This window comes from Somniosus microcephalus, chromosome 24 (assembly GCF_052327205.1).
Source record: "Somniosus microcephalus isolate GS21.2 chromosome 24, FLI_Smic_1.0, whole genome shotgun sequence".
Lineage (NCBI taxonomy): Eukaryota > Metazoa > Chordata > Chondrichthyes > Squaliformes > Somniosidae > Somniosus > Somniosus microcephalus.
In genome coordinates, this window is record NC_141010.1 from 6506666 (window position 1) to 6628561 (window position 121896).

A 121896-nucleotide genomic window follows, 5' to 3' on the forward strand; every position below is an offset into this window, starting at 1 on the left:
GGCCCCTCCTTGATCTCCTAATTTCTTTTTTAAGTATCCCCCTGCACTTTTTGTACTCCTCTAGGGCTTCCTCCGTCTTTAGCCTTTTGTATCTACCAAAAGCCCTCCTTTTTTTCCTAATCCATTCTCGTATATCCCCTGACATCCAAGGTTCCCTGTGGTTTTTGGAACCACCCTTGACCTTTACGGGAACATGTTGCCATTGTATGATCTCAATCTCCCTTCTGAAAGCCTCCCATTGCTCCGATGTGGATTTTCCTACAAGTAGCTGATCCCAGTCCATTTTGGCCAGATCCTGCCTTATCCTATTAAAATCGGCCTTCCCCCAATTTAGAACCTTTATTTCCGGCCCATCCCTGTCCTTTTCCATGACCACCTTAAATCTTACCATATTATGGTCACTATCACCAAAGTGCTCACCTACTCGCACTTTTTCCACTTGGCCGGCCACATTCCCTAGAATTAGGTCCAGTACCGCCCCCTCTCTTGTAGGACTTTCTACATGCTGGCTCAAAAAGCTCTCCTGGATGCACTTTAAGAATTCTACACCCTCTGAGCCTTTCACACTCTGACTATCCCAGTTAATATTGGGGAAGTTGAAATCCCCCATTATTATTACCCTATTATTTGCACATTTCTCTGAGATTTGCCTACATATCTGTTCCTCTATCTCCCCCTGACTGTTTGGAGGCCTATAGTACACTCCCAGCAAAGTGCTTGCCCCCTTTTTGTTTTGTGACGTGTCACCCCCCTTATACTGACACATGCAGCATCTCTTCCAACCACATCATGCTAATGAAGTTATGGAGGGAATCAAACATGGAACCGTCCTGATCTTTAATGGTTTAGTTCCTAACTAGGCAGTGCAGATCCCAGATGAGCCATTAGACGACCTCTCCTTTTTTATTCTTGATGCCGAAGAAGCACCATTCCAGGAGACACCTGCCATCTTACAGACGCACTTTAGGGTCTCATCCATTCCCTTGTTCTTCTTTATCCAATTTTCTGGTTATGGATGTTGAGTGAAGATAAGATTGGGCCTGGCCATGATCCCATTCATGGTTAAATAGCCTGACAATACTCACTTTCTAGGCCCAACCTGAAGAATGGTCACACTTCAGGTGTCAAGTTGTGGCTCAGTGGGTCGCACTCTTGCCTGAGTCAAAGGTTGTGGGTTCAAGTCCTACTCCAGAGACTTGAACATGTAATCTCAGGTGACACTGCAGTGCTGAGGGAATGCTGCACTGACGGAGGTGCCATCTTTTGAATGAGACGTTAACCCGAGGCCCGCCAGGCCTCTCAGGTGGACGTGAAAGATCCCATGGCACTATTCCGAAGAAGAGCGGGGTCCTGCACAATATTTATCCCTCAACCAACATCGCTAAAACAGATGATCTGGTCATTATCACATTGCTGTTTGTGGGAGCTTGCTGTGCGCAAATTGGCTGCCACTTTTCCTACATTACAACAGTGGCTACAATTCAAAAAGTACTTCATTGGCTGTAAAGCACTTTGGGATGTCCTGAGATGGTGATAGGTGCTTTGATTGGCTCCCCATGGCCCACGTGATCCCAGGGACGCTGCAAACTACCTGCGCCTCTGGGCTACGTGGGCCCTGCGCACTTGGAGTTTGGAGAGGCCCAGCACCGGAAGTGTGCGCGTCCCGGGAGCCCTCAGGTAAGGGCGCAGATTTTTCCAGATCGCAGTCCTCCGTCCGCGGGAGGCCTGCGATCGGAATATCTGGGCCGATACTCCTGCATACTGCAAAATGCAAACCAAAAGCATGTCTTATCGAAGTGTAACTGGTGTCACATCAGGTGGCATTTCACAATACAGCGATCGCAGTCCATTCAGGTTAGCCTACTACAGCGATCGCAGTCCATTCAGGTTAGCCTACTACAGCGATCGCAGTCCATTCAGGTTAGCCTACTACAGCGATCGCAGTCCATTCAGGTTAGCCTACTACAGCGATCGCAATCCATTCAGGTTAGCCTACTACAGCGATCGCAGTCCATTCAGGTTAGCCTACTCAGACTGCCCCCCAACTCTCCTTCCCATCCTGCCCTGTTTTGATTCACCAAGTAACTCCTCAATCAGGTTCTTCACCTCTTGTAACTTCAATCTGCTTTGTTTGAATGGCTGTTCTAATCCATGTATCTTTTATGTATAAAATACAAAGTACATATGAATATATTTCAAGGCTGTTAAACAATATGGAGGTTGGCATAACTTTCATAACTTGCTGTGTTGATTTGGACCATGTGTTTATAAGTGTATTTATACCCTGTTTCTGGTATTGTGCACTCAACAGCTTTTTCTTTCATGTTTTTGTTCATAGTTATTCTCAAGTACATTGCATCTTGAATATGTGTTTATAATTTTTGTGTGTGCTAGGCCGATGTAGCAGAGCCTGGTCTCCAATCGTCTTGGATCCCCTTGCCATTGGACCAAGACCTTGCTCTGTCAAGCCCGTGTGGTAGCTGGTGTGCAACGGCCACCCCACGGTAAAAGAATTCACACACAGGCATCTTCCAACCTTTAAAATGAAGTTCGGGACCTGGAACGTCAGGACCCTCATGGCAACACAAGGAGCGCATGTCAACCCAAGCACCCCACCCACCCACCCGCCCCTTCAACCACCGTCTGCCCCACCTGTGACAGAGACTGTAGGTCCCGCATTGGACTCATCAGCCACCTGAGGACTCATTTTAAATGTTGAAGCAAGTCATCCTCGGTTCCGAGGGACTGCCTAAGAAGAAGAAGATAGGCGCTATATAAATGCGAGTTCATTCTTTCTTTCTTGATCACTGTGAAGTTTCATGAGTCAGCTTCATCAGAAGAGGAGGGAGAAAATTGAAAAAAATTAAGGATGTGGTTTCGACATTTTATCTGTTAAATGGCAGGTGTGTCTGGAATGAAGCTGCTTGCAGCATTCCTGCAGGGCAGGGCAGAGCTGCACAGAATACATACCTCGGCTCTTGAATACTTTCACTGCCAAGAGACGTGGATTATTTTTGGCAGATACAGGCCACTAATCCAGTCAGATGAGTTGCATTTTGCATCATTCTTAACCCTCTGAGCACCAATGAAGGATTCAGCACCAACATTCCTTGTTTGCCATTAAATTGTGATGAGATTATATCAAGGTTATAATTGGTGATTATGATGTGGGGAACCTGTTACAATATTCATAGACAGCGTTGTGTTGCAATCTCCTTCCGCTATTTTCTATTCCATTTTCCCTCCACTTTCAGTTCACTAACAGATGAAGTTACAATCCCTATTTCTCATGGTGGAGAGATGTTAGTTCAAAAAAGTTATTAAAGTTTTCAATAACTTTTCATCATCACTAAAGCAAATCTAAGAACCGAGGCTGCATGATAATGCTGAGTGCTGATCCACTAACACCTCATCATTGGAACTGACAAGTTGAACATTTTGAAGACAAATTGCCCAAGTTACAGAGAACCTTCTTCTAAAGCCATCCACAGCCCCTTTTCTGGTTCTGGACGTGGTAACCCTGCCATTACCTTGTACAGGGCCAGCTGTGGCTCAGCTGTTAGCACTCTTGCCTCTGAATCAGAAGATTGTGGGTTCAAGTCTCATTCCAAAGACTTCAGTATGAAATTTAGGCTGACGCTCCCAGTGCAGTACTAAGGGAGTGCTGCACTGTTGGAGGTTCTGTCTTTTGGCATGAGATATTAAACCAAGCTCCTGTCTGCTCTCTCATGTGGATGGGAAAGATCCCATGGCATTCTTTTAAAGAACAGTAGGGTTAACATTTATCTCGCAATTAACATCACTATACAACTTATCTGCACATTACCAGATTGCTGTTTGTGGGTGCTTGCTGTGCACAAATCGGTTGCCGCGTTTCCTACATTACAACAGTGACTGCACTTCAAAAGTACTTTAGGACGTCCTGACGCCATGAATGGTGCTATGTAAATGCAAGTCTTTCTATTTACACCCCTGAACACCATGCAAGTGCCCTGCTCCCAATCCTTGGCCAATTTCGAGCTGACGGCTGACTGTCCTAGTTACACGTAACTGAGAATACCCGCTCGTGGTATGGTGTTGCAGGAGCCCCCTGTGCTAGCTGCATTACAATCTTTAATTGTGTTGTCTACGCTCCTCTATTTAAACATCCTTCCCACGCCTGGATTCAATAGCTGAAAATGAACGTCTGTTTACAATGTCAGGCAGCCTTATCACTGCGTAAGGAAATCTGTTTGTGCTTCAGTTTTGAGCGAGTGCTGATGGCAGTAACAAGCTGAAGGGTGCGTGTATGCCAATAGCAAGGCTTTTCTTCACAAAGAAAAATGTTTGCCAATCTTTTTCTTTCTTCACCCCTCAGTTTTCTGCCCTTCCCTTCTCCTGAAGGTGCTGGACTGTAAGGGTCTCCTCACGTGCCAGGAGAACGTATCACATAATTTCATACATAATATATGATAATGCTGAGTGCTGATGCACTAATACCTCATCAATGGAACTGACAAGTTGAACATTTTGAAGAAAAATTGTCCAATTCACAGAGAACGTTCTTCTGACGAACTCACCTGCACACTGCTACCAGATGACCCAGAAATGAGTCCAGAGATAAATTACACTTAAGTGGAGTGACGTGTACATCCCCTCTTCATGCTATCTCCTGCTCAGTCAGCACCCTTAAGTGTTCTCACACTCCTGACCCATGCAAGGCCCTCAGGTTCATGTGGATTAAAGTCTCGTCACAGCTCTTCAGACCATGGCACCAGCTGAGTTGTGTCTTGATAAAGTTGCAAGGGAGACAATCAAATACAATAACGTCAGGGGAGATTTGTCGCGCCCAGTCCGCAATCCCTTTTGGATGACATCATGTAATTGTGCTTTTCTGAGTCCCAATTCGGCTAATCTTTTCCTTTATTTTATTTTTCTTAGTTGGAGGGACTGACTCTTTCAGGGGTTCCATTTTATAGATCAGACAATCTTATGATACCTTGCCCGAAAGGCTTTCCTTCATTTGTGAGCCTAAACAATGAGTATGGCTGGGCTATTTGGCAATGAGGAGCATCACCGCCAACAACAACAACAACTTGCTGTAAAGCGCCTTGGGGCATCCTTTTATTTTATTTGTTCCTGTGATGTGGGTGTCGCTGGCAATGCCAGCATTTATTGCCCATCCCTAGTTGCCTTTGAGAAGGTGGTGGTGAGCCACCTTCTCGAACCGCTGCAGTCCGTGTGGTGAAGGTACTCCCACAGTGCTGTTAGGGAGGGAGTTCCAGGATTTTGACCCAGCGACGATGAAGGATCGGCAATATACTTCTAAGTCAGGATGGTGTGTGACTTAGAGGGGAACTTTGAGGTGGTGGTGTTCCTATGCGCCTGCTGCCCTTGTCCTTCTAGGTGGAAGAAGTTGCGGGTTTGGGAGGTGCTGCCGAAGAAGCCTTGGCGAGTTGCTGCAGTGCACCTTGTAGATGGTACACACTGCAGCCACGGTATACCGGTGGTGGAGGGAGTGAATGTTTAAGGTGGTGGATGGGGTGCCAATCAAGCGGGCTGCTTTGTCCTGGATGGTGTCGAGCTTCTTGAGTGTTGTTGGAGCTGCACTCATCCAGGCAAGTGGAGAGCATTCAATCACACTCCTTACAGGAGTTGGATATATTTCTTAAGGCTAAAGGGATCAAGGGGTATGGGGAGAAAGCAGGGACCGGGTACTGAATTTGAATGATCAGCCATGATCACATTGAATGGCGGAGCAGGCTTGAGGGGCCGAATGGCATACTCCTGCTCCTATCTTCTATGTTTCTATGTTTACTCGTGCCTTGTAGATGGTGGAAAGGCTTTGGGGAGTCAGGAGGTGAGACACTCACCGCAGAATACCCAGCCTCTGACCTGCTCTTGTTGCCACAGTATTTATGTGGCTGGTCCAGTTAAGTTTCTGGTTGATGGTGACCCCCAGGATGTTGTTGGTGGGGGAATTCAGCGATGGTAATGCCATTGAATGTCAAGGAGAGGTAGTTAGACTCTCGCTTGTTGGAGATAGTCATTGCCTGGCACTTCCATGGCGCGAATGTTACTTGCCACTTATCAGCCCAAGCATGAACGTTGTCCAGGTCTTGTTGCATGCGGGCACGGACTGCTTCATTATCTATGGAGTTGCGAATGGCGCTGAACACTGTGCAGTCATCAGCAAACATCCCCATTTCTAACCTTATGTTGGCGGGAAGGTCATTGATGAAGCAGCTGAAGATGGTTGGGCCTAGGACACTGCCCTGAGAAACTCCTGCAGCGATGTCCTGGGGCTGTGATGATTGACCTTTGACCACCACAACCGTCTTCCTTTGTGCTAGGTGTGACTCCAGCCAGTGGAGCATTTTCCCCCTGAGGTTGTGAAGGGCGCTATATTATTGCAGGACCTTTTTTCCAACAATCGCTGTTTCGAGCTTTTGCATGCAAGTTTCCGAGTTCCAGATGTTGACGCTGTCTTCGATGAGCTCCACTGGCAGCAGGGACTCTGTGTACAGATATCTTGCACTGATATGGAGTCGGTGTCTGGGATGTCACCCAGAGGGCTATGCTGCCAGCCAGGGCTGGCTTTTTTTCTTTGTTTGTTTATACTAACAACAGATGAAGACACTTTTCACCATGTCCCAAAGGACTGTACACCAATTAAGCCTCTTGCGTTCTTCCATTTCAGGGTTGTCATTGGAAGAAAACTCTTGAATTTGAGATTTTTCTATAAAGTGCAAGCATCATTTAAGGAACAGTACTGGATTAACTCTCTCCCCTCCTTCCCTAATCGTATTGGCTCTCACAGAGGCACAGTTCCACGAGCAGCAGCAGCCCTTAGTTCCATCCGAGCTGCCAATCTTCATTAGCGAGCTTGGACAGTGATTGCCAGTGGGCTGTTCAACATAGAGGCATCACCAGTAGCCCCAATCTCGTTCCTACACAGATATTGCCCAGCTGAAATTAGCAGATAATGTCTTAATCCTCCCTTCCCTGTCTCCCAGAGACTGCAAGACTTCGTATTCACCACCTCAACTGAGATCAGCTAGCTCGGCATCGACAGGGAGTTGAAGCTGGGACCTGCTGTCTCTTGGGTTGACTCAGTGCTACACCAGCTAGTCCCTTCACTCATTGAGTCACTGGATCAGTTAACGCTGAGTTATACTAGCAGCTATGTGTCAATTTCTAGTTGAACAAAGTGGATTTCTGTGCAATAACAGACATTATGGCCGGAATTTTAATTTGGAGGCGGGGAGGGAGCGGGGGGCGTGAGGGCTGCAATGCGGTCAGGAACCCCGGGAGAACCGGGTTCCCGCAGGCCCTGCCGAATGTAATGTCAGGGCCTGATTAACATTTTGAATCACTGCCAGATGGAGAGGCTGGCTGGCTGTTGGGCGGGTAGGCCAGGGGCACCAGGCTGCAGAGAGGAGGGAGGGAGGGTTCGGGGTAGGGGGTGCTGGGGTGGGATGGGATCGGGGGAGGATCGGGGCCAGAGGTGGATAGAGGGCCAGAGGGGGGAGGTTGGAAGGTCGTTGGGGTGATCGGGGGCTGGGGGGGAGGGGAAGTTGGAAGGCTGTAGGTGGGTGGGGCTTGGGGGCCGGAGTGAGGATCGGGGGCCGGGGGCCAAGGACCGAAGGCCTGGAGTGGGGATTAGAGATCGGATGCCTTGGGGGGAAGTCGGGGGGGGTGGGATTGGAAGGGTCGGGGGGTGTCTGATCATGGGGACTTGGTGAGGCAGAGACGCTGGATCCAGCAGGTCAGTGGAAAGGCACTTAGCTCCTGGATCCAGTAGTCCTCGCCTCCCTTTAGCTGACAGCTGATCACCATGAGCTTAATTATGATATTTAACATGCCAACCTCCCTCCTGGCAGTGGGTTGGCTGCCCACCACCGCCCCTCCCCACCCCACGCTCCGTCCCACCCTCCCCACCCCACGCTCCGTCGTGCCTCCATTAAAACCGGAATTGAGCAGGTTGGGGTCGGGATTCAAATTTTTAACTCTTTAACCACCCACCTGACCCCAACCCACCTATTTTTGGAGGGTTTAAAACTCCCCCCTGTGACTGGTGTTCAAATTTGTTCCATTTTTTGCCTCAATTTTCTTTCCTGTTTTCCTGGAGACACTGAACCTTGCTGGGATACAGCTCCCTGGGCACTGGCTGCATTGGGTACCTCAGCCAATATGTGTGAGCCTCGACAGTAAGTATCAGCGAGCTGTTCAGCAATGGTGTGCATCACATCTGAGCTCAATCCAGGCAGCAGGAACTGAGATGGGAGCTGAATTGGCTGTTTTGGGGTCAGAATTTGCTGTCAAAATAACAGTGAGGCTAATGGCATCGCTGTTAATTATGTGCAAATGGTACAGCAACTTCAGGCAAGGGGCAGATGCGTAGTTAAACTCAAAAATCCAAAATTTGCTGTCCCAGTCATTCCAATGTTAGCATCGCAAAAAATGGCATCTCGCTGTCTGGCTCCCCATTGAAATGCATTGAACAGCGTGAAGTTGCTGGATTTGTGCAGCAGCTACGAACTAAACTCGCCACAGGAAGTTAAACCTTGTCCATTTCAGGCTGAGCACCCTTTTAACAACATGTGTTAATTACTACAAAAGCAAAATACTGCGGATGCTGGAAATCTGAAATAAAAGCAGAAAATGCTGGAAATACTCAGCAGGTCAGGCAGCATCTGTGGAGAGAGAAACAGAGTTAACGTTTCAGGTTGATGACCCTTCGTCAGAACTGGATTACTGCTAGTCAACCTCTCTGGCTCTGAAAATTAACTATTACAAGCGTGGAGTCTCATTCCCTCAGGTTTTAATTGTTCGAGGTTTTTAAAATGTAAATTTTAAAGTAAATTTTTTTCACTTGTATTTTCTTGTCTCTTTTTTTCTCTCTCTCTTAATCCAATCTTTCTTACCCGCTCTTTCTGTACCTGATTTGACATTGAATTCACCCTCTCTAATTTACATTTCCTTCTCAGTCCTTGTGGTGGTCATTTCACAATCCTTCAATTTGATTGGTTAAGGAGATGCCCTGTTCACTCAGGTCCCAGATGCCCGGTTTCCCCTCGCTGCACCCTTATCAGCTCGCACTTTCAGCCACTTTCCACGCAAAAAATTTCAAAACCTAAATGTGCAAGGGAAAGTCTAACTAGCGGCAACAAAAACAACTTGTATTTCTATAGCGTCTTTAACATGGGAAAAACGTCCCAAGGCGCTTCACAGGATCATTAACAAACAAAATTTGACACTGAGCCACACAAGGAGATATTAGGACAGGTGACCAAAAGCTTGGTCAAAGAGGCAGGTTTTAAGGAGCGTTTTAAAGGAGGAAAGAGAGGCGGAGAGGTTTAGGGAGGGAATTCCAGAGCTTCGGGCCCAGGCAGCTGAAGGCACGGCCACCGATGGTGGAGCAATTAAAATCGGGGTTAGTCAAGAGGCCAGAATTGGAGGAGCGCAGAGATCTCAGCGGGTTTTAGGGCTGGAGGAGGTTACAGAGATAGGGAGGGATAGGATGAGGCCGTGGAGGGATTTGAAAACGGCAGACGCCATTCGATTCCCTGCTACAGCAAAATTATGGCCCATCATAATATAATGACAAAGTCCACATCAGAAAATAACACAGGCTGAATTAGCAGTTGGGGCAGAGATGGGAGCACTACACTTGTCCCGTCCAGTGAAATATCCACTCATGATCGCTATCTAGTAACCCCAGCTGGAACTTTATTTTGTGGACGTTATGTAAAAATATAATCATCTAAGGTGTTATTTACTGCCATGGCTTGTACCTGAATGCAGGTGGTGTCTATGCAACTGTACCACTTGCCTAAATCCCCACCTTCAGGAGAAAAAGGAAGAAATTGCAGAGGCCAACCCCCATATATATATTTCTACCCTCTCTACTTGTAAAACAATCATTCTTAAGCTTTAACAATCATTTTTGCTTGGTCCTTCCTGGGGACTTTTTCCCCCTTCAAAGGGAGCAGTATGGTAGCCTAGTTGGTGTGGTACTGGACTAGCAATCTGTAGAAGTTGTGAATTCAAAATCTACCAGGGTAAGTTGGGGCATTAAATTTATTCATCTATTGATTTTTTTTCCATGAAAGCTGCTGGATTGTCCTAAAAACCCAACTGGTTCACTAATATCATAAAATCCTAGCATCGTATTGCACAGAAGGAGGCCATTCAGCCCATCGTGCCTATGCCGGCACTTTGAAAGAGCTCTCCAATTAGTTCCACTCCCCTGCTCGTTCCCCATAGCCCTGCAATTTTTCCCCGTCAAGTATTTATCCAATTCCCTTTTGAAAGTTACTATTGAATCTGCTTCCACCGCCCTTTCAGGCAGCGCATTCCAGATCACAACAACTCGCTGCGTAAAAACAAATTCTCCCCATCTCCCCTCTGATTCTTTTGCCAATTGCCTTAAATCCGTGCCCTCTGGTTACCGATCCACCTGCCAGTGGAAACAGTTTCTCCTTATTTACTCTATCAAAACATCTCATAATTTTTGGAACACCGCTATTAAATCTCCCCTTAACATTCTCTGTTCTAAAGAGAACAATCCCAGTTTCTCGAGTCTCTCCATATAACGGAAGTCCCTCATCCCTGGTACTACTCTAGTAAATCTCCTCTGCACCCTCTCCAAGGCCTTGACATCCTTCCTAAAGTGTGGTGCCCAGAATTGGACACAATACTCCAGCTGGGGTTATAAGAACATAAGATATAGGAGCAGGAGTCGGCCATTCGGCCCCTCGAGCCTGCTCCGCCATTCGATAAGATAATGGCTGATCTGATCTTGGCTTCAACTCCACTTCCCTGCCCGCTCCCCATAACCCTTGACTTCCTTATTGTTCAAAAATCAGTCTATCTCCACCTTAAATATATTCAATGACCCAGCCTCCACAGCTCTCTGGGGCAGAGAATTCCAAAGATTCACAACCCTCTGAGAGAAGAAATTCCTCCTCATTTCCGTTTTAAATAGGCGACCCCTTATTCTGAAACTATGCCCCCTAGTTCTAGATTCCCCCACGAGGGGAAACATCCTCTCTGCATCTACCCTGTCAAGCCCCCTCAGAATCTTTTATGTTCTAATTAGATCACCTCTCATTCTTCTAAACTCCAATGAGTATAGATCCAACCTGCTCAACCTTTCTTCATAACAAGTGATTTATAAAGATTTAGCATAACTTCCTTGCTTTTGTACTCTGCGCCTTTATCCCTTCAGGGAAGGGAATTTGCCACCTCTACCCAGTCTGGCCTATAGGTGATGCATGGTCGATTCTTAATGCCCTCAGGGGAATAAATGCGGCCTTGCTAGCATCAACCATGTCTCAAGAACAAATATATCTGCCTTAAAAAAAAGGTTTTCCGCAGTTAAACCAAGAGTGTAGAGTTATTCTGCTTCAGACCCTATCGGAGGCGATCGTGTCACTGTGTCCTGTCTGTTGGAGTTCCTCAGCAGGCAGGTTCTCTCTCGACGCACAGGGATGACGATGACACTGTTCTGGAGCGCCTGTCATCCTGTCCACTGCCCCCCTCGAGAAAGCGCAGTCACTCACGAGATATCTCGTCTGTTGACTGTTCAGATGATCCTCCGTGTGTTGTGGAAGGGAGACGGAGTGCACTATCGAGTGCTCTGCCTGCCTGGCATCTCTCTCTTGTCACTTTGGCAAGCCTGTGGGAAGAAGCTAAGAATATGGAAAGGATTTTTCCACCTCCTATAAGCTTAAAGCATTAGAGATTCGATATCATGGTTTGTGGGAAATGTAAACACTGTTTTAAATCTCAAATATTTTCTTCCTTCAGTTTCAACAGAAGCTGTTATAATAAGATTTTTCATGGTGGAGTACATTTTAATTCTTACTGTGTCTCTCAGATTTAGAGTAAAATTGCAATAATTTTATCAAAATACCTGGTCTGATTGATTGTTGCTTAGTGGGCAATATTGTAACTTACATTACTCTAATTTTGTAGTAAAAATGAATTGAATTTGCACTGTGCATTATCAGTTACAAATGTACTAACACGTCATATGAAATTCCTCTGTCTGACGTTCTAATCAAGACATTAACCAATTTAAAATAAACACACTAATGCCTTCATTTAAAGGGCAGTCGAAGGAATTTCATACAAGTGCATTCCATTTATTACTAATATTAAAAAGCACAATTCCAACCCCTTGGAAAGTAATGACAGCTCAGCTGGTAAATGCATGGTGTGGTACAGAGCAGGGATAGTGCCAGGTTCAATTCCTGGCCTGTGCAGAGTTAGTGTGATCTCTGCTGGCCTGAATTTGGGGTGCTAAAATTGACCACAGTGGGTCTAAATATTGATGCGATATTGAATTTTCTGCCTGATCTAATGGGCGTAATTTTGACTCAGCGTGATAGTGTAAAATGGGCGATATTGATTCAGCCGCCTGTTACATGTCTCTCCACATTTTCACATCCATGATCTTGAATAGAAAATAAAATCAGGAGCGATGTATCGCCCATTTTACATTATCACACAAAGTTATGCCCAGTAGATCATGCAGAAAACCCAATATTGCATCAATGTTTAAACTCACGTGGATCAGAAATTACGAGGAGAGATTACACAAATTGGGAATAACAACAGAAAATGCTGGAAAAACTCAGCAGGCCAGGCAACATCCGTGGAGAGAAAATAGAGTCAACGTTTCAGCTCAACCCTTTGTCAAGACTAAAGAAGCACAGGAAATGAAATAGATTACACAAATTAGGGTTGTATTCCCTGGAATTTAGAAGGTTAAGGGGTGATCTGATCGAAGTTTTCAGGATATTAAGGGGAACGGATAGGGTAGATAGAGAGAAACTATTTCCGCTGGTTGGGGATTCTAGGACTAGGGGGGCATCGTCTAAAAATTTGAGCCACAAAGGGTGGTAGAAGTTTGGAACTCTCTTCCGCAAACAGAAATTGATGCTAGATCAATTGTTAATTTTAAATCTGGGATTGATAGATTTTTGTTAACCAAAGGTACTAAGGGCTATGGGCCAAAGGCAGGTATATGGAGTTAGGTCACAGATCAACCATGATCTCGTTGAATGGCGGAACAGGCTCGAGGGGCTGAATGGCCTCCTCCTGTTCCTATGTTCCTGCGTTCCTACGTTCCTATGTATAACAGGCGGCTGTATCAATATCGTCTGCTTTACACTATCATGCAAAGGCAGTATTACCCCCCACTAACTCTAGATGATATCAGTTCTCATGTTATGTCTGGTGTGTTCAGCCTAGCAGAGTAACTCAGAGAGTAGCTGGAAGTCCAGAGGTGGTGAGTTACTATGAGTTTTTGAGATGGTGTGGGTCAGAAAACAGATGTGCATTTTTTTGTGCAGTGGTGGAAACTTAGTACTGAAAAGGTTAAATGATTCGTACACAATTCTGTGATGGCCCTGTTGGTTAAATCCTCTTTCCAGCATGGAACTGAGTCATGTAGATAACCAAGGTCCCACATCTGATCCCCAGTCTATGTTGATTAATCTGATCTGCGAGGAAAAATCAGCTCCTGCTCCTGATCAATATTCAGTGGCTCCCACTAAAAGTGTGTTGGGTGAGGACAGAATGTGGCTCAGCTGTGATGCTGCACATGGTTGAATTTCTGCCAGGACTCGTTCCATCAGGCTCATACACAGAGAATGGCCACTTGGCCAAAGCACTAGAAAGTAACTGGTATCAGTGGAACTGAACCCCGAGCAGAGTCAGAGGCGGTTAGAAAATTGCAGGGGCAAAAATAAGGAAATAAACCTGCTCTGCTACATTTGTTCACTAAAATAAATATTCTGTCATAACTTTACAGAATGGAAAAGAAAGTTAAACTGCAAACTGCACTGTGTCAAAATCTTTAATAATAGCCAAGTGTCAAATTGGTAGCACGCTCGCCTCTGAGTGAGAAGGTTATGGATTCAACACCATTCCAAGATTGTGTATGCAATCTAGGCTGACACTCTCGTGCAGTTCCCTAGAAGTGGTAGGTTTTAGAAGTTGTCTCCTTTAAGATGAATGTTTAAACTCTTAAAATAGCCCCGGCCTGATTTCGGGAGCAGCAGATGCGTTTCCAAATCACTTCGCTGCCCACTCACTCGAAACCTGCCCGGAGGAGATAAAATCCAGGCCAATATCTTAAGGTGGTTTAGCTTCATCCAGAGGCAATAGCCTCGGCTCATTTACATTGCTGGCACTAGTGTTATACATAGCTTAGAAAACAAATACTTTTTCTTCACCCCTAAGGCAAAAAATATGGTTCTTTGGCACAGGTAGTTTTACACCTACGTCAGTCAGACAAGCAGACCATACATAAACAAATCTAATATGACAAATTCTTGTTTCGACTACAGAAAGAAGCAGAAAAGGAAGAGTGTTCTTTCAAACCACGTTAGTTTGCATACGCTTTGAAATTTAAATGCACTGAGTGCTTGGTGTGGATTTCTTGCTCTGGCTCCAGATTAGATAAAGAAAAAAAAGCATATGTCCTAGTATCACTTTTACACTGGTCTCTGATATACCAGTGAAATTATCTGGCTGGTACAAATGCAAAGGGGTTTTGCTTTCATGTTCACACAAGCCATATAATATATAGTGTAACTCAGACATGAGTTTAGGCAAGCAGTGTGAGGCTACATTACAGCAGTGACTACACTTCAGGAAGTATTTCATTGGCTGTAAAACACGCTGGGATGTCCCAAGGCCATGAAAAGCACTATAGAAATGAACATTCTTTCTTTTTCTTCTTTCCTTTCTTTCTTTCCTTTCCTTCTTTCTTTCTTTCCTTTCTTTCTTTCTTTTTCTTTTCCTTCATTCTTTCTTGAGTTTGGGTGAGGACATGATAGGAGTTGGCGGTGATACCTTCTATTGTCAAATAGCCTGCTGGCACTCATTGCCTAGTCTCCCACATGAAGAACAGCCACTTGGGTAAGCTTCTGAAGGGTGCATGATGCCTGTAGAACCATAATCCAGCACCTTAGGAGAGGAGGGAACAAAGCTGGCAAATAAAAAAGTTTCAATGGAAAAAAAAAGACACCGACATCCAGATGCTAGTTTTCAGACTATACAGCATGGAGATTAGAGCCGAGATGCAATGGCCTGATTCTAATGCCTGCCATTTATCTCCCTAAAGGAAAATGCTGGCATATGCTGTCAGACTTGCAATCTGATCCCTGTCCAATGCATGCACTAGTTCAAAGAAAATGTGAACTATAAACAGTGCTGGGTTGATTAGTGTAAATTCCATTCAATATAATCTGAATTTCAAACAATTGGTTGTGTAAAAGGGAGTAATAGATAATTGTTTATGACACATACAAGCCTGACATCAACTAACATATTGGGACTTATCATAACTCCAGCTAATCACAGGCTAAAAGAAAGAACTTGCATCTATATAGCACTTTATCAGTCTCAACGTGCTTCACAAGCAATTAATTCCTTTTGAAGTGCAGTCATTCTTGCTGTGTGCGCAAACACAATAGCCAATTTGCACACAGCAAGGCCCCAGAAAGCACACTGACACGAATGACCAGTAAATATGTTTCTGGTGTTAGTTGAGGGAGGAATGTTGGCCGGAACATTGGGAGAACTGTCAGGATCTGTGGTGAGAACAAGTAAGTTAACATTTCATGTGTAGAACCTTCATCGGAGCTCAGAGGCTAATTAAATTTTGAGAAGAGTGAAGCCATTGTTTTTGGTCCCCGCCACAAACTCCGTTCCCTAGCCACCGACTCCATCCCTCTCCCTGGCAACTGTCTGAGGCTAAACCAGACTCTTCGCAACCTTGGTGTCATATTTGACTCTGAGCTGAGCTTCCGGCCACATATCCTCTCCATCACCAAGATTACCTACTTCCACCTCTGTAACATTGCCCATCTCCACCCTTGCCTCAGCTCATCTGCTGCTGAAAAGCTCATCCATGCCTTTGTTACCTCTAAACTTGATTATTCCAATTCTCTCCTGGTCGGCCTCTCACCTTGTATCCTCTGTAAACTTGAGCTCATCCAAAACTCTGCTGCCATATGTTAACCCACGCCAAGCCCCATGCACCCATTCCCCCTGTGCTCGCTGAGCTACATTTGCTCCTGGTCCAACAATGTCTCAATTTAAAAATTCTCATCCTTGTTTTCAAATCTATCCATAGCCTTGCCCCGCCGAGATCTCTGCTCTCCTCCAATTCTGGTCTCTTATGCATCCCCAATTTTCATCGCTCCACCTTTGGCAGCTGTGCCTTCAGCTGCCTACACCCTATGCTCTGCAATTCCCTCCCTAAACCTCTCTACCTCACTCTCCTTTAAGCCGCTCCTTAAAACCTATCTCTTTGAGCAAGCTTTTGGTCACCTGTCCTGATATTTCCTTAAGTGGCTCAGTGTCAAATTTTGTTTGATAATCGTTCCTGTGAAGCGCCTTGGGACATTTTACTATGTTAAAGGCACTGTTGTCATTGTTATTGTCTACACCGGAATTATTAACTTACCTGTTCTCCCCATAGATGCTGCCTGACCTTCTGAGTGTTTGAAGCATTTTTTATTTGGCTTCAAGTTTACAGCAGTTTCTGCAGTTTTTATTTGCCTTTTGTATGCTTTTCCTTGAATGGAGTCATGAGTAATTTTATGTCCATCTGAACTATCGGACATAGGCCTTGATATCCTGTCAGCCACAACACACCTAAGAATATTAACCTGGAAATTACATCTGATATTTGTCTATTATTTTCTTGGAGCCATTAGCTTAGTTAATAGTGTTAACATAGCTGCAATGAAAGGCTGTATGAACACGATAAGTGTTTGTATCAAATATTGCACACAAGACGATGAGAACAAACTACTTTTTGAAGCAGATCGGCATAATTGTAATGTGTCATAAAACTTCATAAAGGAAAACTGCTACAAAAACTCTTCCTGACTTCTGTCAGCTGTGGCTCAGAGTGTAGCACCCTCGCCTCTGAGTCAGAAGATTCTGCATTTAAATCCCACGCCAGAGACTTGAGCACAAAAATCCAGGCTGACAATCCCAGTGCAGTACTGAGGGTGTGCTGCACTGTCGGAGGGTCAGTACTGAGGGAGCGCTGCACTGTCGGAGGGACAGTACTGAGGGAGTGCTGCACTGTCGGAGGGGCAGTACTGAGGGAGCGCCGCACTGTCGGAGGGGCAGTACTGAGGGAGCGCCGCACTGTCAGAGGGGCAGTACTGAGGGAGTGCTGCACTGTCGGAGGTGCAGTACTGAGGGAGTGCTGCACTGTCGGAGGGGCAGTACTGAGGGAGTGCTGCACTGTCAGAGGGGCAGTACTGAGGGTGTGCTGCACTGTCGGAGGGGCAGTACTGAGGGAGCGCTGCACTGTCGGAGGGGCAGTACTGAGGGAGTGCTGCACTGTCGGAGGGGCAGTACTGAGGGAGCGCCGCACTGTTGGAGGGGCAGTACTGAGGGAGCGCCGCACTGTCAGAGGGGCAGTACTGAGGGAGTGCTGCACTGTCGGAGGTGCAGTACTGAGGGAGTGCTGCACTGTCGGAGGGGCAGTACTGAGGGAGTGCTGCACTGTCGGAGGGGCAGTACTGAGGGAGTGCTGCACTGTCGAAGGGGCAGTACTGAGGGAATGCTGCACTGTCAGAGGGGCAGTACTGAGGGAGTGCTGCACTGTTGGAGGTGCCGTTTTTCGGATGAACCGATGAGTGGTGTACATGGACTTCCAAAAGGCGTTCGATAAAGTGCCACATAATAGGTTTACCAGCAAAGCTGAAGCCAATGGAATAAAAGGGACAGTGGCAGCATGGATATGAAATTAGCTAAGTGACAGGAAACAGAGAGTAGAGGTGAATGGTTGTTTTTCGGACTGGAGGAAGGTATACAGTGGTGTTCCCCGGGTTCGGTACTAGCACCAGTGCTTTTCTATATATATAGTAATGACTTGGACTTGGGTGTACAGGGCACAATTTCAAAATTTGCAGATGACACAAAACTTGGAAGTATAGTGAACAGTGAGGAGGATAGTAATAGACTTCAAGAGCACATAGACAGGCTGGTGAAATGGGCAGGCATGTGGCAAATGAAATTTAATGCAGAAAAGTGCGAAGTGATACATTTTGGGAGGAAGAATGAGGAGAGGCAATATAAATTAAAGGGTACAATCCTAAAGAGGGTGCATGAACAGAGAGACCTGGGGTATATGTGCACAAATCGTTGAAGGTGGCAGGGCAGGTTGAGAAAGCGGTTAAAAAAGCATACAGGATTCTGGGCTTCATAAATAGAGGCATAGAATACAAAAGCAAGGAAGTTATGATGAATCTTTATAAAACACTGGTTCAGCCTCAACTGGAGTATTGTGTCCAATTCTGGGCACCGCACTTTAGGAAGGATGTGAAGGCCTTAGAAAGGGTGCAGAAAAGATTTACGAGAATGATTCCAGGGATGAACGACTTCAGTTACGTGGATAGACTAGAGAAGCTGGTTGTTCTCCTTAGAGCAGAGAATGTTGAGAGGAGTTTTGATAGAGGTGTTCAAAATCATGAGGGGTATAGAGAGGGTAGATAGAGAGAAACTGTTCCCATTGGCGGAAGGGTGGAGAACCAGAGGACACAGATTTAAGGTGATTGGCAGAAAAACCAAAGGCGACATGAGGAAAAACTTAGTTACGCAGCGAATGTTTAGGATCTGGAATGCACTGCCTGAAAGGGTGGTGGAGACAGACTCAATTGTGGCTTTCAAAAGGGAATTGGATAAGTACCTGAAAGAAAAAAATTTGCAGGGCTACGGGAAAGGGCGGGGCAGTGGGACTATCTGAAGTGCTCTTGCAGAGAGCCAGCATGGGCTTGATGGGCTGAATGGCCTCCTTCTGTGCTGTAACCATTCTATGATTCTATGAGATGTTAAACCAAGGCCCCGTCTGCTCTCTCAGGTGGATGTAAAAGATCCCATGGCACTATTTCAAAGAAGAGCAGGAGTGTTATCCCCGGTGTCCTGGCCAATATTTATCCCTCAATCAACATCACTAAAACAGATTATCTGGTGATTATCACATTGCTGTTTGTGGGAGCTTGCTGTGCACAATATTGCTGCTGCATTTCCTACATTACAACAGTGACTACAATTCAAAAGTACTTCATTGGCTGTAAAGTACTTTGGGATGTCCAGTGGTCGTGAAAGGCGCTGGAAAAATGCAAGTCTTTCTTTCTTTCTGATCCCAGGAGGTGAGTTAAAACTGTTAGAATATCAGTACACAATGTAAACTATTATAATGGGATAAAGATATATATACAGAGCTCTCAAATCCTCGGATTGCAGCCTCTTGTGAATCTCCTCCCCACCGCAACACCCCCCCCCCCACCACCACACCACCCACCCCCCACCCCCACCCACCCAATCATTTCACTCCATTAGCAGCCATGCCTTCAGTTTCCTGGGCACAGTTCTCTGGAATTTCCTCTCCTGTACCTTTCCATTTCTTCCTTCTCCTCCTTTAGGCCCCTCCTTAAAGCCTACCTAATCTTTCCATCTTTGGCTTGGTGCTAAATTTTCCTTACACCTCTCTGAAGCATATTGGTGCACAAAAAATAATTCTGGAACTGGGCTATCATCCTTCTCACACAGACACCAATGGAAACCTGGGAGCAAGTTCCAAGAGGAGTTTGTATATACAGAGCACTGAATTACATAGAATTTACAGCACACAAATAGGCCATTTGGCCCAACTGGTCTGTACCGGTGTTTATGCTCCACATGAGCCTCCTCTCACCCTATCTCATCTCGCCCTATCAGCACAACCTTCTAATACTCAGCATTGAGTGACAAAATGGCATCTAATTGAGGGTTTCAGGTGGTTTATATATAGAATAACAGGAGTAACAGGCTGGAATCTAATATATAGGTATGGATTATAAATATATATATTTAGATATATTGATATATAGGATAATGGATTCACCTGAACTTTAGGATTAAGTTGCTGTCATGAACTCATGGCTGGCATTTGGTATTTTCTGTAATATATACTGCTTATGTTATTAAAGTTGTTAACTTCCTATCATTATACAGAAAGTCCTGATACCGCAGTGCAATTACATTGACAGGGTATTAGATCACTATGTTAGTGATAAGATTCATGCGATTACATGTGTGTTCATAATGAGTGTCACATTTAGATGATTAAATTATAGTTTCTTTAAATCTTTGTAAGTGTTATGCCCAGAGCTGTCACTGTTATTACCGGTTTAAAAGTCATGCCGCTGATTTATATCGTTCATTGTGGTTTTTATACTGCAGGTAGCAGTTTGATGCCAGTATTTGCTTTTGCAATATTGACCAATGGCATCCTTGCTTACTACAGCCAGCTCTGCACTACTCTGCAGTCAGGCAAAGCAGAACTCCTTGCACATAAGTTTAAACAAGCACAGAGCTCCAATCAGTGCAAATGGAATGCTGTCAAATGTACAATGTTCGTCCAGTAAAAAAAGGAAAGGAAGGAACCTCCATTTCCAAAACACCTTTCGCCATCTCAGGACGTCCCAAAGCACTTTACAGCCCATGAAGTACTTTTGAAATGTAGTCACTGTTTTAATGTAGGAAAGGCGCCAGCCAGTTTTGCGCACAGCAAGCTCCCACAAACAGCAATGTGATAATGACCAGATCATCTGTTTTAGTGATGTCGGTTGAGGGATAACTTGGGAGAACTCTCCTGCTCTTCTTTGAAATAGTGCCATGGCTCAGTGGGTAGCAATCCCATCTCTGAGTGAAAAGGCTGTGGGTTCATGGTCCCACTCCTGAGACTTGAGCCCTATAACCTAGGCTGATTATTCAGTGCAGCACTGATGGAGCACTGCCCTGTCAAAGGTGCTGTCTATTGGATGAGACGTTAAACCAAGGCCCCATCTGCCCTCTCAGGTGGACATAAAAGACCTCAGGGCACTACTTGAAGAAGGACAGGGAGTTTCCCCCCCACTGTTCTGGCTAATATTTATCCCTCAACCGACAAGTAATACAAATGATCTAGTCATTTATCTCATTGCTGTTTGTGGGAGCTTGCTGTGCGCAAATTTTCTGCCACATTTCCTACATTTCAAAAGTAGTTAATTGGCTGTAAAATGCTTTTGATGCCCTGAGGTCGTGAAAGGTGCTATATAAATGCAAGTTCGTTCTTTTTAGTACTGGAGGGACCACAGGTTTAGACACCAGTGGCACGAAATCGTGCTGTGCAATATAAGTGTAAAGGCATGTTAATGTCTTCATATGTAATTCCCCTGTCTGCTATTGTAACAAAGACATTAATCCATCTAAAATAAAAGAGTTAAAGCCTCTGTTAGCATCGCAGAGAAGCAGAATTTCAGTCTGGTCATTTGTACAGTGTAATTTCACACCCTTTATTTCAGTGCTTGGTTGAGAAGCCAAAGGTGAGAATGCAGGATCTATGGCAGGGGCGTCCAACCTGTAACCCGAGAGCCACATGTGGTTCCTGAGCCCTGGCAATCCAGTTCCTGAAGCCCACAAGGCCTGAATCCTATTCACAATTTATTCCTTATTGGCTGGCGTGTCTTGTTTTAATTTTGTGGACCTGGAGGTTTAGAAAAGGCTGTTCATAAAGCCAGTCTCATTGAGAAATAAAGACAGGGTTTGATAGGGTAGATGCAGAGAAGATGTTTCCACTTGTGAGTGAGTCCAAAACTAGGGGCCATAAATATAAGATAATCACTAATAAATCCAATAAAGAATTCAGGAGAAACTTCTTTACCCAGAGAGTGGTGAGAATGTGGAACTCGCTACCACAGGGAGTGGTTGAGGGAAATAGCAGAGATACATTTAAGGGGAAGCTAGGTAAGTACATGAGGGAGAAAGGAATAGAAGGATATGCTGATGGGGTGAGATGAAGTAGGGTGGGAGGAGAATGGTGTGGAGCATAAACACCGGCACCAACCAGTGGGGACGAATGGCCTGTTTCTGTGCTGTAAACTCTATGTAATCCTGTGTAAATCACAACACATCTGTCAGTATCAGCAACTTGAGATATATACAAGTTAATCAGAGCATGGGTTCAAATCAGAGCATGGGTTCAAATCAGAGAATGGGTTCAAATCAGAGAATGGGTTCAAATCAGAGCGTGGGTTCAAATCAGAGAATGGGTTCAAATCAGAGCGTGGGTTCAAATCAGAGCATGGGTTCAAATCAGAGCATGGGTTCAAATCAGAGAATGGGTTCAAATCAGAGCGTGGGTTCAAGTCAGAGAATGGGTTCAAATCAGAGCATGGGTTCAAATCAGAGCATGGGTTCAAATCAGAGCATGGGCTCAAATCAGAGCATGGGTTCAAATCAGAGAATGGGTTCAAATCAGAGCGTGGGTTCAAATCAGAGCATGTGTTCAAATCAGAGCATGTGTTCAAATCAGAGAATGGGTTCAAATCAGAGCATGGGTTCAAATCAGAGAATGGGCTCAAATCAGAGAATGGGTTCAAATCAGAGAATGGGTTCAAATCAGAGCGTGGGTTCAAATCAGAGAATGGGTTCAAAGCAGAGCGTGGGTTCAAATCAGAGCGTGGGTTCAAATCAGAGCATGGGTTCAAATCAGAGCGTGGGTTCAAATCAGAGAATGGGTTCAAATCAGAGCATGGGCTCAAATCAGAGCATGGGCTCAAATCAGAGCATGGGTTCAAATCAGAGCGTGGGTTCAAATCAGAGTGTGGGTTCAAATCAGAGCGTGGGTTCAAATCAGAGCGTGGGCTCAAATCAGAGCATGGGTCCAAATCAGAGCATGGGTTCAAATCAGAGCATGGGTTCAAATCAGAGCATGGGTTCAAATCAGAGCATGGGTTCAAATCAGAGCATGGGTCCAAATCAGAGCGTGGGTTCAAATCAGAGCATTGGTTCAAATCAGAGCATTGGCTCAAATCAGAGCGTGGGTTCAAATCAGAGCGTGGGTTCAAATCAGAGCATGGGTTCAAATCAGAGCATGGGTTCAAATCAGAGCGTGGGTTCAAATCAGAGCATGGGTTCAAATCAGAGAATGGGTTCAAATCAGAGCATGGGTTCAAATCCCACCATGGCAGCTTGAGAATTTGAATTCAGTCTTTCAAGAAGCCGTTCAAGAAGGCGGCCCATGACAACCTTCTCAAAGAGCAATAAATGCCGGCCTGGCCTGCGACGCCCCCATCTCGAGAATTAATGACAAAAACTTAACATGTAGCCTTGGAGGCTTCATAGTCTGTATCTGTATGGCCCACCGATACAAAGGCGTGGACATCCTTGCTCAATTAGACTGATGTCTCAAACACAGAATCTCCCCATAACTTTGTGGATTTTTAGCCATGGCAGTGATTCAACCAGCGCAGGTCATTGCCTCATACCAAAGTAATCAGTGGCAGATTAAACCCCACAATATGGGTTTCACATTCTTTATTCGGTAATTAACCTCTTCGGTGACATCATTAGTGCAGTATTACCAGAAATCATTTGCTGTATATTACTGGGAAATTCTAAGCACTCTATATATTATAACGGATTACATGATATTGTCATAAATATCTGTCCCATTACTTAAGAAAGGTCGCGACATTAATTTCTCAGAAACCTAAATGCTAATCAAGAATTAGATTACATCGAGCAAATATACTTTTGGCTCGTTATCAAGAATCATCGATTGTCGAACAAAAGGCTTTATTTTTTTGGTGTTGGTTCTGGATTTCTGCCTTGCTGATAAAACCCAATAAAGCGAGTTGACTTAATCGCGGTTGGTTTTCAAGTCTCCTCTTTTACAAGTGCCTGATGTGGTTTTAATAGTGTGTGCAGACGCCCAGGGTGCACAGCCAACAAATATGCTGCGAATCACATCTGTTTTTCTTCAAACAGGTTTTACTGAGTCCAAGCATTTACACAGTGATAACCTTTCAACCCAACCCCTCCGAAAAGGGTTTGATTGTATTTTCACTCCGATAAAAAGAAGCAATAGGCAGAGAATAGATTTGGAACCACACGGAAACCCGTCACAAACACAGAACACCCTCAGATACTTCGATTTTTTAAAGTCCCATTATAATTTTCCTGATTATTATATTTTTGAGGATGTGCGTGATTTGAAACACGATACAGACAGGGGTTAATGCCATGCAGAAACTGTTTATTTTATTCAATGTTTAAGGTTTATATTTCACATCACCCGTTGAAAGTTTTCCAAGGCAATCAAGGCGGAAGTCTGAAGCGAGCGCGTCAGTTTGTCATAAGCTTTATTCTTCCATATACACCTACATTAAACATTTATATATCAGCTCTTGACACTGGCTTTTTCCGGCATTAGCTGTGATTCATTTTCTGCATTCCTGCTGTCTCCGTTTATATTCATTGCGTCTCGTGTTTCGCACCTGTAAGGACACCATCAGCGACTCATGGAAGCGCTGCCTCTTGTGATTGTGTGGATCTCTGGGTCCAGCCCTCTGCCAAGCGTTTAACAACTTGGAGCCGGTCCTGAGGTTTGAGGAAATCAAAGTGCATTTTTTCGTGCTGTGACACCCGGTGTTTACCATTAAAAGGATTCCATTTATTCCCATGTTTTTCGCACGATTTTTTAGTTTGTTTTATAAAATATTAGATTTCTTCAATGCAAAGTATTTCTTGCTCTACTTGGCTCAATCATCATCTTATAATAGATATGTTTTTTTCTTGCTTGTAGTTGGCCAATGCTGTACAGTGCTCAGGTAAACAATGTTCAGTTCAACAAATAGCAGTGAAGTAGAGAGAAAACTAAATATAGGACAACTCTAAAACCGTTCCAAAATGTTAATAACTGAACTTTGTACAGCAGAGAAACATGAACGGTTCTTTTGGCAACCATTTGCGCAGAGAATATAGTGTCGATAGACAGATAGATGATAGCAAATGTGATATGGGCAGATAGCTATTTATGTTCATTTAAGCATTAGATAGCATAAAAAGATACAGAAATAATATATACATTATGTATATATGGGTGCATCTATGGATAAAATAAATTATATCCATAATATTGTAGTCTGTAGTTACAGTTATCTGTAGATTATATATAAATTGTTGCCTACATATTTCTGTCTGTGCTTATGCAGACCTATATATTTATATCTATCTCTAACCATGTCAATGTTCCGTTATAATATTCAATAGTGACGATTTGGTGAGTGGTTACATAAGAAAAGTGAAATTGAAATTGACTAAAAGGATGACATCAAATGGAATTGTCACTGGCTGCCTCTTTAAAGGGGAAAGTCAGAGTGAGTCCACTTTAAGACTAACAAACGAAAAATTAGTTCCTAACTGGTGCTCCGGGATATTGTATATAAATCGCTGCTGAATATTTTTTTAAGGTTACCACTATTGGCATGATTTTTGGAAAGTCTGAGGATTTTCAAACAATTCAATGATAAACGCGGTCACCGGCTCCAATAACAGCAGCAGTGAAGTAACCTAGCTGGACCTGTAATAAATGGTAAAATAGTAAAGGTTTAATTTCTGACTGGATCCGCTGGATCTTGCGGGGGAGCTCGTTAACGACACTTACTCTACATGGGATGCATTATTTACCGAATATACACACATTCCCGTTCCATTTGGGGTGAAAGGTTGCTATCGTATTGAAAAAAGTCGAGACTATTGAAAGTGTGAAGGAATATAACAGAAATCAGCGTTCAAGTGCAGAGTTAAAGCCAAACTCGCTCCCTAGCACCGTCCCGAACTCTGGACTCAAAACATAACACATGGAATCAGAGTCACTTCTAACTTTTCCTACCGAAATGATTCGCCTTTTTAAGGCTGGCTAATTTGATATTTTTGGACTATTGTTTAAATCTTTGGCTGACAGTTTCAGTAGAATGAGGGCTATGGTGTATACAGCAAGACTTTATTCGGGATCAGAAATTAATTCTACCTTTAAACCAAAGTGAAAGTGTTAGCTGGTGAGAACTGATAGCAACACTTCAGACATTGGGTCCTGTGCGTTCCTCTGGAAGCTAATGCCCTGATTGTATAAATTGCAATGGGTTCTCAGGTTAGAATTGAAAACGAATACAAGTTTTAAGGTCGTCAGTAGGGATATTTGTGCCTGGTGTCAAACCTGAGGGAACGCTCTCCGCTTTGAGCTCCCCAATGTAACACCACAATTATATTAAATGCATGTATGTTTAAAAGGCATGCGCCTCACAGATGATTCACATAATGGAAATGGCACGCCCATTCCCCCATATTTCATGACTGTAATTGTTAGTTCCTGCCAGAATCCATAATTATGATTACAGAAACGAAACTCAAAGATTCCCAAAATATTAAGCAAAAATGCATGTTAAAAATGTTCTACTGGGGTTATTATTGCCCGCTTTCTCTTAGTTCGATCACAAAAGTTGAGAATGAACTAACAATTTTGAAATTAAACCCACCAATTTTTCCACCCATTTCAATGTTCTTGTGTTCGTTTTATGATGATCTAGCAACATTTATTCACCTTCTGGTCAGTGCAGAGAGGGTTCATTCCCATTCCCAAATACATGCATAACGCAACGATTTGACTTTTAATATCTTACCTTGAAAAAGCTCTTTGATGATGGAAACCGCTGCGAGGTTTGTGCGATTTTACAATATTTCAAACTTTAACTCTGGGCAAGGCCACCTGCAACTCCAGTATTTAATTGATTATAGTTCTTCGGAGAGAGGGGCCCGTTCACTGCCCATTTCACCGTGAATGGCTTTCGATTTATATGCAGATATAGATTATTAATTTTTACATATTTATAATTCCTCGTTGCCTGCAATTCATAATCTGCAGTTCTTTCCCCTGTTGTATTCCTGGGATTGGGGTTAGTCTGTAATAGATTAAAGGGAGTCGGGTTCATGTTTTAAAAGTGGAATGACCCGCTAATATTTCGGGGCGTTGGTTTTATCACTGCGTTTCAGTTTAAGAGTTTTGAAAATGTACCGATCGGTTTTTTAATCTAGTGAAAGGAAACAATTACATTAAAATGAATTCACTAAAAATTGATCCCGAAATTGTTTTGTTTAACAGCCTATTTTTGGTACAGGAGTTGGTGCGAGAGATCAGGACTCTAACTTTAATATCGAATGCAAGTCTTTCTTTGCTGAGTTAAGCCAGTTTAACGCGGTGTGATTAAAGGGGATAAGGACTGCCAATTATTATTTTTATAAATGTATCACCTGCTCTAGAAACCAATAACAGAACACAACAACGCGAGTTATATATCTGCTCATTTTGAGTGTGTATTTTTAAGATTAACCAAATGCTCCTCGTTCTCAGTTTTATTTCACGATGGGACATAAAATTCAGGATATCTTAATGGAATCCAAGACTTGCAACAAATCTGCGGAATATTTGAATTAAGTTATAATTGTGGGCGATAGGATTTCGAGGTATATTTACGGGATTTGGGCGAACATTCATGGGATGTAGTTGGTGGGATATATTTATGGAATGCGGGGTTCTGATTGTGTTGGGGATTGTGGACATTGGGATATTCTGTCGATTAAGATGCCGTAGGTGACCCCAACCCTGGCCACTCCGACCTCGGATTACCCGTTTCTGCTACCCAAGGTCCCATCACACCAGGAGGACCACCTGGAAAACAGGGGCGCGGGCCGCCGCCTTCTCTTATTTATAGTTATGATGAATGTTAGGCACTGTAATCTAGATCAAGTCAGCGTTTTAACCCGAGAGGTTTTGAATTCTGATGTGCCCTGTCAATTATTTAAGTGTGTTTATTCAAGGTATACCTGAGAACTCATTTTTAATGTGGAAAGAAGTCATCCTCGGTTCCGAGGGACTGCCTAAGAAGAAGACACTGTCGGAATTAAAACACACAGTTAGAATCGTCTGTCTAATTATTTAAACAATCCTTCACTCTCCGTTTTACACATACTGTACTAATCTAGAGAGGTTATGTAGAATTAGCTTCACATATAAAGAGATAGAAAGGAGATGTCTACCTATTTATCCAATTCACTTTATTTACACGTGCATATTTCGGTAAATCAAGAATTTTTGATCGAGAGTAATCTATGTATGTGTCTCTTCATTTGCCAATCAACACTTAAATAAAGTTTCTTGGAGGTGAGTTTTGGAAGAGATAACAAGGTACAATGTACTGATGTGTCGCATTTCTTTTCCAGCCCAATGTTGACAGGCTGCTTTGGTCGGGAGTGTAGTGAGTCCTCCTCCTGGAGGCGTGCGTTTGTTTATGCAAGTGTGTATGCAAATAACGGCGGTGGGAGCGACCCGACTCTCTGAAGTGAGAGATGATGATAACTCGGTTACCCTCCTCAGACAGGGAGCTGACACGCCGCATCCTCAACACAAGTTCCTGACAACGGGTGCAAGGGCTGCAGACACATCAAGGGATTTGGTTTTCGTATCTGCAATGTAGACAGAGGCTGGAATTAAAATGAAGTAATAACTGTTCACAAAGGGATTGTGATTTAAAAAACATGAACTCTCCACCCAAGAATAGAAGCAAATCCATGAATGGATATGTTCCACACTGCATTGCAAAGGGTGTTATCGGAAATGTCTCAATTCATATAATATATATATATATACCTAGTCGTATACTATGTATGTATGCATATATATAAATATGCATATGTATATATACTATTTTTTATTATATATCTATATACGAAGAGAGGTGGGAGGAGGGTCGTTTGGAGCATAAACACCGGCATAGACCAGTGGGGCCGAGTGGCCTGTTTTACATATTAGTATTTACTGCACAGAAACAGGCCATTCGGACCAACAGGTCTGTGCCGGTGTTTATGCCCCACTCGAGCCTCCTCCCACCCTACTTCATCCAACCCCATCACCATATCCTTCTATTCCTTTCTCCCTCATGTGTTTATCCAGCTTCCTCTTAAATGTATCTACACTATTCGCCTCAACTACTCCCTGTGGTAGCGAGTGCCACATTCCAACCACTCTGTGGGTAAAGAAGTTTCTCCTGAATTCCCTATTGGATTTATTAATGACTGTCTTATATTTATGGCCCCCAGTTCTGGTCTCCCCCACAAGTGGAAACACGTTGTGTTGTAACGTTCTATGTAATATATATACTAAACCTATCTCTGATAATATATTAGATAGATAGATAGATAGATAGTAGATAGATAGATAATAGATAGATAGATAGATAGATAGATAGATAGATAGATAGATAGATAGATAGATAGATAGATAGATAGATAGATAGATAGATAGATAAAAATACACATTATTCTCAGTAAAATATTTCTAAACTTGACCCATATTTTTTAGAACAAAATTGTGTCAGGAAATGTATTTTACCAGTTGACGGCCAAATAATATAAATATTTCAAGAATATGCTCCCCAACAAAATATATGCTCAATAAATGTGTTTTAAAATAATCGTCTGTAATCTCCATGATCGCAGTTTTATAATGTCTTCTCCCACGGTGCATTGGCTCCACAAACTGAGCTAAAAAAAAGGTTTCATGATATTTTTCAAAGAAAATAATCAACTTCCTACAAATTTATTGCTATATAAGTTTTCTGTATGCGGGGGTTTGGTATCATAATGGAGACATGAGGCTAAGGTTTAGTTTAGATGATGCCGCATTGAATGAACGGAAACTTTTAACTTTGTTTTAACCTGAATTTTGTTTCTGTGTCTTGACTGTTGATGGAGGCGGGAGGCGTGAAGTCGCCTCTGTTGTCAGATATTTCCGGGAACTTAAGAGAAAAATCTTCCAAGCCACATTTTAGTCTTTTCTCATTTAAATAAAATGGAATTAAATTATTTCTGACCGGAATTTGCGACGAGATGAACCTTTTCGTCAATCTTTTAAATGAGCTGTACTGGTGCTTCTCGTTCCTTAGAAGAAAATAGTCATCATTTGTGATAAATAATGCTTAAATTTCAGATGCTGTATTTTCTGCAGTAATTTCCTTTTCCCTCCTGTTTTTCATAATATAATGAATAAGAATTTATGGCTGTAATAATACATTGCTGGAGCAGTTCATCGCTGCTGTGTTATTACCGTAACGTCTTGTTTCTTTGATAGATGAGAGCTAAGCTATTGTGACCCCGGTACAAAAAATAAGCCAAATGAGAACATTCATTAATGCAATAAAGATTCATCTGAGGCAGACTTTGCTGCGAATATTTTAGCGCTGTAGTGTTGAGTTAAATCAAATATTGATGGATTTTGATATAATATAGTGGATAATGTTTAAATAATTAAACTGATTGCACCACACATAAACCAAATAATTTTTTTGAAATATGGAAAAGAAAGCATTTGGAAATTTCAAAAATTACCTTCCAATCCCCCCTCTTATTTAAAAAAAAGTGTTTCCCATTGCAGCTCCATGATCAGTCCACTTCACATCAGATAAAGTATCAGTTTGTATAAATGATCTGATTTTAAAAAGGTCACTTATTATTAGGATTCTAATATCCCCATTTCCATATCCTGGGGTTGCGACAGGCGTGGCTAACGCAATCCATAAACCACCATTAACTATTCATTTATTCAGTGTAGATGCGACCTTTGACCTTCCCAAATCTAAATGAGTTGCTATTTGCTCTCTATCTTGACACTTCCAAACCTTGCTAAATCATTTTGAGTTTGGTTTGAAATAGAGGAGTTTTTTTTAAAAACCGCATTGCCCCTTGGACTGACTGGAGGGAGAGGAGAGAGAAGGTTCCTACTAGTCCAAAGTTGACCCTAAGCGAGGAGCTACCAACGCTTAATCAAGAGTGACCCAGACTGCTGAATTAATTTCGGCGTGAACTCTCCGTGAACCAAAGACTGGAGAGAAGGAGAGCTGACTTCTTGTGGCTGGCCCTGGGCAAACCTTTCAGCCTGAGTAAATATTGAACGAGTCCATCTGATGGCCGGAATGAAATGGCCCTGTCAGGCAAAAGTAAACTTAAAGGGGGTAAAACCACAAGGAGCTGAAAATTGTACGGCCACCTCCTCATTGTTTTCCATTCAGGTCAAACTCTCCTTCACCTGCCTGCTAAGTAAAGATACACGGAGGTGATCGGTAATTAAATTGAAAAGAGTAGTGCTGTCATATGACCCTCCCCCCTCCCCATTCTCTCAGTAACATTTTAAAATATTGTCTTTAACTGAAAACACAGGAAACAGCTGATGGGTAGAACTAACATGCATACATACACATTTAAAAGTTTCATTTCTGTAGTTTTTGAAGGGGCTGAAAGTTAGATAAGTCACCGCTCGGATCTGCCCTTCTAAATAAATAATCTGGATTGAAAGCTGACAATTATTTTAATGATCCAAGACACACATAAGATGCAACATGGAATCCTGATGAATGTGTAACTATCCTGCCAAAGTAATACTGTTGTGTTCAGTTTAGAATTTTCCTTGATTCTAGATTTCTTCTCTTCAATGGGACTGAATGAAAAAGTTATCCCGTTTGATTGTTTACCTTGATCACCTATGCATTATTCCCCGCACCCTAATCATATCCACGTGGGTTATTTGAAATGGGGGTAAGATAGAAATAGTACTGATTGAGATTGTAAATTGCACTTTAGGCAATTCTAAAATCACGTTCCATACGCCTATGGAGTAATCAGTTCTCCTTCAATTGCCTGGTCCGCTATCGATCGCTATAATTCCTTGGTGTAATTCCCCCTCTCTGGTGCTGTGCAGGCTGTAGTAACCAGGACTGTACGGGACTCTCCCGACCAATATTTGATGTAGCATTTTCAGGGAAATATTTTTTACGATAATAGACTAAATTGATAGATACATATTATTGAAGGTGCTAAAGGACCCTCGATGCTTAAAGGGTGAAATAGAAATGTCAGGGGGTTAATATCAATGAGGAGGAGCTGAAATGCTGAAAGTTATTTAAACTCTTGCATATTGTTGTTTAGTGGGTTTTTTTTAAAGCTGGTTACAAGCTCCACGTTTGTTTTTTGTTAAACTAAAAACGCGTGAAGTTGCAGCCAATGCAACTCCGAACTGGTACAGAGAGAAACACACAAATAACAAAGGTCTGTTGATAGTTCAAAGGGAACCGTCATAAATTTTATGAGCGCGGTTTGCTTTACATCAAAAGGCATCGCATGGGGAGGGTAAAAGCTCCCACAAAACAAGTGCAATTAGCACAAAGTCGTCAGGAGCAGATGGCTGTAGTCTCTGTTCGCTCAGGATAGGAGTCAGTCCCTTTGAAATTACTTTTTTTTTTAAAAAACCTTCCCTACAGCCATCAAGAACAAGAGATTTCCTAACCTTCGCCTTTTATTTATCTCCAGCTTTCCCAGGATGTTTTGGGGTGAATACCAGAGCCATTTATTTCTTTATTTATTTATATATTTATAGGGAGGGGTGGGGGAGGGGCAAGACCAGGGCTCTTACAACTTTTGCTAAAGTCACTCACTCCCAATACTTTTTGTTTCATTCAATGAATTTCAAAGGCACGTTTGTAAACGTGTGGCATGAGAAGTATATCATTCACACCAGTGCTTGCAGTCAGAGGGAGGGTTAGAGCTGTGTGTGCTTGCTTGCAAAGGAAAATAAAATGTTGATCTAAGAGGCCATGTACATAAAAACGGGCAAACAGTATTACGTGGCAACATTGTACAGTCGGCGAAATGCTTAGATGTTTACATTACAGTAACCATGCACAAAAAACTCGCACCATGGAGAAACCCAGCAGTTTGCAACTATTTCCGGTAACAACTCCCCGATTTCAGTGGAAAGCTGTACTTGTCTTTTGTTATGCTCCGCACCACAAGCGAGATCAGAAAGGATTCCCTGGTTACATCATTGTTCTCCGGCACATATATTCGATTGAAATGCATTGTCCATGCATGCGGTTTTACACAGTGTGTTGGTTCGGGCGAAGTTTGTAGCATTCTTAAGGACACCTAGAAAATCAACATGCTTTCAAATGAAAATAACTGGAGGAGGCAACCAAGTTTACACTGAACATTTCTTTCCCAAAAAGCAGCACAGCTTCTCTTTGGTCTCAAGAATTGTTTCCCTCGGGCTCGCCAACTCTAATTCTTTCCTTCCTCTGCTTTTTAGAAACATATATTTGTTCCCTTCCCGAATCTAATATATTTATACGACATTCAGGAAGGGAACAAATGCATTTTCCCCAGTTTCAGAAATTCGAGCTTTGCCCCCTCGATCAAGCTGTCTCTGGTCTAACTTTTCTTGCAGAGTTTTCCGCGGAAATAAACTTCGCTGAAGGTGACGGCAGCACCGGTCAAACCTTTCCCAGAGATCTTTAAAGCGCTTTATTTGGCTGAAATATGGGGTAAAATGTCTCGAGCTTATGTTTGTCAGGACCTCTGTGAGAAGAGGTCTGGATGTGTGTGTGTGTGTGTGTTGAAAGTGTGATTTATATTTCTGTACCTCTGTGTGCATGTGTATATAACTGTGTGATAGTGTGTTTGGAATTAATGTATGAATGTGCGCATTTTGTGCGAATCCATACGTGTGTGCGCGAGTGTATGTGAGAGGGGAACTGTACCTCTGTGCGGGATTCGACTTAGTACTGAACAATGTGTATTAGTTTACAGAAACATAGAAACATAGAAGATAGGAGCAGGAGTAGGCCATTCGGCCCCTCGAGCCTGCTCCGCCATTTAATGAGATCATGGCTGATCATCCAAATTCAGTGCCCTGTCCCTGCTTTCTCCCCGTATCCCTTGATCCCTTTAGCCTTAATAAATATATTTAACTCCTTCTTGAATATATTTAATGAATTGGCCTCAACTGCTTTGTGTGGTAGAGAATTCCACAGTTATATAAGTCACCGTGTATATGTTGGGGGGTTAATTGAGTTAGACATTAAAAAGTTATGCATGGTTTTAAATTCAACATAGAAATCTGCTCGCTTCCAGTCAGTGGCAGTTGTAGAAAAGTGGTTTAATTTAACTGAGTACATGTTCTCCATTCAGATTTATGTCATTAGAACTAAAACTAGCAATAGAAATAGAAATTAGAACCTCTTCTGGGTGATTACATTTACATCAGTCCTATTTAATGCATTAATTGTACCCTACAGTTTATTCTGAATTTTGCCAGTCTCCCTGCCTTCTCTTGCTCCCACCCTCCCCTCTCTCCATTATCTCGCTCTCTTTTATATATATCTGTATGTATATATATATATAAAGTTTGAGAGTTCTCTGCCTGAGATGGACAACGGTGTCATCTTCAGGCGGCTTTTGTTGACTTGTTTGTTAATCCCAGAGGCGTTTGGAGGTAAAAAGGTCACTGGTACATCCGGAGTTTGCTGTTGCATTCCTCGCTTCGTCGCTACATTTATTTTAAAGACGTGGCCGAGGAGTGTTTGTTTAATGTCGTTCACGGAGGATAATGAGCACTTCCTTTCAGATTCCAGCGAAGCTGAGCAGCATTGAAGGGAACATTTCTTGAAATTATCCGCATTTGCAGACCCCGGATGGGTCTTTTTAAGCTGTTTGACTTTAATTGCACATTTTAACGCTCTGGTATTTGTTTTCTAACGATTTTGTCAATATAAGGTCAATCTCATGTGCTAAAAAGCAACCATCCAGTAATCTCGTTGTGTGCTTTGGTTTATTTATGGGCTGCCAACAGACAGATTACTGACTATGGATTGGAATACTTCACAGTGGTCAAAGTGCAATAACTACAGGAAATAAAACATGGCTCCGGATCATTGTATTGTCATAGATATTATAGCTCCATCATAGGCCATCCCTAGAAAGATGCATCCTACATAACGTGTCTTATTTTGAGGGAAAATAGCCAAGAGAAATGAAAACAGTCAAGAAACAAAGTGTGTTATAATAATCAATTCGATTTTATTGGCATGAGGTAGCTGAGCACTCGGGTTGCAGACTGAGCGTGGTGAGCACGTTTGGAGGGCTGCTAACGAGCGGAGAGACAAAACTGATAAAACTCAGTAAAAGATTTGAATCACAGCATCTTCACCTGGGGTAGGATTGCTCTGGCAGCCATGTCTAGCGACAGCGGCGATGCCCTTTTTTTGGTGAAGAGGTCCTCTGGTCGGCATTACTGGCGAACTGGTCATCTCGAGCAGTAATGTCCAGAGATCTTCATAGATGCATTTTGCCACGTTATAACACATGTGCCACCAGAGCACACCCAATCCCATGTTGAATCCAGCCTTCCTCACAATAATATCAAAAGATACCTGCACCAAGGCTTAAAAGCAATCGAAAAGTCCAATATTCTCGGAATTATCACTTTTGTTGGAAATATTTGGTTCTGCCGCAACGAAACATCTAATCACAGTTTCTGATTTAAGCTTTTATCAAGCAACAGAAAGAACAGAAAATGCCACAAAAAGTGAACGAACGATATTAGTATTTGTCTGTTAACATTTAACATGCGCCTGCTACAACCAATTTCTTAAACTCTCCATTTCCTCTCTACACCTAGCATGTATCTTTTTAATCGATAACCCTGTTACAGTATTAGTAGTGCAATCACAAAAAGTACCACAGATCTCATAAACACACTTCACACTGCAGAATAAAGGTGTTTCATCGCAATTTCCGATATATACAAACAATCCCGCTTGAAATCGGGATTCTTAAATACAAAATAGACTGAAATCTACACCTATGCATAGACAGCGAGGCTCTATGAAGCCAGACTCCCTGCAAAGTTAACAATAACAAGGCTGGCAGTCAAAATCGCAAGCTAAAAATATATATACAACCAGCCGGACAGTATGTCGTATTACAATCATCGGTATCAAAATATGGGATTCTCGCATTGTAAACATGTGAAAAGTGCAATGCTAACTTTTTTTTTTGGTAATTTCCCTGAGTTTATTACAAGTATAACACAGAAAGGGAGGGCCATTAACATCAGTAAAATGTAATGATGGAAATTAAAGTCATATTCTCCCTTTTTTTGAAAGGTATTGCTCTTTGTTTTGATAGCTTGAGTTAAGAGGTGTGGATGTTCTCTGATGTCGACGATCTGGGCGATGTGGATGGCGAGGTAGTTGATGACTTGTCTGATCCGTCCCCCGGCTCCTTTGCAGCGTTGGCGGGGAAGTGGGGAGCGAATCCTTCCTTTTCTCGCTTCTTCTGCTTCATCCTGCGGTTCTGAAACCAGATCTTCACTTGGGTTTCGTTCAGCTCCAGCGTGGCCGCTATCTCCACTCTCCTGGCGCGGGTTAGGTACTTGTTAAAGTGGAATTCCTTCTCCAGCTCAGTCAACTGCTTGGTGGTGAAATTGGTTCGTATGGTGTTGGTCTGGCCACCCAATCCGTATTCAGCAATTTTGGCTGAAAAAAATAAAAGGGAAAACAATTAGATGGACCCTACATGAGCAAACGCCCCCACAGCCCGCCCCAACCACCATTAACCAACAACTTCAGCACTTGACTGTCCCGGAACTTGATAGAAGCAAAAGATAAAAAAGAGCACACGGCTTTTAGGCTGAATCCAACTCATCTTATTCAAGGACAGGACTCTTAAAACAGAACATTAACTCTTAATTAAGCCACTGCAACGCAAATGCGAAATACTCGCTCCCTCCCGTTGGGTTTTATCTAATAAATGTTGGGCCCAACTTCTTTTGTGAAGTGCACTAAACCAACTCACTGTGAAACACACATCTTAAAATGGGTAACTTATACACAGAGATCAAGTTTCGCCGAGTGGAGTTACACGGACAGGCCTGTGCACTTCACAGTTAAAGCTACAGACCCGCTTTCCACACCAACCTGCCTGTCATTTTCAGGTCAGTTTCATAAATTCAGAATCAACCGGCCGCTTAGCTCTTATTTACTGAAATTGATTCCGGGAGGGGGGAGGGGCGTCAGCAAATGGGTTACTGCAAAACCATTCGAATACTGTAGCTCTTAATTTGCAAAGTTCAAAGAGAGGGCAAAGAACTTTTTAAAAATGTACTTTAGACGTTTTCAGAAGCCAATGAATGTTAACGTCAATGATATTTTACAATTTGAAAGAATTACATTGTGAAAGTTGGAAAGTGCTTGAATTGGATTTCCGCCACTTCCTTGGCTCACTTACAGGTAAGGTAAGGATTAGGGTTAAGGTTAGAGCTGCTCATACTAACCTGTTTTAGGAGGGTTTCTTTTCACTTTCATCCAGTCAAACGTCTGGCCCGAAGAGGATGAATCAGAGATGCAGCCAGGTTCCTTTTCCCCCTCTTGAGATGGAGACAGATTAACATAAGTCCCGTACGCCAAACCCTGTTGCTCTTGGCCGTAGGAATGCTGATATTGGCTTGGCCCTGAGACAGCACAATAACCGTCTGAAAGCGGATTGACAGTGGATGCTACATTGCCAGTGTACCCCGAGGTTTGAAAGTACGCCCCATCCGATTCTTGATTGAAAAAATAATGGTGATTGTAACCCGGGTTGCAAGTTTGGGCGGTGTAGTTGTTGGGGCCTGAACCGGTGTATGGGTTTCCTAGACTGGAATGATGCGAGTAACTGGGTGGCTGGTGCTGATGCTGGAGTGCATTGTGCGCGCTTCCTCCTACTAAGAATCGTCCATCACCATTGCAATTGTCAACGTTACCTGCAGAAGGAGCGAAAGCTGTTATCCCTTGTTCTGAATGGTGGTAACCCTTGGATGAGTAGGCGCTCGTCCCACGATTACAAATTGCGTACTCTAAGAAGGAGTTCATCCTGGTATTGTCCATCTGCCAGTGATGGACGGTCAACCTGTTCGGTATCTCCCTGCCCCTGAAACGCCAGGCACTATGTCACCCAGTAAACTTCGTCCATGGCTCGCTGGCAATCAAACGATCTCACTCAAGAGGACATTCACGTGACCCCGAGTCGCCAATGGCAAGGGACCTCCTGATGTTAGTGAACTGCATGAGGTGATCCATCACCCCGCTGACATTTACATCACAAAAGCTTTCAATCAAAGTTATCCGCATCAATCTGATAGCAACACTTAAACGTCAAATCAGCCTTCAGAAAAAGGGAGGGGGGAGAGAAAGTTGGAATTATTCAAGATTGTCTTTAAAGTGTTAAAAAGATTTGTTCAAACCAAGAACCACAGCTGCCTACAAAACCTGGGCATATTATCTTCCTGCAGCCCAGCAGAGCTCAAGTAGGTAATTTAATATATATTTTAATGTTTTATTTGAATAATGCAACATTGCAAGGAACAAACCATTGCATTATAGTCGATTTGAGCCGTTTTTAGTTTTAAAAAGTAAACAAGTTGAAAGGTGCCCAGCATCTCGCTTAACTTTGTTCTAAAAGTCTGGAGTAGGCGGAAATGAATCTAACATATCACAGCACGGATACAGAGAAAAATAGAGCCAATTGTATGGGGGAGGGGTTATAAAATAAAGCATCCGTTTTGAATGAATTGCAACGATCTTTTGGTGAATTCTGTAGTACATTAAAAGCTATGAGATGTCCATATGATTTTTGGAAAGGTAATGTTGCTCATGGGATGTTTGATAAAAGGTCTCATAACAAATGTAATATAGATGAGCATTACCCAGTTAGAATTGCATGTTGCTTAATTACCGTTTTTTATGTCCCAATTTTGTAATTCGCTGGGATCTGCTAAAGAGTCATAAAACCATGGGTTAAATTTAGAATTGTAATGCAATAAAACATACCCATGCTGTCATTCCTATTCCTTCAGTGAAACTGTGTAGGGAATTCAATGAAAGACGAAACATAAAAAATACGATGCCAATCCGATAGAATCCTTTCTATAATTTGAGAGTTCAGCCTGGTTACACCATTAAAACAAAGATAATGTATATTTAAGAGGCTTATTTCCACTGTGAAGAAGTGATTGCCTTGCAAAAGTAATACATCCAATCAATTCATCAATAATATATTAAATCAAGAATGTAAGTTGAATAGCCTATATGCTTTTGAATTTAAAAAAACATTTTTGTTTCTAAAAAACCTTTGAAATGTTCATCTTATATACTCTTAGCCTTGTCATAAAGCTTATGGGTACCTGTAATAGATGCAGTGCTGACAGCACTACGGGAGAAATCAGTCATTTCATTTCTCAGTGGGTGCCATATATTACTTTCCAGCACTCAGACTGAAGTTTCGACGATTCTACCGGGGTGGGGGTTATTCTATGGATCATAAATAGTTCCTCGTTTAAAGTTTTGAGATGTATCTTACCTAAGTCAGCAAACCCAAGTTAACTAAAAGTGGCAGACTAGCTTGACAAAGTGAATGGTGATTATTCATATTTTGCCGGAATTGAAGGCATCTCACACAATGTCCTTCACAGTCTAGTTTCGTGAGCTGTCAGGATATGTACTATTATCTCAGCATTTAAGCACGTTTAATATGTTTGACATAATAAGATGGTTTTCCCTTTACATTCTGGGTTATCACATATATACACACAGTTTAGTGGTGATTAGCTAGAAGCCCGGGGCCTACAATTATACTAATTTACTCAGTTAACAGAAAAAGATTAATTGTACAGTATGTGATGTGTCACTGTTGCACCTAGACATTCGAGCTGCTCGTCGCCCGCCATCTGTTAGGTTCATGGAGAGCTTATATTTTCTACATAATGATACCTTATCACTGTCACCGAATTCAAGAAACATTATTTTTGCCTTCACTCATTCAGTCGGTGGATCCATATGTCAAAGGCAGCTCTGGCAGCCAGCAATTTAAATGTTTGATGTAAGCTCCATTTTGCTACTGCTTACTGCACTTTTCCCTTTAGGGAGAGAGAGAGAGAAAGAATGAGAGGGAAATGAGGATATAGATGGATACGTACAGATAGAAAGGGAGCGCTACAGAGGGAAAGATACAGAGAGGGGAAAGGGATAGGAACTGAGAAGTACATAGAGGAGAGAGGCACAGACGAATAAGTACAGAGAGAAAGAAAGAGAGGCAAAGAGGGGACTGTATACAGAGAAAGGTACACAGAAACATGAGAACCAGAGAGATACAGAGAGAACGAGAAAGCAAAAGAGAAGAAAGAACAATGGGTGCACGAAGTGAGCTGGGCAGAGACAGAGATACGTTACTTAAAGCATATCGCCATAACAGGTATATTACATCTAGACTAGACCTGCAGATGTAATTTTAACTGTCAGAATCCCGATCGGGGTCCCTAACACTGAATGATGATCTAATGTATTGGTTTGCAATACATTGTATAAGTAACTCAACAAAGTTTCATGACAGCAATGTCCCAAATACAGCCACTTGCTGGGGTTTCACTGGGGCTAATGATTTAACAGGTGCTGGCACAGGATTGGGAGTGAGCGCCACAAATGCGGTGCATCTACCAGCTGCTCATGCACGATGTCAGATGCAGACAGTGTTGGTTGAATAAAGGAAGCTTTGGCGAGTAAAACTTTTGGGCCAGTAATACTGTCCAATGTCCAACCACAATGAAGCAGAAAGCCCTGCTCGTGTTTTCGATATGTGTTACATTTTGACAAACTAGATCTGTGTCCGACTTTGCACCCACGTGCAACCTGCCACCTAGTATGAACGACGTTTAATTAATCATTTGAAAATAACTGTACTGACACGAATTACTTAATAAACTAGCAATTTCCATTTTAAGCTGCGTGTAAATGGAAAGAAGGTGGTTGACAGAAATGAATAGTACTTTCAAGCCATACTGGATTATTTTATTGATTAGGATAGTTGGGAAGCGGGGATGATGTATTTGATACCATATTATACAATATTACTTACAAGTATTCAGTTGAAGTGAACTAAAATACGTTCACTTTCACTGGTCCAGATTCTAATCTGTTTTGTTAAAAGCAAAGAACGCATCAGCTAACGTCTATCATGCACTGAAACTAATTGAACCATACTAACTGGTCATAACTGCAACTGTGTGTTCAGAATCCGTTTTCGTTCTCTTTAAATGCCACTGGCAGTAGTTATTATCAGTGCAGCAGAGACATGGAAACTTGACTGATTCAGGATTGGAGAACCCGCTTTTCAATGAGATGTTACAAGTTTGTTTTGCCCCTGCTGCCGCGGGTTACAGATTTGTAACATTCTTAGAGAGTGACTGAAGCCCTCAGTCAATATTTTAAATCGCTGTTACAGATCTTCGGTGATTCCCCAACAGTGACACAATCCTTGATGTCGATCTCATTTTTATGTCAACCTCCTTTAACAATGTGATTGCACAAATCATATCTCTGTGAGTCCTTTTATCTGAGTGTCTATCAAAGCTATAGTGTTGGATTAAGTTCACTGAGAGACGCTAATACCCACTTCTTTACCCCTTTATTGTTCTGAATATATATTTACGAAAATGTAAGCCTGTCCCCTTTTCGTGTCAAGCCTTTATTTCAGAATAGTATGACCTCTTGTATTGTAGTAGAGGAAGAATATTTACAGTAAACAATATTTTGCAAAGAATACAAAAGTGCCTTATTTAAGAAATATAAAATGTGCTTTTTTAATTTTTGCATCAAAAACTTCATGACCTTTTTGCAAAGCGAAAAGTAGTTCCATCTCCTCATCAATGTATCAACTTGGTACTGATACCCTAATGCCGTCTTGACGGGGCACTGATGGCTGAGGTACCACATGATGTCCCATCTGCCCTACTCAATAAGCGATAAGCATGCCATGGCTCTAATCACAGAGCAGAGTTAAGCATTGTGCTGTGACCCCCTTAAAAATCCTCTTCTGTACCCTGTTCCCCCACCCCCAAGGCTCCAATCTAAACCAGATGTGAAATCCCATTGGGTTATCTTGTTGAAAGATCTCGAATACAATAATCCAATAAATCAGAAACATTTTAATGGAAAAAAACTAGACGAAGGGTCAAAACCGGTATGTAAACAAGCTTGAAAATATTAAGATAGATAATGAATGAAGATGAGATAACTGAAGAAGAAGAAGTAGTTAGGTGACATCAAGCCAGTAGATTATAAGAGGAAGGAAGGGGGAAGGCCGAGAGAAAAAGAGCACGAGGTCCTGGTAGAGAATGGGTTAAAGAGCCGACGGGATTGTCTGTTAGGGTAATAGCGAGAAAGGCGAGATGCTGCACTGTTAAAGTTGGTGTCTTGTCTAAAATCTGTTGTAATGCATTATTTTCAGGCAAAAGCTTCGGGCGCTTCAGTTGCTATAGTGACGTGTGTGCTAGCGGTGTGTGTCCATGTTGGAAGGTCTGATGGGATAGCATATGTGCACAAATACACTTATGGTCGTTAGTACTTCCCCCTCTATATAATGGGAAGTGAAGCGATGTGAAAAAAAAGAAATGGAACATTTCAAAAACGAGAAACCATGCGGTGTGTTGCAGGCTGTAATGTTTCAGCCACCATTAATGGACGGCTCAATATGGAGAAGCAATAGGAGTCCTTCACTCTGGCACATGATTTGTAGATTTCTGTGTAACCAACAGGCCGCCCCTTTAAAGCACTATTCACTGTATCCCAAGGCTTTTAAAGGTCTAATTTAGAGACTAGTAATATACAAATCCAGTACCTGGCATTTGTCATTCTGACTCATGTAATCGTTTTATTATTGGCATTTAGTGTTTAATTGTTAAATTTATTATAGAATTAAAAAAAAATTATATTTAAGTTTTATTTCAGCTATCTGTTTATTGACTTCCCAGTTTCCAAGCCAATCAGAGTACATGGAGAAATATGTCTGAACGATTGATTTTAAATTTATGAAATTGATCAGAAATTGACAAGTAGGAGGAGAAAAAAGGGATACACTATGTCTTTAAGGAAGGTCGGATTGAGTGGTTAGTTCCCATTTATTAAAGCTGTTCTGTGGGCGTAGAATTGATTTGTAATTGTCACTGGCGTGTTCCCTGGACGTGGAGCAAGTTTTACTGGTCATTATGCTATGTAAAGAAGCGCTCGTTAGAGATTTGTATTGATAACACGTCAAGCTTTGCACACGTAAGTTGAAGGAGTTTCTACTCAATTAAACTGTCATGCATTTATACCGGAATAAAGAAGAGCACATAACTCCATGGCAAGACTAAATCCTAGAATTTCCTGGAGTCCCCGCGCTCAAACTGTATTAAACACGTGAACAGAATTCCTCTGTACAAGGGAGCCAATTCTGCCATCTGCTCTTAGAATCTCTTAATAGCCATGGAGCTTTCTCTCTCTTCACATGTTTCTATCTGTCCTTCTCATTGTGTCTGTCTCTGCCTTTTCCTGTTTTTCTCCATCTCTTAGTATATTTCTCTATGTGTCACTTTGTATGTCTTGGCCTCAAACTTCTTCTCTTTCGCTTTTGGGTCCTTCTCTGGCTATTTAAAAAAATTGCTTATTCGTACGTTTATTTATTCTTCCTCTCTGTCTCTGCATCTTTTTTATGTCTGTTTTTCACTGTGCTCACCACTCTTCCATTTAGATGCTGAAAACCCGAAGCGTGCTATTGTTATAGAAACACCACAAACGCTGCCTTGCCTCTAGTGACCAGGCGAGAATGTTTCCTTGTGTGATTTGTATTTTTTGAAAACCCATTGCGCACTAACAGGCTAACTGCAGCCTGTAATATAAGTAGCGTTAGACGGGAGGCAGAGAGTTATTCAAATAGGAACAGCGCCTAAAATACGAAAGATGAAGCAAAGATCGATAAACGAAAAGAATAATTGAAGGAACACGAGACAAAGGGGGGGGGGGAGGATAGCGCTGAAAAGTTAAGACATGAGGGAGTGTAAAAGAGAATTCGATTGTGTAAGTGCTTCAAAGTATCTTAAGAAGCATAAATAGGAAGCAAAACTTGAGATTTTAAAATACAATGGAACAAAGACAACAAAAAACCGGTGCAGATGAAAATATTGTAGAATAAATCAGTAAACAGTAGAGTGTTTTCTGCCTGGTACACGCACGGCGCCATTTTGAAGGGACAAGGCGGATCCGGTGATCCTGGTCTAAGCAGAATTTCCCAAGGCACGGCCAAATTTCTGCCTTTGCTTGGGGAACACCCGTGACTAGGCAAATGCGTAATATGATTTATTTTTTGTGTCACTGCGATTGATTTCTCGAGATGACCCCCCCCCCCCCCATTCATAAAGCAGCTTGATGTATGAGTTTAAGTTAAAAAAAATTACATCTTGTAAATAAAGCTCCCCTGGCAGGGCGTGGGGTGGGGGGGGGGGGGGGGGGGAAAGTAGAGCACAATTGCAAATTAAAAAAATGAACTGATGATCGATGTTGTTAGTTATTTTCTGGCGAAGATTTCCCACTCAGGCTCGGACAATGTTTCTCCTGTCTTAACCTAGGTCTTGGCCTCTGTTAATGTCTCAGCACCTCCTCTTGCTTTTATTCCCTAACTTCTTTTATCCTTTTTCCTGGTTCGCCAAAGTTTACGTTTTAATTTCCTCGCGGTCTCAGCCTCTCTCGCCATTCATTTTTCGCCATAGTGTTATATATCAGAGAGAGAGAGAGAGAGAGAAAGAACTTGGCAATTACACCAATACATACAATCCCGGGGCATTGGAAACAACACATTGCACCAACTAAACAAGGTTAAATTTCAGGAGATCCTCACAGAATGAGATATTTATTATCTTTTAAAAGTGTCCTTTAAATTCTTTCAGCCAGCAATGGTTAGTGAAAAGAAGCGGATTCGTTTGGAAGGATGGGCAAGGAATCACATTGAGCCCCTCCCCATAGGTCTGTATTTATAATAATTGTTTTCCACATTTTTGGTGGCTTGTTTTATGTTTTAAGTTGCTTAAATACTGTTTTAAGCTAAAAATTAAAATAGAAATTCTATCGAATAACATACATTTCAGCACAGGGGGTGGGGTGGCCATTCTGCCCATCGAGCCTGTGGTGGCCCTTGCTTCATGTTGGAGGCATCTACTTTAACCGAATTTCCCTCATCCTTTCATCTTTTACTTCTTCAAGTAGTTATCTATAGAATCACTCTACAATGTTCTTAGAAGATTTATTTTCAGAAATCGGCGAAGTCAGGGAGCTGGGAATCTCATTGAGCGCCTGGATGGGGAGTTGATTGAATAATTGTTGATTTGTTCATTCACTAACGGGGCGGGGGTGGGGAGAGGGAGGGAGGAGGGTTAAACACAGCGAGAAATTAAATTAACATTCAAACATACAATTATCTTTTAAAATACACATTTGGTATAGCCGTTTCACTAAGACGTCTTGGAACGTGAAGTGAACGCAAAACATGTACAATTGACAGCAAAAATAGCGGAAAGGAGAGCTCCAAAGGAGGTTAAAACATATGGTTATCCATCCTGTTTGTTGCTTAAAGCGATGGATTGATACAACCCATTTACTAGACTATATGACACCTGCGATTTTATTGTTGTAGATCTACCGCGACCAACCTAGTATTCAGGATAGACACATTTCTCCTTAGATAAAAATATTGTGATTTACGTTATTTTTTTTTACAGCGAATATTTTCTGCACAAGCTATTGTTGTCTTAAATCACGGTGCATATATTTCTAATAGAGTAAGCACACTAACAGCCACCTTGAAACACAGACAGTGAAGGTTCATTAAAGAATTAAGTCGTTTTATTTAAACTATGAAAATAATGTACAATAAATAATTTAAAATTCACTATTTCAGAATTTTCAATAAATATGCTACCTCTAAAACATGAAATAACTCGTCACAGTTGTCCTTTTGGGAGCTATAAGATAAAGCAGCTTTACTATAAGTACAATTCCGAGATATGTTTTCCTGAGTTAGTGAAAAGGGGAATCTACAATTTTTTTCCACGGCCTTGACACAATTTACGAAACTGCAACTGAATAAAACCGTATTTAATCAAATACCTGTGCATTAAAGACTGCAATTCTTGTAGACTCCAGGTCAAGGCTGAAGAATAAATTATTTACTGTGAGATTAATCCTATATCACACAGACTTTTATTATTCCACATTATTGTAATTTAAAATAGGAAATACTGAACATTTTTAAACATGGCTGAATTGCTACACTGGCCCTATGTTTGGCGAATCGCTATTGATAATTGAGGTGCTGCAAGTCTATAGTGCAGAGAGCGCTGGTAAAAAAATCAAAACTGTCCTCGGGGATATCCACAGGACTATCGATGGAACCCTGCAAACTGGGAGATAATCCATCAGAGAACGGCAGGTAGGAATCAGAAGAAAACATGTTTAAATCTGGCAGGGAGACCATCTCCAGCGCCTCCGGGCTGAGCGTGTCCAGACCAGCACAATTCTGGCCTGTTGTAAACCCGTTTTCAGCACTTGCCGTTAGATAAAGGGGGCTCTTGGCTTTACCATCGCTGCCGCCGCACACTGTCAGATCCTGCAGGTTTTGGAGTTCTTTGCTAAGTGTGTTTTGGCTTTGCTTTCTTGCTTGGTCGGCGCAGTTTTTGTTTTCTAAGTAAGTTCCTGATGCTTCGACGGGTTGGGTGTAAGGCGACGAATCCTCGGCTTCGTGTTCTGGAAGCGAGCTGTTGGACAAAATAACTTCCCCGTCTTGATTTTCTTTATACTGTGCTTGCCTCTTGTGCTTCATGCGTCGGTTCTGGAACCAGACCTTAACTTGCCTCTCGGTCAGGTCGAGTAGGGCGGCGATCTCCACTCGGCGTGGCCTGCACAGATATTTGTTGAAGTGAAATTCCTTCTCTAGCTCCAAGAGCTGTGTGTTGGTGTAGGCTGTCCTTAATCTCCGGGAGCTGCTGCTGTTATCCTGCTCACCCTGGCTTTCTAACAGGAGAAGTGGAGAGAGTGAGAAAGAGAAAGAGCGTGAGGAGGAGTGAGAGTAAATGGTTTTTACATGCACATTGAAAAGAATTGAAATCACTTCTGTTGGGCAAAAGCCATTCTTTCACAAACTACATTGAAATGAGCTTTGTAAAGGTCTCTTTCTTCCAGCTGGTCAACAAGGATCTTTACCCTTTAAATAAATATCCTCAAATTGACAAATTCGTACAGCAGGGCACATCTTTACCCTTTTCGAGTTCCTGCAGCTTATAAGAGTTTGATCAACATGGCCGCCGAAAATGCAAACGTCAGGATCTACAATATATCTAAGCACTTTCACAATATAAGACAAATCGCATATTAAAACAACATTAAATAAAATATTGCAATAAATCAGCATTTTAAAGCCAAGCACTGGATCCGTCAATTAGAAATGCATTTCATAAATCAACCGGCAATAAAATTACAGATTAACCCGTGCTTTATAAGACGTTGTCTAATACAGATACGGTACGCTAAAGTTTGAGTTTTGTAAACTATGTATTTTTGATTTTTAAAAAAAAAATCCAGATTATATAAACGGTACAGAGAGAGCCTGGGCTCTGGGCAGACCTGTCGAAGACTCCGCCGCTTGAGAGGACCCAGGGACCGGTGCTGACAATGACAGAGGTGCCTCGCTGTTTTTCTTCGACGCCTTTTTCTCTTTCATCCAGGGGAACTCGGCCGCGGCAGCAGATAGGAATGGGCCATTTGGAGGCCGCTTTTCGCGACTTGGCCGCGGCTGGTTGCTGCTGGGATTCAGGCTCGGGATGGTCTGCTCAAAAGGAGGAGGAATTAGTGTCGAGTGTGAAAGCGTCGAGTTCTTGATTGATGAACTTTGAAATGTATCAGCGACAGCAGGGAAGGACGTCAGGCACTCGGCGAGCGAAGGCTGGCTGTTAATGAAACCAATCTCTCGCTCCAATTCGAAATTCATGGCCTTCTTAATCCCGAATGGAGAAAGTTATGAATATTGTAGGTCGAGAAAAAATAATATTTTCAGGCTTTAATTCTGTTTCTCTGATATTACAAGGCGTATGGGGACCGGCTTTATTAAACTGAGGACTAGATTGAAATTGGACCAAATTCGTTGTCACATGATTGGCGTTGCCCAATGGCAATTTGGTGTCTAATGAAAAGAAACCATTATCTCTGCAATTGATTCAAAAAAGTGAGAGAAAAAAATTATTCCACTTTATTTTTACTGTCAGAGTTTTAAATTCACCGTCAGATTTTGTCAATTCTTGTCGTGCATTTTCCTTACTTTTAAGAAGGTTGAATGTTGATTAACTTTTTAAAAATTATCCCAATCCTATCACAGTATTTTGCAAATCAAGTGAAGACGATTTGCACCTAAAATCTGTCGGCTTGGGTAATTAACAATGTACCTCATTAATCTTCAAAGTTTTGACAAGAGGGCCAGTAACAAAATAGAACTTTCACAAGATCAGCCAGGCAGTTGCTATATGTCTGTAGGAAAGTTCCAATCCCTTTAAATGTCTGTATCTTTGGACACAATTCACAAAATGCGCTTTTTCCGATTGCCGAACGGATATAAATGCTATTACAGTATTTTTTCAAAGTAGAGAAGAGGTTTCTGAAACCAGGTAAGTATAAGATTTTAATTTGAGGAAGACATGAAACAGTGAGAAACTATTGCGTAACTATTTTAACCTATTTTATTTTAGTCCAAATTTAGTGTAACATTTTCTTTCTATCTATTTATCCATCTACCCATTCATTCATCTACTCAGCTATCTGTCCAATCTTTATGGACAGAAATTCCATTTTTAGGTTGCTTTAAAATTGTTTTTATCCGAAAACTTGTTTAAAATTACGAGCGTTTATTGAAAATTCATTTGCAATTTACTAGTTTATCAAATACTTATGACTGTGTGAAATAAGGACTTTTTAAAAGTTATTGTAAAAAGTAATTAGCATTCATGTTACAATAGATATCTTTTTTAAAAGCTGAACCCGGGGAGGAACTGAAAGCGGCCACGATCAATCTTTCCCACAGAAGGGCTTGACAGCTAAGGCTCGGGAGCACACACTGAAGAATTTGCCTCCCCATATCAAATGCCAGGAAGTGAGGCTGGCCTTCCTTTCTGACCATGTTTTTTTTCTAAAAGCGGGGTGGCGAAAAGCATTTATTTTTAAATCTAAAGCCGCAAAACACATTATATAAATAGCAAACCGGTGACTTCAGGAAGACTGAGTGAGGAGAGAAACGAAGACATCTAGTCAGATTAGGGCACTTTTACGTTTTCAAGGGGAGTCATATAAATCCCATTGGCTTGGCTCGGTTTACAATCCCTCCTGGTAAACACTGTGTGGGACGCGCAGTGAATTCGTGCAATGGGGCCTAGAAACCTTTGTTTGTCAAAACGTGTGTGGGTGCAAGTGTTTAAGCGCGGGTCTTCACAGGCCTCTGAGTCACTCTTCAGAAAGAAAGAAATCTATTCTTAAATCAGTAAGAAAATAATTCAAAAAATAGAATATTTGATAGATTTGTAAATATGTGGGATAAAGCCACTAAAATTAGCAGCAATTTTAGTGTGAGGGTTGCACCGGGAGCATTGGCTGAGGAATAATTGGTTAAAATGTGACGTGAGGTAAAGGCTGTAACATGGCGTGTCGTTTTGTTTTGAATTGGTAGCTGCAGATTTATTTTCACAGTGAGCCTAGTCCTCGTCCTGAAAGTGTTTGATCCTTATTAAATACCAATAAATTGCTCGAAATGATTTACGAGTTAAAAAACGCGATGAAGTTAAATATTTTCTATTCGTTTCTGATATTGTTTTTGTGCATAGACTATACATTGGTATATACACATATTTAATTGAATCCAATATAAACAGTGAAATACGACTCCTGACGCTGAAGACAAGTCTAAAATGCATTGAATAGAGGGGGTTACACATATTAATGCAATGAATTAAACAGATCCAATAAATAAAATTGGTTTCTGCATGTTAAAAGACTAGGTTAATTTTCACATGAGATCTGAAGAACGCCAAATGATTGAAGCATTTCTGTAGATCGCCATCAAGAGCAAAGTATGTTGCAGATTTTTTTTTGCTGGGAAGCTGTTTTTTTCTTCCTGGGCGGCGAGAGGTCGAAAATCGAACAATATGGCGCCGAATCTTTTTAGATCTGGTTGACATCAGCTGCAAAATTGTATTTGGAAAACCCTGGAGAATTGTTATTCGAGCCCAGGAAAACTTTCACACAGATCTGTGGCTTTTAACTGATCCATATCACTGTGTATATGATTAGGAACTAATTGAAGGAGCTTTGTCTTTCATTTTGATATCACACAAGCACAAAAAAAAGTTTATTAAAAAAATTCTAATCTAAGTTTTACAAAAATCACAGGTGATGGTCAAATGACCAGAATTGTGTTTTTAAGGTGGAGAACGTTAGTTAAAGAAATACTAAATATGATTATCAATGTTATTACATAGGATTCTGAACTTATAACTGATGTACACTTTAACTCTTGCTGTCTTCACATCTAAACCCGTGATAAATTCGAGTTTTTGTTACTGGTATTACAGGAATCACAACATATCAGTGAACTCTCGCCTTGAGAAGTATGTATACTTAAAACAAAACTATTAAATTTTTTGTTGTTATATTCCACAATTACTTTTACTTGAACCAAGACTGAACAGTGCGAAAGATCATTCTTACTGCTTAAACAATTCTATAATTAGTGCACAGAAAGCTTAAAGAGTGAATCAATGCAATTCGTCTATGGGAGGTAAAATTAACTTTTATCAGTTGTTAGAAATAAATGCGTGTTTTATATGATTAGGTAACCAGAATCACTATGTGCTTTGCTTTCCCCAGGTCTCTGAGAGGTTAAAACCTATTGTGAGTGTGACTATATGCTTGCAGTGGTTACTATAAAAGTTGTGCTTCACGGTGTTTTAGGGCACGCCAAATCCAATAAACTTCATTTTAAAAAGCACAGTAAAAGTTTTGTTCGAATAGTAAACTTGTCAACTATTTACAAATATCTGTATTCTGAAATTTCCTATCAGAAACTGAATAACTTGGGAATCAAATTCGTTTTTCAAGGCGATTAACACTGTTATCCCCCCCCCCCCCCCAATTATTTCCCATGTTTTAGAGTTTATAGAAATCTTGAGTGTAAAATCCATTCTCAAACACAGCCAGGCACATCCTGCTATGATAACATCACTTTAAAACGAGTTGATTGCCAGACCAAGAAAAATATCTTGCATTTTGAATGGAATGAACTGGAAAGGCCTGTGTACTTTGGCAGGCTGCTCATGCTTTTGTCTTTGTTTCTCTTGCAGGTCCAATAACTACTCGGCCCAGACAGCACGTGGTGTCTCCTTACACCGGATGGAAACTTTTTACCCCTTAATTCCCGAATGTTTGTGTAAGTCTCTGGGCCTTGTTTGGTAATAAAGATATTTACAAGCTGGAAAAGTGCTTCTTTCTTTAGTTTTGTAAGAGGCATTAATCTGAGCACTACCTTCTTCGCACAAATCCCCTCCCCCTTTCTGATATTAGAATAGACGAGACTTAGAACAGCAGAGGAATGATTAGGCAATGAAATATAAACGAGGCAGAGCTTCCTATTCATGCCACTGTGTGTATGTGTGATTGTCTGTGTGTGGGAGAGAGAGAGACAGAGAGAGCTTCAAATGTATGATTTGAATAGTTTTGCCATCACAGTTGTCTAAGACGCGAATGTAAACTGCCTATTAATGGCGTTCTGATGGTTGTATATATATACATATAATATAAATATAAAGATTTTCATGTTACGATCATTAATATATACTCCATACAACAAAATCTGTTAACAGGAGATTTATTCCAGAATTGTTTGACAGACAACTCTTAGCAAGGAAAATAACTACGAAGAAGGCAAGGAGTGTCAGAAAGGGAGGATTTGCTATATTTTTCTAAATCAAGACTATACAATTACTGTCCTATTCTGTCCCCATGCCTTCGATATAACTAATTACATTATTTGTAGGTACAATGGCAACGGAAAACTACATTTTTGTTCTAGTTTACATTAACTAAAATAAACTTGTTTACAGTGACATGAATACAACCGCTTCGACAGGTAAATACTAAAAAGTACAGTTTTTTATTTTTTTATATAAATACGTATTGTTGGGGATAAATAATACAAAAAAGAAGAAATATTTTCCTGGCATTAATCAATAAATATATCTGAATGTTCACCAGAATACACACATATTGAAAGACGCACCAGCTAATCAGTTTTAAGATTCCTTCAAGGCCGAGTTGGAGTTGCTTGCCTCATATGAGTTGGTTCACCCATTGAAATGTAAACGATAAGTGCAATACAGGTGTCCAGAGGAAACCAAGCATCAGCAAATACCCAAAATGTCTTCACTTTTGCTTTTTTCAAAGGACAGAAGATTTGTTCATTTACCCTGTTTCACGTTAAGTCCAAGAAGAAACAAATGTACAACCTTTAGGATTTTGCATGACCAAGTATTGATGGAGCCTAAAGATTGCAATGGGGTGGGTGGTGGGGGAGGGGTGGGGTGGAGCAGGCATGCTCTATATAGGAGGGGTGGTTGGGTGAGGGGACAATGTAAGCAACATATATTAATACAAGCCAGCATACATGAAGAAGAAGACACTATTAAGGGAATGGATTAAAGAGAGTTCATGAGAAAAGGAAAGGAGAACTCATTGTTTACTTTTCCTCAGTGAAGCTCCCTGCTTACACCTGCTACAGATGGGTCAGTTTGGGAGCTTCCTGAATTCTTCCCTGAGAAGGATGATGCGATGAAAGGTCTGTGTAGGTTGGATGTGGGTCACAAGGTCCATGGTGCTGACTGGGAGCCATCTGAGCTGCACCGTTGTAGTCCATGTTTGTGGATGCAGGGTGAGAAAGGTGATTGAGGCCGAAGAGAGAAGGCCCCGAAGCGGACATAGAATCCACATAGTTCCCGCCAACATACACAGGACTGCCCTGCATGTTTGATGTCCCATAGTTGCCATTGCCCTGTAGTGCATGGGGGTCGTATTCTGGAGCCGTCCCAGGATATCTCTTCTGCTGCTGAGTTGGGCAACTTTTCATCGGGTTTTGGTAACTCGTGGTCATGGCATAAGCGTTCTGATGAGGTTTATTGAAAGGCGGCGGTGAAGGGGCATCATAGGCAGAGTTGTTAGCAAGCGGGTGCATGGCGTTGACAAAGCCGGCGGGGCCCTGGACGGAAAGCGGGGGGCTGCCCGTGGGCGACGGCCCTCCGGAAGAACTCACCATGCCTTTCGTTTTTTGATCCTTCTTGTACTTCATCCGGCGGTTCTGGAACCAGATCTTGATCTGCCGTTCACTGAGGTTGAGCAGGTTCGCCATCTCCACTCGGCGAGGTCTGCAAAGGTAACGGTTAAAATGGAACTCTTTCTCCAGTTCGACCAGCTGCGCGCTGGTGTAGGCAGTGCGCGCTCGCTTCGAGGCGGAACCCGGCGGGCTTTTGTCCCCACTGATATTTTCAGCTGTGAGCAATAAAATAAAGATAATTACCTCTTTAAAAGTGTACGCATCTGAACAAGAAAACTCGCCAGATAATAAATGTAATAAGTCTTGAAAGATAAACACCTTGAACACATCAAGGACCATCATTTTCACATCAATTGTTATTAAAAGTTCCATACCCCCCCCCCCCACACCAGAAATATGACGTGGCATCCCCAGAGCTCAGAAAATTGAATCATAATCATATTGACACAATGTTCAGAACAATATATTCTACAGTTGAATTGATACACTTAAAGAGGACAGGGCAAATGATGATTTGCAACAGAGGCAACTGCATTATATAATTATGGCCCATTCAAGGTTATTATGCTTATAATCAAGAACTGCTACATCCGATATGTTTAATATTACTATTCAGAAGCGGCATTAGTAGTAGTTATAGGCTTGTAGCAATTTCTTGCATTACCTGCTTTTTAATACTTCACTTTTTTTGATGTCATGTCAACTTTCTGGTTTCACAGTCAACCAGTACGTGACCTTTGTGCATTCTGAGCTGTTTAGAAGCAGTGACACAGTGTATATATTTATTGCAATTACATGTTACAACATGTTTCAGTTTCAAAGCAGAATAATAACTATTTGAGAAATTGGAAAAAGTGGGGTGGGGGGGGGCAGGCCAATATGCTTAAATGTTAACGATCTATCAACAAAGGCTTTAACGTGCTGCAGATATTTGAAAATCGTGTTTTTTAATGCTTTGATTTAAATAATCGTGCCGCCTTTTCATTTGATGCGTAGGTACCTAGAGCTGCAAAAGAAAGCTGGTGTACCTGTGCTGGGACAGTTGTTATTTTTTTGCTTGGAGTTTTGCCGTGACTCTTTCATCCATGGGAATATCTGCTTGGTGAGGCTGGGTGTGGAGGTGTGGGAAGACTTGGGCAGAGTCTTGCTGGTGCCTGGCTGTGTCGAGTTGCTGCTGGGGTTTTGGGGAGGTGAGACAGGTGGAGGTTGGCGGTGCTCGGGGAGGTTCGAACGCATGCAGCTCCCATTGATGTCTTTAGATTTGGGATGCGGAGCACTGGTGCCAGCTGGCTGAAGGGAACAGGCCGACCTCTGATAATCACTTTCAACGTGAGAAGATGGTGGATAGGGTTCCTGCGCCACTTCATAGCTGAAACCATTTGCTCCCTGGTATGTGTATCCACCGAATAGAGTACAGTTGTCGTAGTATGTCGTTTTTTGCATCTCGCAGTTTCCCAATATTTATTTCACAAACTGTCAGGGTCCTGACACCCTTATCGAATAACATTGGCACCCCGATTCACGTGACGTTTTCTTCCAATAGCCTCCTGGCAGTTGACCTAAGGTTAGAAGAACCACAGAATAATAGTGGAACGGGTGTGGATCCATCTTACACATTCAAAAGCAAATGACATGAATAGCTTTCACCAAACAGGCAGCGCAGATGCCATGGCTGATCCTGATTCCTGGCTATTTGGGACTGTAGAGGACGAGAAGGGGGGGAAAAACCCACTCTCGCTTTGAGCTCTGGTCGAAAACGACCAATTTATATAGCCATCTGCAAAACTATTTTAATAGAGATCAGATTCGGCATTAGCTCACAGCTAAATTCTTTTGGTTTAGGCAATGTTCCAAAAATGATAATTATTTATGAAAAAACTTCAGACAAACTCGGGTTTGCTATCTCACAGGCAGTTTCATAAACTTTCACAATCAGCCCAGTTAAAATACACCCCAAAAAATTTCGTCCCATTTGATTTTATTGCCCCTTGCTTGATTAAGTGCCATGCTGTCAATATTCTAGATTAAAAATCTGACCTACCGCCTAAAATTAGGTTTACATTTATTGATATGAAACGGAGCTGCCAAAGTCTCAACATTTAAACGTACAGCGAACATGGCGGGATGAGATTTCCCCTGAAAACATCTGGTTTAAATAGAAGGAAACTTATGGATGTTTCAGTAGCCATGTATTCAAACTCTAATCTGAAACACACTTTTATAGCCACCATAATTTCTTGCTTAACGCGGCAATCTAAAATTCACATCTCTCTTTACTGCTAAAAGGCCCTGATAATGTCGGCGAAAATCGCAGGAAAATCACACAAATTATGTAGGGCTAAGAAACAATCAAAACGACCATTAAATACACAGGAATCAGACTCTCTTAACCATTTGATTTAAGTTTGGTTACATGGCATTCTGAATATATATATGCATATGTATTTAACGTGGCCTTTTAGAATGTATTACTTTGTCAAGGCGAAGGTGAAGAAGTAAGTGCTTTTGTTTCTGCCTTTCTGTGCCCATGTGTAAACTGGATACTGGTTTTGGACGGCTCATGCTTAGCCTTGCGGCGATATTTTTGGACCCTTTTCCTCTTCCCCGCCACAGCTTTAACTATCCATGATGGATCGACAAAGTATTTCAAACCTGAAAAACAGGGGTTTGTGTTCTCTATGACCAGCATTTGAACCTTTCTCTTAACCAAGAAACAAAACGGATAATAGGTACTGTCTTGGAAGGTGCTCTATAGTTTGATGTATGAGGGGGTCAGCCGACCAATAAAGATTTTTTTTGTGTAAAAAAAATCGGGCCAAGGACTCCCGGAGCGGCTCAAACGCAGAGAGTAAACGGCGAGACGGCCCCGGCACAATCCCGACACTCCTAAAATATGCAGGCTTTTCACTTCTGCTCCACACTCGCACCGCAATTTAAAATTTCTGTTTTAAGCACAGTTTCAGATTGATGTACCTTCTTTTTTTAAAAAAATGATCCGAAGCAATTGCCAGAATTATAAACCGCACAGCAGAAACTCGGCGAGAAACGTTCGAGAACCGCCGCGTTCTTTCTAAAACTTGCACGTATTTCCAATTTTTATATAATATATATATTACTCGTCATTTCGAAATGTTAATTTTGGTGTCTGGTGCTGATTAATTATAGTGTAAAACAAAATTATTAGATTAAATGCAAACACCTTACAATGCAAATGCCTGCCTATGTCGCATGCAATACTTCTCTCCCGTGTTAAATAGGATTTAATATTTATAAAGAGACTAATGTTTTTTTTTATAGTTTAATTCAGCGAAGGATTCACTGTCAGACGATACGGCGTTGGAAATATATTAAAGATCTGTCTTTCTGAAAGAGAGAATTAAAATGTGTTCACAAAATCGATTTTTGCTTCATGGAATGTTTATTATGGTATAGGCTCTCACACTTCGCGCTAAAATTATATTTAATTTATTCAGAGTAAACTAGCCAAGTAAAAGGTTGAAAAATGTATTTAAAATATCAAAACAAAGCATTCATTCAAATCAATGCACATTTCTGGGAAAGGAAAACGGAATGGATTTCTAAAAAATATATATAACGCCGTCATTTACGGGCTCCGTGATTCGAAATACATACTTTAAAAATGGTAACATCGAATTTTATAATTCTGTAGTTTACAGCTCTGCTCATGTGTACTTCGCGGGGTTACAGGCGGTAGTCGGATAATAGCTTTGTTCTGTAAGGCAGGGCCAGAGTTCCTTATTATTTACAATCAGAAGTTAAAATACACACTGAAATTTCAGGCTTTTCATTCAAGGCCGGGCCAGAGCAATATCATTTTCCCCCTTTGCCACAGAGAGAAAACGTTGTAAAGTTTTATTTACCAATACACACACACAAAATGATAAAATCTAATAAAATGACCCGTCTTCAGCTGGGTGCCACGGCTGCACTTAAGGAAGCTCCAGACACTAACGGAGCTGAAGCGCGCCACTAAAACTAGAATTTTACAGCAAAATAAATGGACGTTTCTATTTCAAGTGGTGCTTTGAGAAACATTGAACAAAGCCAGAAAAGTCAGGCGCGCTCCAGTCGCCGTTTGCCACCATGTTTCGGAGAAACACAGAGGCTTGAGGAGTAATGTGCTAAGATTTCTCTCTCCATAATCCGGACACACGGTACCTGCAGCCCCCAAGCCCTCGCAGTGCTATATAAGCGAAGGGGCCGTTTGATTGCCCAAAATGTGTAAAATATACAGAAAAGAACCATCCTAGCTAATGGGACAACAATAGGGGAAGTCGTCATACACCTTAAATTATAGAGCACCGTAAGACGCCCACGTAAATATGTCTCAAATCACAACTGAGAGCTTGGTTTTGAAAAATACTCCAAATTAGCCCCCCAAAAAAGGCACAGGGAACGGGTTCCGTGTTGAATTCAGATGCAATGTGTAACAGTCGCTGCGTGAAAGGAAGCTATAGCTTGTGAACTCTTCTTGAACCGAGATTGAAGTCATATGGTCATAAATCACTGGGACATATACTCCGCCATTCACGAGTGATAGCCTATTTGAGTCCAGCTTACCTTAGCCACTGACGATAGAAGCAGAGCCAGACATAATATTTCAGATTCACCACGCAATCGATAAGCAGGAGTTCCCAAATTCTTTTTTATACATATATAAAAAAAAGGAAGGATAAAACAGCTGGTTATGGCGCTGAAATTCACTCGTTGAAGGCAACGGCAAAGAAAGGCGAGATGGTACAGCTTCAAAGAACTGTAGAAAGCTCAAGGCTTGAATGGACAGCCCTGATATTATTGAGCCCTAGACTGGTACGCCCTGCTCACAGATAACAATGGTTTCTCAGCTCTACAGGGCAGAGTGAACTAGAAAGAAAACCCATATATTCGGTATGTTTGTTATGAATCTATATATAGATATATACACAAAATATTAAAAGCACGGTTTTAAGGGGAAAAATACGATTTCTTTCTTGAATGCTGGGCAGGCAACGAGTGTTAATCCCCTCGAAACACAGCGTCACAAGTGAAAAATTATGCTAATTAGCGACGTGGTGGACAAGGCCCAGACTGGGATGCCAAGCTCGCTATTTGCTTCACGTGTTTGGCAATTATGTGTCAGTTTATGCTAATATATTTTTCCGGCGAAGTGAAACCTTTCGCCAGCCAAAATATTATTAATGCAAGATATAATAATAATAATCATAAAAAAGTGAACTTCACATTACACAACTCCGCGAAGAAATACATTTCCCTCTATCCGCATTGTTTACTTAACTCGTGGTCCGAATCATTAATTAATAATTTATTCATGACCCCCAAAAAAAACTTTTGTTCCAGACTGGGTGCGGTAGAAGGAAAAGAAAATGGACGCAGCGAAGGGGAGGAAGGAGGAGGGGGGGATAATTCTGTTGTATTTAACATAGGGCAACGCACTAGATGCAACAGCCTCTCTCTAAACTTTTAATGTGGGTTGTGTGTTGAACTTGCTTGGACACTTATGGTGATTTTTAAAAAATTAAAATAAAAAAAATGCTCTCCCGACAATGGAGAGAGAATTGTCACATGAGTGAAAGCCAATGGAAAAAGAATTTGGAACTTAAGCTCTTTTTTATGCATGCCACTGCTTCTGTCGTTTATGGCCGCGTAAGATTTATGACTTCATGGCACCATAGCTGTAAACAGTGCAAAAGGGATAGATGTTGCACTAGTTAGGTACATGAAAGGAGAGCTTGTACGGCGTAGGAGGAAGACGGGCGAAAGAATCTACAACTCTGCAACTTTTTAACGCCTTCATACTATTCTTTTATTTTTTTTGCAAACTATGTCTTTTTTTGGGTTTGTTAAAGAAGCAATTCAGAGGTCCGAGGCCCTCGTCAATGCTTCACTTCTGTTCGGAATAAGTGAGAGGAAAGGTTGATTTTTTTTAACGTGCAGTGATTTTTCTACAACACACTGATCAGCTGCCAAATGTATAACTTCACAAAGTGAGACTCGGATTCTGGCCGTCTAAGAAACAAGTTCCTCCCGCTTAGAAGCAGGACAGGCTAAAGAATGTCAGACAGTATCGTATGTTATTTTTTCCATCGCGAGGTGGCTGAATATATAACTTTGCAACTTTGCAACTTGTATAACTGGACGATTTCTCACTTTTTCCTGCACCTATTGTTTTGCCTGTAAACTCCTTCCGCGACTGGGGGAAGATTCAATTTCACTTCGGTGATCTCAACAATGAACTTTTTTTTTAACATCTGCTTCTAGATGGAAACCATATTTTGAAAATAGAGGTTTTAATTTGATCTTTTATGTGGTGGTAAGATTTTTTTAAAGTACCAAGTATAATTGAAAATGCTAACACAATTGCAAAATGTGTCTGTATTATGCTTGTAGAACAAGTGATTCCAGATCGTTGCCAACAAAATATCTGATTTTAATCTAAATCGGACCTTAACAAAAAAAACTTTAGCAATTGAAAACTTTGCATGCGGTATTAAGGAGTTATGTAGCTTGAACAATGTGCATAGTATACACCTCTGTATAATTTATGTCTGTTTATCTAACGATAGCTTTATCTTTCTATCTATCTATCTATCTGTTAATAAACAGGACGCTGAACTGTGGGAAATGGTTCAGGTGTTAAATAAATATAGTCTGACTTACCGCAATAATGCTGCTAGTTCCCGATCCAAGGTATAGCTGCTGATGGGGTCTTTATAAAAAGCGAAGACTGCAAAAAGGAAAGAAAAAAGACAAACCTTCGATCAAGGAAATCGTTACAAAATCGAATTCGTTGCACACGACCTCTGAGGAAATCGACAGAGTATTCGAGCAAATGACAGAAAGAAGCAACAAAAAGTGGAGCGTCAGGAATTAGGAATACAATATGCATTATTAATAATATATTAGAAATGGGCACCCTAATGTGCTCAAATATAAACATTATTAAGTGTAAATACGTTTAACTTATATGTCGGTCTGCTCACCCAACCAGAATCTTGACATTATTAACTTAAGTAAAATGCTGTGTATATTTTTGAAATTGCTCATGTAATGGCATTTGTGCTTAATCATTAAATAAAGTTGTATTTCATATATGTTTGTGGTTTTCTTTCTCAAAGTGGTTGATAAATTAAATGTATATTTACCACCCTACATTTCACGGAGGGCACTTAATTGCCTTGTTTTAGTGTCTCCTAATTAATGGCAGTTTATCTTTAGTTAAAACACACAACATTTAGCCAGTTTTATTTAATATTTGGGTCAAATAGGCTTGTGGTTAAATGCCGGGCCTGCAACAAACATCATATATTAAAAATATACGTCATTTTAAGCGTTTCAAATTTCCAATGTGTCTTTATTTGTTATTTTACATTGAGCGGTAATACAAAATTCGAATGACGACATTGAATGATTTGAACATTGGATTCATATTATAAAATCAATTGTTTCATTATATCCCAGCCCTCCTGTATAAAAAAAACTAAAGTAGGGTCGCTGATGTCTTTAATAGTGAAAATAATAACATTCTTTTGTGTATGGCTTCTGTTATTGGTCTGGTGTAAAAAATTCGTTACATTTTGCCCCAAAAGGTAACAATTTCGGAAAGATTACGCGCACCAGGCTTTGTGACCTCCCAGTGTAAAAATGATTTGTTTCATCCAAACGCGGCAACAGTTACGCGTGTTGAATCTGTAGCTTCGTTTACTATCGAATTACTTACATATATAAATATTTATAAATGGTTAAATGCGATTGGGAGAAACGGAGAAGTAATATAGTTCGACTAATGTTAATAATAAAGGTTAAGTACTTATATCTGACTAAACGCCAGCACCGTAACAGAACAAAGGAGAAAGACGGGGATACGGGTTAATGCAGGGATTCACCTGCTACTGAATAATAAACCAAAACCTTTCGTGTTTTCATATAAAACGTTAAAATGCGTTGAATTATACATATATGTTAACTTTAATGGATTTCCGCGGTATTTATTCGTGGGCAGGATTCGAGCGGTGGGAGAAAAAGGGCTAGCTCTTCGCTGCTAAATTCATAAATTATTTACCTTGTCTGGGAAACAAATGTTCATGAATCATTGGGTGTCATGAACGGCTATGTTTAAAATTCGTTTTATTTTCTTTTGCTAAATTAATGTGAGGACTTTCAAAGAAAAAAAAAGGGGGACGGGAAAGAGTATTTCTATCAATGCATGAAGAGGGGTCTGACTCAGGAGTCCTGAATCCAACACACACAGACTCACTCACATACGCGCGTTACAGTTGAGTAAAATGCATTGAGTATCGTTCGCCCCTTGAACTAATTTACAGTCTTTGAGTATCAGGAGGATATTTAAACATTTGCAGTTGGACTAAGTGGATAAAAAACTAAAGGAAAAGAAATAAAATATGTCTTGGCTCATTGTGACAGATATAAGCCTCTCTCTGAATGACCTTTCCTTGAATAGTAATAACTCACCACATTAATGATCAATCAACGGGACGGTTTGAAATGACTCCAAAATAACAATCCGTCCCACTATCCCGGGCTTTCTCTGCGATCGCATATAATCCTTTTATAAGAGATATTGGACGGCACGCATCTCTTCCCCCTGACCCGATTTGTTTTTTAAATGGCCTTCTGTAAATAATCTGAGTACTGACTGGGTGATCACAGCCCGGAGACACAGGCGAAGGCCTTCCATCCAAATGCCAGAGTAATACGCTTGGATTATGCATTCACGTGGTCAGTACGTCAACGTTTCCCCATTTTATACAGACTTTAGCAATTGTTAATTGAACTCTTCATTTTTTTTTAGTGTTGGATCGCTGAAACTTGCAGCTTCACGCATTTCAGAAACTTCTCTCTTTATAGCGGATGACGAGAGATACTCTACAATCTTATTTCGGTAGAAGCTGTTTGCAAAGGTAGGTTGTTTTTTTTTTTTAAAAACCAAAATGATATAATTAGCTTTTTCCAAGAAATCCAGGACAGGGACAGAATGAAGTTTGAGTAACTTTTTTTGCTGCTCACCACCACCCACCGCCCCCCCCCCCCTCTCTCCAGCTTTCTCTGTTAAGGCAAACCAGCAGTTTGAATTTTGAGAAAACAAGCGTTGCTGGGACGCCTGTTTTGGATCAGCACTGATAACCTGTGGTCTCCCCACTCTGCTCTGTAAAACGCCTGTGATAGTGGGCTTGGTTTTACACCCACGCACAGTCTTTCAAAGAAATGGGTGACTCCAAAATTAAACGCCTTATTTATTCTTAACAAGCAAAGGATTAGTTCACAGCAGAGCACGTCCTTTAGCAATGCGGTCATAGATCCGATAGTAAAATTAGCAGCATGCCTCTGATTTAAGGAAGCCCTTTATGTTCATACTCGGTATATTTAATGTAAGCTACATGTAAACATATTTTTTTAGCATAATTCACATCATAATTTATGGAACAGTCGTAAAACATGTAATATATGCGTATATATATTACACCATGCTTACTAGTTTGTCTCTTTTATTTAGGTGTCGCTTGAATTGTGATTTCAAACAAGAACTATTCATCAAATTGCAATGTGTTGGTGCGCTATGCACCCATCGGAATGTGTTCAGGCGTCTAATGTTAGGCCGGAGTGTTAAAATGTTTTTAAAAAATGTCGCCTTCATTAGATAATGTGTTCTTCCATATTTAAATAAATTTTTACTATAATAGTGAATGCCAGCCGTGCAAAACGTGTGACATAATGTACACTGGCGCGTTTCCAAATGTACCTTCTCATCTGACCTATTAATGCATAACTTGTGTTTAATGTGACACTTGACCTGCAACACAGTGACGTGCTATGGAGCGCTTTGCGCTCTGCAACTTGCCTTGTATCACTGCCTCTTCATTTTACTTTTCAAACGGCTGAGAAATTAAGGGAAACCTAAAAATAACACACTAAAATAAATAAAGATATTGATTTAAATTAACGAGAGCGCAGTTTTGGGGGTTTGAGAATGCCTGGCATGAGTCAGAGAGAGATCAATAGGGTTACTGTACAACTAGGAACAGAGGGCCTTTGATCTGCGAAGCTAAGCGGAATTACAGTGACAAACTCCTCGCTTAACTTGCTAGATAATGCACCAGGAGAGGCTGTGCAACAGGAAAGAGTTAATTTTAATAAGAGTAAAAAGAAGCGTTTTAATGCCACTGTCCTTTTAACAAATACTGTGCAGCCCAGCACATAGAAAGAACAGTTCGGCTTGAACTTAAGAATCTCTAAATGGCTTAGATTGTTTTGGCAGTCAACAAGAAAAAAAGGTATCGAGAAAAAAAATGACTCGAGTTTTCCAGTTTGCTGCATATTATCACCCATAAAAAGAGCCCTCTGCTGTAAAACAGTTAGTTCTGCTTGTGTGCCAAGAACGATAAAATTCAATTTGATTATTTCTAGATCCATTCTGACGCCTGCAGTTCAAACTATCTTCCTCGGCATACCAAACACTTGGTGCATTTTCATCTTGCTGGAGGCTGTCCGCAGCACGTAAAATGATTTGTTAAAAAAAGGGGGAGCGAGGAATTTAATGGAAAGCAATTTTCTGCGAACATCAAACGCCACCTTATCGCGGGTCGTCTATCTGGCTACAGATGCCTAAGGAAATGGAAGCCTATTAAAACCTTTTCCGTTTAACAAAACGTTGTACTCCCATAAATGAGCGAATGGTCCAGCATTTTTTGTTGCTATTTTAAGGTGGCGCACGCTTTACCAGTGATAGTAAGTCACTCTGCTGTAGGCTAAAATAATTGCTATATTCTCCGCAGTGTTCAGTAAAACGGAAATCACCTTCAGATGGAATAAAAGTGGAGATGAAACAATTCTAGAAAGTTAAAAGAGACACATTTTCTCTCTCAATTTTTCAATTAAAAGGCCAAGAGATTGAGTTGAAGAACTTTAAAGCCGACCAACAGTCGATGGGACTTTAGTTCGGGAACTTAAAAAGTCGCGAGTACAATAGGTAAACATTGTTTACCCAGGTCATAAATCATGTGCACATTCATCTGGAGGATAACACCCTATATAAAAATGCGTTTGAAGCTTCTTCCACGAACTCGGAGGTGTCAACAGCCATCAAAGGTAGACCCAAACCAAACGTTTAACTGTTTGTAAGATCTTTCGGAAGTTTGAGGAGGAAAAGAGTTTTCTGAAGTATTCTTCACCGCCTTCTGCAAAAAAGAGCACTATTATGGGGGGTTGGGGGGTTGGTGCGAGAGGCCACGTCTGTCTCAATCCGTTACACACAAAAAAGTCAGCAATAGTTCACGGAAACCAACCGGGGACCTCTCTCTCAGGTCAAGCTATGGGCCATTAATTATATCCACCCTGGAATTCATGGCGAGCTGCAGAGGGGGGGGGGGGGGTTGTTTAAACTGCAGTTTCCGTGGTTCGCTTACCTGTTGGATCACTGCAATGGAACTTGGAAAAAGATCACTGAATTTGCTATTTCATCACAGGTGGTGGAGCTCAGCTCTACCCCCCCCCCTCCCCCCCACCCCCAGCCCACGGGAGGAAAAATGTTTATTGGACTCTGGTAGATTTTTAAAAAATGCATTCTGGAAAATCTCGAGAGTGTCATCGAAAGAAGCATGGGCTATGACAGGAATGAATTCAACCAGCAGCAGTACTGGGAAGTTATATACAGCCGTTACACAACTAGGCCTCTGCCTGAACGGACTATCAGGAAAAACGCGAGTAGTTTGATTATTTCAGAAGCTTAATTCTGTATATGTTGTTCAAAAAGAACTCCAACAAAGACAATGTATTATTACAAATCCAACATGATTTAAAGATTGCTAATGGAGGCCAAACGACTACGCCAGAATGTTAAATGGAACACAAAATAACGATGTGAGTTAACGTGTCCAATAGGAGCTGGCCTGGTCGATGGATGTTGGAAATGACTGCTATATGAGCTCAGGGTTGGCAGAGCGACAGTAGCAGGACTCCTGCCTTTAAATACCGACCACGCTAATTAAATATGCTGTGATATATAGCAACGGACGACATTGAATAAAAGAGATATAGAAAGAGAGAAAGAATGGGAGAGAAACATACAGAAAGGAAGATACAGAGGAGAAAGCAACAGCGAGAGAGAGAGAGAGAGAGTTAAATAAAGGCAATGTTAGTTCCTGAGCACAATGATACAGTCGCACTATATCAATTTCCTAACAATGTCAATGTGATTTAAAAAATGATTACAGTCATTACTTTCAAGCAAATAAACCTCAAACCTCTATGGAGTGCGAACAGGGCACCACCTTATCCTATTTTTGTTCTTGCAATTGCAACAATTTCGGACAATTGCTCCTTAGAGACCGACCGCATTTCAACACAAAGGAATGGGAAAAACATGGAAAATTTGGCACCAGAAATACTAGCTTCTCGGCGATCTGAAGCTTTCATTGAAAAAACCCCCCAATAATAACAATCAAAAATCATCATCACTATTAAAACAGATCTATATACCATTGGAGCCTTCAAGTGAATTGCGCCTCAAAATTTGTTTCGTTTTGTATTATCAGTGAAAGGTCAGAGGTTAGAGTTATTGCATTTTCACTTTTCTAATAGCCAGTCTGGGAGCAGGGAGCAGCAGCAATATAATTTATTACCTTGTCTTTACTGGAGCTAATTTGATCGTTTGTTGAGAGGCGTTGAAACGCTATGAGTTGCAAAGTCAGGAACACTACATACCTACCTACAATGCTGATCGTTCAATTATATATTCTTTTCTTTAAGAAAATATGTGCATTTATATTGAACATGTAAACTCACATTAACTGCGATTTTACTTATCTGGGCTATCTTTGTCAATGTTTACAAATTTTAATTTACAAAAGATTACCAACGAAATAAGGCCTGTTTGTAGCATGGTATTTGTGACCTTATCGTGTGTATTTGATCCATTCTGAACATTAATTTTCCATTAAATGCTTTTTACAATCTTGTCCTTCTATGTATGAACAAATTATGTATGATTACGCCATCGGGGCCATTTTTAAAGGGCTATTTGTTTATACATTGTAGCGGTGTGTACTTTTTTGTGGTTCTTATCACCGTTCAAATATTAGGAAATATAAACGTGATTTCACCCTCGCCCACTCTTCTGCACGGTGCCCAGATATGTTATGGTAGAGTTCTCAAGGAAAAAAAGGTCGTAATTTTTCATCAATTTGAAATAGCCATGCACGGCCCAGCAAAATATATTAACAGGGAGAAGGGACATGATTTATTATGAGGAGTATAATTACCTGTACATTAAATAGCCATCTTATGAGAGCAACGGTTACTCTCGAGTGTACGTAGGGTTGTTTCCTTACAACCCGTAATGCATTATCATCCCGTTAAAAGGATTTTATTTAAAGTGTATCTGCCCAGTTTGAAGGATATCAACGCCAATGAACGATGTAAATAAGGGAGAGAGCAAAGCAATTCTGAAATGAAACACTACAAATAAATCTTAGACTCGTTCACAAAGTTAATTCTGTCAGCTGATGGATCGAGAGAGCGAGAGAAATATTACGGTGAAAAGAGTCCAGAAATCACAAAACTTGAGCAATTTCCCTTCGTGTTTGCATAATGTTGTTGCTCTTTCATGTAGTGGAATGTGATCTGTAGGAGAGAAAAATTAGTAGATAATTTGATACACATTTCAACATGAACTGAAAGGAATAATATACAAAATATTGTTCAATACAACGGCGCGGTTTCGTTCAGTAGTACGGTGTCATCAGCGTCTTTCCAGTTTTAAAATATATTAACCCCAGTCTTTATGTTTTGCTTTCTATAGAAGTCAGTGAACCGCTCGTTAAAGAGAGGCGAAGGAACAAAGCCTTTAGGAGGGGCTTTTCGCTGGGTGAATCGGCAAGGCATTGTCAGGGTTGTTTTTAAAGCACAGTTACCGTATTTAAAGAAGGGGCTGTAAATTCTACGGATAGAACAAACAGCCTTTAAGCCTTAACATTTTCATAATATAAGAGCGTATTTCGCCTTTCCGTGGCATAAATTATTTCTGAAAAAATTACATATTGCTATAAGCGCCTCTGAACGAACGCAGTGCTACTGAGAATGATTCATGTGTGTTGAGGGCATCGAGTCACATTATTTTTCCATTTTGGTGCTGGGAGTTATCAATTAATAAAGCCTCAATTGAATCCAGGGTCAGACTTGCAAAGAAATTTACACATCTTTGCTATGGAAGCTAAGCAATATCCAGTTGTGTTCTAATATCGATTTGCTCCTGCCTTCCCCCTTTCTCTTTTCTCATGAGCCTTTTTTTTGGCAAATGAAGAAAATCGACATCCCGAAGGCCTGTCAATCATAGAGCAACTCTGAGTTTTCATTGTTTTTTTCTTATTTACAAGCACATAACTACTATTCAGTGAGTGAGAGAAACAGATTATGTAGCACAATTTATTAAAAGGAAATATAGACTTTGTCATTCCGTTCAATTACTGTCTAGCTTTACTTAATGTAACATATATTAATATATATATGTGACTACATGCAATATATATATATCAAATAGCGAAGGACAAAGGCAGGTACAGTATATAGTTATAATATAAAATAACAAACTCTCAATTTGTTCAATGTACTTGTGGTTAGTTCTCAGATAATATTGCCTGCCATTGACTTCTGCATCTTGTACATTAAACAATGAAATGGTTAACAAGCATTTGAGTTTTTTCATCTTTGTTGAGCTAACAGACACAAGATACAATTGATAACTTCAACGAAGCCCTGTGTAATTATCAAAACAAACACTTAAAAACACTTCAGATAATCATAATTAAAAACGACCATTAAATATCCCTCAATAAGCAAAAGACTGCCATTCAGTTGACAGGTAATGGTATTTTCAGAGACGCGCGTGTTTCAATACTGATGTTCCTTGCCTGCTGCAACCATTAATATTTAATGCCAATCACTGAGTTATTCTAATTTTACTACATAAAGGTTTGCACTAACGATCGGTGTTAAATGTTACGCTGCTATTAATGGCTTCAACTTGACTGGCTGGCGTCCAACCGCAGAATAAAAGGAACGAGGCGTTGTGGAAGTCTGTTAGTCCTCGCTCATTTTCAAAATTGGGTTTTGCAATTCATTTCTGGTCACCCAAAGCGCCTCCTTTACTAGGTTTTTATTCCAATGAGGCGTTGTGTTTTAAAGAATTCATACAAAACTATCCATAATTGGTAATCACGGATGCTGTAATTTAAGACCCCCAGCTATAGCTTTCATATTATCCTCTGATCTATTGCTACAAATGGCCCGCAATAATCAACTCTGGGGAGAGGATTACAACCTTCCTCATTCCTGAATATCATCACTTGCACATCATTCTCAAAGAGCATGATTTATCACGCAGACGAACATAAACAACACACAACTTACACACAATGGTATCCATAGTGCAGCTGACATATTTCGCAATAAATCAAGAAAGCAAGAAGAAAAAAAACATTCCCACAAAAAAATATCAATGAAAATGGGGAAATAAACAAACATACCACCGTGGTAAATTGAAAAATAGAAGGAAAGGCACTATTTGTCAAATGTTATGACAGTCTTGTAAAACATAAATAACACACATAATATTTACATAGAGAGACACGAGGCACTGCAGCTGTACTTACAATAATCCAGCCCACGGTGTGTCTCTCTTCCCAAATTGTTTTATTCCAGCCTCTCTCTCAAGTTATAGGCTTGTTTTTAAAAGGACAGTAGAATTTCACGTCAGACACAGTGAGACCATGTCGGCGATTTACCGGCGAATACATATCTATTCAGCAACAGCTGCATTAATTATTTAATGAGTCACGTGATCGAGGGGGAAGGGGGGATTTCAAATTCATACTCCAAGGAGAAGTGTGACCTTCCACTGGGAGAGCGGAGACATTCTTTCATATTCTTCTTCATTCCACATTTTTTTTTTGGGGGGGGGGTCTCAAAATTGTATTCATATCTTGCTCGCGATTCTGCTTAAAAAGTGGGGTTCAGATGATTTCCTATAAGTCGAGAACTTAATAGAAGTGTGACTATATCAATGCATTCAGGGCTTTCCTAAGTCTCATCCTTTGAATCCTGAAACGCTTCTTCAGACTCACAACCTACATATCTATCTTTTGTGGTGCCGAGGCAGTCTATACGATTGGAACTAGAAGCACGTTGCCACAGTAGTAGATTTCTGCTTGATTCATTTCACCACAAGTTTGCTTGTTCCTTATGTTGGATTTCCAAGTTTTATATTGTCCATTTTGCCCTTCGTCTCATTTTCTGTCGCACGGTTGGTTTTGTATTACTGTGGAGCGACTATTTTTTTTTTAACAAGGTCCCTTTTCACTTACACGCGGGCACTTTTACTCCGCCAGTTACAAAGCTAGTAATCAGTCGCTACCAGCAACATAAAGGTCACGGAAAAAATCTCGAGCAGTTAGCAGAATAGTAAGACTTTTTAAAAAGTCCAATCCAAAAATGTTTGCATTTGTGACATAAAGCGATTCGGATCAAATCTGTGTTAAGGGACAGAAAATCGCTGTTATGGTCAAGAGGGTGGGGGAAACCTGGTTATGTTTGCTCTGGTAGCAGCAATGTTTTGAAAAAAGCAATAATCTTAGTAAGGAACATGCCCCGAGAAACAATTTGACATAGTGCTGTCTAAATTCGTCGTGTTTCGATATTCTCTCTGCGGGTGCTTCCTACAGTGCAATGTAAATTGCGATAGGTGTATTGACAATAGCACTAGAGATTATTTCGTTACAATTTTTTTTTTAATCCATCTTAAGTAGTCCATAATATTACCTGAAACTCGGCCTTTGTTCGCGCCAGAAAACACCACCGATTTCAGAAATTTATAATAATATAATTTAATAATATCCTTACCCATCTCATCCGTCATATTTATTGCTTTCGAAAATGATGTTAGAAAAATAGAGGCGCTTAAAAAAAAAAGAAAATAAACTATGTTTGGTTATAAAAGCCACCCAAATAATTTGAAAAAGAAAAGGATTGCGGGGCGGGGACTTCTCATCTAACAAAGGCAATTTTTTTCGTTTATTTGTTTTTAATGCACATTTCGAAGATTTCTCTAAACTGCATGGTGAATTATTGCATTCACGAGTGTTTCTATTTCCCAGAGAAGCACAACGGGTGCCTTCATAAATTAGAGCTGGAGAATTTAGTAAAGGTGCGGGAACTGCGCCACAGTTTCACGCACTCTTAAAAGGACTTGTATTTCACGGTAATTGCTTCTAAAATCGTAAAAAAAAAGTGATATCTATTTTATACTCTTAGACAAGGAAGACACGGAGTAGCAATAAGGATACAACTGGGGTGCCCGTGTAAATTTTGCAATTTGACTTTGGTAATAATAAGCTAGTGTAAAAAGCCCAACACATTGTACACACGGAATTTCTCTCTCTATCCCTCCCTCCCTCTCTCTTACCGCTCCTCACTGCCCGTAAACAAACCGCATTTAAAGATTTAAAAAATCAGAATGGAATCCTATTCTTATAATGAATACACTAAAAAAGTTTGAATAAAAGTGCAAGGCCAGTCAATATTGAATGTTACTGAATCTTCTACAGAGAAAAGACAGACAGGCTGAGAGCAAAGTAATGGTCCATTTTTTTTCTCATTAGATGGATTTTTGGAGGCCATCCTTAGATGTGATTGCAAAGTGCAAGATATACCTAAATTCATTTCACAACCTACTCTTACCTATCGCTAAATATTAAAAAAGAGGGATTTCAACACAAACATTCAAGATTGTTTATCTTTTCTAATGCAAGTTGGAAGGGATTGCACACAAGACAAGCCTAACAGAAGAGACACTCTTCAGCAACGCTGCACAGATTTTAAATGGAGTGAACGAGGGGTAACCCTGGTGGTTTTTTTTTATCCTTTAGTATTGAGAATGTTCAGATAGAACAGAGTCATGTCTTAAAGGTCAAGGGTTTCAGAGGTCAGACTGCTAGTATAAAAACAGCTAATCGGATAGAAAAGTTGTCCTTTCCGTGAACCCTTTCGGCCGTCCCGCTGACCAACCAACGCGCTGATTTTATTCCGTACGATTCATATATGTTTTAAAAAACACCACAGAAAGGTAAAGAACAAATAACACAAACTATAAGCAGATTCTCCAGTCGATGAACTGACTGCGCCTTCCAGGCTGCAGACAGCGAGTATGTGTTCACATTTAATTGTTAAAAGAACAACAAAGCGATTCAAAGTGACGAAATTAATTGACTTTGTTTGTTACCTTTCGTTTCACCGTTTTCCGTTTTCCAGAGCTGAACATTTTCATGATTTTTAATCATGTTTGAGAGGGAATCTTTCGATGTGACTGAGAAATTCCACGCTCTGCCCATATTTTTAAAGCACCCTCCAGGACGCGCAGCACTTTTCCCCGGGACGAGCCATCCAGATTTGCTGTTGAGCAACAATGGGAGAAGTATTTAAAGAAAGCAGTGATTAATGATTTCAAGTTAATTCTCGCATTTTCAGAACCTCTCCTCGTACAAATAATGCCTGTGAACTCTAGCTCTATAGCTTGCATTCAGAGCCTTTGGCAACAGTCTGGCGGAGGGTGTAGGACTGGCTGGCCTGTTATCTGTGTCTATGAATAGAGAAAACTGAACAGCCACTGTCGGTGATTCAATGAATAATTCTTATATTATTAACTAAAGTAATTACTCCTCAAAATACTTCAGAATTATATAGCTTAACGAAAATGTTACATTTGGAAAGGTTGCATTTCAGATGGGCTCAGTTTCGTGGGATCTCCGGGGTGGGGGTTGGGGTGGGGGCTGGGGTGGGGGGGGGGGGGAGAGGACAAAACATGTATACATTGGTGAGAGAGGATTTTCTCACATAAACAACAGATTGTAAATCTTTCTGTTGTCTCCAAAGGCAAAACGTAAAAAAAATCAAACTTTTTTCGTGTGTTTCTTTTGTTACAATTGAATATGTGAATCTCTTATATACATATATAATTGGGGTTTTATGCTGAAAAACACACTCTATAAACATTCATTAGAAAAGGGCACATTGCACCGTGTTCTCATCAATGATGTTTTGCAGGTTGCGTTTAAAAGGGATATGTTTGAGGGATGGGGGTGGGGTAGGGTGGGATTACCACATCGTTCAGTTATGACTTCAAAATGCAGTTTCGCAACAGTATTTGTTAAATTGCAGGACTGAAGCAAAACACGTGCATCAGTGAACTAAAGTCTTGAGTCAGCCAATGTTTCACCCTAATGTAGAATATTGTGTTGTGCATTGATATACACTCCAGTTAGCTTTTCTTTTGGTATATGCTGCATTTTCTGATCCCAGATTGCATATGCAATGTGTTATATGAAAGAAAATTAAAATTAATACGGAGCTTCATCTGACAAAAGAGGTCATTTGTCTTCTTGATTATCTATTTGCTTGTCAAAGCTTGAACCATTACACTGTCCAATCCCTTTCTAATACACAAACACACATGCACAAAGGAAAAATGCTAAGCGGCACTGTATAAATGATAGAAATGGACTTAACGTTATATGATTAAAGGTTGCAAAAGAGAAAAAAGGACATGCTAACGAAGCCAAACAATCAAGGGACAACAGATAACCATACTGGATTAACGAATCTTCACAAAAAGCATTTTTCAAAGTTATTACTCCTTTGTAATACCGTGCAATGTATCTATATTCACAAGCAGGTGTAAAAGCCTCTGACAGTGTCAGAATAAGCATTGTATTTGCTCTGAGGTGTACCCCTTTTGGCATTATTTTCCCACTAAGCCAATGTCCTTTGTTATCACCCTGGCCAACTTACACAGATAGATGAGCTAAGAGAAATCTGCAGTCATGTTACCAGATCCTAGTGCTTCAAGGATTTGTCCAGTAGACTAGGTATAAATAAACAAAGGAAAAGATAGACCTTGAAAAAATTTATTTCGCTTATTACTATTTACACGTATTTTGGTCTGGATGAGAATCAATACATACAGAACAATGCAAGGACATAGACTGCTAACGAAAATACAAACTCCTGTGGGCCCGAACGAAGAAGCTGCTAAACTTCATAGTTTGGAATGTCATAAAGAGTGATGAGGAAATTAAAACAGTTTATCTACCTAAGCTTCCACTTTTTTTTTCTGGAAAAGTACATTCTGTTAACACTGAGGCCAGAGGCAAGTATTGTATCGTGGCTGTACAAGTCACATGCAACATTTTAATAACCACTTTAAATAACTTTGCTGACATAACTTATTCCTACATATGATTTTTTTTACACGTTTGTTTTTTAAAGTCCAACTACATACATTTTTATTGGCACCGAAAGAAATATATTTGGGATCAAAACATCTGAGGAAATGGAGTACATGTCAGTGTTATATTCCAAAGAAAATACCCAAAATGTTTCTTTTTTGTAAACCCCATTGGAAAATGACTCCAAGCTTAAAACCACAAGGGCCATCTTGCCGGACTGTTTCAACATTCTTGTTGTGGGTTTGTTTTTTGTGTGAATAAAAGACAGTTTGTCATTCCAGGTTGACGAAACGGAGCCTCATTTATTAAAGTGTTCGTTTGCTGTCGAGGTAATCGTAGGCATAGAGTTCATCCTTTGTACCACCAAGTAAACATGACAAATGGGGAGACTTTGGCGTGATTAAAGATGAAACGAGGATTCATCTTTGCCAATCTCTTCCGAAAACTGCAATCTACAATATTACTTATGGGGGATGGGGCGAGAGGAGTGGGCGAAATCAGAGTATTTACAGTTTAGACTTTGCCATTATAAATAAACAGTCTTTCAATTAAAATCCTATGCTTCTGCGCGCGTCTACCAGTTTCTCTCCCACAAGAGCAGCTATAATGTGGCCGATGGTCCATTTGGCTCCTGGTTCTGAGAGCTTCCTTGCGATTGATGACTTGCAGAGGATGAGGAGCCTGTAGTAGACCTGATTTTGGTATTTGGCAACTTGTGGTCCTTTTTCCATTTCATTCGCCTGTTCTGGAACCATATTTTAATCTGTCGTTCTGACAGGCAGAGAGAATGGGCTATTTCCACCCTGCGTCTCCGGGTCAGGTACCGATTAAAATGGAACTCCTTCTCCAGCTCTAGAACTTGCTGCCTCGTGTAAGCAGTGCGGGAGCGCTTGGGTTCCCCTCCTTTGTAATTAGGGTTCACTGAACAAAAAGCAACAACACAGAAATAACTGACTGAACACCACGAATCTCACAAGGAACAGAACTAGTGCACTTAAAGTAAGCATTCGAGTAAGAAAAATGTAAAACTTCACTTCTATCATTAACTGATGTTCAAAGAGATCTGAGCGGCTAGGACACAACACATCAAAGGCACATGGCCAGAAGTGTAATGGTACTGCAATAAAAATTTATGGAGGATGTGATTACTGACCTCCAGATAGGCGATCGTAAATCTAAAGAATGGCTATTTACAATGGGTGCAATAGATCCCGGGCTTTCAGGTGGTAAAAAGCCCAGGCAAACGACTCACCGGAGTTTATATGTAATTTCTTCATCCACGGATAAACCACAGGCTCTTTGGAGCAAGGAGTGTTTTGGTTGCTGAAGTTCTGGCTGCAAGAAGGCGGTGGGCTGGGAGTCACCGAGACACACTGGTGGCCATGCTTGGCTAAGTGGCTCTGCAGGTCGGTCTGCGATTGCACGGGACCCCTAGGCGCCACGACTTGCTCGCCCGAGCCCTGGAGGTTGCTGCAAGAGGAGTAGGGCTGCTCGCTGTACGCTGACCGCGGGTACATCGTCTCATGCTGGAACCCGGGCTCCCGTGCCCGGGTATAGTATTCCGGAGAATGACTTGGTAGGTAATTGTTCTGTGAATACTCTTCACACGGTGGAAATTTAGGGTCCACATAGTTAGAGTTAATCAAAAACGAACTCATGACCTTTAATATCTGAAATGCAAAATAACTCAAAATTTTTTCTAACCCAGCCGTTTTTTCCTGTTCCTGAAAACCCTCCTACTTTACTGTCAAGTGAACAAAGTTAGGCGTTCATGTGACACAGGCAGCCAATGGCAGGTCCCGTTCGATTCCCGGATAAGGAAATAGAATTGGACGCTGAATGCTCCCAACCTTCTCCTCTGAACAGTTTTTGATTACAGCTTTAAATGTGTGCTTTTTTTTTATTCCTGAAACTTTGCAAGTTTACAAATAGGATCTTCTTGCTTCAGGTCCGTTAAACAGGCTTGAAGTCGACCAAATGTTTCTATATTATGTACATCAATGGTTTGTTGCTCGTCGATATCACTCCCCAAAAATTAATTGAGTCCGTTTTTAAAAAGCATAAAATAGGATCTGATATGTTAGAATCTATCGTGCCTTGTAAATCTTTCTGTAATCGCCATGCTAACGCCTTTGCAGAGCTTGGGGAGGGGGAAGGCGTTTGGGCTGGCAAAGATAAATCGGGCTGCTTCGGATCAATAGAAAATTCATCAACTAATTCAGGGCACCTAAGTCAACAAATTACATTTAGCAGTGCATTAGACGGGCGATTTTCACCCAGAATATCCCTTGCTGAAACGATTCCGCTCGAACCAGCCCTAAAATAGGCATAATTATAAGATAGAAACATTTCACAGGTGCCAACCACACGAAGTTGCCCACGTTCGATTAAAAACATCGCAAACTGCGGAAGGAACGTTAGCACACGCTTGTCTCGTTGCTACATTGAATCGCTTTCGTTGGCTGCAATTACAAATGCAAAACATATTGCAATAGAGCTGCTACATCATTTTAGTGTTGAAATCCTCCTGTTTGTGAATTTCAGAGATTAATTAAGAGTATCACACAAATAACTGTTAAGTTTTATTTTAAATGATACATGTAAAACCGAGGAAAAAAGACACAAATAACTGGAATTAAATAATTGAAGATGATCATATACTTTTAATGTATTTAGACTGTAATTCCATGCACAGCAAACGACATGTGTGGGTGGGGGGGGGGGGGGTCGAAATGATTAATTTCTAAGTCATAACAAACCCTTTAAATCTGACCATTTCTAAACGGAGGAATGCGCGGGATTATCGAAAAAGGTAACAGTTACATTCCATATTTAAATGACGTAACAAATCCAGCACCAGAGTGCTGAGAGTACTTGCAACAAGACAAAAAAGGGGAAAGGATAACACGCCATTACAGGCAGCAATCTCACCCGCAGAACCAGGTAGATGCTTCGATTTTATTTATTTAGATATATCATCGATTTGTAGAAAGAAGATTCTAGACGTGAGCATATTCTTCTGTCTTCCGGGTGACTGTTGCAGCGTTTGTGTCCACTACATACTCCCCTAGATACGAATTTGTGACCACAGCTTTGTCAACACAAATTCGGATCTACAGGGTATATATAGAGGACAGACAGATACTTTGCAGCATTTTTGTAGCTCAGAGACGTTCAAAAGCATCCATGTAAATGTACACACTCTATTGAGGCAAATGTACAAAATATGTGTATTATATATGTATCTACACAACTTGAGTGAGGATCCGCTTCTCCGATCTCTTGCAGTGATTTGCTATGCAATGGATGTATCTTTATATACATCGAAATGTGAGTCATACAGTTTTGCAAATGTATAGAAAGCAAAATCAGTTAATTCTGAACAAAGTATTCTGCAAGAATCCAAACCATTCACTTCCAGGGCCAACTTCGAATCACCCTCAAGTAAACACCCATGCGTTTATATAAAACAGTGAGCAAGGAGGCCAAGTCACATGTGATACTACTTTTCCAAAAGTTTGCTTACAGCTGCAACAGAGACAAAGACATTTTCTTTATATTTAATTTATTCACGAGCAGTGGATGAGCCGCCACGCAGTGGCTGTATAAATCTTACTGTAGACATTGGGAAAACCAGGCATCCTCCCCCCGTGATAAATTCTTGTAAAAGAAAGAATGTAACTGTGGTGTACTTGGCTGATTTATATTTGTGTAGCAGGTCGCCCAAGTAGTGGGAACTAAACGGCCAACTAAAATGACTTCAGTACTTTTCACACACAGTGTGATTTTTTTCTTAAATAGAATGGCTGCCATAAATTGCCCATAAAATTCTATATTAAAAACTTTGCCAATCTAAATCCATTTACGACGGAGGAACATAAATACCAAATGGCTTCAGCACAAAACACTTTTATGAATAGGGACAATGTTGTTTAACATGCAAACTGTATCAAAGATTTCCGGTGATGGCAATAAAACATGAAAATGATGCAGAGCCTTCACTCCGCACACCCTCCGCATGTGAAAAGACTTTATGACTTAAAAAAAACTTCTCTCTTGCAGGTCTAACTTCACGATAATGTTAATCACCACCTTTACAATCTTCCAAAAAAAAACAAGAGTAATTTTATATAATGTTACTCTTATCTAATAGCCTTGGCCCTTACAGTTGTGTCTTTTAAACATGTTTTCGCTATCACTGCAGTTAAGTAGGAAATGCAGAGCCTTTTCAAATGTGTCTTTTCATAAAAGATAAACCCGGTGCTTTGTTTGACTCGCTGTAATAAAAATGTCGACATTTCGGAAGTTTGGAAGATGAATATATTTACTGTCCCCTATCTGCTCTGCATTTCAAAGGAATCTCGCTATAGATTGCTATCCTAACAGAGGATGCAAACAGCAGCGAGATGGGGGAGGCCTTTTCCCCCTCCTGTTTGTAGCCTGCCATAGGGGAAGTGAAACGCAGGCCTCAACCTTACTGTAGTAAAGGACTCACTACTGCCAAGGATAATGACTTAAACAAGTAAACATGCAAATGCTGTCAACATACTAAGCATTAAAAAACTAGCTGTATTGACATAAATATTAACATCGTTCATATGTTTAGAAACACGGTGACAATTAAATGATTGCAATTAATTTAGAATTACCAGTGTTTAAACCACATATTCTGATAATTTATTTTGCAAGGTTAAATTGTGGTATTCTGTCTTCAACACACTTATACACACATCTCTCTCCACATCGCCCCCCACCCCTCCATCCTAGATATATATGTTGGGGTTAGTTCAAGGCTAAAATGTCACCAAGTTACTCCAACATCCTAACATAGATTTCCGATTGCGTTAAATCACATACATACCCACACACACACACACACAAAAACCCTTTGTGTTTCTTCCTCTACATTCTCAAATTCTACATTACAGGACGCGTCGGTTTGGGCTTTGCAAAAAAAAATCGAACAGAGGTCCAAAATACCAACTTCAACATAAACATATTCGTTCTCCTTTGTCTGTTCTTGCACTGATAACATCTAGTTAGAGAAACGCTTTCCAACAGCCCTCTATTTTTCCCCCATTCGAAAAGCCTAGCAGCTTTTTAAGAAGTGGCCGAGCACCGGCCTGGTGAACATTTTGTTTTCTCCCTTCAGTTTTCGTATTAATCTCATACACTGACAGTCTTTGTTAAACACCAAGGCGTGCCGTGCGTCCGAGTACATTTTAATATTTGTTAGACGCTTTGACCTGAGTTTCACCCCGCTCTTGGACTCTCCCCCTCTACAAGTTCTATAGTACGGATAGGTCTCTCAGTCATATTGAATTTTGCTCAGGTCATTACGTTTGAGAAAAATAGCAAGGCAGGAGTTTACCCAAAACAGCATTAAGGCTCTGGAAATTCTCTCAAGCATAGCATGTTTTGTGATTCCATTAGCATCAAATATTTATTATAGAAGTCACAATTCTAGGACTCTATAGGCAGTTACGTACGCAGATTCCAATTTGAATAACAAAAGTAATTAATAGGTCTGTTTTCTCGTGCATGCTTAGGTTGCATTAATATAAAATGTTCTTTTTTTACAGTTACATTTTTCACATATTACTACATTGAATTAGTCAAAGAATAACATCAAGAGATAAGGCGTCAGTCGAATAAAAAGTCCCAGCACATTTCACATTTTATATGTGTGTGTATGTGTGTGTAACAGAAAATTAATTTAATTTCTTGAAAACGATTGTTTTAACACGTCAGAGGATTTTCTAATTAAAACTAACGAGTATGGCCCCTCACTCGACACAACCCCCTCCAGGCAAATGTCAGCAAATTTCTAGATGAACTTATATTCAAAGATGCTCAAATTGTATTTCATTTTCCCCTCCATTTTCTCCTGATGTACTTTCTATCTATTAACAAATTAGTGAAACAGTGTCGGTACAGTGTTAAACATGCAGGAATAAAAATAGGTTCAAATATTTTCCAATTCCACCATATTTTTAATATATAAAGTAGAAATTTCAATTTCATGCGAAGTGTATGGTGAATGTTGCTTTGAGTGAATGTTTCAGTCAAGGTTGGGGAAATGGCGTGTTTATCTGCACCTATTGAATCCATTGTTGTTAGCTCAATGTTTTCGGTGTAATTTATTGTTTAAATCATATGTTTTGTTGGACATTGCACATAATAACACATTCATCGATGGCATTAAATGATATAAACATCCCCATGCTGCTGTTTACTGTTTGTGCTGACGGTGACTTACCCGCCCCCTCAAAAGAACCTTGTAAGTTACAGAAACTGCTTTGTATTAAAATAGTGAATTTAAGGCTTTAAAATGAACAAGCATCAGAAGAGACGTTTATATGAAATAGAGAAAACTTATGAACACTCAATTTCATGAAAGAAAGCAAAAGAAGGCAAATGTGATTTCAAGTGAATATGATTTTTTTCATCCATCCAGAATATAGGTAACACGGTTTGCCACTGAATTTAAACCGATACAAAATATTTCATATGCAGAAAGTATTATTGTGTTCATTTTATATCAGAGGGGGAAAAGTAAATATATAATCCCTACATTAAAACAGTGACTACACTTCAAAAGTATTTCATTGGCTGTAATAGTGCTTTGGGACGTCCTGAGGCTATGAAAGGCGCTGTATAAAGGCAAGTTCTTTATTTCTATAATGCACAAATAAGTTATGTAAGACAGCCACATAAGCCAATCATTGCAAAATTCCCTTAAAATCGATTAGTTTAAATGTTATCCATGGTAATTTAAATGCATAACTGTGGCCTTTGTAAAAAATGTAAAAAAATGTATGCAGTAGACTTAGTGATTTCATGTTATATTATTAGAAAATGCACTTGTTTCAATGTGGAAAAAATAGAAAATAGAAAGAATAGTGACTTTAAGAGTAGGTAGCCCCGAGTTCCCCCCTCATTGTCATTAAATGTGTGTTTGGAAATACTTTTAGAAGTTTGCTACACAAATTCCTCATTCAAACATTCAAAATTTAAGAGCCTATATATTTACTTTGAACAGATTTATTGCAGAGTAACTATAGTGTAAACAGATTTAAAACGTGTTCAGTGCGCAGAACGACCCCAAACACACTGCCTCGCAGACAGATTTAAATACCTTACTTTGTTTAAATGATCGGACTAGGGCCCAAGGCTTGTAGATTTTTTGTGCAACTTTTTTTAAATGGTGCATTGGCGTGAGATAGGAAGCAGAAACACGCGTATTAATGATAATTAAAGGAGACTGACATCGAGTTAATTTGACATTTGATTTGAGATCTATGGGAAGAAGCTAGATCAAGCTTATTCTTTTTTCCTTTTGTAAAATTTGATCGAAATTCTCCGAATCTTCATGGATGGGCGCAAAGAGCTAAACTTTATCTTGGGAATCTATAAGCGGGTAACTGGGGGGGGGGGGGGGGGAGGGGGGGGGCGCGGTAAAGCAAGTACATGGGCGAAATGAAAGAACTTAATCTATTCCCTGTTTGAGAAGATGCAATATAATTCTAGGGTCTCGCGTTCCGCCCTTTAATGACTTTAATGCCTTATATGATACTTGAAATCCAGCATTTCCTCAATCAAGTGGAAAACTCTGTCTCTACTTTAATTCGGTTTCCTGGCTCTATCTTTCCCCATTTCTACCTATACATGCCAAGACTATATTTGTTTGAAAACGTCGCGAATGTGCATATGTTCCTATTTTATGTGTCATTTTCACATTAAGTTGTGTAATTTATACTTGACTCGGCTCGTCTTGTGTCCTTTTGCCCTGATATAACAACAGACATTTACTATTCATCCTTTTCCGTCACGTCACCAATTTTAAATAAAGTGCTTCTATTTCCATACAACTTGACTCTCAAATGTTTTTGAAAGGAAAGCTGATTACATCTGGCGGGAATTATTTGACTCGTTCATTTGTGTTTTCAAAGTCTCCTATAACCTATACCACAACCCCTTCCGCCGTGGATCTGGTGATTTCTATTTATTGTGCAGTGTATCCTATAAAAGAGATCAATTAATCCTCCCTGTTTTTGCACAGATCGTGGTCAGGATAGTTAGCTGCCCGCCCCCCACCTCCCCAACCTCTCTCTGTCTGTCTCTCTCTCTCCCTCTCTCCCTCGTCTTATTTTACATATTCTGTAGATTGTTGCCCATTGCTAAGCTCTACCTCCACTTCCACATCTTACCTCGGTATCATTTTCTCATCTGCGCCGATAGCCAAGATCACCCCTTTTACCATTGACATCGAACTGGGTCTATCTAAGCAGACAACAGCAAGTCACGCACGACGTAAACTTTTGACCCTCCACTTTTTGACCCCTTAGCTATAATGCTGTACTAACAAGCCCCCATGAACAGTTTCAACATCACAATCCTCAGACAGTATTGCTGTACAGTTTTGCTTTTTTCCCCACGAGGCTCGATTTTATTTTAAATTAGCGCTGCTTCACTTATAATAATACATATAATTTAGAAATCGAAAGATTTTATTGAGACACTGGAATTTCTTGAAAGTTGGGTTTGAACTCTTCAAGAATGTTTTTATTTCTTACCGGCTCTGTTTGAATGAATTTATATCATTATTCGTCAGGAAAAATATACAAACTGAAAGGGTGAGTTTTGAAAAGATAAATGACTACAGCACTTAGAAACTGCTGATAGTGCATAAGTAGAACATTTTGGGGAGATATCAAACAGACTCCTCCGACTCTGTTCTGCCAGATTAACTGCAATGGAAAGGCTGGTAAGCTTTGTGGCAGAAAGGAGACGCATAATGACTATGAACTTGGTCTGAAGCGGGCTCTGGTGGCGAATCTGACACGTTGCATGTGTAAAATAGCTTCCCAGATTCTGTTCATATTTGTTTCAAATTCTGCTTTTAAGTCCGATTTTTATCGCGGCAACATATCACAAGTTATTTGTAGCAAAAGTTTTTTGAAAGCATTGTCAGTTTGTGTATACTGTGCGCTCCGTGTGACGTTAGACTGGCAGCTATCGTGCCTTGTTTAATAAAAGCGGAGTATATTTTAATATAAAGAAGCAAGTCATCAGGACAATCCCTCAAGAGATGAAGCATTAACAAGGGTTTTAGATTATCTTTGTCATCAGATTGTGTAATATTTCGGAAGCTTAAATGTAATCCAAAATTAAATTAAACTAAATTCAATTCAATTAAATTAAATTAGGGTATTGGACTGCAAATGACGGAGAACGAATACTATACAAAACAGTTCTGGATATTTGTAATACTTTGTCAAACTAAACGAATAAGATTTTGTGTTGTGAAATGTCTCGCTCAATCGCACTGCAAATGTCAGGCATCAACCTATCTGTTTTTGTATAAGTAATGGTGGTTAACAAATCTGCACGGCCTGTGTGCCATAAAAACACTCGAGCCTTTTCTAGAGTAGTAGAATTATTATGTAGTCTGATACCAATTATATTGTGGTTTATAGTTTTTTCTTTCATTTTTCAATTTATTAAGTGAAGGAGATGTATCGAAAATAACAGTGCTCTGTAATTTAAGATCTCACCTTCTGCCCGTGTTGCATTTAATTAGACCATGATGTGTATGCTGGTCTCGCTTAGGTCGCGCGTTCTGGAACAGGGTGCCGGTTTGTGGCCTAAAGTGATCCCTGTTACTGACGGTAGAAACCGCGGGGAAGAGTTAATGATAACGTATGCTTTTATCTGTGTGTCTGCAACTAGATGTTTAATACGGCGATATAATCATCTGACACCTTTATGGCTCCGTCGCGCGTTCGTGTGACTGCCTTTTGTTCCCTTTCCCCCTAAATTACAACCTTAACCCGGTCCTCAAATCCATCCAGTGCCTATAAACGCGCCAGATGCATCCCACTTAAAAAAAAACTAAACAAAGAGAATGCATCACCTTTAGACTGTGCAGTTAACCTGATAGGGATGGTTATCGATCCTATGGAACAGATAATTCGCTTGTGATAGTAGCAGGAGCAAATACATCTGTGTTAGAAGGGGGGCAAGAAACGACACCACTTTCACTGCATCCAAATTATTAATGTTACAGTTGACTATCGATTCACGGTATAAACGCTTGTGTCTGCGTCGCTTTACAGAGAGGAAGGGAGGCCTGATAACCGTAAATAGACTGGGAATGGCTTGAATGGTTGTTTGTGTTTTATAATTAATTATGAATTATTTGCAAGGCTTTTCCGCCCTAACTGAGTTAGCTCCAATTGAAACCTAAATCAGTATTTCTTCTACAATAGGGAAAATTACAACCTACATATATATTTGGTGCTACTTGACATTCTTTTTCTTACACTTAGCTATGGGTTTCTTGGTCAGGATTGGTCTTTTTTTACTTATGTACCAATATCTATAAAGAGCCCGTAGTTTCTTGTCTCTTTTTGTAATTATGTATGCTCTATCAGTTTCTTTCTCACACTAATCATAAACTATTACACTAATGTATTTCCTGAGCATCCTGCCTTTAAATCAGATTGAAAAAGCTAAGTGAAGGGCCAAGTGTAGGAGACCATCAAGGCTGAAAAGAATAGAAGTTGGTTGGTGGTGTATGAAGCGGATCCGAAATTGATAGATTATTTTGCTTCTGAAGAAAACAATAAAAACTACAAATAACGTGTTTAGCCCAAACACAAAACCTTGAGCCATTTTCGCCGTAATGCTCTAAATCCACGTGTAAAATAGGTATTTAGAAATTCTAAAACGAATTGCATTAATTGTTGCTTTTTCCCCATTTTACTGCAGAACACTGAAGGACACGCGTTCAGTTATACCGGGCACTAGGAATAAAATGAGAAATGGAACGTAAGACCACAATGTACTTCCTCCGTCAGGGATGTGTTTTCCTGTTTACCCACTGGATTTCCTGAGCTATCAGCGCGGAGAAGCAATAAAAAAGATGACAGAAACATTTCGAAATTCTGAGAGAGAGAAAAAAACTTTTGACTCCTAACATTGATTTAAAATGCTCCCGCCCCCCCCCCTCAAACTGCAGACCGGAAACGGCACGAATTAAAAAAACTTGACAGGCGGCTTCGAGGACTTTGCCACAACACTGATTATCACAGGGTGAGAAACTTGACATTTACTGATGAGAAATGTCAAAGTATAATTTTCCTCTTATGTGTCTACATTTCTCCTTAGACTGCTTTTGTGACTGCACAAGTAATCTTTACAATGAACCTCAAAATTTGCAGACAATCACCAGATTAGCGTGACGGGAAGTCTAGTACAGTAAGGGTGATAATGCTTCCAATTTTACTCTTGATAAAAGCACACGGTGACAGTATCCAAGCACTGTAACACACAGTAAGTGCAGTGTATAAATAAAATACTAACTACATTATAGAACGCTAGTCTCTGTACTTGTTTGGGGTAATTCTTTATTGTGGGATCAAAGGACATCCGTTTGTGTTAAGAATCTCTTTAGCCTAACAACTTGATATAGCACCTATTCCCCTGTCTCTCACTTAAACTTGAAACCCCAAAGGAAAAATGTTCGTATACAATTCTGTGCAACTTTCAATTAGTCGTACTTAAGAGTCACATTTCAAAACGATGACATTTATAGAGGCTAAAAGTCTATAATTCTAAACTGACAGCAGTAAAAATTAAAGGCTGTAATTTCGAAGTAGTGATTTAGTTTCGCATTTGAATCCAGAACAGTTACAGAAAGTATGGAGCACTTCATATTTTGAAAACATTTTGCTAGTTGATCAAATACTTATTTTACAATTGGATATGGGTGGAAAAATACACCTCTATCCACTTTTACACGTGTATCTTAGACTTTAGAGTGCAGGTTAACTTTGCTGCTGTTCCCTTGCTCACCTTGAATGCATTATGAATTCACAAGATGGTTTACTTAGGCCAGAGTCAGAAAACCCAGCCTAACTCGAACCTACTGATCGAGCGTCGAAAACAAGAGTGGGAGATGCCGAAGGTGAGGGAGGCAGTATTGGGAGGGGGAGGGGGGCAGTTTAGTCAATATATTATTAAGGATCATTTTAAGATTAGACCCCACTGTAACATGGATGCTTTTAAATAAGAGTCCTATTTTTTTTGGTTAATCTTTACAAAAGTTTACGATATAGTTACTAACATATATTTGGATGTCCCTTCTTTTAAGCATTAAAAACACTGGCGATCAACTTGACTCTTAGTTTAAGAAGAAATATAATTAATATTCCTTCTGCATTCAGTTAGTGGGAGAGTTAACATTTGGAACACTGATAAACCAAGGAAGTGTTTTAAAAATAATAAAAAGATGTCCTTGACTGCACACCGCCTTCCTCAAAAGGCCGATTTCCTTTTTAAACAATATACGTAAACAGACTATATACGATTACATTAATCCACACGGGACAGTGTTGAACTGCCAGTGTTCCAACACAATGATTATTACAGGAAATTAAAAAAAACGTTAATATTTTGTAAATAAAATGAAGTTAAGGCAGAAACGAAAAGCCTGCATCTAGGGTGAACCTCGTTTTCTATCTGGATTATTAACTGGAGTAAACTTTGCATTAGGTTAACAACTAGAAGTGCGAACACGTTTGAGCAAATCCCCGCCCCCACCCTTCCCCACAGCCAAATAGTTCAAATTCATATTTAAAGGACACGGCGCTTTCGTCTTTGCTCCGAAACACAGCTTATCAAATCAAAAGCAAAATACAAAGTAAATTATTGTCATTGTGTTACAGACAGGTAACAAACGAATTCTCAACCAGGCAATGAGTTTGCAGAACGCAAGACGAGAGGTTACCAGAAAGTACAGCCCCGGAGATACTTTCAAACAAACGAGATCCGATATATATCTATATACTCTATTCCAGTTCAATGTCACCCCAATAAAACATTAGGAACATTTAAATCTACTGAAGTAAATTAATCAGACGCTAGGAAGTAGGCCCATTGATCCCGTCCACCATATCTTACGTTTCTTTACAGTTTGGGCCCACTGCACTGGGTAAGGCAGAGACCAATATATTTATAAAAGCTACAATCTCCGCAGTACTGCCAATTAAACATTTTTAAAGAGTTTTTTTTCATTTTGGCAGCTCCTGTGGGCCCTGCTGACAGAAGCAGTGCACGCCGTGGTTTATAATTGAACGTAACTTACTTTGAGCTGTACAATTCCGTCTGAGTTTAAATGCAGTCGCTAAAGATTTTGGACCCTGCAGGTCTGGTAAAGGAGGCCTGCTCGATTCCTCTGGAAGACTAGTCACATTATCCGCTTCCAGACTGCAAAGCCAGCCAGATAAAGTTCAGCGTCACTAACATTATACAGAATGTGAAATATATTGTACCTTGTCAACTCCCCACAACCATAAAACTAACTTTAACGACCCCACGTGACTTTTGAGAGCCAGTAGGGGTATCTGCCTGCGGTATGGGCGATTTTTACGATCTAACTTTGAGATAAATACCCAATTCATTTGACATCCCAATGTCATACCGACTTCTTGTATATGTAGTTTGCTATATTCACAAGGGGAGCAGGATAGAGCTAACATTTGCTGTGTGACTTATCAACTACAGATAAGCACGTGGACGTTCTTTTGGTAAGTTGAGTTTAAACTAAACTAAGGTTTACCTGTTGCACAAAATGAAGCCAGATTTACAAAAAGAGCGCGTGCAGTTTGTTGTATAGACAAACTTCTAAACAGTACATCTTGTTACTGTACAACTCTCTGGGGTCATGGCGTAGAAATCAAGTCTGAGGACCCTTTTTTTATCGAATATACTCAACAAGAGCGAATAGAAAACAATCCTGTGAAAATGCTTAAACAGAGGATGCCGAGTTCAGTTAGATCCAGAAATTCCAAAATCCAAGAAGTTAAGTAACACAAATGCCGCCTTCAAAGTATAAGAGAGATACACCCAGCGGCGCACGCAAACAGTAACAGTTAGATAACCTTTAGGATTTAAGATGAAAGGTTAACTAATAGAGCCAGGTAAAGTTACGTTCTAATAATAGTTTATAGAATTAACTACAAAATATAAAACGAGAAGCAATCATAGATGCTAATTAATAAAAAATATCATTATGTACGCTGTTAATGTGCCTTCATAAAATGCACAGTTAAGATATCAGAAAACACGTAGCAATATTCAAATGTAACATGCCTGATAATATTTATTGTACTAGATACTAACAATAGGGATTCCCCAGATACTGTAGAACCCGTATTGCACCAAGTGATAAGATGCCAGCTTATACACACTCGACATATTACACCACAGAGATCAGGGGTGGTTATGAGAAACTTTTACTTTATTTCGAATTAAGCTACAAACAGATACAAAAAGCTTGTTGGCAACATACTGTAGGAGCTAGACATAGTTGTCGTTGATTTCCACAGAAAATATGCCATTCATCACTCTGCCCATTACAGACTAGCTATAGGCAACATTATAAACTTTTTTGTATTATTTACAACCATTATAACTCACTAAATAATCGTGTACAATCATCGCTGATTTTAGAATCTATCCACATGTATTAACAATGATTAGAATTCTACATGGAATTTCGACATACGGACGTTGCTTAAAATCACGGACAGCATAAGGACAGAAACTTACAAGGTGTATATATTGTTGAAAGGTGATAGTGCAAGAGCAAAGAGTTTAGCTTTTTATCAGCGTGAGGGAGGGAAGGAAGATCAAATTGTACAACTTGTGTCAATTATAAATAAGTTATACCATTTACAATCCACAAAAAAACATGCTACTTTTCCCAGAAAGCACCAACAGTTCACTGACACAGACATATGTAAGACATCAATAAGCATTTAACAGCGAAAGGACAACACAACAGAATAAAAAGAAGAAAAAATTATTAGCAGTACCACAGAAAAGTTTAGGTCGTCTTTAATATTTAACAACACGCGGGGAAAAAGGTGCCTCGCTGTACAGTACTGATGCACGGTGTCTGTTATTTTTACATGTTGTGTGTTAGGGTTGGAAGGCGCTTGCTCCGGCCGTCATGTTCATGCTTTTCAGCTTGTTGTCCTTTTTCCATTTCATCCGTCGATTCTGGAACCAAATCTTGATCTGCCGTTCTGAGAGACACAGAGCATGGGCAATCTCTATCCTCCGCCGCCGGGTTAGATATCTGTTGAAGTGGAACTCTTTTTCCAACTCCAACGTCTGAAAACGAGTATAAGCAGTCCTGGCTCTTTTCCCGTCCGGTCCACCCACACCATCTGTTAATAAATACAGGCAGGTTTTTTTTTATCCATGCTAAATTATCTATCCCCTTTAAAAAAAGATTCATTTAAAAAAAATCAGAATTTTAGACCTTGAAAGTTGCAGTATTCCCTTCCCCGGGGCCTCTCCGGACATGTATGTCAAAATGAAAGTACATTGTCCCCAATCTGAATTGCTATTAATTATCATTTTCCTTTTCATTGTCTGACTATGTAACCTGTGTCTTGACGGCTGTGCTTCAATTATCTGCACACACACACACACTCACATACACACACACACACACCAGATACACACAGTCACACACAGACACACACACACACACACACACACACATACCTTTTTTTAAATTGTCTGAAATTGCAAACAGATCCATGGAAAATGGATCACAGCAAAGCTGACTGTCCAGGGTAACTGCACAGTGCTCTTTGTTATTATGCTGATCGTGCAATACAAGTCGCAGCTTTCTATACACTAGCATCATAGATATCATATAATATTTATAATTTATCCGCATTATATACGATTATTTTAATATTTGCTGAATTTTGTTGGTCGACTTGCGCATTATTTTTTTCATGCACGTTATAAAATTGTGGTTTACAGATTTAAATTAAATTTGCGGAAAATGTTTAGTTAAGTTTCTGTCGAGCAATAAAACACAAATTGTTCACATTTTGTGTCACCCAGGTTGCACAATAGGACGCCATGAATTACCTGACCACAGAGCAATATTTAGAGTGATAAACAGAAATTGAAAGTGTACCATGGCCAATGTGCAGTTTTCTCATCCAAGGAAATATTTGTGGCTGCTGCTCTGGTGTTGTTGCTTGTGTTGGTTCTTGCTGTGCCCTGGGATGGTTGTTGTTGTTGGCTTGAGTGCCCTCTTCGGTATCCGAGGATGCTCCGGCCTCGTCCATTTCTGTAAAATTACTTGCTGAACTAGAGGAGGTAGTCGGGTCGGATGGGGAACCCTTGGCTCCGTGACTGTCCTTGCCGGAACAAGGAAGGGGCTCTGGAGATGAGAGGGTGCAGCTCGCTGCTTGCCTGAACCTGGTTTCTGTAGCTGGAGGATAGCTTCTGGAGTTTTCTGTATTAACCACTCCAAAGTGGTTAGATGAGGCTGAACGGGTGATGCTAAGGTCCATACCATTGTAGTTGTAGCCGTAAGTGCCTGAATGCATGGTGCCTGAGTCCCTGTATGGTCCGTTCTCGGAGCTGCTCGTCCCATAATTAAGTAACTGATAATCCGGGCCATTTTGATAGCGACCGGAGAATGAGTTTACAAAGTAAGAGCTCATTTGGGTTTTTTTGGGTTGATTTGTGGTTGTTAGTCGTTATAACCCAGTCCTGCACGATTTATGATATATTAATGAATTATAGAAATGACTGTACTTCGTTCGCTTCTGTATGCGGCCAAATATGGGGGGTGCGAGTCGGAATCACGTGCTTTTGTTGACCAGTCGTAAATTCTCACTGATGACCTCAAGGGGTAATTCATGCTCTATGGTTACAAATAATGACGATCCGAGAATCGTTACGCCATGTGAATGCAAGGCTCCAAATGGTGGCCAGGTTTGCAGAGTGCGCCACCTACTGGGCTCCGCCTAAATTACACGAATTAAGGTCATTGCTTGTATATTAACATTGGTATTATTATATTAATAATAACACAACAGAAAGTTACCTTTTAAATTTACCTTCCTCAAAATCAATAAATTATAGTATTGTATTACATTTTGTTACCTATTTTATTTAACCTTTGACAATGCATTTGTTTAAAAGCGCTATAAAAAATCAAAAATGCTAAGCATAAAACGGCAATTCAATTATCTTGCAATTGAATTGGAAATCACGTTTTATAGCTGTACTTGGAGTGGAGCAATTTATTTCGTTTTTTGACCAGATACATTTAAAAACAATTAACTTGCCATCCTTGACTAGTCAGTTAAATGTACGCGTTCATTGACTTACGCTTGGTGCTGTCGATGTGAGCTATATTATTTGCTACATGTTATAGTTCCAGTGTGTTTGCGGGATTGAAGTTCGTTCTGAAATGTGGTAATATGTGCGAATAAAATATGCTATCTATTAAAGAAAAACTTTGTTCTTAAAATTACACAGATCCTTTCGAGACAAGGGGCAGACTGAATCTTAGAAAGTTATAATTTATACCTTGGGTGCACTCCTTTATGTTTCATGGGCTGTGCGCATAGCACATTTATTTTCATTACTCTGTTTTGAAGGAGTTAACTTAAGAAAATACACGTTTGAACTACTTTGTACCACCTCGACCATTCGGAGTTAATCTGCTTTATTAAAATTACCGTGTAATTATTCTGACTTAAATGCTAAATGAATAATATTAATTGACATTCCGGAGAGACGAATCCTCTCCTCGGTATTTTTATACACATAACCTCAGTATCGTTATACGATCTTTTACCGGATCGGCACAAGTCCTTCAGTAAAACTCACCTCCTAGAGGGTTCGGTGAATAATTAGCAGAGCGACTTCAGTATTTTGTGGCAAAATGTTATATTATTGTGTGGGGAAGGATTTAAATGCGAACATTCACCAGACTGAATCTGGCGGATTTTTGCGGGCATGCATAGTTATGACTAAAGGACGTTTGTACTCAACCCCCTTCTTTAAAAATGCGCCTTAACAAGACGATGTCATAAATGGGTCGTGCATTTAACAAGACGGCTACCGTGTAACAGTGAATAAAATAATTGAAACCAAGAGAGGCAGTTGTTAAAAGCTTTCTCTCTCTGTAATAAACAATCTGGCTGTGAATTTCAAAGCTTTGCAAACCTACCCACAGCCAAGTAATGTTTGTATAATCCAGTCTGATTTTTAGAAGCAGCAGTAAGCTGATTACTGGAATGAAATTTAAATAAGTTTTGAAGGGAAATCATAGAGATAAATCAATTACGAGAAATTCAATGAGGATTGTCAACTTTTGTTTTGTGATAGATTGCAACCTAGACTTGGATAAGCAATGAGTAGCGATATTGAAAATGTTAGTCTTTCTACCATCTCTCTCTCTCAGATCATCAATGGCTTTTATGGACGTTATGATTCTCCAATTGAAAAATGCACAGCATTGATTTTTTTTAGAAAAACTTTTATTATCATTCCAGATACGGATGCTTCAGTTTTTTAATTCATTACACACGCTACAAACACAATCACGTTTATTTAACCAAAAACACAAATAAAAAAATAACCTCTTGCTCAATTCTTAAGACATTTTGCTTTTATTTTCCTCGCGAAAACAATCCAAAATACAATATTTAGACCTCATTGTGTAATCTGCACACGCACGCACACACATTTCCACACACGCACGCATACATACATAAAATAAATTGTGTTCACAGTGCACAAAAAAACATACACCTTAATTAACTAGAGAGCTGAGAACAACCTCAAAGAAAATTCACAATATTGCAGCAGCTCAATTGAGATACAGAATTCATGGAATACTCCTAGTGTTTTTTAAACTATTGACACCAAGGTGAAAACAATGCCTGCCTGGCTAGACCAAAGGAATGCATAACTCCATAATAAATCTTACAACACATACAGAAATGTACAATTCCACTGGTGCGCAACAGCAAACACAATGTAAACTTTTAATATTCATTATTCATTTTTAAATAAAGAACTGCATAGCGTTCCCCTCTCATTCTATCTCTTGTGGTTTTCACTCTGTGGATTTTTCTTCTGTTTCTTCTCCGCTTAATTGCGAGGAGCTGAGCAATTTGTTCTCTTTCTTCCATTTCATGCGCCTGTTCTGAAACCAGATTTTGATCTGGCGTTCTGTGAGGCAAAGTGCGTGTGCGATCTCTATCCGGCGTCTTCTGGTCAAGTAGCGGTTAAAGTGGAACTCCTTCTCTAACTCCAGCGTTTGATACCGAGTGTAGGTTTGCCGCCCGCGCCGTCCGTTCGGATTAAAGGCTGAGGCTTCCCAGGAAAAGTAAAGGGAGTGAGAGAGAGAGAGAGGGAGAGGGAGGGAGAGAGAGGGAGAGAGGGAGAGAGAGGGAGAGAGAGGGAGAGAGAGAGGGAGAGAGAGGGGTGGGGGGGGGGGAATAAAAAAAAGTTGATTATTACACTTAATATGGAAATATACTGAAGCAGATAAATAACAAGTGAATCACATTGATTATATTGGACGTTGTATGTTAAGCTACTCAGTTTCATAATAGACTGTTTGATGAGCACTTTCGATCTGAAACACTATAAGTAATGATTCCCATTCATGTTATGGCTGCATTCTGCCCGATTAAGACTTTATAACCGGTGGGCCTGGCAGCTGTGCATTAAAATCTTTAGGAAAGAACAACTGATCTTGCCCCATAGTTAGTGCAGGCCAGACTCACATTTTATATACATAAACATATTAATCTTATCTTCCAGACGTTGAGTTTTAATGAATTATTCCGAATCTCTAAATATGCAACAACTCATATTTTAATGTGAAACCCGACACAGTGAAATGTATTAAAGTCTCCTGAAATCATTCAATGTTAAATGCTCGGCTCTAAGAAAGGGGGGTTTAAGGGATTAAGTGCTCATCTCTGCTCTTTCTCACTATGTCCAATGTAAGCATGCGTTAAAAAGTTTTTATTTTCAACAAATATGTGAAACTAAAAAGTATTAAAGTGCAAACTTACCCCCACTGGAGTTCATTCTTTGCATCCAGGGGTAGACGGGAAGCGACCTCTTCTGATCGTCCACCTCTCCATATACAATTCTGTTTTGTGCGCACTCGGATTTGCGTTGGTCGGGGTTAAAATGCGTTGGGTCTTCCAGTGAGTGGTATTTGGAGCTGGTGGAGGAGGCGCCGTAAGGAGGGTCTTTCTCCCGATAAAAACTGGGGGCACCGTAATCACAGGGTGCCCGGTTGCACCCATACGCGCCGTTGGCTTGTTGATAGTAAGAGGGTGATGAGTAGCTTTTATCCTGCATGCTTGTAGCCCCATATGTGGCCGGGTAGTGTCTTAAAGGGTCGTAACCGGAGGAATATAGCGGAATCTGCCCAAGGAAGGACTCCTGCCCACTGGCAAGAGTCACCGGGAAAGTCGAGTTCACAAAATACGAACTCATTTGTTGGCTGCGCTGTGTTATGATTTGTTATGTATTAGTCCAAGTGCCTGTGCTATTAGCAGTTAGCGAGATGGGTTTGATTCGGGATGGCCAAGTGCCAGAAAGGACAGCAGGAAATATAACCATCTGATCATCGACTGACCAATGGCAATACTGTTTGATAGGAAAATAGCACCCATGAGGGACTTATCCATGAATCAGAAACGCTAGCAGAAACCGGCACATGTGATGGGGAAAAGTCCCAAACAGAGACAGAGAGAGAGAAAAATAATCAACAGAAACACAGCATCTTTAGATTCACTCTGTACCGAAAGGGATAAAAAAGCATGACAATGCGCAAAGTTCTGCATCTATTTAACATTAGTTTACAAGCCCGTGCAAGCAGTGAAACAATCTACCCCTCAAACTGAACCAACAAGCAAAATAACACTCCATCCAGTATCCGTGCATTCAGATAATAATTCACTAAACACTTATTAACTCGATTTTATTGCTTCTTCCCTTTTCAATCGGAGGTTTCTTACCGGTCTGGCTTGCATTGTGATTGTGTAATTAAAGATGCATTCGGTCTGCTTTACATATAAAATGTTTCCATTGATATTTCCAGCTCCCCATGTTATTTACCATCAGAGTTTCGTTCGCATATTGCATTGTATATGTGTATAAATATCTCGGTGGCGTGTGTATTAAGCACTCAAGAGTCCCTGATAGTCGTTTGTTGTGCTTGTGTTGCAGTTTTCTCGCTGTGTAAGAATGCGATGCGGTTTAACTTTGAGACACACGAAAAGGGGATCAAAGTACCAACTTTTAACCTTTAATTGAAACCACAAAGCGAACGGAAGAAACTTTCCAAAGAGAAAAAGGCAACTAGACCAAAAACCCGGGAGGGATTCAGCAGCGGAATTGGACACAAACATTCGCTACGAAGAATCTACAATTTTATATTTAAAAGTTCCCGGAATAACATCTGCGAAGAGTTTTAAAAAAAAAGTTTGGTGTCAAAGACAAACGGGGAACAACACAGAAAATGGCTTAAAATTCATTAGAAACCCAACTTGTTAGACAGTGGCCGCCTTTGTAAAACAAAACAGTGTCTGCGCCCAAAAGCAGCAAGAACGGTTTTCGCTGGCAGAAGTATGGCGATATTTATATGTACTTTGTTTAGCTCAGTGAGTACACCATTTACAGACTTATTCCGTGTATTTAAACATATATGTACGAATATTACTTGAAGTCACTTACATTAAGTGCTTAATCGATGCCGGGTGATATCCAGGACTAAACACAGACTGTAAACTGATACACGCCTATATTTATAGATCGCTGCACAGTACTTCAGATAACATTCAATGTTGCTCTTCTGATCTATGTTGTGTTGTACTTTTAAACTATGCGTTATAGAAATAAAATAGTTTTGCATTGTAATATATGAATTTGGTAATGTGTATTTTATTCAAATTTCAGCTTTTCTATGTATAAATCTTTATACTTTACTCATGAAATTCACCAGATGGCTTTTATTCAAAAAATAGACATGTTGTGTCCATCTGTGTGATTAGCGAGTTTTTAAAAAATCAAACCAAGTTTTAGCCATTTTCACTTTATATGAAAATAAATATATTTTTTAATAGATATAATTATTTAACCATTTATAACTATTAAATGTTGCAAGTATCAGAGAGTTTGTGTTGGACTTTAGGACTTATTTTTAGCAGTTCCTCTGGAACGCACCACTTCCTGGTTTCAAACATCTGTTTCAAAGAATCATAAACTGATTAGTGAGCACATGGCAGAAATTAAAGAAAGGCTTCCCTCTTGGTACTGGTTCAGTTTCAGATGCGGGTAGTTTTCTTGTTCTGCAAACGTGTCTCTTTGAGCAGGGTGAGAAAGCATAGACGAAACTTTTCCTATCTGAGAGATTCCCAGTCTGGCATTACTTCTTGAAGCAGCGGTTACTGCAATCAAACCAAGTGTCTCCAACTTAAATCTTAGATTTTTACTTTCTATTCTTTTTACTTCCTTGTTCTAATTTCCAAGAAAGCTTTAAAGAGCAATGATATGAAGACTCTGCATATACATTGCAACCTTTTCAAATAACATTAGTACACTCGGAGACAACTGACTCAAATCAGTTGCTATCTGATGTTCAGTTTCTTTTGCTAAATATTCTTTCTTTTCATTTTTTAGACATTTGGTCCCCAAGTACATAGCTTTATTGTAACTTTAGGTTCATTTTGTTCTAATGGTGTCATTTGTAAAATGATTGATACCGTCTGATTTTATCGCCTCAATCCCTGTAAGCTACAAGGGTGCGTTCCAATCAATATAAGTTTTGTTTTATTTATTCATAATTATTTTTTAAAATAAGTTCAGTATAAGCAGAGTTGGAATTATAAAACCAGGTAGAACAAAAGTTGTAAGATTATAGCTATTTCCCAGCACAATTGTTCCAACGCTGAGTTTCCAAGGAATCTCATAGTTGTCATTTAAACAAATCCGGTATATAAATGTTTTCATCTGAGTTTTGATTGCTGAATCAGACATATTTTCGAATACAGCTTCGAGCCACAATTTGTTCCTTTCACCAAATATTTTAGCTTTAAGCCTTAGTTAGATATTCCCACCACCCCGACAATGTTCCCTTTTACTGGTCATCGAAGATCGCCATTTACTTTTGGTGTCAATTTCAACGTCTCTTTGTCAGGGAAAGAGCTTAAAATCCTCTTTCAATGTGTGGGAAGGTAAAATTAAAGGGGGTGTTGGAAGTTCTGTGGATCTTGTTTATTGCAATAGGTCGGGGACATCAAAGACAGAAATTCGTTTATAAGTGGTCTGGTTACGCTTTACATGGTAGGCCTTGCACATAACAGGACTGACTTGCTGCAATGCTATCTGTGCAGGGATAAACAGCAAATTCAGGCCTTGCTATCAATTTGCTGCTATTAGGAGGTAGCCAAGAATTTGCTCCCATGAGATCTGTTTGCACAGGAATTTTACAAATCGCAACTGCAGATTAACTTTGACACAAAATTCGATTTCTTCAATAACCCTGGAATTTCCTCCAAAAGGCACTTCTGTTTAATACGAATTGGCTGCTATTAAAGTAGAACGTTTGGGAGAGCCGCTAACTGACCATCACAATACATTTACATTCGTACAGACCACTGCGACAAGGTTGCGGTGTACTATATCTACCCTTTTTCAAATACTCTGAGCTTATGTTTTTCTTTGAACAGAACAGCCAACAAAATAAAATCACAAACATTAATAGTTCCATTCTAGTTAGTGCAATTGTTGCATTGAGAGAGACAGAAATGAAGGGAAAGCAAATAGGTAGCTTGCTACTGAAAAGCACATAGACCAATAATGAAAATCGCTGCGAACTTTCAGTTATATATAAATACGCATGCACACGCACACACCCAGACGATGTATAAATATACATCGTCGGTGCTCGTTTATGCAGCTCAGTTCCTTTCCATATTCTGCAGATACAATGCAGCATGTCCCTTTTGCTCCATTATTTTCCGACTTCCTCGGCCAAGTGGAACGCAAGGTGGCAGCAGAGAGCCAGAAATCCCGCCTCCCCCGCCTCCCACCCTCAGCAAAAGCCCTGGTAGATTTATATTATATCAATGCAGAGCTACTGGGCCTCTTGGTTGCTAAACATTCTAAACCACGATCATCTAAACGCCATCTTATATTATATCATGGTACTGTTATCCACTATCGGTGTAAGCTGAAACCCTAATGCTCTCCAACAGAAAAAAACCTGTCGCACATCGTGAGCGTATGAATTTGTAACTCGAGCACCGAATGCTCGACTCAGAACAAATTATTAACAATCGTGAGACACAATAGGAGGAAAAACACCACTATTACAACACAATTATAATACGTCAGTGCGTCACTCTCGGTGACACTGACGGCCCTAATTGCTGCTCCCGATAAAACTGTTCACGCAATGAGCGACCCTCGAGAAAAGATTAACAATCACCAAGCTCATTTAACATTACCATGTAACAGAACTCGTCCCCAAACACAATTATAGATTTGTCAACAAGCCACAGCTATACGGGATAACTGGCTCGCTGATTATGTAACAGACATGTGAAGCAGAAACGCAATGCCAAAAACTCACGGACTCGCAGTTAAATTGAAGAAATAATTTTTCACAGCTGCATCACATTACAGTCTCTAAACACAGGCTCATTAGAATAAAATACAATAAATATACTGTCCAACTGACATCAACAAGTCTCTAATTATTTTCTGAGGATTTATTTTGCTGAATTTCTGCACAAAAATCATTTAGTCGAATTTGGAAAACAATCAATTGTATAATATGTGCTAATATTCGCCTTACCTTTTGCAGCATCATCTGTGATTTTGTTTCGATCTGCATCCTCTCACTTTGGAACCAGCGTGATTTTTTTTTCATCGACAATATTGCCCCAAACTGATAGCCGTCGGTTAACCTGCGGCCGCAGACTGGCCGGGGTTCATGCATCTGTCATTTACACGCGAAATCGGAATTCGAGCCTCTTTGAAAAATGATATCATCCACATCACTGAGACTTGCGCCACTCCATCCATTGCTGAAATTCCCAATCGACAGACAAGTGGTAGATTACAAAAAAAGTCTTGTTTACTTTGTGTGCGCGTGTATGTCTGTGTGTGTGTGTGTGTGTCTGTGTGTGTGTGTATGTATGTGTGTGTGTGTGTTTGCACCTCCACTAGTAACTATCAAAGTTTGAAAAAAAAAACCCGATAGAAGCCCTGAGGAGGACACAGGACCGACCCAAGGTACGGTGGCCAAAAGAATACTGCAATATACTCACATGGGAAATCATAAAAAGTTCATGTTCACGGTTGCTATCCACATGACCGGCAGCGGCCAATCGAAGGACCGATCCACTCATAAAGTTCTATCACAAAGTTGTAAATTTTCATAAAACAACAAGGAATTTATTGCATTTCTTCATGACTACTAACAACAGGCCCCCTCGCCGCCATGTTTTGTGCTAAAGCAAAATGGCAAAAAGAATATTTTTTATTAAATGCTCTCTTACAAAACGTCAAGCTTTACATGGATTGTCTTTTTATTCATGCCAGATTATATCGCAGCCCAATTCTCCGTGTGTTTCCCGCATTCATCTCTTCCTTTCCGTAGAAAGAAGGGTAACTACATAAAATTAAAAAATAGCTTTTGCGAAACGCAAATATTTCTGGACTTTTTCCTCTTTCTGTGGGTCTGCGATTCGCGCAATTTGAAACATATGATGTAAAATTATGAATTTAGTTTATCATAAGTAGATAAAACGTTTCGTTTAACGAAATTTGCCTGGCTTCATTTTAAAAGCCAATTTTCACAGTTCGACTTATTATTTTCTCAAAAATAAATTTTAATCCCTATTACCCTGACATTTACTTTTGAAGGAACAACAGTGCGTCTTTAATACAATAGCAGACCGGTTTCTTTTGATCAAGTCAGAAGGATTCACTCGTCCTATATACCCAAAACTGAAAGGGGCAAGAGCGAAGGTAAGCCGACCGGAATCTCGAGCCCCTGGTTAATTGACTGAATTTACCTCCACTGTCTATAAGGCGCAATGCGCCTGAAACACCATCAGAGAACATTCAAATTATAATAATCGTCAGATTTTTTTAAAATAACAGAACTAGTTAATTATTATGTAAAAGATTACAATCGCTTGTATGTGAAAATGGTATTACCCATGTCATATATTGTTAATGTGTGTTAGAAGAATATTTACCCCTGCTTTTCGACAAAAATATTTCATTGACAGATATGTTAGATATGTAAAGTGCATTTACGCACAATGCATATATTAAATGCATCATGTAAGAGTAATTTTCCAACTATTTACTCGCTGAAATACATTGCCTTGACACCCGACGCCTAACCCAGCTACACTGTCTTCACAAAGTGTTATATCTTTATTTAGACATAGATAGCTTTACAACTCCCACGCCAAGGTTCGGGATGCTTCCAGTCCCTTTGTTGCGTGTAATTGTCGAGTTCTGCTGAATCAGGACAGCGAGCTTTAAAGAGTCGAGTGTTATACACTGGGGCGCAAAACTGGGAATTAGTCAGAACGAAAATATTCCATTAATTGGGTTAGTCTGGCAGAGGAATTGGTCTTGACTCATAAAATCAGTCTCGGCGTTTTATATTTTCGTTGAGGGATATGTTATGATTGTAATGTGTGTGAGTGTGTGTGTGTGTGTGTGAGTGTGTGTGTGTGTGTGTGTGTGTGTGTGTGTGAGTGTGTATGTGTGTGCGTGTGTGGTACAAAATATAAGCTTTGATAGCGAGGCACAATAACGAAAAAAAACCCTAATTTTATTTCACAGAACAGTTTACATCCTTCATACTAAAGCGCGAAAACTCAACTGAACAGACATAAATGGTCCATTTTTAAATATGAAAAAATGTACATAGAAGTTACACTCAACACTTCCACCAGAACACCATTTTATATATTTAACTATAACAGGGGTTTATACGGGACACACATTAATAATCTGTACACGGGTTGTGACTACACACAGCTCCTTTTCGAAACTATTTCTTACTGACAAGAAATGACATCGATACAGTAACAAATATAAAGTCACTGACATGTTATCCTTTAAATACACAAGGTAAAGCAAGGCTAATTACAGCAACAGCAAATTCACCACATCAAAAAGGCTATCGCACAGACTATATTTAACTGTACTTGTACAATATAGATTTGGGTTATTCCCTCTAATCTGTACAAAACAAACTACAAGTAAAACAGTCACAGATTTAGGTAGTATTCTGTTTCAGTGTTAAGAAATGAGGAACAAATCGCTCCATTTGTTAAAAAAGTCATTTAAGTTTATGCCTCTTTTTTAAGTTTTTAGAAGTTTATTTTTTCATTCTTCTTGTTTTTCTTCGCTTGCATCAGGTGGACTGGTGGCTTTACTCTCTTTCTTCCACTTCATCCTCCTGTTCTGAAACCAAATTTTAATTTGCCTTTCAGTCAGGCAGAGAGCGTGTGCGATCTCGATGCGTCTCCGTCTGGTGAGGTAGCGGTTGAAGTGAAACTCTTTCTCCAGCTCTAGGGTCTGATACCGGGTGTAGGTCTGACGTCCCCTCTTCCTGTCTGTAGCTGGACCATGAACAAGGTAGAGGCGGCGAAAGAGAGAGCGAAACAGAGAGAGAGAAAAAAAGAGATCACAAACAAGACAGCAAAGTCCTTTAAAAATTCAGCATTACCCTTTCCTACATTTCACTATTGCCACGAATTTTAACATTTTATCCCGAATATCCCCTTGGCAGATATAATAAATTGATGTCGGAAAGTAACTGATTACAATCAATATAAAGTTTGTATTAATGCTTTATAAAGGACGGAGGATGTCTCTGTATGTGAAAGTATTTAAACTGTTTACACAGCATTTACAGGCCTGAAACCAGTCATGTAATGAGACTCAAAAACATATTAATTTTCTATTTAGCTATTATTTTTAAAGAAGGATATTTGTGTTAGTTTAACAACTGTAATCTATTGATGGATGATCTTTGTCCTACATCCTCTCTGGATTTTGGTGAGTTAACGTTATGTAACCTGAAACTGACAGGTAGCTAGAAAATGGATACTGCGATGTGTTTCAAAGCATAACACTGTGATGCACTTTGTCTACCCGGCTATGCAGGAAAGCACCAATCTCCAAATTCAGTAAAGGGTCGTCAGCTTTGCAATTCTTCAACATACGGGAGAAAATACAACAAATGTGGAATAGGCAGAGAAACAGCCCTCTCGCCTGGCGGGCTGAAAAGAGCTGCTAAAATGGGGTAATGGTGCTCAGGGCTCCCCCCACCTCCTCTCCCTACCTTACATGCTACACAAGTACAAACTGCCGCATTGGTTTGACTGGGCCAAAGCAACGATAGACTGCGCATTGAAGTAATTCCCACTGAACTGAAATATCTTTTTAAATATTTAATGCTAGTTTTGCGCACTTTTTGTAGCCTCCATTTGTCATCTTCTTGCCATCCCTGATGTATGCCGCTACATTCACCAACCGCCCCCCCCCCCTCCCGCCCCCTCCCTTTCCAGCCGCATCCACAACACCCAATAGCGCGTTGCAACTCAGAAACACAGAGAGAAACTTTGAACCGAAGCGGAATTGCAACAGGATTTAATGGAAATAAACTGAAAAAGGTAAAAAAAAAAGAGGCCAGTTAGGTCTCAAGGGATTTTCCGGGCTCATTGCTTTTTTTCTTGGAATTAAGAGCACAGATTGGTGAAAATTTACGAGGACAAGAATAAACGTTCCTTTGAAGTGTGCAAATATATTTACCCTTTAATGCACAACTTTGCAGCCCTCTAGTTCCTATTTTATTTTAAGGTGGCTTTGAAATTTTTTCACAAGGAGCTATCATACATCAAATTCAGCGACTTGATTGTTTATGGGGGGAGCACATTGCATTTTATACCCCTGTTTCGGTGAACGTCATAAATGAACACGGCACCATAATGCAATAAAGTAATTCACGGTCCCTCTAAGAGGTTTCACCTTCTGTGACTTTTCACATACCTGAGCTCTTCATCCAAGGGTAGATCCGGAAGTTCTCGGACTGGGGGTCTGTCTCTCTTTGCTCCGACTTGCTGCAACTCTGCTTGCAGGAGTCCCCCGCGCCGCACATCATTGATGAGATGTTGTGATCGAAGGAAGAACAGTGCATGTTAAAGGAGTTGGCGTTGAGGCCGTAAGGAGACGTGTACATGGTCGGGCTCTGGTGGTGGAGGCTGTTAGCTGTGCTGTACAAAGCCGGCACAGTGGCTGCGTACGAAGCCGATCCTGAGCCGTAGCCCGGCCGCTGGGAGTTGGAGGCAAAAGCGCAAGAAGTTGGTTCGGAAAATACCCCGGTTGGAAAAACTGAAGTTCCGGCTGTATATTTCGAAAATAAAGCATTCGCATAATACAATGAACTCATAATTTGGCCGGTGATTTGTAGGCCGGGACGTTTCAGTGTCGGTTTTACGAGGTACGGTGATATATTACGGAATTAAGAGTCCAGATTTACACTAGAAGAACCCCCTTTTTCCTCCCGGTGCACGTGATATCGGCACGTGACACGGCCGACCAATGAGAGCCAGGCTACCCGCTGTTTCCTTGGATGATGGAAACATTTCTCTGAGCAAAAGCAAAATTCCTGCATCCAAGTAATAATGTGACTTAACTTTAAATACAAGGTGAATAGGACGCGACTTGGGGTTCTAGGCTGGGTGGATCGAAGCTTTAGATGGGGATTTAAAAAAATCAATCGATTGGCTTTCTGTAGCTTACATTGGGAAACGCATTTGTCAAAACAGCTTTTTTGGGACTCGGTTGCGTTCTAACAAGTTCTTAGAATCGATTTCTACCTTAATTCTTAATTCTTAATTCTCCCACATTACAACAGTGACTACACACCAAAGGTGGTTCATTGGCTGTAAAACGCTCTGAGACGTCCGGTGGTCGTGAAAGGCGCTAGAGAAATGCAAATCTTTCTTTAATATCGGTCACTGGCCAGAGGAGAGATTTCAGAATCTATTATTTTGCAAAAACTACAACATTAGTTTTCACACAAACAAACAACACCAGATATCTACCCTTTATACTCGCCACAGGTATTTCAGAGCGAAGTTGAACTTGTTCTCTCTTTTACAGGGGGGGGGGGCGTGGAGGGAGGGAGGAATTATGAGTGCAAATGAGTCAAGTGAACTGCAAACATAAACAGGCCGCTAATAAAAAGGTCACAACGACAAATTGAGTCAGGTGCGAAAGCTATGTGTTATTGATATTTTAATGCTCACTTTTCAACAACATTAACTCTCAGTGCATTTGTCTATCTCGTACTCGACACAATATGCACAGTTTCTTTTTTTGCCAAACCTTTTCATTGAAAGAAATTCTATTTTTTTAAAAAGCCGAGCAATTTCACAGTTCTGATTTCGCTTGTAAAGTTTATTGTTACCCTTTTCCGCCGCTTGCATGTTCAAACAATAGGCCAATCTCGTATATAACAATAATGCATCACCGGTCCCCCCCCCCCCCACTCCCCCAATAAAAGCAATTCACGCATACAGTAGACTTTTCCTCACAGTTAAAAGTTAAAGATCACTTTCTTCTTGTTTTGCAAAAAAAAAACAGCCTTTACTTATGCACATGCCAACTGGAGAAAACAATCTTATAAATACAACATAGACGTAAACAATAACACGTTCTAAAACAGCTAAAGCTTAAATAGGCAGCTTCATGTTGTCAGGATCTTTCTGTAAGCTAATGGTCATTAGCTGAAGTAGTGCACACGGCTTCAATGTTCTACAGCAGGATTTCAACACACACACACACACACTAATACATTGTTCTATGAACTTCACATCAAATACTTTTACACGAACCCACTTAAAATAGCTAGAATGTTACACAACACGTATATATCTGGTAAAAAGTTGAAATGTTCCTTTTAATCTACACCTCCATACATTTCCGTACAATATTTTGTATCAAACAATAATCAGTAAAATTTGTTCTGCCTCTCACACCCGCACTATTTAAAAACCGTCTACATTGTTCTATTCATTCCCCGTCCTGTTAGCGTTTTATTCTGTTTAAATTATTATTTTTATTATTAATATTACTATTAATCTTTTTCCTCGTCTTCTTCCTCTTTCCCGTCCTTCTCCTTTGGAGTCTCTTCTATTTCGGACTTACTGCTGGGAAACTTATCTTTGTTATTTTCCTTCTTCCATTTCATCCTTCGGTTCTGGAACCAAATTTTGACCTGCCTCTCGGTCAGTCCCAGTGCGTGTGACACTTCGATCCGCCGTTTGCGAGTCAGATATGGATTGAACAAAAATTCTTTTTCAAGTTCTAGTGTTTGATAGCGACTGTACGTTTGCCTTCCCCTGCGTCGTCCTGCAGCTACTAGTAAACAGAGGGGGAGAGGGAGAGAGAGAGAGAGAGAGAGAGAAAGGAACAAGAGAGTAAGCTCAGTGAGGCTTTGTAGCTGTTATACCAGGGGTTCTAAAACAGGATCCAAACACTATTAAACAGTATTCAACACCGTAGGAAAAAAATACGCCATAAAACTGCAATAAAACTACAAACAGCACGCAATATACCACACTTAAAAAACCGCCTTCAGGGTCATTAAAGTATAAAGTAATTTACAAGTGTTGAAGTTTAGAATCGTAAAACACTAAAGTTTCAGCATCTCCTTTATTGGCTCAGGAAAGGAACCTTTCTGTGTTTTTTAAATGTGTCTGTGTGTGTGTTTTTTATCCCTTTCCTTTCTGTCTCTTTATTTCTTGCTGGCTCCTGTCAAAGCCTCACCTTGCGGTCTCATCCACGGGAAAAGCTGTGTCGGAGAGGAACTCTGTTCTGAATTCTCTGCTTCTTCTCCTAGGCTGTTCGCCGTCGACTTGCAGTCGGGATATTGGACCAGCTCGGCCTCCTGTTGGGCGGCGAAAATTGGCTGCCTTTGCAGGGCATCGTAGCTGTAGAAGCTGCCCGCATCCCCGTGACACGTCACCGCACATGGATTCTGTTGATACGCGGAGGTGGAGAGGGTGGCCGCGCTGTGGTGGTAAAAATCCTGGATCTGGCTGGGATGTTGGAAGCTGCTCCCGGTCCCGGGTCCATAAACCACGGTGGGTCTGCCGCCCAGCTCCTGGGTAAACCCACAGTCATAATAATTGGGGCGCAGAGTCTCCCCACTTTTATACTTGGAAAACAGCGAATTCACAAAGTAGGAGCTCATTGGGAAGGACTAGCAGCTTTCTGCTCAACCGAGGGAACTTAATGTTTGGTATTCAGACAAACAAACAAGCCAAGATTTTTTTTTTAAGATTAAGCCTTCATCTTATTGATCTCAACATATAGTGTCCTGGTATCACATCTTCGTGAGGAGGTTCACTCATAAACAGTTTTCTGTGATTTACTTCAGCACAAATGAGTTGTTTCATATTTTGCCGTCTCTTTTCATGATAATTTGCATTTATTACCTCAACCACATCCTATTGGCTTCGCTTACTCCGTACGGACACTGCACCGCGTGAAAAGGGAATGGTGAGAGAGAGAGAGGGAATGAGAGAAAGATAGAGAGGGGGGAATATGCGGATTAATATATTCAACCATGTTCATTACCGGGATATCAGCCGCTTTACAACAGATGAAATACATACGCCACCCAAAGATTGATAAGGGGAAGTATCCATGCTGTTGTGAAGTAAAGGGTAGACAGCCAGACGTTAATTTCCAAACCATTTAATGAGAATATGCGACTCTTTTAAAGGTCAGAGTTACATCAACAAGACGAGGAAGTACAGTAGCAAACCTGAAATCTAATTACCATCAACTTTGGGTCTAATTGCTATTTTTCCTCTCAAGTTATTGCAACGCAGCGACATGTCCAGTAGCACTCAAAGGCGAATTATTTGGGATAATTTATTTAAAAAATTGTTTTATCTTAAGGAATAGGGGAATCTAGTGGTATTTAATAATTTAATGATCCGTTTTCCTATTATTAATAAAGCCTTTTATCTGGTGCTTGGACGGACCCTGGAACAGTAACAGTCATCTGAGAACTATAGGAAAGAGATTAAGGAACTATAAAGCGCAATAAAAGCACAGCCTGTTATTGTTTATAACATGCAGTGAACGGCAGTTAGTGTTTTTACGAGACGCTCTGTGCGGAGCAGTAAAACACAGGTTTGTTGAAGTGGACGCTCTATTCATGCTTACTATTTTTAAACACGAAACAATTTGTTTTTTCTACAAAGCTGCAACACTTAATATTTAAAAAAATTACGGACTATTTGTTATTGGGTGACAAGTTACACCGCAAATTTGAGCTTGTTAAGAGAGTTTTCGTTTCCAACCCAGAAGCAAAGGTTTCTTACAGAAAGCAAGTGCAGTGATTCCAAATAAACGGTTTATGCAGGAAAGCACAAAGCTCACTAAAGACGTGCGTTAACTTGCTTCGAATCCATTTCCTCTTTATCATAAAATACTATGTAGATTTGATATATATCTGTGTGCATATGTATACTTGAAATTAATTACAACGAGTTGACATTACATTCTAAAATCGGGGTAAACTTGAGGGAAGGTGTTGTAATTCTGGCTCATATTTTCAAACTGATCATTTAGTATTAACCCACTAACGGAACGCCATAATCATGAATTATAGTGACCTTGTATTATTTTAAGTGTTATGGTTTATTTTTGACAATTGAAAGCAAGCTAGTTCCCTATCGCCAGCTAACATGGAGCCCAGCATTGTAATGCCGAACCCTTTCCCTATAGAACGGATCTGATACTCTGATTTTGTGAAGAAGTCAACAATAAGTTACAATCGATCTGTCTCACCTTGACCGATGTCCCGAAGCATACTAAATCTAATCATACATTTCAATTATTTGCAAATGGCTTATTTTGCGTTAGCACACGGAATGCCCATGTATAAACATAAGTCTGGTCCAAATCAATCGAGTTTCTGCCCTGATAACAGTTTAAAAGTTAGTTAAAACAGAACTTGTTTGAGTGCAAGGTGTAAATGAAACTTTCGGGTAGCTGTGCCAATGGATGACTACCCAGCTACTATCACAACCAGCACACGCAATATATAACAATATTGAAACTTTACATATTCATATACTTAGTATGCATCTTTCTATCATCCAGTCTCTCTGCCTACCAGTCCGTTCATTTATCTATGCATCACTCTCCGTCTATCTATCTATCTATAATATATAAACAAATGTTTTGCAATATAATTTCTCAATAAGTGAGTGTTGCAGAAAAACTGATGATTCTTGGGTTGCAGATATCCATTCTATTCTGTAATATTAAGGGATAAGTCAGATGGCGAGAAACGGAACGCACCGGTGTTGTAAAAGTACCATCATCTGTCCAAAGTTACTGAGTGCAGTAAGACAATGAAAATAAGAAAATGCAGTTAACGTATTGCAAGTGAAATATGACCAACTGATCAAACAACCCCGAATAAGGATATTGTGATGAAAATATGTTGGCATGCATTTCAAAAAGCCTAGAGTGTGTGAAGCACTTTAGCAACTTTCAGAAATGATTCGATTCTGCGAACGTTCTTGTGTTTGAATGATCTGCTTTTTGTGTAAGTATTATGAGCCTTCTGAACTAATAAATGTGTCAGGAATGGGATTGAATTAAGCCTAGTGGTGTAATCATTAATTGAAAGGTTCCTGTTCGAAAGTTTTTCCTCTCCGAGTACTCGTACATGGGGCTTCTCTAACTCAGATTAGAATAATTCAATATTACTTTCTTTTTATCCTTAAGATTACAGGACAACTTTCCGATTGTTAGATTAACTTTTACTTTCGTTTTTAGTAATGGTCCATACAATCGCTTATAGCTGATTAAATTCTGCTTAAATTTGGCTCGAATTTACCGGAAATAATGTTAAATATAACGGAACAAATGCTAGGATTTAAAGTGACATAAAGATGTTTTAAGAATGCTATATAACGGCACCATAGACCAACTAGATACTTATTAACACCGCGAAGTTCGCACACAAAAAAACCTTGCCAAAACGTGATCATCTCGCTACTTGTTATTCTAACTGCTTAATTATCCAAAGAATTTTTGAGACTTTTAGAAAAAAGATTTCTGACGGCAAAAAAGATAAAATCTACAACTTGCCGAGTGTCCGGCCCGTGAGGACCCACGTGATTGTTTTATTAGGTATTGCGGCCGTGACGTGCTCTGGTCTGTTTAGTTAATATTGCTCTTTATGCTTCCTTGTGCTTTTAATGTGTTTAATCTCTTTATCGGCAATGTCCATCATTTTATGGATGTAATTCCATTTTGTTAGAAAGTATTAATATATATTTCCTAAGTTTAGCTATAAAAGTATTTAAATATTGTGAATTTCATTTGAAGATCTCCATCTATACATCTCTCTTTCTCGGTCTATACACACAAACACACACACATATATATATATACACGTGTGTGCGTACTTTGATGTCCAATGCACTTATCGTGCACACAGACACAATTACATTTGCAAATGCTGATGAGATTTAATTCCAAATCTATTCAGAAAATAAACTTACTTCTACTTAATCTGTTTACCGATGGGTTTACATGTATTCCTGAAGACATTATATGCATGCAACTGAAGTAGATTCCCCGCACTTAGGCACAACTTTAGCCTTTTGGTAAATATGCAGCATCACAGCGAGACAGAATGTTATAGGTGTTGGTGCTGGCTCTTTAATTTCATTTTCCATCCATGTGTAACTCTGTTGCCGGCTATAGAAGATGGAGTATTATGCATGTGTTTGTGTATGTATACTTATGCCTCCTTAATCAGTTGAGACATTGTTGATACTTTTAGCAGATGCATAGCAGTGCACTGGAATTTAATCAGAAATTAATAGAAAGCTGGTATCTTGCACAAAAGTGAAAGCATTACCAAACTTTGCAAATTTGAAATTTAAAACCGCATGCGTGTTATGTTCCTAACTAATATAGTATATATACACGTACGAAGGTGGAAACAGAGAGGTAAGTACCACCCCCCCCCCCCCCCCCCCCCCACACACACACCCACATATACATGGACACACACAAGCATTCGCATACACACGTAGTAAAGGTACAGTGGGATTCCAATTGCAAAATGGTAATCCTGTTTATATAGACCTAATTCTATGTCTGTAGTTCGTGGGAGAATCATGTGACGACTTTAAAGAGTCAAAAATAAAGTATCACCAAAAAAATGCTTGCATTCGGCGTCCTTGTGCTATATTCTGCTTTTATTGCAATTATAGACAACGTGTTATCTATAAAAAAAGATATGATAGTGCAGGAAAATGAGACAGAGAAAGTCATAAACGAAAAAAGAAACCGAGACAGAAACAGGGACAGAGGCAGAGAAAGAACAATCCTAATTGAAGTATAGTCTTGCCTTTATCTTGGGCGGAACTCCAGTTTTGCTTTTAGATAATGTTGCAGTCAGTTCTGTTCTGTGCAAATCCTATTGCACGTAGACTGTTAAACACATCCCTTTCTGTTATATGTAAAACAGGCCTGCAGTTTGATTTAAATACAGAGGCAGACAGTTAGAGGGGTGGTTACCTAAACTGTGCATCTTCTAAAATCGTGCAACGGAGAAATACGAAATCAATAAAGTCTGAGAAAGAATAAATCAGCAAGGTCTGGAAACAAGTCTAGAGGAAATGTCCATGCGGATGGCCATTACACTGAAAATGTGTGGTATATGGTTTGTTGAAAGGAAGACAGACACACAAACAATAATCAATATATGTACAACGGTCTAGGACAGATTGAATCTAAAAGTGTGTGCACTGGGACGTGAGAAATGTAACGGGGTTGAAAGTTCATTTGGAAGCTAAGCATCCAGAAATGAAAATGTACACTTAGAACATCTTTCGACGTAACTTATGTCTTTAAAGAAGTATAACAAATTATTTTCCCAATAATGTTTTAGCATAGCCAGCTGCAAGTCAAACACACGGGTTGTTAGATATTTAGCTGTGCGAACGCATATTTAAAAGTTCGAATCCTTAACATTTTATATATTTCCTCAAGTGTAGCAAACCTCGTGATTTCGCTATAATAGAACCGTCTCCTTTTATTTATTGACTTCAGCCTCATACTGTGCACTATCTTGTCGTACATGGACGAACTTATTTTTTTCTGTGCTCTTCTCAGGATTATGAAGCAGTTTGAAATTAAATAAACCTGCATAAAACGTGGCGCAGATGAACACATTGTAATGAAGATACATTTCAAATGAGCTTTAGTGACAATTTGCCAATACTGCGCAAAATAGCTGATGGGGGAAAAGTTTTAGTAAACGTATTTAAATATTTAATTTTTAAAATATTGCGCAACAGGATCGAGCAAAAAGGGCAGGGGAGAATCGAAGCAGGGGCTGTATGCTTTTTATGTGTATGTTAAATCTACTGAATCCCGGGTTCTTGGACTGACGTCCGGTGAAGTCCATGACTGAGTTTGGTGGAACAATGCTGCCACCTACTGGAGTCAAGGAGAAGTATTCTGGACTTTAAAAAAAAACACGGGGTGAAAAAGCATTAGCAAATATGCGCAATAGAGCTATAAAATCTTGACTATAAAGAATTCATTAGACCCAAACCGCGGCGAAGGAAGAATGTTTAAGCTCTTCAATTCCGTCGTCACATACAATCGTAGACAGTACCAATAAACCACATCCGTAGTGAAGTGCTCTAGCGGATTGCTAACAACCTAAATTCCTAATGGGCAGTAAAGAAGAGGAAGAAGAAAAAGAAAAAATGGGAGGGAAAGAAAGCTTTCAGAACTCTATTGTCTCCACCTTCGAGACTAAACAATTGGGCATTCTGCTTTAGAATAAAGTCCCATGCATGGGCGCGGGGTTGTAAACACATCCAAAGACCCTGCTCCAGACGTCTCGCCAGATTCTGTATAGCTTTTTATTGCAGTAATTTCTGGCAGCCTGAAATGGTTAGGAAGTAAGACAAAAGAGGGCGTCGCTTGCTTTAGAGTCTAAAAAGCATGTTGGTTACACCACAATATTCACCGCGAATTTCCCTATAAAAAATCCAGTTCCTATATATTACCCCTCAGAAATAAAACACAAAGCCATATTTTTATTGCTTGCCACCTCCAATTGTGAGTTTAATTTAATAGGTTCTGAAAGTTTTCCCTTTGCTGTGTTTGTTTTACAGACGTTCAATTCTTAACCTTCAGAAATTTATACCCTATAAACTTTTACAACGGTCATATTATTTTATTGCAGCACACCGCACTGAATTTCCTATAATGACAGACACCTTCCTAACTCCTCCTCCTTCTCCACCATGCAAGGCTCATTTCTGCTTTCTCTTTGTATGCGTTTGTGTCTCTTGTGTTTGTAAAAAATATTGAAGTGAAAATAATTGCTATTATATTAGTCATAATGTACGACATGCTGATACTGTAATTATTTTCATCTAGTCCAGTAAAAGCAATTTCAAACGGCCGCGTAACCCCATTCATTGATAAGAAGGTGTTAAAGCATCTAAACATAGATTTATTTTTTAATATGGCAGCCCTTCCACTGAACCAACTTAAAGAGCAGGCTTTTAAGGTGGCGAGCATCCCTTCCTCCCATCTAATTATCCCTTGTTGCATTGCCAGAAATGTCATCTACCTGAACACCCGATGAAATTGATCAACTTTTCTTTCCAGTATGGTGAAATATGCATCTTATTATAAGAGATTTATATATATATTACTTTTAAAGGTATTTTTGTTTAGCATGCAATTGTCTTCAAGTTAAATACATTTCATTAAAATGTCCCTATTAGTTGTTTGGGTGCAAATTCCTCATGGCAAATTTTATAATTGATTCAGTAATACTTCCCTTCGTTTTTCAATTGCGGTTGTCAAAGCCTTTTTGCAATATATGTTTACATGTATGGATGTAACGTATAGCAGATAGGTTTCTGCATTAATTTATTCTAGTCATCTTACAATTCTCATCTATAATGTATGTGTGCATATATAGGTAGATACATACATATATGTATATACACACATATATACACATATGTAGATAGATAGATAGAATATATATATATTGAGTAATAAGGTTTTCATATAAATTCCCTCTATTCGCTAAATAAAGAGAAGCGAGTTTAAAGTTCCAAAGAGAGCAGTGTTGAAGTGATGTCTCATTAGTTTGAAAGTAGGTCGACGAGAGGAATATTACTTAGCACATTTATTATAATAGTGAACAATGCAAGTAAACCAGCAGAACATAGATAACGGGTTAATTCTTTCCTACTAGATGATGTAAATTATGTTAGAACACATAATCCCCTTCATGTATAAATGCTAGATTTTGCGTTCGAATTCCCCAAGCGTTTTATCTTGTTCCAATAAATGTGATGCTTAAGATTCAACGTGTGCAAAATAATAAGTAATGAACTTCCATACTTTAGGATCTGTATTAGACAATGAAATATGCAAAGTAAACAGCAGATAAATGCGGTTAGGATTTTTGTTCATAATATGTTTAGTGCGGAGTTAATTAATGGATCCAAAGAGCACAAAATAGCGGATATTTCAGATCATGTAATGATAAAAGCATTGGAAGTAAGTGAGCAACTTACTGAATGTCGACCAACTTCCCAGGAATGAAGCTGGAGTTTCTGCATCTTATATCCGTACCAACAACTTGAGAATATGCCTTATTCGGCGAGACACCCTGGTTAAGATTCCTTCATAAGACGGAGGCATTTTGATTTCGCATTATTTACAGGACACTTTGCCTAGTTTTATGCTTTTTCTCAGCAGTTGTGCGCATTCCTTTCTCTGTGCTGTTCAATTGAGGACCCGCCATTGTGTCCACTGTTAGAGAGGATTTATCGGAAAAGCCCATGAATTGCAAGATAAAATTACTGAATTAATTCTTGTCCTTATGTCCGGCATAAACACTAGCTTAATCCCCAATTATTGCCTCGTGGTTTATCAGATAAATATTTTGTCCCTGTAGAGACGTTAGGAATTGACTTTATACTCCTGTTTCCAAACAGTTCTTCTCATTTTCCATTTGTAATTATTCACCAAGCTTATTTATTAAATGCAGCTACCTTTTTTCCTTTTTTTTAATGGGTCTAGTTCTCAGACATCAGGCACAGGAATGAGGCAAGACTATAAAAAGGAGACGCAAGTTCACGCGGAAATATCCGTTTCAAACTTTCAGCAGCATTTTATTTTGCAGCCGTTTTTAATACATTCATATATTTCCATCTACTGATTGTGGTGTTAGGTGTCCGGAGAACGGTGGGTTCAAAATGTTTAACGCCATTCAGTGGCTTTCATGTATGACTATTATTACTAATATTATTAATAATGAATCACATTAAAATAGTGCAACCGCGCGCTGTTGAAGTCGGATAGCTCCGGATAAAAATTAAGCTAAGAGTAAAGGCCACCTGGAATCGGGGTGCTTTGATGTGAAACAGTTGGTTCGTTCACCTTAAATGTAAAATCTGCACAAACTTACAAAACTCGGAATATATACACCAGCTCCACATGGGACAGAGACAGAGAGATACTGAGAATATTAAACAAGTTATCTGGATTTTATTGTTGCTAGAATTTATCTCTTGGAGCTGATCCGGTTTGTCATCCTCCTTTTGTGCAAACCTTGTGGACAATCATAATTCGAGCCCCTTCGCCAGATTATTCCTAAACAATATTTTATTTCTAAAATGTCATGAAATTCTATATTACAGATCGTTCAATGTTCGCTTCGACACAGTTGAACGTGTTTAATACAATATTAAACCTTTTTTTTAAAGAGCCACGTGGTAACAGTTACCCCTAGTTATACAAACTCTTAACAAAGGATACAGGCACCCAAATGTGAAACCTACTAATTTAAACCTTAGGAGTATCGTGCTGCACATTAAAACCTAAACGACAGACCCACACTCACTCAAACACACAGACTAAAGTCTACAGAAATAGAGATCGCAAAGTATATCATCAATCGGTTTAAATAGTAACCACACTTCCATTGAAACAATCAAAGTCTCAAATCAAAGAGATACAGGATCGGGAAAACAGCACTTAAAAACCACCGCAATGTGATGCGTCTTCGAAATGGATTATAAACATTCACGTTTGCATGTAAACAATTGAAAATAAGTCGTGTTAAATCATTGCGAACAACAAAGATTAAAAATATATATTTAATCGTAGGTTAAAAAGATCCCTTCTTTTTTGCAAAAGGTTGCTTTGGAGCGCGGTCCATTCCGGTCCCGCGGCAAAGGCCATCACCAAAACATTCACAGAAATTGTAATAATTTATAAATAACCTGAAGTTTCTTTTTTTAAACCATAAAGAGAGAAAACGTAGTGGGAATGAAAGCTCGCTGCTCTCTCTGGCTGTTATAATGGATGAGAATGAGAGGAAGTTGTATCTCTTAATATCCTGCAATAAAATCCTTTGCACGTGACTCTATTCCCTGAATGAATGCACTAAAATGTTCGAAATAAATAGCCGAATTGCTGAATGTTAAAACCTTACATTCTGGCTATTCTTTGCCGTGGAAGGATGTCGGTTTCTCAGAACTACAGTGGTTTAAGGATATATTGCAGTGAAAGCATTCTGAGCTACGCGCTACAGTCTAACTCAACAAGCTAGTCACTCGAACTCTTTTACGTGCTCCTTACTGAGTCTTTTCATCTTCATCCTCCTGTTCTGAAACCAGATTTTGACTTGTCTCTCAGTCAGGTTGAGCAGACGCGCTACTTCGTGCCTCCGGTCCCTGGTGAGGTACATATTGAACAGAAACTCCTTCTCCAACTCCAGAGTCTGATACTTGCTGTAAGGACATCTTTTCTTCCTTGTCGAACGAGCGTGTAACCAATTTGCAGAAGGATTGTCTGAAAATGAGTGGAGGCGAAAAAGCAGATCAGAATTAAGAATTATAACGTGATCATATTTCTTCAATGCACTTCTAACATTGCAATGCGTATGGGGGGATATTTTTTTAACTGAAAATGATATCAATGGAGCTGAACGTTGAGGTAGCATGTGTGTGTAGTGGTCATATTCCTAAGCGTCTTCCCTTCAGTAAAGTGTATTACTAAACTGGCAACCGCCGGGCGCCCTCGGATGGTTTAGATTTATTTTTTGCTCTTTATTACCACGTTTGCAATTGAAGAGTAAACGCCAAACCCCACCAGCACTGTATAAATTGCGCGCTCTTTCCCCTCTAAACGGCTTCACATAAAAATGGTGTGCCGCATATTTTAGCTCACCGTTCTACAGAACATTGATTCTAACAGAAAATACCAAGCAGGGAAAAAAGTTGTATTCATTCATTAATTTATTTATTGCCTCGTAGAGGATAGACTGGCAAATCCGTCATTAAAGGTTTGCAGGTGGTTACTTGTGTAAGCCATAAAATAGAACGGAGGCGCATAAAATAACAAGCAATATAAAACCAGTTAAATACTTGTGGCTGAACTGGAAGCAAACTGCCTTTTAATTAGAACCTTATTCCAGTCGCGTTTTTTTTTTGCGTGCTCTGAGATAAGTCAAGTACATTTCCCGGAGAACTTACTTTGTTCTGATGTCTCTTTGTCTGCCTTCTCTTCACATATATTGTCTTCATAGCGCGGCTCTTTCCCGGAGCTGATGGTTTCGCTCTCCAAAGATTCCGCATGTAATTTTTGCAGTGCCGCTGGTAAGGTTTCGCCGCCGTGACCCGCGGGTGACTCTGTTTTCAATGAATCGTGGCCGCTGGAAGGTATCCCGGGTACGGCCACGGCCCTGGGGGTCGGGTCCAACCAGGACCGCATGTACCTGCTGTCAGGCGGGATGGGGTGAGACTGGACGTATGGATGGTACAATGTGGAGACATTGGCACAGGGCTGAGAGTACACGGGGGCCCAAGAGGCGCCGAACACGGGAGACTTCGGTTGAAAATTACAAGCAGGAAAGTCGGGGTGCTCGGGGAGCCCCGGCTGTCTGGAGACTATATATTGACCCGAAGTAAACTTTGCTGCAGGCGTCCCCTCGCTTTCATGACTTATAAGAGAATCGACAAAATAGTTACTAATAGCGCCAGATATCGACATTGTCAAACATCATACACTTCGATTCATTGGGAAATTATATGTAAGACTAGAAATTGTTCTCTCAACTTCTCAACTAACAAAGTAGAGTTAGCTAATATGTTGTGAGCTATCTGCGAAACGATTGGTTAAAGTTTTCATGAGACCGACAAAGCGACAATAAAACGTAAATCAATCCGCAATGGGGGTTAAACAATTAACATCGCCCCCGTATTAAATACTTTTAGAGGCGAAGTGGGGGTTTAAACAACGAACAGCACCACACATATATACATATTGAGCAACTATCCTTAAAAATACAAAACGTGGTTAACTTTAAAAGGCAATCTTTGAAGGAACTATTTTGCTTCCTAATTAATCTTAACTGGTGTGACAAATTCTCACACCAGGTTCTCATAATCGTCAGTCTTATTATTACTGTTATTATCTTAAACCAATAACATAAAAAGTGTTAAATGCAATCATCCTAGCAGATCATTCTTGTGATATTTGTGTTTGATGGGTAGAAGAAAGTGGTGATTTGGCGATTTGGAACGTCCAGATTTGAGTTAATAATATTAGCCCGAGGTTTTGGTGCCATTGAATGAAATATGTGTGAGTTCAATGTGTAGCAAATGTAAAGTTTATACAGCAGAGATTGTGGTGGAAATACACATCACAAACCGTGACAAGCCAATACGGGACTTTTCTTTCACATTTTAATTTGGACAAAAGTCCGCAATTGAGCAGGACTAGAACCAATTGGATTAAAGATAGTTTCTTGTTCCAGCTCCTGCATTCTCAACCAAGAACTTGCTTTTGTTCCCATTGTGATGTTTTAAAGCTCACAGTTACATTAAAGACACGGCTACATATTATTCTGCATTATAAGGCTGTGTGATTTTAAATTACTCACAAAACTACTTTATAACAAATGAGAACGGAAAGTTTATATTTAAACCGTATTTAGCTATAGTGAACGAGTAAATAATTATAAACTGTTTTAAACTTATACATAAATTGTTACAGGTTATAAGTTGTTAAATTAAAGCCAATTCTTCCCTCGTTATCTTTCCCATCTGTTTAAGGTGCCGCCCTTTCCGTGAGAATAAGTGCCAAGAAAAATGTTTGTATTGTGAAGATAGGGAGAAATTGTGAATGGAAATTCGAAAACCACAATCGACTTGAAAATGGGTACAAAAAAATAGCGAAATGCACAAATACGAACAAAATTCAATGGGTAGTGTGGGGTTTATAGAAATAGGGAGCAGTTCGGCGAGCCAACATACCAAACCAATTTCTTAATGTAACTCATTGATGGAAACTAACAATGTTTAACTTTGCAAGAAATTCATTTAGAAGGTTGTATGAGATAACTTGATTTGATGTGATTCGGCTGAACAAAGACTTTGGGGTTGAAGAGATTTGGATATTAGGCAAACCGCAGGGCGAGCAATGGCGAAGGCAATGCGAAAGATTACAACAAGTGGCGAGTTATTTATACGCACTGTTAAACATTTTTTGTCAGTCTTTGATTTTAGAAAATTAATGCAATAAACTGCATTATTCAACTCAGGAAGAAATTAATTTAAATATAAATAGATGTTCATTTGTTTGGACTCAGGAATCACTTGACTAACATTTCAGTCTTAATGTTGGAGCTGTTATGCTGACAAGCAGTGGACTGTCAGCTGGACTGTTGGGTTACAATAGTGGCTTCCTCAAAATGCCACAAGAGAGCTTCTGGGTGTTGAGCAAATCATAGCCTGAGGATAATATCTGCTTATTCGTTAATGTGATGATTGAAGCCTTACTATATCCTGACTCTCCAAAATGGTCCTCCCGTTTTAAAAATATTTTCTTAAATACTTGCAGGAACCTGGCTAAACTATAAGCCACCATGTCGTGAATACAAGTGAGAAAATATCCAAATATTAGAACAGATCAATTTAAAGCTTCACATATTGGCTGTTAGCATCGTGGCATTTATATTTTAAAGTGTGCACAAATTTGAACGTCATTTTGTATTTTGATTCTACTTGCCTTGGCTTATATTGGATGTGATTAAAAATAACTTAATTGTTCTCCCGCCTGCACCCTCGTTCAAAAAGTTTATTTTGCCTCCACGATGATTTAAAAAAATTTGGGGTAAACTAGAGAAAATTTATTTGACAATATTCAACACTTCAAGCCCGTGTATCTTAAAACTTGTTTTTTTTAAAAAATCGTTAAGATACTAAATAGTAAAACAAAGAAAGATTGTTTCAACAGGAGACTTGTGCAGTATGAGCGCCTGCAAGACTTTCACGCCGTGTCTGTAAATTGGTTTCAAACGGATGTTTGAATCAGGAGTACAAAGTCACGTCTACATATGTTGGTGAATGTTGTATATATTATGAAACAAACGGCCCATCGCTTCTGCAGCCACTGTGACCGAAGCCGAGGGAGCAAAGTTAAAACACGCTTGTTTATTTTTAAATAGATTTGTTATAATAGTCTATACTTATTTAGTAAAGTTGTGAGCTATAATTATTCGATATGTTCTTGAAGTAAATTCCCTTTATATGTACCAATTTATATTGGAAGAGAAATAGAGGGTGCGAACTGTGAGAAAATTAAACTTATTTATTTTATTTCTGCAAATAAATTATTTTTATGTGTTTATTCAAAGCATGCCGAGGTGTCCGCTCATATTTGTATGTATCCTATTAAGCTGAAAACTGTCCATCGGCCAGTGCAAATGTTAAAAGGCAGGTTCAAAGACACCCGCCAATCCTTTAACTCGGTATTTGTTTAAGCGATAATCTGGCACTCGCACCGTCATTACTCCGTCCCGTTGGAACTGAAATTCTGGATGTCCATTGGATTCTTGCAATGTTCTCACTTTAACAACCAAAACAGTCTGAGATATACAAACCGTCGTTTAAAAAAAACGATTGCTTAATATCGTATACTGCTTCACTTTCAATATAGTGTAATGTGCACTCCCAAACGATTAGAGCGATGCAGTTTTCTGTATTATGGGGTTAATTAAAAGAGATGTGTTCTAATATTAAAGGCGATAGTATATATATGGGAGAAAAGATGCAACATTTAACTTGGCCACAACGAATAGGAACTGCATATTAAAAATATACGTCTATAAAAAGGATAACGATTTTATTGCTCCATTTGTAGTATCTATGCTGTTATATTGTTGCAATGATAAATTTATATGTTTTTATTGTTGCAAATCATTGGGCTTTTCTTGTATATTCCCAATTTATATACTTATATATTTAAAGGCTTTTTTAAAGCACATATTCGTATCTCTGCCAACCAAAAATGGCGATTGTCTCCAAGCAGCAGCAACTGGCATCATGAATAGGAAAAGTCCCGTCGTTCGGGGTCGCTGCAGGCCATTTGGGTGGAAACACCTCATTTAGATTTAAAGACGGAGGTTTAACTCAGGTCTAACTATACAAGAAATGGGGCCCTTTGCTCCTGGCTCTAGAGCACATTGTGCAATCCTAGCAACTCTAGTAGTTTAAATGCAGTTATAAACGCTCCGACATCTTTAACAGTAACGAGCTTCTTTGTTGTATCCCCCGATTTGGCTCACTTCATAACACACTGGAGACACGCAGATGAGCAGCAAAACAAATCAAACTTCTTTACAATAAATAGTATACTACACACCGTGAAACAGATCGGCAATCAGCTACAGCCCGTGATTGAAACACTCTCTCATATCCAATTAATGTTAAAATGTAATATCAAGGTTTCCCCCTTTCCTTTGATGAATTTCTATTCTACAAATCACTCGGCGGGTTAAGTGACCGATGTATGTGAGTCTCTGCGTGTGTTTTAAACAGTAGCTGATACTAAATTTGCAGGTACCCCAGATTGCAAACTGACAGTGAAAGTGAACGATTTGAAGAATATTTGCGCAAACTCGCTCAGTTTATTCTTTTATATTTGAACGAACCAAACAATAGCACGGTGAGAACGATACTAAAGCTTCCTGGCCCAGAGGAAAGGGTCTAATTGGAGCCTTGCCTTATGTTTTTATACATTTGGATGCCTCCAGTTAAAAATACTATAGTGAGATGTGCCTAGCAGCAGTAATATCGACCCGGCCTCTTTTATTTAATATAAAGTAACGTTGTGATAGACTGAGCCACCATTAATAATGATTGAGTAATATTTATATTATCATTTATGTCTGGATCAATTGCATTATAACAAAATAAAGTAATACCAGTACTGCAAGACTACAAAGCATTGATAACTTGACATTGGAGGAATGAAAAACGCCCTGACCCTTGAGTGTGAGATATTCTTTTTGTTTCCCTTAGATCATAATCCAAGTGTATAAAAGTGACTTCACGAAACAAAACTAATGCGCTACAGAACTAATCGTGTTGTTCATCTGCTCATTTTCACCCTCGTTCGGTACATTTCCCATTTCTCTGTTATTAATACTTGGAATAACTTCTTTAATGGATAGTATAGATATTTCTGGCCGACTCAAACCTGGTAAAACACTTTACACAACTGCCCATCTAACTAGCTGTGCTTCTACCTATATATCTATCCATCTTTCTATACGTATAATCGATCTATTTAACTATCTGTCGACGCGATTAGATCTTTAAAGAATCGAAAAACAGATCCAACTAGTCACCTTTGCAATCACAATACAATTCTAAAATGATATATTTGCCCTCAGAAAAATATACATAATTTGAACTATTTAAAACGTTGCCATGCTGTTCATACACGTGCTTGCACAAAACATTGTTATGTTAGAGTCTATCCACATATCGGATAGATAGGCAATTAGACAGATGTATATTCCAGTTAATCTGCAAAAGCAATCCGCGCTAGGCATTGTTAGTAGCACCATCCTTCCACATCTTCGCAATAACATGTTTTGCCACAGAAACCATTTCTTCAGGTAGCAAAAGGCCAGAGATTCCTCTGTTTTACTAAAATCCAAAAGTTTGCGATGACAATAACTGGAGTAATTCAGGCAGTTTCTTGTCACTGCGATCAAACAGAAGCCCAACAACATGAAACTACCTAAGTCACACCGCAGTTCCAATTCGTTTGCGCCATAGACTGGACCTAACGAGTCGAGTTCAGTTCGAACAGTCAAGACCATCATTGTGAAATATGTGGTTGCTATACATTATTCTTTAAAAAAAATCATTAAATTAATAAAAAAGAGTCTCATGTTGCTAAGAAAGAAAAGGGAGGATGGTTCGAGCTCTCACAGTCACTGACGGCTCCAAAATTGCATTTATCACTGTTTAATTATTCCAACAGGGCAGATTGCAACATTTTGACCTTGCTTCATTCGTGTGCAAATAAACATATAAGAAACTGAAGCAATAGGCGTCACTATATTGTATCGTTACCATAGTAAAGGATCAACGTTTTCACGTTTTAAACCAGTCACTAGACGGTTGTAACAACAAACTTAGTAAAACCAACAATTCAGTTCTCCACACAGTCAACGCAACTCCAACCAGCCTTACACAGGGGTCGCTGGCAAAACACGGTTAAACGTGACAACAATGTCCTACCATTCCCATCATGTTTT

At 40.1% G+C, this 121896-nt stretch overlaps 9 protein-coding genes and 3 long non-coding RNA genes across 21 annotated transcripts; 3 read left to right on the top strand and 9 right to left on the bottom strand.

Annotated features, from left to right (window-relative positions):
- Positions 1-34784: 34784 nt before the first annotated feature.
- hoxb1a (homeobox B1a) lies at positions 34785-37814 on the bottom strand. The gene is made up of 2 exons (XM_085966689.1): positions 37046-37814; positions 34785-36248 (listed from the first exon to the last, which is right to left on the bottom strand). Exons 1-2 carry the CDS (start codon positions 37635-37637, stop codon positions 35905-35907), a joined length of 936 nt encoding a protein of 311 aa, XP_085822815.1. The 5' UTR covers positions 37638-37814; the 3' UTR covers positions 34785-35904.
- Positions 37815-45433: 7619 nt separating this feature from the next.
- LOC147100996 (homeobox protein Hox-A2-like) lies at positions 45434-47595 on the bottom strand. The gene is made up of 2 exons (XM_085966157.1): positions 47232-47595; positions 45434-46622 (listed from the first exon to the last, which is right to left on the bottom strand). Exons 1-2 carry the CDS (start codon positions 47593-47595, stop codon positions 45907-45909), a joined length of 1080 nt encoding a protein of 359 aa, XP_085822283.1. The 3' UTR covers positions 45434-45906.
- Positions 47596-51494: 3899 nt separating this feature from the next.
- Positions 51495-98438, bottom strand: hoxb3a (homeobox B3a). 9 transcript variants are annotated; one of them, XM_085966149.1, is made up of 7 exons: positions 86428-86588; positions 71276-71445; positions 59647-59713; positions 57550-57630; positions 56602-56701; positions 53997-54527; positions 51495-53183 (listed from the first exon to the last, which is right to left on the bottom strand). In XM_085966149.1, the coding sequence occupies exons 6-7, from the start codon at positions 54409-54411 to the stop codon at positions 52414-52416; spliced, it is 1185 nt and encodes a 394-aa protein (XP_085822275.1). In that variant the 5' UTR covers positions 54412-54527; positions 56602-56701; positions 57550-57630; positions 59647-59713; positions 71276-71445; positions 86428-86588; the 3' UTR covers positions 51495-52413. The 9 variants fall into 9 exon arrangements, with proteins under 9 accessions (XP_085822275.1, XP_085822276.1, XP_085822277.1 ...); XM_085966150.1 differs by lacking the exon at positions 56602-56701 and adding an exon at positions 66264-66624; XM_085966151.1 differs by lacking the exons at positions 56602-56701; positions 86428-86588 and adding an exon at positions 98002-98438.
- On the top strand, positions 57610-60076 carry LOC147100998 (uncharacterized). The gene is made up of 2 exons (XR_015073432.1): positions 57610-59299; positions 59593-60076. It is a non-coding gene; the product is annotated as an uncharacterized LOC147100998 (long non-coding RNA).
- On the top strand, positions 61607-66278 carry LOC147100999 (uncharacterized). Its single transcript, XR_015073433.1, has 3 exons — positions 61607-61696; positions 61799-61907; positions 63412-66278. It is a non-coding gene; the product is annotated as an uncharacterized LOC147100999 (long non-coding RNA).
- Positions 72943-75890, bottom strand: hoxb4a (homeobox B4a). Its single transcript, XM_085966147.1, has 2 exons — positions 74530-75890; positions 72943-74198 (listed from the first exon to the last, which is right to left on the bottom strand). Exons 1-2 carry the CDS (start codon positions 74933-74935, stop codon positions 73879-73881), a joined length of 726 nt encoding a protein of 241 aa, XP_085822273.1. The 5' UTR covers positions 74936-75890; the 3' UTR covers positions 72943-73878.
- LOC147101001 (uncharacterized) lies at positions 86769-95064 on the top strand. The gene is made up of 2 exons (XR_015073431.1): positions 86769-86869; positions 94371-95064. It is a non-coding gene; the product is annotated as an uncharacterized LOC147101001 (long non-coding RNA).
- hoxb5a (homeobox B5a) lies at positions 87562-90046 on the bottom strand. The gene is made up of 2 exons (XM_085966159.1): positions 89287-90046; positions 87562-88516 (listed from the first exon to the last, which is right to left on the bottom strand). The coding sequence occupies exons 1-2, from the start codon at positions 89819-89821 to the stop codon at positions 88266-88268; spliced, it is 786 nt and encodes a 261-aa protein (XP_085822285.1). The 5' UTR covers positions 89822-90046; the 3' UTR covers positions 87562-88265.
- On the bottom strand, positions 91630-93650 carry hoxb6a (homeobox B6a). The gene is made up of 2 exons (XM_085966158.1): positions 93203-93650; positions 91630-92492 (listed from the first exon to the last, which is right to left on the bottom strand). The coding sequence occupies exons 1-2, from the start codon at positions 93633-93635 to the stop codon at positions 92233-92235; spliced, it is 693 nt and encodes a 230-aa protein (XP_085822284.1). The 5' UTR covers positions 93636-93650; the 3' UTR covers positions 91630-92232.
- A 1537-nt stretch (positions 98439-99975) lies between the features above and the next one.
- Positions 99976-103354, bottom strand: hoxb7a (homeobox B7a). The gene is made up of 2 exons (XM_085966166.1): positions 102231-103354; positions 99976-100798 (listed from the first exon to the last, which is right to left on the bottom strand). Exons 1-2 carry the CDS (start codon positions 102628-102630, stop codon positions 100563-100565), a joined length of 636 nt encoding a protein of 211 aa, XP_085822292.1. The 5' UTR covers positions 102631-103354; the 3' UTR covers positions 99976-100562.
- Positions 103355-103450: 96 nt separating this feature from the next.
- On the bottom strand, positions 103451-109249 carry hoxb8a (homeobox B8a). Of its 2 annotated transcripts, none has more exons than XM_085966165.1 (2): positions 105015-109249; positions 103451-104603 (listed from the first exon to the last, which is right to left on the bottom strand). In XM_085966165.1, exons 1-2 carry the CDS (start codon positions 105439-105441, stop codon positions 104323-104325), a joined length of 708 nt encoding a protein of 235 aa, XP_085822291.1. In that variant the 5' UTR covers positions 105442-109249; the 3' UTR covers positions 103451-104322. The 2 variants fall into 2 exon arrangements, with proteins under 2 accessions (XP_085822291.1, XP_085822290.1); XM_085966164.1 differs by having other exon boundaries at positions 103451-104606; positions 105015-109248.
- A 4175-nt stretch (positions 109250-113424) lies between these two features.
- On the bottom strand, positions 113425-116741 carry LOC147101006 (homeobox protein Hox-B9-like). Its single transcript, XM_085966163.1, has 2 exons — positions 115817-116741; positions 113425-115133 (listed from the first exon to the last, which is right to left on the bottom strand). The coding sequence occupies exons 1-2, from the start codon at positions 116331-116333 to the stop codon at positions 114892-114894; spliced, it is 759 nt and encodes a 252-aa protein (XP_085822289.1). The 5' UTR covers positions 116334-116741; the 3' UTR covers positions 113425-114891.
- Positions 116742-121896: the final 5155 nt, after the last annotated feature.

Excerpts from the sequence above, each read along its gene's own strand:
- hoxb1a (XM_085966689.1), bottom strand. The coding sequence starts at position 37,637 with ATGGACAATACCAGGATGAACTCCTTCTTAGAGTACGCAATTTGTAAT. Across the intron at positions 36,249-37,045 it reads AAGAAACCCTCCTAAAACAG|CCAAAATTGCTGAATACGGA; the intron begins GTTAGTATGAGC and ends TATTTTTTTCAG.
- LOC147100996 (XM_085966157.1), bottom strand. The coding sequence starts at position 47,595 with ATGAATTTCGAATTGGAGCGAGAGATTGGTTTCATTAACAGCCAGCCT. Across the intron at positions 46,623-47,231 it reads AGCGGCGGAGTCTTCGACAG|AAAGCCAGGGTGAGCAGGAT; the intron begins GTCTGCCCAGAG and ends TTCTCCTGTTAG.
- hoxb3a (XM_085966151.1), bottom strand. The coding sequence starts at position 54,411 with ATGCAAAAAACGACATACTACGACAACTGTACTCTATTCGGTGGATAC. Across the intron at positions 53,184-53,996 it reads TAACAACTGTCCCAGCACAG|CTGAAAATATCAGTGGGGAC; the intron begins GTACACCAGCTT and ends TATTGCTCACAG.
- hoxb4a (XM_085966147.1), bottom strand. The coding sequence starts at position 74,935 with ATGAGTTCGTTTTTGATTAACTCTAACTATGTGGACCCTAAATTTCCA. Across the intron at positions 74,199-74,529 it reads GAAATTACATATAAACTCCG|TGAACCCTAATTACAAAGGA; the intron begins GTGAGTCGTTTG and ends CTTTTTGTTCAG.
- hoxb5a (XM_085966159.1), bottom strand. The coding sequence starts at position 89,821 with ATGAGCTCTTACTTTGTAAACTCATTCTCCGGTCGCTATCAAAATGGC. Across the intron at positions 88,517-89,286 it reads AAAACTGCACATTGGCCATG|ATGGTGTGGGTGGACCGGAC; the intron begins GTACACTTTCAA and ends ATTTATTAACAG.
- hoxb6a (XM_085966158.1), bottom strand. The coding sequence starts at position 93,635 with ATGAGTTCGTATTTTGTGAACTCGACTTTCCCGGTGACTCTTGCCAGT. Across the intron at positions 92,493-93,202 it reads AAGAATGAACTCCAGTGGGG|CCTCAGCCTTTAATCCGAAC; the intron begins GTAAGTTTGCAC and ends TTTCCTGGGAAG.
- hoxb7a (XM_085966166.1), bottom strand. The coding sequence starts at position 102,630 with ATGAGTTCATTGTATTATGCGAATGCTTTATTTTCGAAATATACAGCC. Across the intron at positions 100,799-102,230 it reads CCCTTGGATGAAGAGCTCAG|CTACAGACAGGAAGAGGGGA; the intron begins GTATGTGAAAAG and ends TTCATGGTCCAG.
- hoxb8a (XM_085966164.1), bottom strand. The coding sequence starts at position 105,441 with ATGAGCTCCTACTTTGTGAATTCGCTGTTTTCCAAGTATAAAAGTGGG. Across the intron at positions 104,607-105,014 it reads CCCGTGGATGAGACCGCAAG|TAGCTGCAGGACGACGCAGG; the intron begins GTGAGGCTTTGA and ends TCTGTTTACTAG.
- LOC147101006 (XM_085966163.1), bottom strand. The coding sequence starts at position 116,333 with ATGTCGATATCTGGCGCTATTAGTAACTATTTTGTCGATTCTCTTATA. Across the intron at positions 115,134-115,816 it reads CAAAGAGACATCAGAACAAA|ACAATCCTTCTGCAAATTGG; the intron begins GTAAGTTCTCCG and ends ACTCATTTTCAG.